We start from the raw sequence: 118594 nt of genomic DNA, 5'->3' as shown, positions 1-118594 counted from the left end.
ATGCGTAATCCATTTAACCTGATTAACTCAATATCTATTAAAAAAATAAGACTGTCTACTAATAAAAAATATCAATATTATTTTTTAAATTTTAATCTATTAAACCAATATTACAAACTTGTTTTGACTCATTTATTAGACCGATTGGTATTTATTAGTATCTTTTTATTGACTAGTTTATTAATCGTGTCTTAATGGATCAATCTGTTTTGACCTAGATCCATTTATATTAAACTCAAACTCACTAATTTCATATTATGTTTGTGTTGTGTTCACAAATGTCACATATTGCCACCTCTAATTTTATGTGATTTGTTATATCTATTCTACTATAGAAGTAATTTTGTAATCTAACATAATATATAAATTCACGTCACTTTATGGATTTATTTTCATGTAAAATCCTTTTTTAGTTAAAATATTTTTTATATTTTAAATTATTTTATTTTACAGTAGATTTGATCATATCATGAGTCACTTTAATTTGTAATTTTTTTTTTATTATAATTATCTTTGTAAGCATAACACTTTTAATTTAAAGTTGTGCTACATCTACCGAGGATCTCACCATGACGTGCAATTCTCTTTTCTTGTTTTTGTTTTTTTTCATACATTTTTTAACCCGTTTAAACATTTAAAAAAATTTCACGAAACCATTAAAAAATACTCTCTTAATAAGTATAAAAAAAAATGGAGACCCATTTTTGGGACCCATTCTCGATAGGAATAGCTTTTTCCTTTATTTTATATTAGATATGCAACTGAGTTACAGTGTTTTCACTCTACTTCCAAAAGCATATAAGAATCTCTTCCTTCATTTTCCTATCGTTTAGGACTCGATATCAAAACGACCTACCGAATATAACAGTTATCGTTTGGGAGACTGATAATAAAGAGAAATTCTACTTGTAATTTTTAAATAAAGATTATATGTGCAAACTCTTCATTGAATTAAAAAAAAAATACTATTTTAATAAAAATATTATTATAATTTTAAAAAAAAATTTAAAATAAAATTAATTATATTTATAAAACTGTACGTAATATTCTCGTTAATAAAATGACGTGAGAGATGTGGGAGAACTAGAAAGACGTCGTTAGGTTTGGAGTGATAAACGACGTGACGTATAGTTTGGTAAAGGCTCAACAAATTGGAGAGAGAGAGAGAGAGAGAGAGCGAGAGAATGCCGTTGGAAAAGTACTACTGCGACTACTGCGACAAGCAGTTCCAAGACACCCCATATGCTCGAAAACGCCATCTCCAAGGTCTCCAACACCTTAGAGCCAAGGCTCTCTGGTTCGATTCCTTCAAGCTCCAAGGTCTTCGCCTCGTTTTCCTCTGCCTTCTCAGCGACCAAACATCGATCCCGACCCATTATAAGTGATGCCAAGTTGTTTTTGTTTTTGTGTTTTTCAATTGCAGATGCGAACCAGGCTTATACCGAGGGGTTTCGAAAAGGGGTCTGCAACCATTTTGTAAAGACGGTAATTTTTTAAAGATCTATGTCGGATTGCATTTAAATCATTGGTTGAAGTCAGAATTCTGTTAGGCTTTTGCGTTTTCTTTGATTATCCGTGTAATATTATTGGGGTTACGACTGATGTCTTGGAAGTAGAGCTTACGTTAACTTCTGTTTTCGAAATTTTATTGCTTTTTCTTTGATTACTTAGTAGTATGAGCTGATACTGAATGATGGGTTTTTTTTCTTATAAGTTGAATGATGGGTTGAATGATGATTTTGCATTAGCTTTTGGTATGAAAGTATTTTGGCCTTGGATTAACATGTTCTTTTTCTTTTTTTATTCGTTTTTTACTTCTTTGGCATGATGGGATTAAAGGGGTTTTGCCAGTATGGGGATTCTTGCAAATATTTTCATCCCAAGAACAATTTGTCAAATGTGAATGCTCAAGGCGTATCTGGTAAATTTTGCCCCTACTATCTTATTCTCTCTTTAATTCTGTCCTCTTATTTTCTCACTGTTTTCGATTTCTTTTATGGGTTAGAACCAAACCTCATTAGCACTTTATCTTTTCTGTGTTGTAAGGCTCATATTTCTGTAACAGAAAAAAAACGAGAGGAGTAGGTGTGTAGAATAATTTGAAACATTATAAGGATTATTTGATGACATGCATGATTAGGTTTGACAAACCTATTAGGTAACTTTTCTGACATTCAGCTTCTGGCTGTCATGGATGACAATCAGTTACCTAGTATCCCAGGAAATCAATTAATTGGAGAAGGTGCTTTGTCTGGTAGCTAGAGACTACCATTTTTTTGGAGTTGAGAGACTGATAGTTGTGGTTTCTCTTATAGGTTGGATTAATTAAAATTTGGGTAAAATACAGTTTCCACCCTTGAACTACGGGGTGTTTTATTCTTTGCACTGACACGCTACACCATCCAACTATCAAAAACTGATTAATAACACCATCGTCAAGTTCTGACAGTTAAGATAAACAAAAATAGATAAAATAGTTTATGAAATATCTTGGTCCAGGTATATCAAGATGAAGTTCTGGCATTCTTGACGGTCGGAATTTAACAGAGGGTGCTCATTGTAAGTTTTTGGTAGTTTATATCTCAGTTTTCGTATTTCTAGAAGAAAAAGTACAAACCATATTTAAGTGTGGAAACTATATCTTCGCCTCAAATTTTGTATTTGTTATTGATATTTTTATATGCTATAAAAACCATATATAAGGCTTACCGCTTTTTAATCTCTTAGGCACGGGGCTTTCTTCTTGAATATTACTATTAATTAAATAAGTAGTATACGCGCATCAGATGGCATTCACTGTTTTTTTTTTTTTTTTGATAATTTGGTATTCACTATTACATTTATAGTCATTGATGCATTTGTTTTATGATGAGCTAATTTTTTTTTTTTTTGTTGTTGCTTTATATATATATGTTTATGACTACTTCCTAATGCTTACTTTTCCTCAATTGTGATCCACAGGGGTTGTAGTGCAAGACAGCATGGGAGTGTCATGGGGCAATCTACCTCCATCACTAATGCCTCCTCCAGAGGAAGGATATCCACCTCTTCCCTTTGTGGACTGGGGATAGGTTTGCCACTTCATTTGGGAACCTTTGCTATGATGCGAGTAATATATATCCAGTTTTACCTATAAAAAATTATAAGTCCTTCCATCTTATTTGGCACACTTATTCGATGTTGTTGATATAGTGACATTGTATATCGAGATTTGTCATGCAGCTTATGTGTGTCATTCATGAATGTGCATGTTGCTAAATTTATCCTGTGTTGATACAAAAGAACTCTTAAACAAGTAATTTGTTATGTGTGTCAACTTTTTCACCCCAGTGGTGACCTCTGACTTGGTTCATGCTACTTGGTGCTCCTCCTAGAATAATACTTAGACTAATTCTTAGACAGGTCATTCTTAGAATCTGCCCATTGAATCCTTCTCAACAATTATAGATGATAACTTTGCAAAGGCAAAAGGTACATTTATACCCGAATGCATCACTGAGCCCAACATATGGGTGTAAAGGAAGGATGCTCTGAATGTGATATTTCATGCTGAAGAGTTGTACATTATAGCTGGTTTAAATTTTGATTGAAGACTTTGGGTTGAACTCGTCCACTTTTACCCGATTGGTACTTATTTGCTTTGTTTGCTCGTATTTTCTTGTTCCTTCATTAAACACCTCCCGTTTCGGCTTGATATCCACGTGACGTTTCTCTGTGAGGGGGGCAAGTCTTGCTTCATCACAACAAAGATGACACAGGCAAGGCTGGGAAACATCACTTACATTGCGGACAAAATGAGTATGTCTACACCTATGCTCTAATAGCTCAACCTATTTTCAACATATCCCCCACATAAGAACCATCTGGCAATCGGGGGCATCTGTGGCCTGATCCACCTCTTAGTATTACAGTAAAAACTGAATGAGGTCATTGCTTTCATTACATACTGGAATTGGTTACTACAATACAGCCATCTGTAGAGCTTTAAATTAGATGGCACAACCAAATAGGCCTGAAGCTGAAATCCATGGAGATGTCAGAATTGACATGGCAAATGCAGCTAGTGTTGGCACTAGTACTAGGAAAGTGATCTATCATTGTATTTGCATATTCTAATGATAAAACTTAGTACATTTGAGTTGTAATTGGTTTGTGCGAAATTTTATTCAAAATTGGATCAAAAAGTGAAGTGCTAGATAGTTTGCTAGATTCATGTGAGCCGTGGTCGATTGAGCTTGAATAGGGACCCGGGATCTCGCTAGATGTCTTGTGGAATGTTCGGTCAAGTGAGAGGTGAAATTTGACATTTTGACTCTCACTAGACAGGTGTAGGACATGTGATCAAGCGAACTGACTTGCTACACGTGGGTGAGTGAGATATCCCGGTCAAGCGAACTAACTCGCTAGATGTGCGTGAAACATTTTGATAAAGTGAATTCGCCTGAATTTGATTTTAACGAGATTTCTGAAATTCAGTTTAACTCTTATTTGAGCTGAACGAATATATGGAGTCCCATACACGATTTTCTAATTGTGGACACTCATCATTTCACACCACATATTTTACATATTTTAATATTATTTTTTATTTTATTTTATTCTTATTAAACTAATTGAGTTATTCTATTTATCATTCATACACCATATATTTGTTATAGGAAAAATGAAAAAAAAAATTAAAATAAATATGGTGTGTGGTGTATAGTGTATGAAGATGATAAGTAGAATTATTCTAATTGTTACCTTGTTTCTTGTGAGAGCATTAAAGTCAAAACAATTTTCTCTCTTATACAAAACCATTAGCCACTGACTCTTGCTCATCTAATCCAAAAGGATTAGATTTAAATATAGAATTTATCGACCACTTTTTGAGTGTTCAGACAATATCGACCACTTCTTCTTCTCATGATATATTACAACCACTATGAAGAATGCCACAAGGTTCAACATCCTATCTTTTTGGGAACATTTTGAAGGGTAAGTATAAAAAATGGGCTGTAGAACTAGGCTGGCTTACTATTGAATTTTCTCAGAGGTACTGCTGCATTAATTAGTTACATGCCAAGTCCTTTAATGAAGTGCTAGAAAAACTTTCGCCAAAGATGATGGCAGTTTTGCTACAATCAAGCACATTTGAGAAGGTTCTGGACCTATTCATGAGTGTTGTGCTACTAATGATGGTACATCATAACACGCCGCCCACACTTTGCATTAAAATAATATGATTTATGTTTTTTCATTCTGGGCATTTTCCTCCACCACCAAACTTTAATTTGGAGCTCTCAAGTCCCCCACCCTCTACCTTCAAAGTCAGAATCAGTTCACAAAATTACAAAACCAAGCAAAGCCCTATTGCAGACAAAAAGAAAAACCAAAGTGGGCAATGGGCAATGGGCATGGCCGGATGTCAGCAAATGAAGCCGAAGAAGGTCCTCACAACGATGAGGCTATTGGCCAGTGGTTTGAGTTTCTTTAAAGCATTTATAAGGCTCTGGTGTTGACCTACATATAAAAATATGACATAAAATATTATAATAGAAAAATCGAAAGTGGGTGTCTTTGTTCATATGCAATGGCAAAGAAACTGGAAAGGTGATCACATTTTCAGCATGCTGTGGACGGTCTAAAACTAGAATTTAAAAAGGGAAATGCTTATATTCCTTCTGGAATTTGTGGTCTCTAATCAAACCAATTGATGTATTGCATTTTTAGTGAATTTTTATTTAAGTGTTTGATTAAGGAAACTAATTTATCCTTTCTCCAAGTTAATTTGTCCATCGAACTCTCCAGTCTTGGTCTTGGTATCAACAAACTTCAATTAATCCTCTTTGAAATGAGATATACTGATACGAGAAGCCACAATGCTCTCTGTTAAAAGAGCCTTAACTTTTTTTTGATAAGGTAAAAAGAGCCTAAACTTGAAACCTTTGTTTTTGCTCTTTTTTCTTTTTTTGGCACTCAAGTGGAACGAGTGGGAAGAACATGGGTAGCCTTTTTTTTCTACTACTCAATCTCATATCTTCTTATCCTCCCAGAAATCTTTTACTTGAATACTCGTATGCAAACTCCACATTCTCTCACACAAAAGCCAACCTCTAGGAGGAAATGGTTGGTTTCATGGCATTATTATATTGAGGCGTGAACAAACTCACAAAAGGAGCTTCCACTAAGAATTCCTAGTAAAAAAGTGACGACCACATATCAGCAAAATCTGTAATATTCTCTGCTCTGCTCAGCCATTTCTAATCTCTTGCAACTTGTTCTAGTGCTCAAAGTGGTCACATGTTCTGCTTTACTGCTTAAGTCTTAGACTTCCCTCAACTTCCCGGAACGTGAATTCCTGGCTAACTCTATATCCCTATGCATGAGTCATAGATAACAACAAAATCTGTCAAATTCCTAGTCTGGTTCTTGGAATGTCAAAGGAGTGAACTTTGGCTGTGCCTACTGAAAAGACCTGTTATAGGATAGCAAGACTCTATAAGGAGGTGAAATAACTCTCATTCCTCTTCATCTAAGGGAAAGCCATAACAGAAATGATACTCACTCGGGTTCTTGTTCTTGTCCTTTTGTTCTCATTTTGTTTCTTCGTTCCTCCAGCTCAGAGAAAACTGCATAGTTACACAAAGCAGAAACATTTCCACCCAAAATCTCGAATTTCACTACCACCTGCGCCTGCACCTGAGGCTATTAGCCCAAGTTACACGCTGAATCCTGCTCCTAATAGTCCTACTGTCTTTAATGTACAATCTTTTGGTGCCATTGGGGATGGTGTCACTGATGACACAGAAGCATTCAAGATGGCTTGGGACACGGCCTGCCAATCTGAAGAAACAGGAGTTCTTCTGGTTCCTAAGAGTTATTCCTTCCTGATACAATCTACAATATTTACAGGGCCTTGTAAATCAGGCATCACATTTCAGGTAGTCCTGGCATTCTGCTAAAGCTGATATTTTATATAGTTCTCTGACAGTAACTTGTTCTTTTCCCTTTCAACCAAAACTGATGTGTTTTTTCAATGGATAATGAGAAGATCGACGGGATTATTATGCCACCGGGTGGGCCCGATTCATGGCCGAGAAATTATAGTAAGAAACAATGGTTGGTTTTCTACAGAATCAGTAGAATGTCATTGCAAGGGGATGGTGTCATAGATGGTAGAGGAGAGAAATGGTGGAATCTTCCTTGCAAACCGCGCAAAGTATGGCCTTTTTCTCTCCAACAAAACCTTTAGTTTACCACTACAGATTAAGTTTTTTATTTTCTATATATCAATGTAACAGGGAAGTAAAAGGACAACACTGCCAGCTCCTTGCGATAGCCCAGTTGTAAGTGACATAAAAACAGTCGGAGGTTTTTTTTTTTTTTTTTCTAGGTACTTGGTAACATTCTAGAAAGGGGCATATCTTGAAATTTACTGTTTTGAATTTTATGTTGCAGGCCATAAGATTCTTCATGAGCTCCGACTTGACTGTCCAAGGACTTAAAGTTAAGAACAGCCCCCAATTTCATTTCCGGTTCGATGGTTGTCAAAACGTCCATATAGACTTGCTCAACATAAAAGCCCCTGCTCTAAGTCCCAATACTGATGGGATTCACATCGAGAACACGAATAACGTCAAAATATATAATTCCATTATATCCAATGGTGATTCTATACATTTTAATTCTTCATGTTTTCTCCAGTTTCAAACCTTCGATGCTCTTTTGTAATTAACCTTCCTTGCAGGTGATGACTGTGTTTCAATTGGTGCTGGCTGTTTTAATGTCGATATAAAGAACATAACTTGCGGTCCAAGCCATGGAATAAGGTAGCTCACTCTTTCATTTTACGAATTATGTGCTTACTAGAAGAGAAATAGCAGAAAAAATTTATGATTCTGAAGGGGACCAAGTAAAAACTCTAGTAGTTGTGATCTTTCTCTTAGTTATTTTTATAGTTTTATTTTCCTTTGAAGTTTGCTCATTATAATTGTATCTCAATCCCTTTTCATGGGTGCAGCATAGGCAGTTTAGGGGTTCGAAATTCCCGAGCTTGTGTTTCGAACATCACAGTGAGTGACTCAATCATCAAGCATTCAGACAATGGTGTTCGGATCAAAACATGGCAGGGTGGATCAGGCGCTGTATCTGCAGTAACCTTCCATAACATATACATGGACACCGTCCGAAACCCAATTATCATAGACCAATACTACTGCCTCACCAAGAACTGCCCCAACCAAACCTCTGCAGTGTTTGTATCAGATATTTGGTACACAAACATCAAAGGTACATATGATGTGAGAAGCCCCCCGATGCATTTTGCTTGCAGTGACTTCCTCCCTTGCACAAACCTCACACTTTCTGAAGTGGAACTACTTCCTGCTCAAGGATATATTTTGTCAAACCCAGTTTGCTGGAATGCTTATGGGATTATGCAGACACTTATTATTCCACCAGTAAACTGCTTGTTAGAGGGAATTCCACAGGTGATGCCAGAGAGTGATGTTGATCGATGTTAACCGGTTTGGAATAGCTAAACTATTATGTAAAGTTTAGGTACATGTCATATAGGCAAAGGAAAGTGCTATGGAAATTACAAGTGAATTAAAAAAAAAAATTACAAAAAAGAAATTACAAGTGAATTAAGAATCTCCATCTCTCTGTGTAACTTGGGATACTGGTCAAGAACAGAATGATTTTGAAATATTATGGCTTTGTGTGGACCGTGGGAGATGTTACTGCAGTTCTTTCCTAAATCCTAACTACTGTTTCCTACTTAAATAGTTTAGATTTTATGGTCTCGGATTCTCAACATTTATAAATGCGCCAAGATCTTAACCATTTAATTTGAAAACTGTTGCTAGACAAATTTAAGGGAATTTGAGAGGATCTTCATCCATCTAAAATCATGTAATCGAACTTGATAATAAACAAACATTAACTTGGAAGAGCGTCTTGTTCTCTTACTTAAAAAATGGCATGTTGCCAGCAAGAGATCAGGCACGGCAATTGCATGCATGCAGCTACTAGTCCTACAGTTTGGCCGTTGTTTGCAATTCCACATCCAAACTGCACAATCATCGATAATAAATGACTTGTACATATACTACGTGTTTTCACCATTTTTTTTTTTTTATAACTGTAGTGGATTCTACAGCAAGTAATATATTTACAGACTGACTTATAAGTATTCCTATACTTGAGTGTATGCCCTACACTCACCAAACAAAAGCCACACAAAGATGAAAAGAAGAATATCCCAAAAATGTAATGTGGGTTTATGAAGAGAATGAGGGTTTGGGTGGTGAAAGTGAGTGCAGATTCAGGGTTTGACAATTTGAAAGAGAACTCGACCATTAACTGAGAGTGGAAAAGGAAGGGCTGATATGGGATGTGGGTCTACCATCTATGTGAAGATGATGGAGGGCTAATTTTGTGAGAGGCACTGAATTCCTCATCTCCATTTAACTTTGTATTTAAAAAACGACAAATTGAATTCCAATTTAATCAAGCTAATCTCGAACGACATGACAAATAATTTATTATTTATTTATAGCCGTTGTGGCCTTGTTGTATCCATCTCAGAGGTATCATGAGGTTTTTTTTTTTTAGTGATGTTTTTCTTCATCATAATTATTGTCATCCTCCCAGCCACTGAAATAGTTGATAAAGTATGTCACTTGAAATGTTGTATTGCCAATCTACCCAAGAAAACCTGGGAAGTGAAGTTGTTAGCAAGTGAAACAAATATACTTTTTTTTTATTGGTACCGGGTGTCCGAGAACAAAATCCTGACTAATCCTAAGGGTGCATAGACTCTCGGGCAAGGAATTTCCACAAGTACTTGCAACGTAGAATAGGGTAATCTAAGCGCAATACACTTGACAGAGCATGAACCTCCAAATATGACAATGCATTGAAAATGTTAATTTCATTCGTACCAATTCTTTATATACAAAGTAAAAATTTTAAGTGCATGATATCAAGATTTAAGCCCTTCAGGAGCAAACTAATGACGAGAAGCAATTGTTGGTGAAGTTAGGAAAAAATAAAGGGAATCAAATGGGGCAAACAATAGTCGAGGAAACTAGCATTTCATCTGCCATCAAAGATTTCAGCGAGTTGCCAAAACCCTTTGAAAAGCATTCACCAAAATGCATGAAGTACATGTGCAATAGAATTTTTTTCCAGTTAAAACACACTTTCCATTTATTAAAGCACATTAATGCATCCAGCAACCTTCACCAAAATGGCCAACAACATTACAAACACATGAGCTCCTGGACATAAGCTTGTGGGTGGATCATATCATCAATGTAAAGAAGCAAGTACCTCCAACAATGAGGCAGCAAACCGCATTTGGGTCTCCTCGTCTATGGTCGAGAAGAGGGGCACATGCACAAAGAGCGATTTGGTCCCTTTCTGCTCTGCAAATCGAAGGGAATGATAGTAAACATAATTGCATACAAATCGTCCTGCATCATCTGAGGTCATCACTTCATAACCCATCTTTGCCAATGCCTTGGTAATCTCCTCAATTGGAAGAGAGGTCTGCGTGCAGTTCAAACACAATAACTATTTAGAAAGAGTCAACAGAGAAACAATACAGTATAGTCATAAATAAATCACAAAATCATCTCAAACAAAAGCAATTGTCCAATGGAGCCATTTAAGGACTTGTTTGTGTAACAAGGTATTTTCAGATATTTCCTTTCCAAACATCACTCAAACACAAAACAATTTTTAATTTCAAATTTTCAACATTTTCATCTAATCATTATCCAAACACAAAAACCAAAACAACTTTCCCAAACTTCCGAGATATTCTGAGATATTCTAAATTCAGTGTCTAAACAAGTCCTAAATCTTCGAAAATCAAGAATGGACTACGGAGGAGCACAAGAATTTCTTTATGCATAGTCTTCTCCCAGGGACTGCATCTATAAACTTTAATGGACTTAGTTTAAATGATGTTTTAGTATCTTTTTCTTCTACTAGTTAATATTCGGGTTCTGCTTTTGCGCTTATTAATAGAGATTGTCTTACTTATCCAGAAGAAAAAAGGTATTTGAATCATATTATCTCTGCAATACTTTCTATTCCCCGGTAACTAAAGATGTGTTCTTGTATTAAAAGGTAACGCCATACAAGCATCAATACAACATGAAGAGTAGACAAAGTGCACTATGTCCTGATAATTCGGTTGATTTTAACTGGTAAGGAATTCAGTGCCCATCTAACTGGGTTCCGCTTAAATATCAGGAGACACCATACTGAATACTACTCATAAGAGTCACAGTTTAATTTCGAAGAATGGTGACATGCTTAGCTGCTGTTTCTGTTTTCTTTTTTTCCCTTTAAGTGAGAAACTCAGAAATTAATGTCTCCATGCTATCTAAACAAAGAATACTACTAGACTACAGCTCTATTCTATGAAATTAGAATTTAATGCATGTAAGCCCCTTAAGTCTTATTGACATTGGACAAACTCTCTTCACTAATAAAGACAACAGCTCCTTTCTGTTTCACTTATCACAAAAACAAGTAATAAATAAAATAAAATAAAGACAGCAGCTCTGGCACGATGCACCCCTAAAATTATTTAACCAGGTTAGACACAGAAAGTGTGAGATCTTCTTCCCATATCAAAAAGTTTTCTTCCTTTCCACTCACAATTCAAATACAGAAATCTTCCTATAATAAATGTTTTCCCCATGAATGCAATAAATCTTTAAACCAAGTGAAAATTAAATGCTCAAACAGAGACCTGACCATGGATTATCGATATGCTGCAATTTCAGGGCTGTGAACAAGAAAGAAATCACATTAAAGAGAAGTGCCCCAATGGACTAAATACCAAACTTTAAACACATAAGATTTATCCTTCGTGGTGACAATTGCCACAGTTCATCAAGCAAGTAGGTTTATAATGAAATAACATGTACATAAGCATATATATATATATATATACATATATATATATATATATAGCACTAAACAAGCAGTAGATTAGAACTCAACAAAAATTGTATGAAGACGAGACAAAAAATGAAAACCCTTTCATGAAAAAAAGCACATTCTACCTGTCGCATGTGTGAAATTCCACCATCTGCAGGAATGATGGGAGCTTTCTACAAAAAAAATAAAAAGAGGAAATTTCGAAGGAATTTAAAATGACAAAACAACTAAAAATATAGATGTGCAAAAGAAACCTTGGCAACTTTATCAAACCTGGGGCTTCCATCCCAGCTCATCGGGACAGCGAAAAGTAGCTTCATTGACAGCTTGTTTCTCAATGGCAAACCTTGTTGCACCACTATTAACTCCAAAGTGTACCTGGAGGAGATGTAATTACGAGTAGACAAGAGTTCAGCACAACAAAATAGCTGTTGGATTGGTGTAGATTCTGTTCTGGTTCTAAGTAAAGGTTTTAAAATTCAAATGTAGTAAATCGTAGTAAATTGTTTCATTTGGTCAAATTATAATATTTTACAGTCCAGAAATATCTTCTTCTCTCTAAAGATGTAGAAAAGCCATCATTACCTACAGGCGTGCAACATAATTTGCAGAGGGTCTAGGATACCAATCTTTATTACTATCATATCATGTTCCTGTATGAACATATTGGGCTCTGCTGTGAAAGTGAAATTAGGGAGGAGACTCAATATTGTGGAATAAAGCAGCTAACCATATAAATAAACTAGTTTTGTGTCATCTCATTTTCCTTCTCTCCACCCAAGTATTCTTAATTTTGTGCAGCTATCACAGCAGTAAGGAGCTGTTTTCCAATGAAGTACAAATATGAACTTCAATGTTTCCAGCTATAAATCATTGTGATTTCCAATACAAATACTGAGCCTGACAGATCTCTCTACCAGGTTAGATTTCTGTTGTAAGAATAGGAAACATGAAAATAAAGGTTGATAACTTGGAAAAAGGAGTAACTGAGCATAAACATAAAACTGACCCAAATAGTTCTTCCAGAATTTGAAGATTCAGAATCCAACCCACTAATGGCAGATTGCAACGTCTGGTATAAGGGAGAAAGAGCTCCTTGTCCTGCAGTCTCAAGAATGCTGCAACTCCCAAGAATTAGACCTTTTGGCAGTCCCTTCTTCGTCACATACTCTTTGAGATTACTAACAATTGTCTCAGTTGGATTCTCTGAAACTCCATGGAATTTCTTAAAACCCGTCACATGAATTATTAATGCAGGAGGCCCTTCGGACCCCATTTACCAATTATTGAGATATAATTAAAAATGCGTTATAGTGTTAAAATGAGAAGTAATATCTGAGTACCTGCAGAGCTGCATCAAACAAGAATAAATGGGTTAGGCAGTCAGGAAGCTGAAAACACAAATGCATGTCGAACCAGGAAAGCTATAATGTCTTAGCATCAATGTAATTTTCAAATCTTATTGGACTTCGTCAAATTTGAGTTTTCCATATAATCCTAGAAAGCTCATAAACTTTTTTTATGCTAACACTGGGTCCTGGACTCTTCAAGAACCAAGTAATTTCCCAGGCAGGTAGTAGTTCCTCCATCCCGCATGCACGAAGCAATTTGTTTAAACCCTAAGGAATAGCTACCAAAGGCATTAGATGTAGAGTTCGAATCTGGGTCACCCTTCCTAAGGTGTCTTAACTCTAGAGAACAAATCAACCCTCCCTTTCAGGGCTAATGAAGCCATAACCTCACTATAGAAGATCATTGCAGGTTTAGAAGGCTATAGTTATTAACTGTAGTATCTCTAACTGTTTACTCAAACTATAACATGAGGCAATGATCTAGCAATTATAACGATAACATTCAAATATTGATAACTTTATGGGACTTTCCATGAAAAGAAACCATTGAAAGAAGAGAGACTCCTACAATTCATCCGGAAAGGCTGAAAAGTGAAACTCAAAATTGGAAAACCTCTGTAGTCTAAGTAGCATAAAAAAAAGGGGCAATACAAGAAATGATTGTATATACAACGTAAATCAAGTTGCTGACAAAACAAAAGGCATTTGAATTTATTAACAACCCAGTTACTAAAATCAATATGAGGTCAATTTAAACCAATAATCCGATCCGAAGTCAAAATATATACACATGAAACAGGAGCTTAGACCCACCCTTAAGAACTATTGAGGAAAAGAATCACAATGAATCACTGCATTAAAGCCAAACCAGTCAGAACCCAAAACCCAAAACTAAAATTAAATCAGAATTATGCTTGATCGGACAGATTATCACAGAATCACTTGTATCAAAAACCCAGAAGCCTACCTCAAGAAATAAAGCCAGGAAATAAAAACTGTAGTAAGTTGGTTACGAAAAATTCTACAATAAGGAACGAAATGATCTTCTCCCTTACCTCTTTAAACTCCACAAAAGACAAAAAATAAGAAAGAAAAAGGACTCAACCACCAGTCTTATCTGCTCATAGATAATTAACTGGTAAAGATTCCGATCAGATCACGAAAGAGAGACGTATATACACACATTTAAGGAACGTGAAAGTGAAGGGTCATTTTTCAAACATAAAAATACGAGAGCATCTGTCACGGAGTAACATTAATTATATATATCCGCGTATATATGTTAGATTTCTGGAACAATCTTACATTAACATTGCAAGCTGTCTGTACTCTGAGTAGGAATTTGCAGTAAAGTAGATAACTTTATCTCTCTTCATTCTCTTTTTCTCTTCTTTTTTTTTTTTTTTTTTTTTAATGATATTAACTAAAGATTTGTCCTTTATTTGTCACTGTGATTCGGTCCCTTGTTTGCTTTATGACGTCAGGTGAAGATAGCATTTTGTTCCAAAAATGGATAATGAATTAAAGATAGAGAAATGCTACTTTGTCTATTTTATTTGCCTCTTGAATTTGACACTTTATATATTTTAATTTTTTTACTTAATAATTAAGAAATTAATTATTAGTGTATTAATATTTTTTAAAAATATTTTAAAATGATAAAAAAATATGAATAAAAAATTGAAAAATAATAAAAATAATATTTTAAACTAGAGGTCAAAATGAGCAGTGCTCTCCTATTAAAGATTTTTCCTAAAGACAATATGAACAAAATATGTCATCTGTTTTTTTAATATTAAAATAAACACACAAATATTACAAAATAAATAAATACATTTATCGATACATTCACTGATAACCAGAGATGTACTTGATCAAAATAAATGTACTTATAAGTACGCTTGAGGGTAAATGATTCTAGCAGTCTCTATTTATAAAATTTTTAGCGTCGTAAAATTATTTTTATTATAAAATATAATTAATATATCATATAAAATATTTATATTAATTTATAGACTTATTTTTTATTTTTAATTCAACGCATGAAAATTTTATTAATCAGCAAACATTACAAACTTTGTCTCTCACAACAGCATGAACTTCTTCCATCCATATCCTCTCCATGTCAAGAGACAGTGCAAGTTGTGCTAATTCATGAGCAACGACATGACATTAGCTGACCTTTCATTCAGCATATGTTGTGTATCCACAATAAGCTGCTCGTGCAAAGACCAATCCTCTTCTGTACTGTTTGTAGTTTGAATGACAGTCTTGGCATCACCTTCAAACTCTACCCTTTGGAATCCAAGATCAGAACATAGTTGATAGTTTCGTAGCTCTCTTCAAGACATTGGCTTCAGCTGCATAAGGCACTAACAGATGATTGTATCTCTCACACATTGAGACCAAAGGTTCATCCTCTGAATCTCTCACTAAAGGAGGTTTGGATGGTAAGATGAGATGAGATGAGATGATTTTAGATAAAAATTAAAAGTTGAATAAAATATTGTTAGAATATTATTTTTTAATATTATTATTATTTTAAAATTTAAAAAAATTGAATTATTTATTATATTTTATGTGAAAATTTGAAAAATTTATAATGATAAAATTAGATAAAACACTTTCACCATCCAAATGGACCTTAACTTTTGTTTTATAAAGGAAATATATGTGTAGTTTTTTTGCTTTTAAAACATTGTCTTTCAAGTTGTATTTTTAGAATGAGTGGTAAATTTTGAATGTTAGAAAAGAAAATATCTACTCTATTATAATAAGTGGCTATCTAACTGTGAATAGTAACTTTTATTATTTTTTCGTTAACTTTTCTTGTTTTTTTGTTAAGTCCGTTAAGTCCTGTTTTACCAAAATACCCTTAAAACCCTTGACCATTTAACGCGTAGCTCCCTTGTAGAATTAAATTAATGATCATGTTTTACCAAAAGGTCCTTAAGACCCTTGATCATTTGACGTTTAGCTCCCTTGTAAAATTTAATAAATAATCATATTTTATCAAAATGCCTTTAATATTAAATTAATAATATTTTATTATTATTTAGTGAGTAAATAGATAATCCAATATAGATGCAGATCAATACTCATACCTTGCTGAAGTTTAGATTTTTTTTAATCTTTATTTTTTGTCTTTCTTTAATTTTGTATTTTTTTTTCCCAGACAAATAAGCTATTGAATTTTTTATTTTTTTTTATTTAAATCATTATGTCAGGTGTACCCCTAGATTAACGTACTTGGAACCGTTTTCTAGTATATATATATATACACTAGCAGTGGGGCAATGTGTGAGGCACATTTGCCCGGTTGAATGAAAAACAAGTTGTTTTGTAAAATATAAACATGCTTTGTGTAAAAAAAAAAACGTAATAATAAGCAAAAGAAGTGATATATGGAAAATCTTTTATGGACTCAGTTTCTGCACCTAACAGGTGAAAATAGATATGGAGAATCTATGTGATGATGACAGTACTTCACTGCATAAATTGAAGTAATGCAACCGAAAGAAATAAAAAATGAAAAGTGGTAAAACGAAATTTAAAATTAGCGAAATTAAAGCATGGTCTTGGTCGCAGAATATAAAATTCTGAATCAACTTTATTGGAGTGCAAAAGAATATGTATCAATAGAGAAAAACACATTATAGTTAGGAAACGAAAAATAACCCAATTGTAAAATTCTGAGTCAATTGCTCCAAAGTAGCAGTCTACATGTAAAGCCACAAAAACTCCTATGAAAATTGCAAACCTTTTTATGTATTCAATGTCCAGATATTACAAATTTCATACCAGAAAGGAAAACGTACGTCTGAACGTCTCATTTAGTTGTTGAGAAAAATAAGGGAAGACATTAAAAAGAAAAAACTTATTATTTATTGGATCCAAGAAGAAGTTAAAAATAATTAAGTGATAGTAATATCTGAAATCTCCTTTTCGTTCCATTTTCCTCAGTTTTCATAGCAACCAAACAAAAAACAAAACAACACTTAAGATCAAATCCAATATGCCGATCAGGAAAGAAAAAAAAAAACGAGAAGAACTACTTCAGCCTAAACAGATGTCAATTGTAGGAAGTTAAGAGGGCAGACCTATAATGGACTTGAAAGAATCAGAATGGGGTCCATTGCGAGGCAGAGCTGAAATTGAGCTCAGAGAGGCCAACACCAAGAAGGAAGAAAGCCCAAGAACCAATATTGCCTTCATTGTAATAACAAATCCCTCTCTCTCGTCTATCTCTCACTCACTGCAAGCACCGCCTCATACAAACAGAGCCCAATCCCAAGATCGTCAAGAAACCCACATACAACTTAGCCTCCACATGCTTGCATAAAAAAGATTCACACCATTATACATAATATAAATTACAAAGAAAATTAAAAGTAGATAAGACAAAGGAGGAGGGTTTTTTTCGAAATTTCTGGGTTCTTCTAGGGAATGGGTCTCACACGATTTCTCCACCATAGCGTCATTGTACGCTGTCTCCACACCATCGCACCACCACCACCGAGCTCCTCTTCCTCCGGCAACCACTCTTATGGACCCAAGCCATCGTTGAAGACCCCACGGCAGCCCTCTTCTCCCTGCAACCTCCTCTCCTGAATGAGTCTCATACGGTTTCTCTACCATTCTACTGACGTACGCCGTCCCCACACCACCGCACCACCACCACCGAACTCCCCTTCCTCCGGCGACTACTCCATGCTCTTCCAGCCACCCATAGCTCCTTCCCCTTCCCTCACGCATTATCGGCAACTCCCCCTCTCTCTCTCTCTCCCCAACCAAAAGAGAGACCTTTTGGATTTGGTAAAATGCGAAAAAATACTGTGAAAAAAATCGAAAAGCAGAATACAAGAAGGCACAACTGTAATTATAACAGATCGCACAGGAGCATAAGCGGCTCAGAAAGTATTAAACAAAAAGATTATTCATTCTTGTTCATCTACATATAGCCACTTTTAAAATATAAGGGATATATATATATATATATAAATATATATATTCTTGAATTTGTTTACCTAAAAAATATCAAATGGGATAAGACTCGTAAATCTGTATAAAAGATGCACAAACCCCAATGATCTTAATGATTAGTTAGTAATATTGAGCCTGACTATATATGCAAGTTGCAACTACCACTATTATGGACTATATGTTGAATTTATTTTAGCAAATTAACAGAAATATTCTAACAAAAATTAATATGATGATTAATAACATTATATTTGTGCAGTTGCAGCTTGAAAAGTAAACAGTAGGAGTAATTGATGCATATGTGTCCCGCTTAAAGAAAAAAGGAATCCTAAATGGTATGATAATTACACATTGAGCATTGAGCTTTGTCAAAGCTTATAATGAGAGTTTGAAAAAAAAAATTCAGAATGTCATAATAATGCATGTTGTCAAAAGTGATATTATTGAACTTTTTAAAAATAAAATTAAAATAATACTATATATAATCGTAAAGTATACAAGTATTACACAATCGTTTTGAAAAATAATAAGATTTACTATTCAAAAATTAATTATTTTCATGTGAATCTTATATTTATTTACTTTTTTAAAAAATTATACAGTACTTTTGTACTCCATAATTACAAATATATAAGTATCATTTCTCTTAAAATTATATCTATTATATTATTATTTGAATTATTTATTATCTCATTATAATCGGGTGATATTATCCGTCAATTTTTTAATTTTTATTTGACCATCACTTAAGGAGATGTTTGGATTCGAAAATGACTTGAGATGACTTCAAATGAGCTGAGATGAGTTGAGATGGATTGTGAATAGTAATGAGATGAGTTGTGAATAGTAGTGAGATTTGTGAGTTAAAGTTGCTGAATAGTAATGAATAGTAGTGAGATGAGTTGAGACGAGCTGAGATGACTTGCGAATCCAAATATCTTGAGCCTTTATGGAGCGTTCTTGAGCCTTTATTAATTAAATGAAGATGCTTTTGGTACGAGCTAGTTTAATTAGTTTAAATATGTTTTTTACCCTTTCTTCTTCTTTAGAGTCTCTTTTATTTTTATAACTATTCTAATTCTATTTCATATTATCTTATCTAATTATTATAATTTTTTTTAAATCTTTACACAAAATAAAATAAATAATTCAATTTTTTTAAATCTAAAAACAATAATAATATTTAAAAAATATATTTTAATATTATTTTATTTAATTTTTAACTTTTATATCAATTCATTTTATCTCATCTCATATGCAAAAATAAACAAGACAATTCATGCCAAAAAATGTAGTTTTGCCTTCATCCAAATTGAGAGGCTTCGGGCAAACAATATTTGGTTTTATTTTCTTCCAAAATCTTAGGATGATATTTTTAGTAAATAGTGTCTAAAATGAACATCACAAAATTAGAAGGAAAAAAAAAAAAAAACACATTTTGCTCTCTAAATACTTCCTCTGTGGAACAAATAGTATGCATGTTTTATCTTATTTAGTAATGTTACTCATCATCTTCTCATCATTCCAAATTCCAGCAACTAAGATTTTCAGAACTGGACCTCGATCGGTGATGTGTGGAGCCCCCAATAGTGGTCTGGTGCGACTGTACGATGTCGGTTCGTACATCCATAGCCAATAATAATATTTAAATGCAGCGAAAATAAATGGAGATAGACACACAGATTTACGTAATTTGGCACTATGCCTACGTTCACGGAGGTTTGGGGAGGGGAGATTCCACTATAATAAGCTTGTTTACAGTCTCTCATAGCCTCTCATTTATCACTATACAATGAAAGGTGTAGATCTATTCGCTGGAGAAGAAGTTCTCCCTAGAACTCTTAGATTGAAGGAGGAGTCCAAAGTTGGAAGAAGTCGAAATCTGAAGTCCTCGAAACTGTCAATACCCTGCCACTTTTATCTGACCCTCTTCTTACGTGCCCCTCGGTAATGGTAAGGGATGTCTGTTTTGTGCATCCGTCCCTCTCTTCCTTTCCTACTTTCTCCTGGCACCCCCTCACTCTCGACACCTTCACTCCTTACACCTTTGTTTTATGTCAAATCACCATTTCTCCTCTCCTAGCATTACTGTCATATGCTTCTTAACACCTTCATGCCTCTAATCCCTTATTGTCTCTCATTCTTTTCTTAATATTTTGTCTTCTAGTGAGTCCCTTCAATTAGTTGGGTCTAGGAAATTCCTTTGGGCGGCCAAGGGAAAAATCTCCTTACAAAATGATTGAAGATTATTTATTATATTTTATTTATAAATCTATAATTTAATATCATATAATAGGATGATGAGATGATGATAAAAAAAAGGATGCCGAGTAGATTTCTTCATTGCTAATATTGGAACAAATAGTGAGTGCATTTATTTCATAAACTACCATCTTTATTTCTTTTCAATAACATCAAAAGTCTAAACTCACAATTAAAGTTAATTTTTCTTAACTACACAAATGATGATACTTACTTAGACAATACATAAAACTAGATGTATCGAGTTCTTTATACAATTATATGGAAAATTATAGACATACAATCATTTTTATAATTTTTTTAATATAATTATGATTTAAATATAAAATATCTTTTAAAAATAACATCATTTTACATAAATATCTTCATTTTAAAATATAATTATATAAAATTTATAAAAATGCTAGTACATGTTTATTTACTCTTAGAGCACGGTTACGCATCAGTCGCACTCTCTACACACTATAATTATTATTATTTTTTTTTAACTTAACAACACTGGGTGTGTTGAGGATGACATCAACAGTAGGCTGATGTAAATAATTTCTCTTACTCTTATACCTATCCATATCCAATCAACATAAGCCACGGCAGAAATTGATCAAGATAGCATTGGCAAATCCGAAGATTTTGACATTATCATCTAGTCAACTACTTTGACGGCCTGGGTTGCACTTCTTCCATCCATCCCGAACTATCTTTAAATTTCAGCCGTCCGATCAGAAAGCCACTTTTGTGCAGTGTCTCTCCTGCACCCGGTACCACAGAACACCCTTTGCAACCCTCCTTCGATTTGTTTTCCAACGCTGCTCTCTGGACTCTGAACCTCGAAACTTAAAACAGTAGCACAGTCGAAACCGAGAAGAAGCGGAGGATGTTCATGTCACTTTCGTCTTTCTCAGCACCCTTCTCGTTCTCGGAACCTTCGGTTTCCAGACCCATAACATCTCTTTGCTCAACTCCTCGCAAAGTTTCTCTTCGTATTTTCCCGGTGAGTTTTCGATCAGCAAAATACCTATCTACACGTATGGATGCATATAGATAAGGTTTTGTTTTGTGGAAAAGTGAAAGGAATTCATGATTTTGGATTCTGGGTGGGTCGATTAGTAAAGAAGATTTGAAAAGAAAATGAGCTTACTCTTGTCTTATTGAAGCATTGAAGCTTTGGTGAGCCTAGGTCAGAGTTCAATTGCGAGAAACCCAAAAAAGAGAGAGACAATAAGAGAATGAGGGGCTAAAATTTATTTTCTTTCCTTTTACTCTTTTTGATTCATTGGAAAATTTATGGAACATGTGAAAAAAATAGCGCACACCCTTGTATATCAACTCGACCTTTCTTGTTTACGTAATTGGTAATTCAATAGCAGTAAAGAAACTTTGATTTGTTGTGAACCATAAATATTAACATGTAGTTTGTTTTATATCTCCTAGTACCAAAGAGATTTCAATCTATTTTGAGCCATATGTTGCAGCATCTAATTTGTTTTAAAGCTCTCAGTACCAAAACTATGCGCTCAGTCGTATTAAATTAATATCCGGCTTGTCAGTACCAAAACTCAATCAGCTTCACTCCTTTTTGCTTATTTTGAGTCTGTCCGTTACATGCTTTCCACCTTTTGATATTACAAATGGTAATGGAATTATGTCACAGAAATTGCTGTTGAAGCACAACTTATTGTTATCTTTTCAACGAATAGCATTGACCGTTATATTGGGCATCTCAGAGATATGTAAGGAAATATAAATATATATATTTATCTTGCATGTAGGATGCTGTAGACAACTTTCATTCCTTAACGGGCAGACGCCTTGTGTGCTATGGTGGAGGTGCCAAATTATGCAGAAGATTTTATGGCTTAAAACTATGGATACTTGAGAACATAAACCTTCAGCAGAGGAATAGAAAACGTGGACGAGCAAATGAGTTTAAAAGTATAAGAAGTGAAGAGAAAGACCCACTAACAAATCATTTGGAAACTACTTCATCGTTTGGAGTAGGAGATATACGTATGCAGAATGGTTAGCCATAGCTTTATAATGATAAGTATGCTTAGTTAGCCTAGCGTTTTTCAAACAGAGTGTGAAACTTGCAGATTCTAATGAAAAAACCTCAACAACTGTACAACATGAAGCAAGTTCTTCCCCACATCATCAACCTGACGGGTCTATCGCTTCTATGGAATCTAAACCTGTCATACAAGCACATTCCTCCAGTTTTTCCTTTGAGGGTCGTGAAGCACCCTCACTCTGCATTGCTGTCATAGGAGCCACTGGAGAGCTTGCAAGGACAAAGATTTTTCCAGCATTATTTGCTTTGTACTATAGTGGTTTTCTTCCTGAGGTACAGCAAGTTTGATGTCATTGTTCAGTTGGAGGTCTATCTATATGGTTGAGTTCAATATACTTTACATAATCTCAGATCTCCTTTTCAATGGCTTCAGAATATAGGTATTTTTGGATACTCAAGAAAGAATTTGACTGATGAAGAGCTGAGAAACATTATAGCTTCAACTTTAACTTGCCGCATTGATCATCAGTATGATTCTCACCTATGGAATTACATGCTTATGTCCAACTTTTAGTTTCATAAATCTATATTTCTTGATCTTGTAGTGTTTTAGAATTCTCAAATGGAATGAGAATACGATTATGCATGCTGCTTTATTGCAGCTCACAACTTGCATCAAATATCATGAACATGACTTTGAGGTCTTTGTGTTCATATTCATTCAGGAAGGGAGGATGGGAGATACCAAAACCTATTGACAATGGGAAATGATTTGTATACTAATTCTTGTCTTAGAATTTTTTGTTGTTATCAAGGTCTTTATATAATTAGAATAATAAGCAAAAGGCGACCATTTGATTTTCATTTGTAACCAAGGGATTGCACTTCATAGTGAATATTGTTGAAAAGTATCTTTCATTCAAGAGCCATAAACTGTTGCACAAAAACCCATAAGTCATTTCTCATATACAATCAATGTTCCAATAATGTTCAAATTTTGCTTTCGTCATTGAGGTTAAATGATACTTGCAGACAAAACTGCGGCGACAAAATGGATATTTTCCTCAGTAGAACATACTACCTTAATGGAGGTAATGACAATATACAGGGGATGTCAAAGCTCAACACTTTGATGGAGCAGATTGAGGTAAAGTTGAAGAAAAGATCCACATGCGCGCGCGCACATGCACATACTTCTACTTAAATGTCTCCTTTTTGGCTTTCAAATAAATGTACGAGAAGCTTTTGTTATTTGATTCTGTAACAGCTTACCTATCTCAGGGGGAATCTGAAGCCAACAGGATTTTTTACCTTGCTGTGCCACAAGAAGCTCTTCTAGATGTCACATCCTCTCTCGCCCGTAATGCACAAACCCAAAAGGGTTGGAATCGTATAATCATTGAGAAACCTTTTGGCTTTGATGCACCTTCTTCTTATCAGCTGACACAGTCTCTTCTTTCCAAGTTCGAGGAGAAGCAAATATACAGGTTTCCAATCAAAATCTTCATATCTTGCAGCATACACAAATGTGCAAACACATTTACGTGTAATATTTTCTTATTCATCACTGTACAAGTTGAAAGAATCTTATTTCAGGATTGATCATCTTCTAGGAAGGAACCTGATTGAAAACCTCACAGTTTTGAGGTTTGCTAATTTAGTTTTTCAGCCATTGTGGAGCCGTACATATATACGCAATGTGCAGGTACTTTTCTATAATGAGCTTGGCACGTGCCTCATCCAATATATTGCACATTCACTGAAATAGTTAAATAACTTATTACAGGTCCTTTTATCAGAGGAGTTAGGTGTGCAGGCAAGAAGGTACTCATAAGGGCTGTCTCGTGTTGCTGTTTTCAAATAGATATAGTAGACTTATGACATCAAGGGTAACCAATAGAATGCGTGTGTTTATATACTTGGTATATATCATATATATCATATATTCTTCCTGTCCATTTATTCAGGTATTTTGATGGGTATGGCGTTATCCGTGACATAGTGCACAGTCATATACTGCAGACAATAGCTTTGCTTGCCATGGAACCTCCTATAAGTCTTGATGGTGAAGATATTCGAAATGAAAAGGTATGCATGCATGTTATAGAGCATTTCAATGCATTCAGTTGTAACGGTGAGAAAATTCTTTCCAGGTTAAGGTTCTAAGATCAATCCGCAAAATGGAACCCAGTGATGTAATTCTTGGCCAGTACAAAGGGAGTACTGGAGATAAAGTTGATGTATCTTTGAACAGTCTGACCCCCACATTTTTTGCTGCTGCATTATACATTGACAATGCACGTTGGGATGGTGTGCCTTTTTTGATCAAAGCTGGCTTGGGGCTTATCAAGCACCGGTAAGATCTATTGCAATAATTATTTTGCATGGTAGCACCATCTGCACTGAAAATTTAAAATGTCTACTGCCTGATTACACCAACTGGTAGATTCCTCTGCAGGACAGAAACATATGTTAAGTCTTTAGGTAGGTAAAACAGATGTGTGGTGCCTATGTTCAGAAACTGAGAGCTCTTCTCTTTCCACTTCCTTTATTGTATTAAGTTTTGTGATTGCCTTGTCCTCAAAACTTTGACATAACATGTAATGTTCTGAGATTTAAGTTCTTTACAAGTTGAACTTTAGTGGAATGCTGAAGGGAGATTATGGGTTATATTTTCCCTCTGATTCGAAAGATTTTAGAATTGCTCAAGCATTGAACCATATTTCAGCTCAGCTTGGAAGAAGATGAATAAACATATTAATTTTTTTTTGTCTTATCTTGGACATGGATTATTTATATTTACCAAAATGACGTTTGCTGAACTCACAAGTTCTCTGTCAATCGAAAATAATCTATGGGTGTTTATGGGTACACACAAAGGAATGCATTGCGTTACAAGTAAACTGATAATTGCTGCTCTTTGAAAAAGAGAATTGTAACTACTGCTTCTACGAGCTAATAGTATAGGATCAGTTTAAACTAGACTGGTTTAAGAGCATATATCCTTACCAAGATTAGCCGTACCCTGCAGAGTGGAGATACGCATACAGTTTCAGCGTGTTCCAGGGAACCTCTATCGTGACCGTATTGGGCATAATTTTGATCTTGGGACAAATGAGCTGATTCTACGTGATGCACCTGATGAAGCCATTCTAGTCAGAGTTAACAATAAGATTCCTGGATTGGGGTTGCAGTTGGATTCTCCAGAATTGAATTTGCTCTATAAGGACAAGCAAGTACTTTACTGTTTAATTTGTTTCATAACTGATATATAGCACAACACTGCCAATAAACCTGTATGCCAATTAATGTTCTTGAGTTCAAATGTAGATATAAAGTGGAGGTGCCTGATTCATATGAGCATCTTCTTCTTGATGTCATTGATGGGGACAACCATCTGTTCATGAGAAGTGATGAGCTTGCAGCTGCATGGAATATTCTATCTCCAGTTCTGAATGAGATGGACAAGAAAAATTCAGTACCTGAGCTATATGAATTAGGGGGTAGAGGTCCTGTTGGAGCATACTATCTTTGGGCGAAACATGGGGTTCCATGGGCGGAGGATTAGTGAAGATTTTGTTCGTGAGTTCTTGCTGCAAACCAACTACAAAATATGTGATATATATATATATATATATATATATATACACACTAGCGGTGAAGCTACGTGCAAGGCACGTTTGCCCTGTATTTAATTGTTCTAAAATATAAACATATAATGTAGAAGAAGAGAATTTAATGATAAGGTCTATGAGGATAATATAGATTATTCTAATTAGAAATTACTAATTTAAATAGCAATAAGTTTAAACAAACAATAGGTTTAAGCAAGTTTGGAAAACAAACTATAGGTCTATGAGGATATTCAAGGTCTATATTAGACAATAATCTATATATTTAGAGTTAGTATTGTATTTGGTGGATGGAGAATGAAAATTCAGAATGTACTATCAACAAATATAAAAACTAAGAATTTTTTAGTATGAATTCAAGATGAAGAAGGTCAAAACTAAAAACTTACAATGAAATCAACTCTTTAATCGAATAGAAGGAAACAATAAATTTTGAAATCCATGAGAATGTTATATTTTATTTGTAAACTTTTATATATACATCACTATATGCTCATGATGATGCAAGGTTATAAACATTTTCAATCAAAATATATGTTTGAACAAACAAAAAACAACCATTGAAATAGATACATTCAGAGCATTGTTGGTTACCTTGGTACTATTAGAAATAGACGAAAGAAATCCAACCAAGTTAGCAAACTCAACCAAGCTGCAAAAAATGGAGAATAATAATTAGAAATGCACCACCAACAAAAATTATATGACTTTTTTAGTATGAATTGCAGACGAAAAATGTATAAATCAAAAACTCACAACCGAATCAACTATTTAAACAAATAAAAAGGAGCAACAAATTTTGAAATTTTTTAGAACGTTATATTTTGTCTGCAGACTCTTATATATATACTACTATATGTTCATTTGAATCATTAAATAATTAATCATATTAACATCACTTATGAAGATAATTGGAAAGAAGAAATTTTGATAATAGAAGAGTAATGTATTTTAAAACCAATAATTGAATAAACATAAACGTAAGCCGGTTTGGCGTACGTTATTCTATACTATTTCACTTTATTCACAACACACTCAAACCCTATGTCAACTAAGAAAGCCTCTTTTTTATTGCCTAGACTTGGATTTTTTTTCTTGTTTTAGCTCCTGATCTAAGCTCATTTTGTTTTTAGGCTTGTTTGGAAAGTTAGACGAGATAAGAAAATCTCAAAATTTTTTAATTATTTTTGTAAATACTATTTAAATATAAAATACAATTTTTTCAAATTTCTGCTTTTATTTTCTTAACACAAAGATCAATACAATACAAAAAGAAGTAAGCCAAAAGTCACGTGCCAGGGCAGGTCGACCATCCACATGCATAAAGGAAAATGTGGAGCAAGTTGCTTGCCAGCAGCTCCCAAACCCATTTTCAATGTTCTGACATATTTTATTCAATATTCTGTGTGCAGTACTGACTGGATTTTGTGTATCTCAGTATACCTATACTGTTTTCTTCATGGACAGGTAAACAAACACTTTAATTTTCTGGCCGAGCATTAATTATTTATTAATTGCTCTTGATCTTCCTCCTCCTTAGATGAACATGATGTGTGTAATTATATATATATATATATATATATATTAATTATACTTGATAAAATTATATAAAGAGGTGGCTTGCTGGATACATACTGGGAAAAGGCAAGCAGGAAAGATGTGGATGGCATATTCGAGATCCATGTTAAATCTATCTTTATTAGTGTCTTTGACACTGAATCTTCAACCGAAAAGGTGATAGCTGCAATTACCAGTGACATTATTATTGTTCAAGATGCTATTTCTGAGAAGGTAATTTGAATTTCTTTCTTTAATTAATTATTTCTTGCAATTCTTTTATTTTATTTTATTTTTAATTTTTGGGTCCCGGCCTAGCTAACAGCTAATACCCAACCTCACACTAAGTACTCCTAGTCCCTGAATATCTTAATAATTATATATGATCTCTTAAGTCTAGATTAATAATCATGTCGATACCATATATATGGAGATACTTGGCCTTGGATCTGTTCACAAATCCGTGTGACATTTAAGAGTGCGTGCATAATGTTCATGTTCCCGTCTCATTTCTATCGCATTGTTCTGATGTAGCTGCATGCATTGTCTATCAACCATTAAATTAATGTTTATTATTTTTTAAAAATAATAATGGGAAAGAATCCCCTCTCTACCCTCTCTACACCCACCCTAGTACGTACACCCTGGCCTCACTTGTATTAGCTTAAAAAGAAAAAAGTTTCTTCTAATTAACTTCAATGGGCTTTATGGAATTTTAATGAAATAGACTCCTATTTAAACATTTCTATTTACATTATATTATATATTCAGTTTTATGCAAAAAAAAAAAAAAGAAAAAAAAGAAAGACTATTATTTATTAATATCAAATAATTAGATATTTTTAAACATATATTATTTTCTGTAGTGACTTTATAATGATTTTGACTATGATATTGATGTTATTAGGGACATTGCTAAGTTTTCCATCTAGAGTTATTTTCTATCTAAACATTCCTATTTACATTATAATATATATTCAATTTTATGCAAAAAAAAAAAGAATTGATTGATATTTATTAATAACAAATAATTAGATATTTTTTAACATAAATTATTTTTTGTAGTGAATTTATAATGATTTTGACTGGGATACCGATGTTATTAGGGATATTACTGAGTTTTTCATCTAAAGTTATTTTCTATCTAAACATTCCTATTAACATTATATTATATATTTAGTTTTATGCAAAAAAAAAAAACAATTGACTACTATTTATTAATAACAAATAAATAGATATTTTTCAACATATATTATTTTTTTTAGTGAATTTATAATGATTTTGTTAATTTTTTTTTTCCCTCACGTTGTCTCTCTGTGGCCCGAATGTTCCTCACATCCGTTTTCCTTCAGCCCAGCCCGGCGCCGCCGTGCGCCGGCCAGTCTCACCGCCACCACCGGGGAGTCCCTCTGACGTCGAAGACCAACCGAGGCACTATTGATGTCCCCCACGCGCAGCCCTAGGTCTCCCCTGCGGAAACCCATCCAAAATGGGTTTCTCTCATTTCTCTCAACCGGCGCCGCCGTATGCGGCCACCTACCGTCACGACCACCACAGGCGACTCCCCCTCACGCCGGCGACCAACCCAGCCACCACCGATGTCCCCCAAGCGCAGCCCAATCTGTCTCCCGTGGAAACCCATCCGAAATGGGTTTCTCTTATTTCTCTCAACCAGCGCAGCCGTAGGCGGCCACCCACGCCACCACACCTCCACCACTTCATACCGGCGACAATCTCTACCAGACCCGGCCACCACGAAGTTCCCTTTCCCTCTCCGTCACACACTACCATTCACACGCACACGGCAACTCTCTCTTCCTCTCGTCAAACCAAAAAGAAACACAGAAGAAAGAAAACAGAGATGCGAAAATACATCTGAAATGAAAATAAATATGCGAGAAAGAGAAGATGAAAAACAACATGCTGAAGTGAAATTAGAAATTTTTGCATACCAAACGGTGAGAAGAAAACTCTCAAACAGCACGACAAGAAATATTTTTTTCTCCAGTCGAATATGAAACGTCTGCAGATTCTACAAAATATCTTGCATTCCATCCCTTCTATCAAGGTTAGATATTTTGGACTGTCCGAAGAAGAGCTAACTAGATGTTTAATGTTCAACTAAGATGTAAAAATGTGACTGAATGAAATAAGATAGGAAAGAAATGAACGAGAAGAAGACGACGCTGCTGACTCCACTGAATTCACTATTTACTATTGTTGATCTTATACATACTTTTAAATATTAGAAAGATATATATGTACAAATCATTTCACCATCTGAACTAAAATGGATGAGAATCTATGAATATGTCTATCATTGCAAAAATTAGTTTGTCTCGACTCTCACATGTGTTTGCTGGGGTCTTGGAAGTGTTTTCCGAGTTGCATCAAATCAGCAAAACAGCTTTGAGAAATCATCCGTCGATACATTGCAGTAATGGCTGATTCATTCGCCAGGCTGTAATAATTCATGACCCTAGAAATTATATTTTATTGTAATCACATTTGATAATTAGACATAGTCTTAGATTCCCATCACAGGCATGTGCAGTGAGGTACCTTATCATTTTTTCAATTGGTATCAGATAAATTTAAATGTTTCAGAAAAAGTTTGACTGGCTCTAGTCTCTATCTTGGAAGACTACTAATTAGTCCTCGATGTAGGCCAAAAACTATTTTGGGTTTGTCAGTTAAAATTAGGTGGGTTTGGTTACAAAATTATTTATTTTATCTTCTTATTATAATTTTTTTTAAATTTTAAATAATTTAAATTTTAAAAAATTTAAAATAATAATAATATTAAAAAATAATATTTTAATAATATTTTATTCAACTTTTATTTCAATTCTTCTCACCTTACATCTACTCACAATCCAAGTCGCTGTTGACTCGGTGGACTGCTGACTCAAGAAAAGCACCTCCACATGGGTTTGGAAATCTGGGGATTAGTAGAACCAATCAGAATTTTGGTGGCTTATTGATAGTGATTTATACATTTTCATATATAAAATCATCTTTTTTAAAAAATAATTTTTTATAAAAAAAAACTCTCACATTAGTTTATATATCTTTAATCAAATAATAAAAAAATATTATTATTTTTTTATTTTTTATTTGTTTTCTAAAATTATTTTTTTATATATATATTTTACAATCAACATCCACTTTGTATTATCAATTTAATATAAATTTTATGTATCTTAATATAAATTCTACAAAATTGATTTTAATGGATAGGAGAGAGAAAAAATAATAAAATAATGTTTGAAGAATGAATAGGAAGCACTATTTATAATTATGTAAAAATTTAGAGATGTATAAGTCAATGTAGATAAATTTAAAGACATTCTTTAAATTTAAAAATAAAGATAGAGAAGTCACTACCAATGAATTTCTAAATCCAATGAATCCTAATCCACAAACACATTTTGTGTATTCCAATTCCTGATATTAACACATTAGATCCGATCACTTTCACTGAAGGCAAACTTTACGAGAATAATTTAATAAATTTTATATAGACAAGGTCTATATAGTTTTTTTTTTAAAATTTTAAAAAAGTGAATTTTATCATTAAAAATATATATAAAAAAAAAAGACATTTTCTTTTTTAATAAGATCTATTTTTTTTTAATAAGAGAATTTGTATTAAATTTATGTATTTAAAATTTATAACTAACATTAATCATATTAGAAAGACATAAATTGATGGATATGAAGGAATCCACACAGTGACTCTCTAGGTGCCTTTTGGAAGGTCAAGGTAAACTTGGGGCAGGCAGCCTTGTTTAAAGGTTTGGCTCCAATGGGGTCAGGTGATAACTAGGGGAGGAGTATCCTAATCTTTGTTGTCGTGAAGTGTCTTATCGCTATCCACAATTATTTCTTTTGTACTTCAAATAGATATTATTCATTTGATAAGTATGAGTATAAAAGGAAGATGCCACAGCCTTCATGTCATGGTGCAGGCGTCACCAGATGGTAGGAGAAACATTACGTTATGGGCAATGAGTATGTGACGCATGCAATGATTCTATTCAAAGACTAATAATGGCGGTGGTGCCTGCAAAATTATTTAAAATATAGTCAATCCACACGGTTTTACTTCATGAAATAAAGATGGGTAGGCTACACAAACCCCTCTCTCTATTTAGTATTTGTGGTTCATGCACCGTAGTACTATTCTATAGAGAAGAACAAAACGCATTGTCTACTTGTATTTGCATTTTGCAACCTCTCTCTCTCTCTCTCTCTCTCTCTCTCATCAAGCAGTGAGCAATTACAAAAGACCAGTCATCTTTCTTTATGTCTCAAAATATCTTTATGATATTTGGTTCATCAAAATAAGCATTAGGTAGCAGCAGAAGTATCTATTATAGTACTCCATTATTCTCCTCCTCCTCAAAACACAACAAAACATGGAAGGAAAAGGAAAGAAGAGGAAGATGGACAATGAAGAGGGAGGAGGAGAAGAAGAAGAAGAAGAAGAAGATGAAGAGAAGAAGATGGAGAAGTTTTTTGCTTTGATTAGAAGCACACGCGACGTGCGCGATCGTTTGAGGACTGGTGTCAATGAATCAAAGGATAAAGAAGAGAAGAGACCAGTTGAGAAAGAGATCAAGACAACTGCGGTCTGGAATCCTAAGTTCCAACCAGAAGATTTTCCCGGGGAATATAAGCCTAAGAGTAGTACTCCTGGTGCCAGTACCCCACCAGGTCCTTCTAAAAGAGAAGAAAAAGAAGAAGAAGAAGAAGAAGAAGATAGAGGAGATGACAAAGGTTTAGACCTAAATCTTTCTTTGTAGAAGGGCTATTTACAGAAATGTGATATCATGCACGTTAAAGATCAACTAGATTCACCAGTTACATTATATGCTATAAAAATGAAAAAGTTTGTCAATGATCTTGTTTGGCCTAATCTGGTGCAAGTATAATGTAAAGATTACAATGCCATGAGTGGGGAATCCATAGCTTTCAGAGAATAAATTGGTCCCCCCCCATCTGAAAATAGGATTAACAAAAAGTTATCTAAAAGAAGGAATTGAGAGAGACAGAAGGAATTGAAAGTTATCTAAAATAGGATTAACAAAAAGTTAACAAAGTTGTGTTCAATCTTTTATGTACGTAAACATGTATTGGAAATTTGGAAACAATCTGACACAGAGAGGTATAGTTATTAGGTAGGACATTGCTCATTTATATCAGAGAGAGGGGCACAGTTATCTTTTAGTTGCAGAGGGAGCAACTTGGGCTTGTCATTAACTTGGTACACAAAATATCCATGCCAAGTTTGACTCTCGAAAAAAAATCTATTTGTAAGGTTGTTTTGGACACACCCAAACACATAATTAATCTGAAAGTATGATAAATCACTAAGCATAAAAAGAAGTACTGATGTTTTATCTTATGGATTCCACAATAAGTATTTACGAATAAGCTTAAAAGTAGCAGAGTTCTTGAGGTAGCACGAGGAAAAATTCTTTAACTCAATAATAAATCTGACTGGCCTAGTTCATTGATTTTAAGATGGAAAAAATCTAGATACATCCATTGATAGCAGTTAATTCACAGAAAATGTACAAATGAAACGAGCTTCAATTCTTCAGAGAGAGAGATATAATTATTGATAAGTGATTAAAGGCAATGGACATCCATATTAGCTGGTTCTCATCAAAACACCGTCACTGGGCTATATTTAAAGACTTCCCAACCTATCAACGTCCCACCTAGATGTTAGATTTTCCAAGGAATTGAATTGAGTGCGTACACACGCATATATGCAATCAAAGTGCGCAATGGCCAGTGGGTATTGATTCCAAGTAGAATTCTTTCTTTTTTTCTTAGGGAAATGTACATTAATATAGAAATAAAGGAAATATTATAAAAGGTTGGGAATGACTCCCAGATATAATTAACAACCAAAGTTACAATCTTTTTTACCTGCACAGATTTTAGTGCAGGATGCACATAAGGGAAAGATTATGATATCAGCCGACGGGGAAAACCATGAGCACGCTAAGATAAAACAAAGACACCATCAATTATACATTTCAATGGTTTAAATCACCTTGCAAATTGTGATAACAGCCTAAGTCATATCTTAAGGGGTTATAAAGTTGAAAGAGTAATGCTACTCATCAATCATCATCCTTTATTCAAATCCTCTCATCATTTCGTTAAATGATTAGAAAACTATTTTTTATGTTTCATTTGTCTACCAATCATTTTATGCCATATCAAGCGATCATGAGAGGATAATGGTACAAAAGAATGATGAATAACATTTTTCAAAAAATAATGCAGGAGTGTGAGCGCACACATGCACAAACATTTGGAAGCTGATAGCTAGAATGGAAGAGAGGTTTGACTAAAACACATCAAACAAGTAAATCAGAAAAATGAGAATATATGGCCACTTGGTAGAAATTCTTTGCATGCTTGAAAGCACAACATGCAATATCCTCTCTTAATAAGTGGACAAGTAAAGGAGACTCATTAACTAATTTAGAGAAATGACAGAAAGTTGAAAACATGCAATAACACTTTATATTGGAAAGATCGCATACTTCTGTATGACCTCCAACCCAACAGTGCCTTATGCAAAAACAAAATTTTCTGAATGACCTTCAACCCACTTCGTATAATGTAATGTCATATATCTAGCTGCAAATCATCATAGAACCTGCAAAAATGGCACAAGATGTTAGCAGCTTAAGAACAAAAAAGAAACCAGAATAAGAAGTTATGTGCTCAGAAACATACCTCAAGCAAACTATAATATGTTTGGTGATAAAACTTGCCCTGCAGAATTTGGTTGGCATGGCGCAGCATATGAGATGGAGGATCTCCCTCTTGAAGCAATCATGCCATGCTGCCTTCACATGCTCACACCTTCAATGCCAGTGAGAAAGTTGTCAGTCTTGGAACCCTCATGACAAGGCCTCTGAAATATTTATATTTAAAACAGAGTTTTAGAGCATCTAAGTTACCAACTAGAGAGCAGTCTATGGACATTGTAGAAAAATTTCACACGGGAAAAAGGCTGACTGCTCATCCACGGGTCTCAACTAGGTCATTACTCGCACCATTTTTAAGATCAATCCAGATCATCTGATCATTTTTGCCTTGATTCTTTTCTTCTTCGTAGAGCATAAGCCATGTATAACCCTGAACTCAAAAGGTTGATTTGCTAAGCATGTTCCTACTCATTTTTGCAATTTACTTTTTTCATCAGGCCAAAACAATCACTCATAATATTAGCTTACAATCATCCAGTGATGTGAGACTTTGCCTGAATATCTAATGTGAGACTCTTGGAGGGTGAGTATGCACAAATGATGCTCTAAAACAATATGTTGTTGGAACTGTGCGATCACCAATAGTCTCTGCAAGAACACAATCCATCCTTGAAATGATGAAATCTATTAGCATCCCTCAATATGATCTCCCTCCCCGTTATTTTTGCTATTAATTTGATTGCAGAATGACAGTCGCCACAAACCCGAAGATTCTTCATCACCCTAATGGGCATCCCTTCTGGCAGCTTTAGCAGTCCATATACCACGGCCAGTTTCTCACTATGATACCCCAAGCTCTGCACCTTTTCTTCTTCATCCACATCATGCAGCACAAAGGTACCATCAGGGCAGTACCCAGCTTCCCTTAACATTCCGCTTAATCTCTCCAACATTCTCATGATGATTTCCTGCTCAGGGTGGCCCATGCTATCTCCCCCAGTAAACATATGTACTTTCTTCTCCACCTCAATCCAGCTACACCCAGGTGACTTGCTCACCCTCCTTGCTCTCATTTTTTTCCTCAGGTCTGCAACATCATGCCATTTACCTTTGGATGCATAAATATTTGATAGTAAAATGTAGGGCCCAGAATTTTTGGGCTCGAGCTGTACGAGTTTCTTTGCTGCAACTTCAGCCAAATCCAACTTCATGTGAGTTCTACAAGCACCCAGTAAAGCACCCCAAACAATAGCATCTGCTTCCACTGGCATATTCTCAATTAAATTCATTGCCTCATTTACCTGGCCTGCTCGGCCAAGCAGATCAACCATGCAAGCATAGTGTTCAGTTGTTGGCTCCACTTGATATTTGGAGTTCATGGACTCAAAAATTTCATGCCCTTCGTGGACCTTCCCAGTGTAGCTACATGCTGAAAGAACTCCAATAAATGTGACATCATCTGGCAAAATGTTCAAAGAGCACATCTCATGGAAGACCTGCAAAGCTTCCTCTCCTAAACCATGCTGGGCATACCCTGTAATAATAGAATTCCACATAACAATATCCTTTGGAGCAAACCTGTCAAACACCAGCTTTGCCTTCACAAGATCGCCACATTTGACATACATTGTGATCAAGACTGAGGAAACATACACATCACGATCATAGTGGGATCTCACCAACCGAGCATGAACCTGTTTACCATGATCAAGACTTGCCAGGCTGGAACAAACACAAAGAACACTGATCAATGAAGGGAAGTTTGGGCTAATTCCTTCTCTTTGCATTGCAGCAAACAAACTAAGTGCTTGCAATTCAAGTCCTTTCCTTTCATAAACCTTTATCATTGCACTCCACGTCCCATCATCTTTCTCCCTCATTTGGTCAAACACCATCCTTGCCTTAGCTACCTCCCCATTCTGGCCAAATCCAAGTATCATTGCATTACAAGCAACAATTGACTTCACTGGCATTGCATCAAAAAGTTCTGAAGCCTCTTTTATCCGCCCAAAATGAGTGTACCCCATAAGCATCACCGTCCATGACATCTCATTTTTCTCTGGCATCACTTCAAAAAGCTTTCTAGCAACATCAACGCACTGGTTATGGACGTACCCGGAAATCATTGCAGTCCAGGTAATCACATTCCTGCGTGGCATCTCATCAAAAATCTCACGAGCTTCAGCCAACCGGCCTACCTGACAATACCCTCCGATCATACTAGTCCTCGCCACCACGTCCTTCTCGGGCATCATATCAAAAAGTTGACAAGCCTCATCAACCCGTCCTTCTTGAATTAGACCACCCAACATCACGGTCCAAGACACAACATTCTTTTCAGGCATTCGCCAAAACAGTGATTCCGCCTCTGAAACCATGCCCTTTTGGACATATCCCCTAACCATCACGGTCCATGAAACAACATTCCTTTCAGGCATCGTATCGAATATTTTTCTAGCTTCACTGACCATCGCATTCTTTATATACCCGGACAACAACCCGTTCCAAGAAACAGTGTTCCTCTCTGGCATTCTTTCAAACAAGATCATGGCTTCGCGAGGCCGAAAATTTTGGAAGTACCCGGAAACAATTGAGTTCCAAGCAACAATGCTTTTATCACGCATTTGATCAAACACCCTCCTGGCATTCTCAATTTGGCCAATACGGGCAAACCGGGCAATCTGAGAAGTGGAGAAATCTACAACACTCGTACTATATATTCTATTTGGGATTAACCTAAACTGCATTGATTCAATATAATCTGAACTACCCAGAGGGGAAAAAACACCAATTTCAAATCTTTGATTCGGTAATTTTGAGAATTCTAGAATAATTAGAACTAAAAACTCGCAGAAAAAATATTCTTGAGGCGTGAAGCGGGAAACTCTTCAAAGAGGTAGGTACAATGAAGTATGATGACAAGAACTACTGAAGTACAAGAAGCCGATATCGTTTTCTCCCAGAGTCGTGCTGCGTACAGGTCCCCTATTTTGGGACTCCTTTGCAGTCCGCACGTGTGTTTCAATTAAATGACTAAAAAGCCACTGTCTTCAACCACGAGCAAGGAGAACAAAAGACCAGAAGGACAAAAGAAGCATCCCCAACAGCTTTTTCTGAAGATAGAGACGCAACAGAAAAATAAACATAAGCAACGCACCAAAGAACATATTGTAATGCTACCATACCTTGCCCATTGCCATCTCATACCATTCCCAGCATTGGCAAGGAATTGATTTTTTGAGTCAATGGAGATGGCGATTTGAGGAACGGGTTGTTAGGAGGCCGGCGGAGAACCAAGGCTCACGGCGGCGTGGAGGACGGCAGTTATCGAAACCCTAGAACTGGGAACTCGGGAACGAAAGTGTAGCAACTGAAGTGAACTGAGGGCTTGTGTCTAAAGTGTTAACCCGGAACTGTGCGCATGGCGTAGAACTTGAAACGGTGCGCAGTGGCTTAAAGGAAACGGTGCGTATTGGCTGGGAGTGAAACAGTGCGTGCTGATGGAATAAGGAGTTGCTTCCGCGGGGTTCCAGTGCCACCTTCTACGTAGCAGCTGCTCAACACACATGAAACGCAGCGTTTTATCCTGGATACAGGGGCACGTCCCTGCTATCCTTTTTAGTAATTTTGATTTCTTAGACCTGTTTGTAACTTTGTAGTAAGATAAAGGGAAAAGAGCATTCTGGAAGCATTGAACTTTTTAGGGTTTTTGGGAGGTTTGGACTTTGGATTGCCTCGATCGAACAATCCTTGGTTTTGATCTATGAAATTGTTTGTGACTCTGTTTTTCATCCATTCTCTATCTATTTCTGCTACTTATTTACACACAACTTCCATACAAATATACTTCCTGTACGCAGCTACTAGCAGATTTATTCTGAAGCTTATCAGTACCTATTCCATACAAGCACCCTTCCCCCATAAGCAGCTGCTAACAGGGGTCCTCTCTTGAGGAAGGGGACGGCATCAATCGCGATTGGAGCTGTGCACGCGATGGTGATGGTGATTTACGACGGCAGAGAAGAGATAAGTAAGAAGGGAGTACCTTACTACCTCGACCGGCGAAGGCAGACGGTGAAGGATCTGCTTAGGGCTTAGCGAGCTGATCCCCTGGCATCTGGGTCTTTGGATTCCACGCAGAAAGTGTGATCTCTCTCGCTTAAGCGAAACGCACCGTTTCGTTTAACGAGGTCTGCTTTGCAGTCCGGACTGCAAATAGAATTCTTCCACCATAAAACCCCTATTTTCTATTTTCCGGATTTTTTTTTTTAAAAAAGCTGTTACTGATTAGTAGAGAAAAATCACTTCAAGGCCTAACATCTTTTAAACACCAAAATAAAGTTTCTGTCTTATTATTTGATCCAATTTCATGATTAAAAAAAAAAAAAACTAAAAAGCTTTTATAAAAACCTAAAAATAAATATCTTACAAAAATCTTATTCTCAAAAGTATTTTTAGATCTGGATTAGGAAGTGAGACTGGAACAAAAAATTTTGAAAAATACTGTCCCTTCATTTTGACACTTCATGTATTTTAATTTTTTTTTACTAATATCAATGCCATTAATGTATTGATATTTTTTAAAAATATTTTAAAATGATAAAAAATAAGAATAAAAAATTTAAAAAAAATAAAAAGACAAATTTGGCCAAGCTTAACTTGCAGCGGGCTACTCTGAGCGGCAGAGTAGCACCGCTCAAAAAGTTTTGTGAATCGTAATGAATTAGATTGTACGTATAGTAAAATTATTTAAGTTAAGATGTTTATTAGATTTTGAAAAATGAGAAAGAAAAAATTGAATAAAAATATTATAAAATTTAAATATTGTTAGAATATAATTTTTTGATATGATTTTTGTTTTAAAATTTAAAAAAGAAATATTTTTTGTATTTTTTTAAGTTCAAAAAATTTGAAACGGTTATGTAATAATTAGATGAAAATAATTAAAAATTTGAAATCAAAAAACATTTTCTATTTGAATAATAATTGGAAAAGAAATTATAAGAAGTTTTGAGATAAGATGATGTAAGATGATCTCACTCCTCAAACAAACCCACAAAACTCTCTCTCTCATAAAATTCTTAATCCGAGCATATTTTGTACTCAACCCACTTTTTTCACAAATTTGTGTTAAAGGAAATAATAATCTTATAAATAACTTATAGTGATCAACTGTCTTGATCACATTACCTCTATTGATGAAATGTTTTGCACACTAGTGATTGCGCTCCCTTCTTAGTGGCGCTATGACTTGAGATACAAAAAGAAAACATGGCTGGAGGATACTGGCGAGTATCGCCTCTTAATGCCTAGAGAGGTAAATCTTTCATAGGCTGTTTTTGCTTGGCAAGTAAGTTTACAACCCTCTTCAACTTGACCAAAATCTTAAGACCTTTTACAAAGCTGAATCATCATGCTTGAGGCATCATTACAAAGAAAGACAGACATATGAACATCATCAAGGCTTGCACACTGATGATTTCCTTAGGTAGTCAACCACTACAAAAGAAATCAAACGAGGTACGTGGTGTAGAATAAGCTGTGGAGAGTACTTTTGAAGCTACAAAGGTGTTTGCAGCTTCGGTGTAATGGATCCCATCCCAGCTCACAAGTTTTGAACCTTCGTCGCATACCTGATAGCCGGGTTGACCACATGTCACCTTGATATTGTAATTGTACGGTGCACCGCCATAGCCGCAGCATGCCATTAGGGGATTTGAGAAACCTGCAAGGTAATGGAACAAGGAGTACTTCTCAAAACAACAGTACTTGAGCTGGATTCATGTTCACGAACTGGAGTATTCAGATTCTCAATATGGGACTTAGCATCAATCCATTGACTACTTTTAGAACCTACAAATTCTGTGTGAGTTATTCAGATTCTCAATATGAAACTGGAGTATTACACAGAAAACTTACCGTATTTGGTGGAGTTGGCAACGAGATCGTACTTTATGGCATATACATCTACATAGACTATATTAGCACCCTTCATTTCAGATCTCATCTCTAGGCACAAACGGCGCAGTCCTTCATTGAACAATTTTGCAGCCGAATTATAAGCTGAAAGACATCCACAGGAATCCAAATCCTTGTCTTGAACTAAAGACAGCTTTTGAGGTAGACAACCCAAAGGACCAGTGTTGTGTATCCAAAAATTCCGGCCACCTTCATTGTACAAGGTCTGCATTTCGAGTAACCAAAAAAAAAAACCAGTGTTTAGAAGAACAAGTGCTTGTCTAACGTAATAATGTGATACATTAGTGCCGACAAGAGTATAAATTTCGACATGATATATATAACAACTCACCTTGACAGCATTTTGGATTTCTCTAAGGACTGATGGAATTCTTTTTACAACTTGTGCATAAGAGAAGTTCTTGGAGAATGAATCAGCAAGGTCATTTTGCCCCATATCAATCATGTAGAGTGCATTTCGAAATGCCTCATCATCGATCATATTCCCTGAACCTATGTTCACAAAATGCCTTTTCTATCTCAGACATCTCATTCATTCATAAAACAAGTTATTTTTCATCACTCATTTTCACTTTTCTTTTTTTTATTATATAAAAAAAAAAGTCATTCCATTCCATTGACTCGTGGGGATCAAAACTCCCAACTCCGTCATGATATTACACAAAAAAATTCTATTCATCATCTTCCCACACACCACACACCATACCTTTTTTTTTTTTTTTTTCTTATCAAATTTGTGGTATATGGATAATAAGTAAAAAAAATTCAATAATTTTAAGAAGAATAAAATAAAATAAAAATTTTAAAAAAATAAATGTGGCATGTGGGGATGATAAGTAAGCAAAACTCTAAGCATTGACATTGACTTCATCAAAAGTCTAGCTAAATATAAAATATGATGAATTTGATCAAAAGAGAGTTGCATTGGATTAGCCAAAGAGATAAGTGGAAAGTTTTGAGCTACAGTAAATAGATATGTTTCTTCAAATTTGAAAGGCTACTGTTCACCCATTAAATTTATTTTTTATTCACTTTTAATCTCCAACGGTCTTTTTTATTCACTTTTAATCTCCAACCATCTTATAATAATAAGGTAAGAATCAAATTAAATTATTAGTTAACATATGATTAGTGTAATTATAAAATATGGAAAAAAAAATATTATTATAAAAAAAAATATTATATTATTATTTTGATGAATTTAATAGCTAATCTAATGTGGAGTTATAGATAAAAAAGTTTTAGATATATGAAAAATATGTACTTTTTATCAAAATTTGAAGATAAATTTGATGAGTCCAATGCTAGTGCTATACTATAACATATTTAGAAGATATCTGTATACACCGTTTATATATTTATAAATAAAAATTGAAGAGAGAAAATATATTAAAAGATAAATGATATTTATAATCATAGAGTGAGCAAACACCCGCACTCCTTTAGAAAAAGTGAGTATATATGAAACTCAATCTTTTAAATAGTGAACTTCACTTTTTTAAAATGAATACACAGTCCATCACTTCATATGGCATATTTCTCTTAACGGAAACAGGTAGTAGATGAGCCAACAATGGGAATGCAAGGTAAATGAGATGTAATATTACCTGCTGTTGTAACAAGTTCAATGGAGCGAGCCTTAAAACGAAGGAACTGCATGATCTGAATATTCAAAGAAAATGGGACATATCGAGGGAGAGTAGAGGAACCCACAACTGCAAAGTTGGCCCCATTTGTGAACTTGGGCCCCCCCAAGGAATCTAGATATGGGCTCAGAAACCCTGCATTCAAACTCTGGCCTACACACACACACACACAAATATTATATACATCTTCAGATATTAGAGATAACGTAGACAAGTTTGCAACTTCGGATCCTTCGTCCCGACACCCTTTCAGACCACTTGATGGGTCCTCGAAATTCTGAGGTAGGAAAGAAAAAGAAAAAGACAGATATGTTTGTCCCCAGCACACACTGTGGCCGGATAGATCCTAAAAACCTATCGTGAAAGGCCAAAGCGTGCACCGACACACCACTAAGTACTGTAATAAAAGTACTAGTTTGATTACTGAAAGAATAAATATAGATAAAAATTATTATTAAGAATATTTATTTTATATATATAATGTGATATCATTTAGATTATATATTTTCTTAAGTGAATATTGAGAATAATTAATTAGAAATAATCACGTAATGAGTATAAAGTATATACTATTATAATGACTTCTATCCGACAACTCTTATACAACACATATTTTAAAAGAAATATATTTTTATAAAATATCTTATAAAACTAACATTATTTTATAAAAATATTTTTATTTTATAACATATATTGTGAAAAATATTATATAAAATGTTGTGTATTTATCACTATTTTATTATTATTTATTATTTTACTATTATTTATTATTTATTATTATTTAATATTCTATCATTATTTTTTTATTTTTTATTTTATTACTATTCACACAGAATAACTTTAATTACTATAATAAAATCAATCAATTGTTAATAATTTCTACGTAAAATGTACTTTTCTTTCTTTGTTTTGAAAAGAATATAAGTAAAATGTAAAAATTAGACTAATATATTTAAAAAAATATATTAAACACAATTTTTTTTAATAAAAATAATCTCATAAATATTTTACAAATTATAAAACTAAATAATTCTAATCATCAAATTCGGTGCCTTTCAATGTCCAGTAAAACAAGACAAATCTAAATCATTGTATTCGAGTGACAGTGAAAAGTGGGACCCCAAGCTATTTGAATGGGACCCACCGATGAAGACATCTAACTTGTTGGCCTCCATCAACGATGTTGTTGGATTTTTCAGACGTTATCCCTTTAACCTCGTGCGAGCAACACTCATTACAAGAGATCCCAACCATTGAGAACATTCATCATCAACTTCATTGGACGGTGGACTTAGAATGAATAGAAAGGAGTAATGTAGATAGGAGGGCCCACTTACAGAGGAGGTCGATCAGGAGCCGGCCATCGGACAACCGACCGGTCGATCGGCGGAAGAAGGTACGACCATTGGGGAAGTTGACAGGGAAACCGAGACCGGCGACGAGACCACCCGTGTCGGAGTTGGAGTCGCCGAAGTTGAAGATAACCGGGGGTCTTTTGCACTGACAGAGAACAGGGTGTGGAAGAAAGAGCAGAGACAGCAATGGAAGAAGCAAAAAGAAGAAGAAGAAGTGGGAAAGAGAGTGCGAGAGCATGGTGAGAGTAGTGGGCGGGAGGTTCTTTTTCGTTCTTTGGGCACTGCTTTTCCTGACTCCTGTTTATTTTTAGCGTTGGGGGTTGGGCGTTCGGGCTTTCATTTAAAGCTACTCGATTCTGAATTGAGATGACATGGGAAGATAATAAAATAAAAATTATTAAAAAATTATTTTAATATTATTATTATTTAAAAATTTTTAAAAAATTATTTATTATATTTTTTATAAAAATTTTTTTAAAAAAATTATCATAATAAAATAAGATAAAATAAATAGAACTTAAATATTGTAACATGGCGTTGTTATTTTAGGAGGACGTGGGCGTGGCGGTGGGGCTGAGTCAGTGTCATGTTGCTTGTTGTTCTTTAGGCATTTGCATGTGATCGTCAGTCACTACAATCACGTGAACATGAAACTTGTGCTCTATGCATTTGCAAGCAACTCGATCGTGCTCTGTTTTCTTTTCTAACATTTTCCACATACATTGGCAACATTTACAAAAAGTCTTTTTTATCGGTTTTATGCGTTGAAAAGGTAACATACCTATATTTAGGAGATGTTTGAATTCGAAGATGATTTGAGATGAGCTGAGATGAGTTGAGATGGATTGTGAATAGTAATGAGATGAGTTGTGAATAGTAGTGAGATCTGTGAGTTAAAGTTACTGAATAGTAATGAATAGTAGTGAGATGAGCTGAGATGACTTGCGAATCCATCAATAATTATACTTTTATAAGAATAAATTCGTGAGATTTTATAAAAATAAATTCACAAATTTACGTAATTTCTAATTAAATATACCTTACATTAAAAGAATTTTATAAGAAATTATATCAATTTGTACTTTTTACTTTTATAAAATTCTTATGGCTAAAACATTTGTTCTTGATAAACTTGTCTTTGATTTTTCCTTTTATCTCTAAGTATCAGTAAAAATATCTTAGCTGAATTTATAGCTCTCTATTATGCTCTTCTTTCATTGTCATATTCTAGACATATCTTCTATATATGATAATAGAGACACTAGCTTTGATCGTTCATTGACTTTACACTTAGTACTCCTTCCCTCCATTGCATGAGTATGCAGGACTTTGTTGTTATCTTGCATATAAATATTTTTATTTTTTATTTTTTTTATACGTAGGGATTCGGAGTTTGAACCTAAATTTTAATTTTTTATTTAAAGAATCAGATTATATGTCATCAGGCCATTAGATGTTATAGTATTCTTTTACAATAAGTGATGACACTTAATAAAATTGAAGTACTAGTCCTTCATAAATAAAAATTTGATCTTAATTAAAATTCTCTTAATTACTTGGTTGATCGAGAACAAACTACCATATGTTTTTGGAGAAATCTATTTGATTTTTCATGAATTTTTCTCAAGTATCTTATATATATTCCTTAATTAATGTTGTCTAGCTCATCTGCTTGTCATAGCTAGCTGGATCGAGGGACAAACTAATTAATGAGAAAACTACGTCACAATTTAATCATGTAATTATTGTTGACATATATATTAGAATAATGCTAGGCTACCGTCCATCAATGATTGCTGAGCGTACCATTATCACAATTTTATCTTTTTATTTTATCTTTATTTATCTTTTTATATTTTTTTAACATATTTACATATTTTTAAAAATTAAAAAAATACACCAATATATTAAAAATCAATTCCTTAGTTATTAAGTAACTAAAAATAAAATAAAATAAAATATATAAACGATCAAAATGAAAGGATAAATTCAGATAGCATACTAACATTTTTCTATATATTAACTTGTCAAGCGAAAGCATGTTGGCAGCAAATTAATATTTTCAATAATAAAGAGTATGATCTAGCTCTCACTCAAAATGACAGCAAACATCAACAGTTAATGAGATGTATGTTATTAATTTTTGTATATTACTTTTAGCGAGAAATTTGTTGCAAATTTAAGGAACCGACCCTTTCTCTGGGACAAAGAGCTAAGTTGGCTTTGCCTGTTTAAACTAGCAACTATCCTAGCTTGCACTAATTGGTAGAAGAAAATATTAGAGCTGCAGAAAGATTTTATAAAAGTAAATTAATAAATTGATATGTTGTTATATTTACATATATGCTAAATTTATTTTATAATAAAAATAATTTTATAATCTAATAAATTATATTAAGCTACGTTGTAAATTTACTTTTATAGTTAGCATATATATATATATATATATATGTATGTATCTAGGGTACGTAGTGATAAGGTTACTATCCTATTACTACTTACATATATTTGAAATTTTTTTATATTTTTATCATTTTCTTCTAAGTATTTTTTTAACATTCTTAATCATTAAGAAAAAAATTAAAAAATATATATAATTTTATTAGTAGTAACTTCTTTAATTATTAAGTAAAATAAAAAAATTTAAAAAAATTTAAATATAAAAATAGTAGTAAATAAGTAGTAAGAGAGTAGTAACCCTATCATTTTTTATGTATATATATATATATACATATATATATATATATATGCACACACTAAACTTAAGGAAGAATAAAATACGATTGAATTATAACCACCAGATGCTGGCTAGGACCCACCAAACAAAATGGGTCCCAATTCTTGTTTTTGCTGATATATTTTCATAGAATCATATATCTTATTAGAGCCGTGTTATTCATAAGCCTCACACTCTGAACACCCATTTAAAAACATATCATTTTATCTTTGTATCATATTTTACTTACAAATATGTCTGGAATCATTTTCATTACGTAAGTAAAAGAGTAAAATGACATGTTTTTAAGTGGGTGTGCAAGGTGTGAGGCTTATGTCTAGAATTTTTCATCTTCTTATATATATATAAAAGCGGTAATGCAAAAAAGTAACAGTGTTTTTTGGTATTTTTCTGTTTTATCCCTACTTTTTTTATATTATGTTTGTGTTTTTACGGTTTTATCCCCCTTTTTTGTTTGTTCACCCTTTTGTCCCTTGGTTTGTTTTTTTATTTGTGATTTTATGTTTTTGCCCCTCAGTTCCATTAACAGTAGTTTCTCGACTATTCTTCCTTCTTGTTCAGATGTAAAGAAAAAAAAATTCCGTTTAAAGGATTGGAGATACAGAAAAAGTAGATCTCAGATCATACACATACATTAAATTAAACCAAACCCAAAACAATCTAAAAAAAATATGTTCATATCTAAAAAAAATAATAATAATAATAATTCGTTCCGCAAATCCAAACAAAATGCCTTCAAATTTCTATAAATTCAGTAAATAAATCATATCCACTCGGACTTGTACAAAAAATCCATTACAAGAAATACTACTTGGATTTTTCTCACCATTACAAAAAATATCACTCAAATTTTTACAGAAATAGACAAAATAAAAAAGGAAATCATATCTATTTTATCCCTTCTCTAGTAGTCCTTTGATGGGCTGCCATGAAAATGCCCATATACAATATTAAAAACCTTGCCACAAAAAGATTCAAATAAAAAAGAAGAAGAATTAGGGGAAGGTCGAAGAAGAAGAGAACTTCTGATTATTCAAATTTCAAGTCGGCAAACCAATTGTAGACCGTGTGATAGACACAATCAAAAGTGCCATGTTCTCCAAGACAGCAAATTCCCATAATTTCCAGCCACCCAACAGAGTCTTGCACAGAATCTTGCCAAAATCAATCACCGAAGACACTAAGGAGAAGTTGGAACACCACTCGCGCGGCAACTCAGAAACTGTCGACGACGACTATGACTTCGACCAACCGGATCCACCACGCACGGCATCCCTTTCTTCTTAGTAAGACCCTGCTGATTCCTCTCTCTTTTCTTCACCATTTTTCCTAAACCAAATGATGACAAACAAATTGTTTTTTTTTTTTTTCCCCCACCAGAAACTATTGTTGCCATTGATCTTGGCTCAACCACCAGGAATTTGCCATCATTTGCCCATTCTTGACCAACCACCCACATCTGTCGTCACTCTTCCATTTTTCCCTTGCGAGCTTTAAATCTAACTGTCGCACGACTTTCCCTTATCCAATTAAGGTGTTTTGGTTCTTTTAGTTTTACGTGCCTTATCTTTCAGATTTCCCTTTTTGATCTTCAGTTTTTCTAAAAGGTATATGCATGCTTTTTGTTATTACAAAAACACCCTTCCGTGGCCCTTAGAATTTGTAGAAGCCTCTTGAAGAATCTTTTTGAGTGATTACATTTGTGCCCTTAATTGTACATGGCAAGTCATCTGTTCATAAAACCGCTATGATATAGTTTACCATTGGAGCTTTGATAATTGAATAGATATTTAGCCTATAGATCTATTTTGTACAGAAAATAAGCAAAGAATTTAATGTATATTTCAAAGTATAGTACTAACGATTAAATTTATGATTAGCTTATGGTATTATGGAGTTTGTTTAATTCCATTGTTTATTTTTTCAGATTTTTGATAAAATTATTATGTTATACCTTAAATAGAAAATCAATGAATATGTTATGAACTTTAAATAATATTACTATCTATTAATCTTAGTATAATAAAATATTTATTAGATTATTTCTATGGTATGATTTTAATTAATTAGAATACCATGAAGCGCTTTCTTAGAAAGTAACAAATTGTGTTTAGAGTTTCTTATAAGTTTAGAAACTTATACCTGGTATGAATTTAGTGTTTCATATATATAACAAAACTTGTATGATTCTGTCACTTCTCTTAATTTTGTATTATGTTTATTTAAATTTGTATAAATCTATGATGTGTTTCAATTTTGTATGGATTTCAATTCTTATTTTATTGTTCATTGTGGAGTGACAGATAGTCACTTTATCCACTTTAATTAATGATAACTCAACTTATATCAAATTAATCATTGATGAAAGTTAAGTCTTATTTGAATAATAAATTGATTTCATTTCATCTCATCTCATCTCATCTAATCATTATAATTTTTTTGAAGTTTTAAACAAAATATAATAAAAGATATCTTTTTATTTTTTAACCAGGTACAATGTGCAACAGGCATTAGCTTGCACGTAGCTCCTCACTAACTAGTGTTTGTGTGTGTGTATATATATACACACAGGAATTTGGTTGCTTGAAGCCTCCGAAGTCTGAACGTACGTAACCAAAGCTTTTGCAGCACAGGACAAAAACTGAAAGCGCCTTTATGCAGTAGTACTGGTGGCAATATTCACTAGTCTCGTAATTCCCATGACGCCCCGGTGTTGCATGCCACATATCAATCTTCAACGGTTTCTCTCTTTTTTCCATGCGAGATTATGATCTTTAATTCCTTTCTGTTGCAGCTCTCCGCTATATATCTATGGCCTCTCGATTTCTCATTCATTCCATGAACTGATCTCTCTGCCTCTCTCTCTCGCTATCTCTCAGCTCTAAACCTACATCGATCGCCATCTCTATCGATCATAAGAAAGAGTAGTGGTAGGGCTGAGAGAAACAGTGCAAGAAACAATGGCTGGAGATCTTATGCCTTTCTTGGCCAACGTTCTGCTGCAAGTTGGGTATGCAGGGATGAACATCATCTCAATGCTTGCCATGCAATCCGGCATGCACCCACTTGTACTCGTCTCCTACCGGCAAATTTTCGCCACCATGGCGATCGCTCCCCTTGCTTATTTCATGGAGTGGTAAAAACTCAAAAACTAGCGATCACCATATATATAACTTTGTTTCGGTTTTCTTGTGTGCATGGATTTGCTTCACTCAGATTTTGCATACCTATTTTTCTTTGGACTTTAATTTCTTCCATAATTAACCAACTCATGTTTCTGATTCTTGTATTTCTTGAAATGTGTACCTCAATTTTCATATATATATATATATACACACTACTTTCTTTGATCTTTTGTTTGATTCATGTTTTTAAATTTTTTTCATTTCTTTCAGTAGATCGATTGTCGTACATGAGGTTGACTGATCAGTTCCTTTCGTAGTGATTGAGGTTGAAAGTTCTCATCGTAAAGATAGTTCATTTTGTCGTTCTTCTTCCTTTTTCATTCAATTTGGCTAAGATTAATACATTTAATGAGCAGCAAATAACGTCTCGTTTACTCTAGAAGATTCAATACTATCTCATAATTTGTCTTCGGCTATTTTTTCCTAAAGCTTTTCAAATTGCGCGCATGTCTTTGATGATTGCGCGCGGCTCCGTTTTTAAATGACTATTTACAAAGCCCATCATTTAATTAGCCTTTTGTATTCTCTTATATTATAGCTATAACAAGGCCCCCTAGCTCTCACTTCTAGAATTCAGTTCACCATGCAGTAAAAGCTGGTTTGTTGAGACATGTAATACTTCCTCCCGGGTTCTCGCATGCATGCTCGGATTTGCTTTAGTCACATTTTGCTTGTTTGTTGCTTAATTAATTTGGAGACGTTGGAGGGATTTTGGACCTTTCCTCCGAAAAGCATGCATGCAGTTATTCTTTCTGATCATATCCCGACTTTCTTAAATCATGATTAATAATGGAACTCGAAAAAGTAACGTACGTACAAGATGTTTTTTTTTTCCTTTGTTAATTCAATTTGTCTACAGATTCACTATAGAGATGAAGTTGGAACTTTTCATTATAGGTTCTTGGTAGTAACGTCTCTGTATTGGGAATAAAAACCATGCATTTACTATTTGGGAGGAAAACGTGCTGAAAGTTCTGAAATTGCAATCAATATTTAGAAAGTTCCTTGAAGGATGTTGAACTTGATAATACTTGTTGGAAAATGTGTGAATGACCAAGAAGAATAAAAAGGGAAATTGTACCACGGCAGGATATATAGAGATCATGCATGCAGGCATGTTCGCCACGTACGTAGTTTTTTCTAGTCCTTGACACGACGAACGCAAGTTGTTTTTTATAGCTAACGGGCCTGCTCAGTGCTGACATGAGATGCCGAGCTACACGGCGGCTTCTCCTGCATGCATGTAGCCAGCACTCATGGTTGGCTAAGCTGCTTGCCTAGCAACCACATCAAGATTTAATGGGTCTGATGATCAGGCGCTGTCTCTACAAAATAGAAACTTATGCTTAATATATTATATGTTTCACACCTACTGCATGCTCGCTTAATTTCAAGCTCAACTCCTTCTCATTTCAGTTGATCCTGTTGATCATTAGGAATAATATTGGCTCTTAGTTTGCTCTTTTCTTCCCCAACGTAGGAATAATATATATGTTAATATATTGCTCAATTAATTATATATTCTTCTAATTTCTTGATCAGGAGGAAGAGACCCAAGATTACAATACCAATTTTGTTCCAGATATTTTTGTGTTCCTTAACAGGGTACGTACGTAAGTAAGTTTTTTATTAATTGATCTGCTTCTACACACACATATATATATATATATATATATATATCATATAATATAAGATTTTCTATTGTGCCCCATTGTCCCATCTGGACTCAAGCAATAGTAGTTTGATCAATCTTCTTATATATATGAACAGAAATCATTTTTATTAATTGTAAATGGATGATCTAACATGATTGAAGAGAAAGATGCACATGATGATCACGTAGGCTAGCTTATAATATCTAATATTATCCAAATATAATTTTTAAATAGTACTCCTGTAGACTGCATGATTAACATTTAGGTTTGTTTGGATAGTGAGATGAGATGAAATGATTTTAGATATTATTAGATTATTATTTTTTAATATTATTATTATTTTAAAACTTTAAAAAATGAAATTTTTTATTATATTTTACGTGAAAATTTAAAAATATTGAAATAATAAAATGATATGACTGTTTCTGTATTTAAACAAATTCTTAACGTAATTTGTTTGTCACGTTCGGTAAGTAGTCCGTCCTCATGATTAGATTAAAATTAACGCATGCAGGGCGACAGGCAACCAACTTTTATACTTTGAAGGGTTAAAATACTCGAGCCCAACAATCGGGTGCGCATTAACGAATACACTTCCAGCATTCACTTTCATTCTTGCTGTACTTTTCGGGTACTACCTTCTACTTCTTATCACTATTACATAGTACTCATGATCGTGAGCAATAATATTTCTGTACGAAGTAAAAGTTTCAAGTTGATCATGATATGTTTGGCAGGCAAGAATATGTGGGAATCATGACAAAGCCAGGCCAAGCTAAGGTAATGGGGACGATTCTATGCGTAGGAGGGGCTCTTTTACTGTCATTCTACCATGGACACACCATAAATATAGTCGAATCCAGCATTCACTGGACTTATGCAGAGAATATGGAAACCAAGAGTTCTGGTTCCAGTACTAGCCAGGGGAACTTCATCTTGGGACCCTTTTTCCTAATCTCTAGTTCCCTCTGTTGGGCAATGTGGTTCATTCTCCAAGTGAGTAGTACTCATCAGTCTCAGCTCCATTCCTTTAACTGCTCTGATGATCACAGGTCTAAAGCTTTCACCAAATTAATCTTTATCCACAATTTTTCAGATCTTGGGTGTGTGTGTGTGTGTGTGTGTATACATATATATATATATATATATATATATATATATATCACGTATACGGTTGGTTCTAGTTTAAGTACTGCAAGTTTCTGTTTTAATTCATTAAGTTGTACTAATTGTTGTATGTAATTTCGACGATCTGCAGGCAAGAATGAGCGAGAGGTTTCCAGCTCCTTTCACAAACACCACACTGATGTGTTTCATGGCCAGCATTGAGTGTGGGAGCATTGCATTAATCTCCAAACACGACATTTCTGCATGGTCATTGAGCGATCCAGTCCGGCTTATTGCTTCTCTTTACACAGTATGCAATATGGTTCCCTCAACTTAATTTGTCATGAATAACAGTACTAATCTGTTAGACGATTAGGTTTTTCTTTTCGATCTTTCCCTTAATTTGTTAGACGAGTTTTCTTAGATATACCTCTGGCTAATTAATTAGCTTTGCCAAGTTTGATTCGTTGCAGCCCCTATTATACAATCCCCGCCGTTCAATTCACAAAATTTGGCCATTTTTATATAATTTGGATTAACTGTGTTTAAGACAAATATAAATGATTAAAATCTACATTTTCATATCATCTTAAGTTTTTCCTATATATCATAATATTCCATTATTGATGATGGAGAGTTTTAAATGTATAAAATAAATAATAAAATTTATCTGATATTCCTATCAGCTTAAATTTTTGAGACAAGTGGTGGTCGCCATGTCTATCAGAATTTTTGTATTATATTTCGGAAAAGTTTTCTGATTGAGTTGATCATGAAGTACAAGGTATTGATTTAAAAACCTTAAATTTATCTGTGAATGTGAATTGGAGATATATATAAGTTTTTAACTTTTTAAGGTATTGATTTGAGAACCATATATATATATATATAATGCTGATTTCAGGGAATTGTGTGTTCTGCAATAGCATTTGCACTCAGTTCATGGGCTATACAGATGAAAGGTCCTCTCTACGTCTCGGTGTTCAGCCCCTTGTTGCTTGTCGTCGTTGCCATTTCTAGTTGGGCTCTGCTTCGTGAGCAATTATATGTCGGAACGTAAGTACTGCATGATCTACAATTCCCTCGATCTCAGACATTTATTCTTTTGAATTCACTTTGATATAGATAGTGAGATGAGATGAGATAAAATTATTTTAGTTGAGTTGAATAAAATATTGTTAGAATATTATTTTTTAATATTATTATTGTTTTGAGATTTGAATTAAAAAGTTGAATTGTTTATTATATTTTGTATGAAAATTTGAAAAAGTTATAATGATGAGATGAGGTGAGATGAGTTGATAGTGTTTCTGTATCCAAATGCGCGGGACCTTAATTTCTGCACATTATGTGGAAATCTCTTTGGACAAACCGAATTCAAGAACACTGTCCCGATCTGTTTGTTGCCTGCAAGTTCAATGTTGTAGACTAGTCTAAAAAGTTTACAAGAACATGATTAATAAATATTGTAGGGCTCATTTCACATGATGTCTATCTCTTTTACATTTTGATCGAGGCCTTCGAATTGTAGTAGAACTATATATAGGAATACATATTTTCCTCGTGCCACATGCCCATGTATTTAATTATAACAAAGGTGAATCACTACTGATCAAACAACTTTCTGGTACTAAATTTATGTGGTAAATTAATTCAGAGCTCTAGGGTCTCTTCTCATTGTGATGGGGCTGTATGCTGTTCTATGGGGGAAGAATAGGGAGATGATCAGACCGAGTGTCATTGAAGATCAGACAGCAGCATCAAGAAAGCTAGGTCAAGAGATATTGATGGAGAATGATCATGATCATCATGACTTGGAGCTGCAGTACTCGAATGGAAAATCAAATGGCCATCATCATCATCATGATGTTACAGCGCCTAGAGATCAAGAGAAACAAGGAGACAAAACGTAATCCAATTCAATATTATTTACATGCAGAATATTATATGTTCCCTCCCATCTTGAAGTTTAAATTACAATCAGTTCCAATAAATTAATTAAATATGTCCACTTTTCACTGTCTATATAAATATATGGGGTTTGCTATGCATCTGCCTACACCCGGCACACACTTCACATATTTTTTTTATTTTTACACTCAATGCATTGAGTGTGTGCCGGTGTAGGCAGATGCAAAAATTTTTCCTAAATATATATATATATATATATATAATTTCCACTCATACATAATATTCCTCGCATAATTTTTTTCCCTACAAATACTAGCTTAAGAGTCTCTTTAGAGTTAGGTTAATTAGGAGTCTTCAAAAAATCTTAAATAACCTTAAAAATTAAAAACTTTAGTTATAAAATTAGATTGTTTGATTGTTATATATATTAAATTACTTTTTAATCTCAAATAAATTAAAAAATACGTATTAAGATAAAATCTGAAAAACATCATTTTGATACAATTGATCATCAAAAAGTTTATTGAATATCGAATACAATTCAGAAAAGTTATATGAACTGCAATAAATATATAATATTAGGTTGAGATTTAAAGAAAAATAGAAATTAATCCTAGCAGTGGCAATTTTGGTAGTGACGTTGGACAGCTAATTCAAAAACTGACCAAACAGTACTACATCATACCGAAATAAATATTAGACAGTTAACATTGCAAATCACTATTGATTTCAAAAGTTTAAATTGATAAAAAAAAAGTAAATTTTATTATTTATATTATATTTTTAACGCTTCGTCTCACGTATTGGCCAGACTCTACCTTAAGAATATAATACCAATAATTAAATCTACTTATAATTTCCATTAAGGTCTCATTTGGATAGTGAAATTGTTTCATCTCATTTCATCTCATCGTTACAATTTTTTCAAATTCTCACACAAAATATACAACTTTTTCAAATTCTCACACAAAATATAATAAATAATTCTAACTTTTTCAAATCTCAAAATAATAATAATATTATTAAAAAATAATATTTTATTTAACTTTCAACTTTCATTTCAACTCATATCATCTTAATTCACTATCTAAATGGCATCTAACTTAAAGTTTTGGGATAAATTGTGATTTTATATGGTATCAGAGCAAATGTCATGAATTCGAAACCTGAGTCCCTAACTCTACACTACCATATTTAATTAAATATTTTATGTATTGGACTCACTCATTAAGGAAAAGTTTGGCTCATAGGTGAGAGATAATGTTAAAAATAAAATACAAATAATAAAACCTATATATTCCCATCAACTTAAGCTTTTTGGACAAGTGATAATTTCCCAATACTAAACATAAGTCGAATAAATTCTGAAATATTTATGTTTCTAATTACAATAGATTTCAAGGGTTCCCCTCTCGATATGCATATTTTCAGGAAAAAAAATATAATCTTACAACTCTACATAAAATAGAGGATATTTTTGTAATATTAAAATTTATTTTTAATGGAATGACATGATTTCATTAATTGTTTGAAAATGAGTTGTAAAAGAGTTGTAGATATATCATTATTCATTTTTCAAGCCATGTCGTTGACAAACATATAAAAAAAAACAAAAAAACAAAAAAACAAAAAAGAACATAAAGATTATACTCTTATATTTTGTTATAACAAGATGGTTTGTTTGGACACTTAAATATTTCAAAATATATGTGAATAATAATGAAATGATTTGTGAGTAATACTGAAATGATTTGAGTTAAATATCTTATTGGGTTTTAAGAAATGAATGAGAAAATGTTGAATAAAAATATTTTTAAGTTAAAAAATTGTTTGAATATAGTTTTTTAATATAATTTTTATTTTGAAGTTTGAGAGATTTGTATTGTTTTTTGTATTTTGTTTGAAAAACTTGTAATGATTGGATAATAAATAGATTAAAAAGTAAAAAATAAAAAATATTTTATATTTTATATTTTAGTGATGTTTGAAAAGAAAATATTTAATAATATTTGTATTATCTAAGAATACCTTGTCACGGAAAGAAGACCTAAAACTTAAAAAGGAAGCCAAATATATTTGACTAGTTTAAAAAGTGTTGAGAGCAATAATGATCAAAAGCTTGTTGGTCTCGTTTGTAAAAATGTGTTTAAAAAGTCCACATACTTCTTTGAAGAAATTGATCATCTTCTAAAAATTATATTTAATTATTTATATTTATTTTAACATTTTTCTATAGTAATGATCCATCTTCTTTTCAATTAGTCGGCCCAATAATTTATTATGTCTTAACATATATAACCTTAAAATTATAATCAGAAATCATTTTTTTAATTTTTTAATTTTCATCCGATTAATAATTTAGATTTTTGAAAAATAACTTTTTGGATTTTCAAATTTTAACGGACAGAAAAAGATAGAGAAGAGAGAGAGAAAGATTGAGACCCAAAATTTCAACATCAGTTCCAATACCTTCTCCATACCAAACCCTAGAAACGTTTATAGACGACGTCTAAATTACTGTTATATCCAACCCCTATATAAAACCTTCACAGCCACTGTCCTTCCCTTGATTCATTTCCCCATCTCTGTGTCTCTCTCCCACAAGGCAGCTTCTCCCAAATCTGCCCAACTTGGCTTCCTGTATTAGCCATGTGAGCATCTCTCGCTTTTTAGATTTGGATATGGATAGATTAGATATGGATTTACATTTTTGTTTGAGTCCATATTCATTTGGTTTATGAATCTTGATTGTCGTTCTAGATTTGAACATTTTATAGAGTTTTTTAAATTTCATATTATAGCTTTGGTGCAGTTTATGCAAACCTAGTTGGATGTGTGCTTTGTGCAAAACGTTTATGTCTTGGTTTTGAAGTTATCGCAGATCACTTGCATGTAGGACTCGTTCATATATGATTTATAAGATTGGATGTGTTTTACATACTCACTTTTTGATTATCTCAAAAAATGTGAAAAGCACAATTGGTATTAAGGGTCATTTATTCACAAAAATCAGTTATCTTTGGTTTAAATAACAAGATCTGGTTTTTCATATATCTACGTATGTTTGCAATAATTGCGTAGATATGATTTATGGTATATTGCGTTCATGTATATAATGTAAATCTCTTCTTAGTGTTGTGGATTTAATATCATTTCTGAGATAAACCGAGTTGTTTTAGATCTTCGGTTAGTTCACCGCAAGTTTATTCTAAATAAACCAATAAATTTCAAGCACAAGATTAAAAACCAATACCCATTATCCATAGGTCTTCTTGAAAACCTATGTGAATGCATTAATCGGTCTGATGTGAAAACCAACTTATGTGTTGATTTTGATCCTATTTAATAAACATGGTTCTTAATATTATGTGTGCTCTTATGCATAATGCGATTTGTATAGCGTTCATGATTTGGTTTGACTCGGGACTTTTGAATGCAAGTGAGATAAAAGATGGGGCTGTCTTTCACCAAGCTTTTCAGCCGTCGTTTTGCCAAGAAGGAGATGTGAATTCTTATGGTGGGTCTTGATGCTGTTGGTAAGACCATCATTCTGTACAAACTCAAGTTGGGAGAGGTTGTGACCACCATTCCCACCATTGGTATGATTTTGGTTTTTTATGTTTTTTTTATAAACATTGTTAAAATATGTAGACGAATTATTAGTTTATAGTTATAGATGATTGGATCTTACCAACTTGTCTGTTCATTGGATTGTGGTAAGTGATACTTCATTTGCCTTTTTCACTCAGGCTTCAATGTGGAGACAGTGGAATATAAGAACATTAGCTTCACTGTTTGGGATGTTGGTAGCCAGGACAAGGTTTGTGATCTTACTACATAAGTTCTTTGACAACCAAATACACGAGATTAGGAATAGAACCATTTAGTGATGACATGTTATGGGACCTTTCAATTCCATATAGTGACTAGTGAATGCATATATCAGGTGCCTCTTTGTTAATAGAGCCTCCAACCCTGGTTCAGTGTGTACAGAATAAATTTTCCATGCTAACAAGTGCATATTTGTTTGAGTTTTATCCTGGGTATAGATGTAGTTATTTATTAGTATAAGAAACATATCCAATGTACGAGTTTGAAGTATAAATGTATATATAAGTTTGTTTGTTCATGTATTACACGAGTACATGCACTTGACATCTTCTAGTTAATGTTATGATCTTGCACTGCTGACGGTCTTGTGCTGATTAGTTGTTTCCCGATTAGCACACAACAAATCATGAGCTACATCTACTGGTCGTGTTCTATTTTAGTTTTTCCTTAATGTGTGAGGAAAATATATTTAATATCTGGCAAATATTTTATGTGTATGCAAGAATGTGTTCAGGGTTGAGTTATGTTGTAGTTACAATTGTTGATGATTAATGTGCTTATGCACTTATAAAAAAAAAATTAATATGTTTATGTATGGCCTTGTGTTGATTAGATGCTAACCAATTAGCACACAATCCAAACATAAGCTACATTAATTTGAACCACCTTGTTTTTCAATTTTTCCTTTGGCTATAAGAGGAAAGGCTATCCATGCTATGGCAGACATAAATGAGTAGTGATGTATATATTATGAATATTTGTATTTGAATGAAGTGTGTATGGTTATAATTATTTATGATTTAGGTGCTTATTGACGATCTTGTGCTTATTAGTTGTTCTTCCATCAGCACATAACATAATCATAAGCTACAATTACTTGTGCAACTTGTTTTTATAGTTTTTTCCTTGGCTAATGGGGAAAAAAAAAAACTATCCATATTGTTGCATATATAATAAACATGGGCATATGTATGTGTTTATACATGCTTAAATACATACGTTTATTTCTTGTGAATGTTTTTTTCTTATTTGACATTTCTTGATGAGTATGGGAGAATGCAATGCTTTTTGGGCTATCCATTTCTAATTAATGATTCCTCTAGCCGTTAGTTTGATTCCCATAAAATTGACTATCTGGGAAAGCCAGTTCATTCTGACTTATTGGAGGGGTCTATCCTATGAATTTGATTTGTGATTTATTACTTCCAAGATAGATCTTGTTTGGATGGTAACACACCAAGTTGTTAACTTCATGTAAAGCTTTATTATATGATATTCATACAATCCCTTTTGTGGTATCTGAGTCTTGTGTGGTGTACATACAGATTCGACCTTTGTGGAGACATTATTTCCAAAATACTTAGGGCTTATTTTTGGGGTTGATAGCAATGATCGTGACCGTGTGGTTGAGGCTCAGGATGAGTTGCACCGGATGTTGAATGAGGTAGGCATGTTCATTTATATGATAAACAAGACCGTAAATAGTGCGTTGTTGAGTATAAGTTGCAGATTTTGTTATAAACTATGTCCAAGGTTTTATTTATTTATTTTTATTTTTATTTTTAATTTGTAGGATGAATTGAGGGATGTTGTGCTGTTTGTTTTTGCAAACAAGCAAGATCTTCCAAATGCAATGAATGCTGTGGAGATGACTGATAAGCTTGGTCTTCACTCCCTCCGACAACGCCACTGGTATATTGATGCCCTGCTCTCTCCCGCTCTATCTCACGCACACAGACACTGTTAGGATATTCACTCTGCTAATTGGTCATGGTTGTCGGTGCTATTGCAGGTATATCTAGAGCACATGTGCCACTTCAGGGGAAGGGCCCTACGAGGGACTTGATTGGCTTTCCAACAATATTGCTAACAAGGTTAGGTTCTAATCCAGTTTAATTCTGCATTTATTATTATATTATGCATTTGTTAGTAATTGTTCTTTTCTTGTTTCTATGTTCTTGCAGACTTAAGAGATCCGTTAGTAACTTTTTGAGCAGCAATCTCTAGTCAAAGGGGATGTTGCCCTTGTTATTTGGTTTCATGCGTTACTGTCTTGAAATGTATCTGTTTGTTTAGATCTTTGTTATTATATGATAGGAATTGGCATTTGACATTGTAGATTCTAAATAATTCACAGTTTTATACATGGTCCTTTTTGTTATGGGCTCCCCCTTTAATGGATATGGTTGAAAGGCAAATTCCTCCCCACTTTATGTTAAAAGGCTAATTCCTACATTTGGCTAATTATATGAATATTGAGGTTGTATTGGCGTATGTCTTTTAGTAGGGATGCCTTGGTTTCTAGGGCTTGGATTGTGGTGCAGTTGATCTCATATTTCAGTACACATACATTGAAGTGCTTTAAATGTTGGTTTAGCAAAAATGTCTGGTCTTTATAGTGAAAAGAAGTAGTTGCCAAATGTGGGGACAACAATTTTATACAACGCAATCAACAATTGGTTGTCCAAAGCGTTGTCATGTCATCCAGCTCCACCATTTAGACCAATCATAATTGTGTGATTCAATGGCTCTTATGTGCTATCAAGTTCCTAACTTCCTTGCACTTCAACGTGCGAGCGAGGCTGATATTCACAATCATTTTAATTCAACTCAAATTAGTCCAACTATGGATTGTAAAAAGAGAAAAACAGATGGTTGTAACCTGACATTAGCCATTATGTCAAGAAACATGAGACTGGCCAATATGCATGATCCACATGGAATGCATTGTGACAGATGGTTGTGACCTCTTAGATTTGTTTGTTGATACTTGAGTTTAGTACTTTATCATTTATGACCGATATGAAATGCGTTTCAACAAATGGTTTTGCTATGAGTACTGCTACATGTACTTACAGATTTACTTAAATTTTTTATTTACAAAACTCATTTTGTTAATTTTTCGCTCCATTTATAACCAGGATCAGATAACCATCTGAATTTGATGGCTCGTACTGTTGAAAGATTACGAATTATTTGATTTTAATTGAATCGGTCAAAAACAGTAAATTGCAATGTGATATTTGGTAAATTAGTAGGATTGACCACCTAATATGATGGGAGCCTAAGCACTGCATATGGCCTAGTTGATTCCTGAAACTACTTTTTACTAGCAATGTATCAACTTTGGGAAATTCCCTTATGTTGAATTGATCTATAACCTCATAACACTATTTGAGCTGAAGAGGAAGTTCTCTTCACCAGCAATGGTGGAATGCAGTCATCCTGTTGCCCACCCATTATTGATTGCATGAACAGCAGCACGGGCTGGATCACCAGTCACATGACTTCCTTCAATTTGTTTGTCAAATTCTGGAAGACCGCATGCCTTTCTCTCTTTCCTTCTCCTTCTCTCCTCGTCTCTTTCTTTCCTCAGCCAACTTTCAACTGTTCTCTGCAAATCCAATCCCAGTAAGGCTTTACACACACACACACACACACTCTCTCTCTCTCTCTCTTTCTCTCAATTCAATATTTGATAAGAAATACATACTCAATATCTATGAGCAAGAAACTACTTTGGAATTGAAAAACTTACCATTAATCACAATCTGCTCATGCCCTTAACTTCTTCCATGGGCATTGCTATTTGCAACTTTCAATGAGCCACGTAAACCTGAATACGAAATAATTTTGACCTTGAATGGAAGTAAAAACTGAACTAAAATTAGAGAAAAAAGGTTTTAAAAAAAATAAAAGAAAGGTAGACATACAACATGCGATGGCCAGTCCTCTAGACCATCAAATATATGAGTTGCATAGATGATTGTGGCAACTCGCTGTTCACACTCCTTCCTTAAGAACCTCAAAAGGTCAGCTCTCGCTAGTACATCAAGGTCAACTGTTATTTCATCAAGAAGAAGAATCTAGATAACCACAGAGGCAAAATACGATACATCTAGGGACATGAAAATAAAAGAAACACTTGAAATGCATTATCTTATAAATTATGGAAATACCTTAAATGGCTTGAGAAGACCCACACAAATCTGCACTCTCATTCTTTGACCATCAGATACTTTGTGCATCCTCCATAATAGATCGACATCGAGTACTTACATTACCAAGGAAACAAGTTTTATAATGAAAATCCTAACATTGGTGCAGCAACATATTGTTGACTCGGACTCCGATTGTATTTCCGCACTTTTCCCAGAACATTAGCTACTGTGTGGATCCCCTGAACATTAACTCCGATACTTGGAAGTCTTCATACAAATGAATCAAGAATGCTCAATGCCTAGAAATAATTGATCAATCAAACTTAAGTAGCATATGCCAATCACACCAAGCAAAACTTCTATCTATAAGATAAATGCCTAGGTTACAAGTATTGACTTTTACAACTTATTCAATTACACAAGGAACCTCCCAATCCAATAACAGAAGGAGCCTCAAACACGTAAATCCAACACCGAAACATGTCCCACCTTGATGGCTATTGTTCACTTCTTTGTAACTTGCTGCTTGTATAATTGATAAATTTGAATATTTGGGGCAACTAAAATTTAATCCTACTAATGAGTTAGACTTCAATACTTCATTTTGAATAATACTGAACATATGGATAATATCAGTTTAAGCTCACATTCATGAAGATTTCATAAAGAATACAGTGCATCATACCTTTATTAACTTAGCTCTTCTTTCAGGATCAATACCCGCAATTCCATGGATCATTTTTTATTTCTGTAGAAACATTCATTTGTATTGAAACCTCAAATCCTGCAAAAGCAACATCTCATCTCCACTGCAAAAATAATAGTTCCCGAAAAAAAACTTTAACCTCGTTAGAATTACCAAAGCCATTGAATGTTATTACAAGGTGTTCTCCAAACATACTCGAGTAAATGTAACATAAAATTTCTGAATGCTATTGGGCATGCAAATTCAAGTTTTAACGAATTGTATAGGAACAAGTTTGTGAAAGGAAAAATGAAATTTGGGAAAACATCATATTTCAATTTTTTTTTTAAAAACATCATATTTCATTTTTTTTTTATAATATCATTTGATTTTTTTTTTCTGCATGTTTAATTAAATTTTGGAATGTCAAATATACAAATTTACCAAAACAAGGGTGATATGGATGAGTTTGATCCCAACTGGATTTATGAATAGCCTACATACCATCCAGTTGAAATTTTTATGCCAAATTCTTTAATTAAATAACCAATCAAATAGTTTTGGTATACTAACCAATTATTCCATTTTTTTTTTCTTCAATGTCAAATTCAAAAGACTAAGAATATCTAACCAAAACTTGCATCTCAATTGGACATAAAAACAGCATAATCAGATCAATAAAAGAAATAAAAATAATAGCAGCATATATTTTAGGGACTATAACTCATTAATTCTTTTAAGACAAAAAAAAAAACACAAACACATACAGAAACCTCCCAACCAAGATAGCTAAGATCACCAGAAGATGTCAATGTGGTGTCATGAAAAGTCGATCTTCCAAGTATGCGAACCATATGGGGTTCCACCATGTGCTTTCCAGCCAATATCTTCATAATTGTAGTTTTTCCTACAAAAACAACCAATCAACGAGCACAAACCCACCATCAGAATTCTATTTTTAACTGTTCCATGTAGATTTTTTTTTTTGATAAGTCAACTGTTCCATGTAGATTACTAAGCAAATGCAACAAAAGAAACAAAACAATAAAAGATCTGAGGAATTTATTCTCTTTTCTTTTACTCCTTCCGATCAACAACCAAAACGAGGCTAAAAAGAATTTGGTTTTTGCCATGTTATAATGCAATCATTAACATATCAATATTGGGGTTCAATTCAGGCTCATATCAATCTCTAAGAATACCTAGTACAAACTAACTACGGAAAACATTAACCTTAAAAGTTACTTTCATTTAAAATGCCTATTTTAGGTCTAACTACGTTTACTTTTCCTTCAACTTCATAGTAACCAGACAGAACTAAGGATTGAACATGATATAATAGTTGGTTTAATGTTTCCCCAATTTATTGTAAAGAAAGCCAATGACAAACAGATGAAGAAATACATCAATCTTCGACTCAAACTTTTCCTCAAAATTTCAAATTGATCGGGAACCAAACATAGAATATTAAAGAAAACAGAGTACCAAACAACATTCCGAAGCTAGAAATAAAAGAGTTGAAACGAACCAGCTCCATTGGATTCGACAAGAAGGCAACAATCACCAGCATCAAGGGTGAGATAGAAGTCGTCAATCAGAGGAGTGGACCCCGACAGAGGATGGCCGTCGATTCCTGGGTACGTGAACTTTAGCCTGTTGATCTCTATCCTTCGCCCTGGATTTTCTTTCACACCCATGGCCTCATGGTAAAACTCGATGGCAATAGAAATACTTTAACTATAAAAAAAAATTGTATAAAAATAATATCATAAATTGATATGAATTAATATAATTTATCAGATTATAAAATTATTTTATTGTAAAGTAAATCTAACGAATCATATGAAACTACATTAATTTATGAGATTATTTTTATATAATATCTTTGTAGCTGTAGCAGCTCTCTAAATAATAATGTTATTCATCTCTTTTTTATTATTTATTATAATATAAGCAAATTTCATTTATAAAGGAAAACTGAGTTCAAACAAAGACATTACGTACCAATATCCAATATCACTTGAAAATGAATAACATCGAGGCATCAATACCACCATTGAACTATGTTATCCATAAACCTAACATGTTTGGCAAGTAAATGAGCTGATTCAATACTTTATCATCATTCTTAATTTTGTCACCATCAATTACATTTGTTGAAATAAGACATTTTAAATGAATGTTCGTTGAGTGATTGATATATAAAACCACTCATAACACGCCACATAAGTAGTATGATTGAGAATAACAACATCAACGATAAAATTATCAACTCTAAATATTACATGTGAGACTCAAGTTTTATCAGTTGAATCACATATAAGTTAATTCTAATCTCAATCAGCTGATTAAATTGATAGATCCTTTAATTTTGATCTACTAATTCCGTAACACATTCGAGTCAAATTAACAAAGTTTGTTGAAACATTTTTTTTTTTTTAATAGAAGCTTTGAAATTAGATGTACCAAACATTAAAGTTTAGTGCCTCGTATCTAAAGGATCAATATATCATATCTAATTTAAAATTAAAAAAAAAATTTAATGAGATGTGTTTCAGCTATAAATAAATTTTATAAAATAAATTTATAAATTGAAATAATTTCTTGTTATATTTATTAAGCAATAAAATTAACTTTATAATATATTGTACCACACTAAACAATGTAATTTTATTTTTATAAAATTATTTTCCGTTAAAATTTTAATGTATACCTACCTATTATATTTTGTCGTTTTGTTATATACAGTTATTTTTATATATTTTTTATTAATTCTATTAATATGATTAGTTAAAATAATTATTTTATATTAAAAAAATAATTCAATCAATCACGACACAAATGTAAAAGTAAATTAAATTTAGTAGTTTGTGGCTGATGAAGGCCGGGTCGGATCTACCATCGTCAACTGCAGGGTCTCACCAAACAGTTCACCGATCTAGGCTTCTTTCTTTTTCATAATTTCTGGTTTCTTCAATCTGTTCTTTGTTTTCAGATTCCGGAAAAGCCATTTGGAAATGGCAGCAATTTACAGCCTCTACATTATCAACAAGTCTGGTGGCTTGATCTTTTACAAGGTAAATCCCTTCTGTTTCTCTCTCACAAGCTAGACTTGGAGGCAGTTTCTATTAGTTTCCCCAGAAAATTTTTCTTTTTTATTTTAAAATAGAAAGTAAGATTTACAGAAAGCTGTTTGAACGAGGCTTTTTTATTTTACGTTTGGTTGCGGAGGATATGTGGGAAAACCAAATAAACTACATCCAATTTTGGGACCGAGAAGACTAGCCTTTCAGTTGCATAAGTTTGGACTGGAACTCTTAGATGAATTAATATATGATTTTTTACTCAGAAAGACTGGACTTTCTGTGGGATCATTGATGATTTGCAGATCATAGGATTGTTTGTCTAGTGAACGAGCGGTAAATTATTTCCTTTCCTGGATTTCCATGGAAACCTGTTTTTATATGTAAAATCAATGGAAACTTCCATATCAGGCATTGCGTATGTCAAACCAAAATTTTATTGTCGCCCTTTATGTGGGGAATAAGGATTTTGGATCGGTGCCTTTTTTTTTTTTTTTACCTCGAAGTATTTTAATGTTTCATATAAAAAAGAAATAAAAGAGATTTCGTTTATTGGGAATGCGGCTTATTTGACAAAATTTGTGTGCACATACTTGCGTCCATTAGGATTATGGATCTGCTGGACGGATGGACACAAATGATAGCTTACGAGTGGCAAGTTTATGGCACTCGATGCATGCAATTTCTCAGCAATTATCGCCAGTTGCTGGTTGTTCAGGGATTGAGCTTCTTGAAGCGGATACATTTGATCTCCATTGTTTCCAATCACTCACTGGTAAATTCTGATTAATGACGGATCAAACAAGTGCAATTCTTAAGGTTTTTTTATAATGGGCATTAATGATATGGAAGTAAATATTGCACACAATAAGCTAGAGGTAGTTACTGGTACTCCATGTATTATTAATGTAATATGCCTCATCCAATCACCAACTCGTGCATTTTAATGTTAAGGTTTTGTTACTATTACAATTTCATCTCAGGCTTTGCTACTTTTAAGGTTGTAATCTAGTGAATGTCAAGATATGAAAATATTCAACAATATGCATTCAAGAAGCTGAGGGTGTTTGTCGTAGTGTTAAACTCACATATCTAATAAGCCTCATATGGATGTGGACTGGTACTTTTTGTACATCTTTAGTTACACAATTATGTCAAGTATTTTTTTTCTATGGTTTAACTAACTGAAACTCAATTATATGAAGAAATCTTGATGATGGGACATTTTAAAATCCAATGGTACCTATTGTTGCAAGTGGACATCTCAAATGTTTATGAAGACTAAGGATGGTTGTTTGGCAAGTGGCTCCCATCCCGTAATTAAAACTGGAGGATGTCATGTGTTTAAAAAATCACCAACAGGTAAGAATATGGCACATAAAAAAAGGTAAATTTTGGAGGAGTTATTGTTAGTAGTTTTCTTGAAAAGAGCCAAGGAGATGGTTTATTTTCTAAGCGCCAAGGATAGGGGTTTTGTGGAGTTGCTGAGTCACGAATCAGTGAAAGGTTCTTGCCTCACTGCAGTTGGAACTCCTTGCTTGAAGTGGTGTGTGGTGCTGTGCTGATGGTTGCATGGCCTGTATATGTGGAGTAGAGGATGAATAGAGTGGTTTTGGCCCCGTTTGTTTGGTTGTTAAACTCATCTGAATTCAACTCAATTCAATCTAATTTTAAGCTAAGTCTAACATCCAAATACCCAACTCTTAAATTACTAAACTCATATCAACTCAAAACCTCTTTACACGCAGAACCCACAACCTTTTTCAATTCAACACTTCTTTACACGTGGGACCCACAACCTTTTTCAACTTTCCATAAATACATCTAAACTCATCTTAACATCCAAATACATTTAAACTCATCTTAGGTAGATCCCACAAAACTCACTTTACAATCTTAACTCACTACTATTCATAAAGAACTCAACTCAGTTTAACATCCAAACGTAACGTTAGTTGAAGGAATTGAAGGTGACATCAGCAGTGAATGAGTTGGAAGACAGGTTGGAGAGTGTGACCAACTTGGAGAAGCAAGGGGATAATAACCTTGTAAACAAGGAAACAGGTGGGAAATGAGAGAGAGGGTTTTGGCTATTAGAGATGCTGCTGTTAGATTTTCTTTTTTATGGGATTTTCTTAAATCCATGCATTTCTTGGTACAAATTACAAGCCCAGCCATCTTCCTCACCTTCTGGTTAACCGCCCTTTATGCCTCTGAGCTTCTTGGGGTGCATTTAATGGTTGTAGAGCTTGCAGTGATGGTTCCTGGCACTTTGGTCAAATGGATCACAGTTGTGGTTTTCCTGGCTTCTTTGGGAAGCCTAGACATGTCTTTGGTAGTGGAAGCTATGATTACTGGAGGAGATTGTCTGTTTTATGGTCAAGATTTTGTTGAAGGGAATTTTGTGGCTGCTGTTTGTGCAGTTTTGAGTTGCTTTGCATTTGTAAGGAGTAGTGTGGGTGATTTATTGAATTTGTAAGATGCGCTTGTTTGATTGTGATGGGTGGTTGGTGCTGTGGGGACTTTGAGAGATGGGAGTTTCTAAATTCAGAACATGTGGGTGGACGGGATTTGGTAAAGTTTCGCTTGGTTTTTATTTTTGTGGAAACCTCTTTCATCCCAATTTTGCTTGGCTTCAGGATGTGGCTGAAACAGTGGAACTGCTCGGTTCTGTAAGCCCACTGCTATTTCTTTAATCCAAATTTGATCGCCAGGAAACCTGTCTGCAATAAGTCTTCCAAATATGTCTCTGTCATTATCTGGTGGTGGATTTCTTACCACCCACAACAGAACCTTTGGCCAACGTTCTCTAATCCCCCTGCCATTTTTTTTTTTTTATAAGTTCCCCCTGCCATTTCTTCTAACTGTTTTGCAGAAAACACACCCATACTTCCAAGGCGCAGAAATACAAAGCTTTGACTTGCTGTTTTATGCGGTAGATTTCACCCATAGGGTCACTTTTCACACATGGTACCGCATCGTTTAAAATGGGAGGGTCCCCAATGAGAGGAAGCCGCTCCCAGTTGCTTCTTTGTTAATCTCCACATAAGAGTTCTTAGGATATTTCAGAACAAGGGAAATTTGGGTGCAGTTGTTAATTCGTTGAAGATTTATCACTTGTTTCTACGTTGGGGTGTTCTGCTTGTGTTTACCCGGGGCATCTATATCTGCTATATGGATTTCACAATACTGCCATTGTTGTTGAAATGCTCTTCGAGCATAGGAGCATGCTTTAGGTGTCATGACAGTCTAATTTGCCCTTTAGGAGTAATATTCATCTAGAGTTTATTTTTAGCCACTATTTGATGTTATTTTCTGGAAAGTGTTGACTAAAAGAGTAATTTACTTCTTGCCAGGCACAAAGTTCTTTGTGGTCTGTGAGCCTGATACACAGCACATGGAAGGTCTCCTGAAAGCCATCTATGAGTTATACACGGATTATGTCTTGAAGAATCCCTTCTATGAGATGGAGATGCCTATAAGGTGTGAGCTTTTTGATATAAACCTAACACAGGCAGTACAGAAGGATCGGGTTGCCTTGTTGGGCCGATAATCTCCTTTGGGACTTGTATCTGACCTACTTGTTATTTGATCTGATTGAGTCTAATGTTCATTATCAATTTATCAGAGCAATCTTATTTTCTAGTTGATATGATAAGATAGCTCATTTTTTGTTAAGAGTACAAGCTGATGTTAATTTCTGGATGATTAAGCATGTGAGGAATGGTGTACTCAGCGATGGAGAGAGTGTTTCTTCTGGATGGATTGTTTGGAAATCATCTTGTCAAAATTGTTAAGAACTTGTATTACTCGTATACTCTATCTGAGCAATCTTATGGGCTGTGCTTTGTTATTGGATTTCACATTACTGCCATTGGGTTGAGCAAGATAACAATGTAATGAAATAACAAGCTGGTAATATCAATTATCAAGTTTTCTCACGGAAGAAGTCCAATGTCCATTACAGTGCGCAGAAGAAAATGTCCAGAATCTTGTATTCCAACTATAAAGCATACTGAAAGTAAACAATGAAAATATGCTCAAATCTTTTGAAATAAAATTCTAATGATCCGCCTCGTTTGTTTTCACAGATAAGATGAGGTGAGTTGAGATTAAAGTTAAAAGTTGAATAAAATATTATTATAATATATTTTTTTAATATTATTTTTGTTTTGAGATTTGAAAAAGTTGAATTGTTTATTTTATTTTATGTAGAAATTTAAAAAAATTGTAATGATTAGATGAGCTGAGATGACAAACGAAAGTTACAACTTTTTCTTCTTTTTTGTCTAAACAGAAAATCAGGCTAAAGACGATGCAGGATACTTTGATCATTCTTGGTGTTTAAAAGGATTATCAATATTTTAAAGCACTCTTGAGATCTCTGCTTCAGCCATTTTTAGGATTTTAGTTAGTTGACTAAGAAGCACTTCTAGAACTTGATTGTGTTGAAAAATACAAAAGTAGACTAAGGTTAGTTGATTTGGATTATGTCATGTGATGCTGAGGCCATGGGAATGATTCAAATTAGGATATGAAGGTCTCTTAAGTTTCTCCAAATTACTGGTTGAAGCTGTACATTTTTTCTCGGTTATGGAGCTAATTCAAAGCTATATATCACCATCAGATCTACTAGTCATTGTGTTAAATCTGATGTAAATGTTTATGAATTGGATAAGTTCGGTTGCCAAGCAGAACACCTACATGGACTCTGCTTAAAGTCAAACATTCAAAAACAAATATCCAACCCCGTCGATTCGGTGACGTAGATGAGAAACAAAATGATCCATAGCAAATGAAGAACATTATACATCGCAAGTGGCAACATGACATATACATCGCAAGTTGGTTCAGGTTTTCAGGTTCAACCTCCCTAACAATATATCCTTGAAACTCTCTGGCAGTGCTCCTTTGGTATGTTGGGTGTTGATGCATTTTTTTCACGGGATCGGTGCTTAACTACACCGTTGAATGACCCACAATGATAGTTTGGGCGTTGATATGGTGCTCGGATGCTTATCCATGAAATAAATAATAAATAAAAGGAGATACAAAGATTTAATTAGTTCAACATAAAAGCTTAAGTTCACGAGTCATTTGGAGGCAAAATTCACTATCTTCTATGATTTTATAGTATTTCATGATCTTTCATTGATCTCCATATAGTAGAAGAAATAGGATTTTTGAGATCTTGAAGAAGATATCGTCCTTGTAGAATTCTGGAGAGGGAGAGCTAACAATTTGGCTTGATTTGTAAAGGTTTCTCCTTTTATAGAGATTCATTTCCTTCTTTAGAATAGTTGAGTCCTATTTATTTATGTCATTTTGTGTATTTGAGTCAACCTCTTTTAACTTTATCCCTTCATTTATTCTTGATAATGAGCTTCCAATAGGCTCGACTTAGTTCATTTTTTTTTATCAAACATTGAGTAAAACTTGAGAATCCAAGCAAACTACACCTTTTACAAAATCCCCATTTCCAGCCAAAAATGTAACATATACACGACTTGGTTAAACCTGTTGTGGCGTTGTCTTTTTTCTTTACCAAAGGTCTATAGAATAATTAGTGATTTAGGAAAACCCAAGTCAATGAATCTTCCAACAGTTCAAGATCTCATTCAAAAAGGAGAGAGAGAGAGAGAGAGAGAGAGAGAGAAATTTTTGTATTCTTCATAAACTTGAATCTGAGGCAAACCCAAATTGAACAAAAAAAAAAAAAAACAGGACCCAAGGTAAAAAAAAGGTATACGAAGGTCTTCATCTTTAAAATTATCGAAGACCAAAACAAAGCATATAACTAAAATCCAACACTGTACTTAGTATTCCTATTGACATCTATTTTCAATATAGATCCAACAAGCACTAAGCGGCAGATGGGGCAGGAATGTAGGGAATAACGCCAGCCTCCGAAAGTGCCGCCAAAAATGCCTGCAGATTCTTCTGCTCAGCCCCTGCTTCAACCTCTCCAGAAGCCACACTGTTCTTGTAGTCCAATGACTCGTCGTTGTATACGTCCCACCATTTCTTAACCAGCATCTTAATATCTTCCCTGTCCATGTTCTGTTCCTCTCCGGTGTACCTCCATGGCTTCGATCCCTAAAAGCCAGTCACAGTTTTACACTAATGAGTACGATGATAAAAAGAAAAAGCAGGAGTATTTCCAAAATTGATCTGAGCTCGTTGTAATGAACAAATTAAGTGAATACTCACAGCAGCACAGTAGTGAACAACTTTGACTTTGTCAAGTTGGATGTTCTCTGGGTGGCGCCACATCAGGGCAAGAACAAGGTTGTAAATTGGAGGGATTGGCTTGTAAACATCCCTGAAGTACATGTTCAAAAAGTCCTGCAAGAATCATAAACACCCATGTCAGATTTAGATTAAAACAAAGCAACAACTGTGATGAATCTTGGAAACAAAAGATGATTAACATAAAACCATGCAAACTTCAAAATTACCTGCTCAGCAAAAGGAGTAGGAGGGGTAATTTTGAGTTTCTTGAGGAGGTCATGGTATGTTGACAAGTTGGGCTCATAAACAAACATGCCAGCATTGAAGTAGAGGGCAGGCTTGGGGCCTAACTTGGCAGGCCACTTGAACCTGTCAGGGCACTGCTGGCAATAGCCAACCTTGTACTGGGGACTGTGGCTCCAAGTTTTCTCACAAAAACAATCCATCACAGCATAGAAGTTGTTGTCTGGAAGATCAAAGAGGTGATCTATGTTTTCAAAAACTTGGATGTCTCCATCTAGGTAGATCATCTTGCTGTACTCCACAAACTGCAATTTCCATCACAAAAACTTCAAAATCAGAGATATTCATAAGCAGTAAATCGTGAAAAAAACGACAAACTTGTCTATTAATTTTAAAAGGAATCAAATCTTTTGTTTTCTAGGAGAAAAAGAACTGACGTTTTCCAATAAAAGTCGGTCAACTATAATAAAAGCAAAAGAATCTAGGCCATATCTCCAACTTAACAGGGTCGTCTTCAAACAAAATTACCCAAATTTCCATTTACACGTGTCAGGACCCCACAAGAAAAAAAAGAAGTGACAAGAGCAAAAAATACGTGTAAGACATGCAGACACGTGTGATAACTGTATATACCTCCCAGATACGAAGCTTCGAGTAATTGATCACGTAGTAGGCCATGGCAAACTGGGTCTGATTCTCCGGCGGGTAAACCGGCTCAATCTCCTTCACTATGCAGCCCTGAGACACCAGAATCTCCCGGTGCTCCCCTGGCACGTCCGGCAAGATAGCCACCACCAGTGGGTACTTGCTCTTCACCTTTCTCAGTCCCTTGGCCAGGCCAACCACACCTTTCACGTAGTCCCCGTTGCCAGCCAAGAACGTAACATACGCCCTGCTAGGCATGCTACCGGCCTTGGCTAGGCCGGTGGGATTGGCATCAGCGGCGGTGGTGATATCATGAGGAGCCATTGGAAATTAATGGGGTTTGGAGAAAGACTTGAGAAGTGTTTAGAGTAGAAGAAAAATATATAGTAAAGGGTGTTGATGTTTGAGGTACGAGGAAACTGATAGCTAGGATTGAATGTTTTGTTGTTGAGATCAGAGAGAAGGGTTTTGAGCGTTGTTTGGTTTGGAGGAAACAGAAAAGAAAAAGGAAAGGAAAGTGGTTGTTGAAAGGAAGTGTTTGTTTGAGAAGAAATGCTTTGTACTCGAAAGTTGGATGGGTTTGGGGTTGAGGTGCTCGGGGGTTTATATAGGCATTTAAGGGTAGGTTTAATTAGGTAAAATGCTGAAGATTAGGGGTAATTAAATATTAAAATAAATATAATTAATAATTTATTTCGTCGGCAATCTTGTAGGATCACCGATCATGCTTCAAAAACGGCGTCGGTTAGACTAATCCCCCATGAAAATTAATGTAGTTGATTTTATTCTATCTAGGAAAGGAAAGATCGGACGCTAGGTGTGGCATAGGATTTGATCCGACGGTGAGAGAGAGAGAAGAATTGGACGGCGCCCGAAAGCGCAGGATAATATAAAGAATAAAAGTAGAAAACTTTTCCCCCATTCGGTCAACTTTCCAAGGATAACAATACGCACCGTTGGATTGGATCTTGATCTCATAAAGCACGCGCATGGCAATGGCACATGGGGTGGGTTATTATCGGACAGTAAATGGCGGATAATCCTTAAACATCATGAAATGACATGACATAATGGTCGCACATACAAAATCTGACGTCCCATTCAGCAGCTCTTCCCCACCATACACGCTACATCCTCAGACTCGTCACTCTCAGATATTTCATAAATCATCTTTGTGGTTAAGAAGAGATAAGTATGTTACATTCACACTCTGTCACAGATTTTAAAATTTATCAGAATTTATTTAAATTATAATTCATCATTTTTATATTTATCTTACTGTTTTATTTTTTAATTTTCTTATTATTAATTAAAATAAAAAAAGAGTTCATTTCTCGAACTTTTATATGTAAATATTGAGTCATCTTCTTCTATGAAGGGTGATGTTGGGCTATCTCTTAGACGTTTATCTTTGACCAAATCGGTCATAAAATGAAATAGTATACTGGTGAAGCTTTAAATATATTATTTTAATTTATGATATCATGTTTGATATGAGAACATCTCAGAATATATCTATTTATAGATGTAAGTTTCTTGATAAATAAATTATGACAGTTTCCCTTTAACAAAAAAAAAAAAAAACTAAAATTCACTCATTATAATAATCTTTATATATAAGGTAACTAGGTAAGATTTGACAAACACCTTTGGATCAGATGACATAAGTCTCTAAATAAGATAACCATATTCGAATCCCCATCCCTTACATAAAATATCTTTATATATGGTAAGATTTAAATTTTAAAATTTATATTTAAGTTAAATTATGTTACGTGAATGGCATATAATGTAAATATTTTTAAATAACAAAATGGTAAGTATTTAAATTTGGAAATTATAGATGCTGATATAATAATAGCTGAACCTTACTTTTAAATTTAAAATAATAATTGCGATTTGAAGATATATACCCTGCAGAATATTCCAGGAATTCTAGAGAAACCTCAATATCCAAAGGCTTACTTAATTATAATTTAATACGATTAGTTTTGTATACCAAATTTATGATTGTACTAATGCGTACATTTATGGTTATAAATGAACCAATCTCTTTGATAGCCCGCTCGGTACTCGTTCGGTTAAACTCGAATCGAACTTGACTCGTGAAAAAATATATGATATTATATTAAGTGTATGTATTAATAATATATGTAGACATATAATATATTGTTATTTTGGATAAATATCAACTAGTTAGATATTAATTATTTATAAATTTTTTAAAATTTTATAATTCAATAGAGGTTCTACTTGTTATTTATATAAAATAAATAAATAAATAAGTCGATTAAAACTCATGTATATATTGATAAATATATACATACACCTATATATATACATATATGTATTAACTAATAATATAAGCATACTATTTTTATAATTAAATATAAAATATGTAATCTAATTACTTATGTCTATACAGTGAATATACTTCATAAGTATATTTTATAATTTGTATAATAACTAGTCAATAAAATTTAATAATTTCATATACTAGTATGTGTGAGCTATATATGAAATAGATATATGATATTATATTAAGTGTATATATTAATAATATATGTAGGCATATAATATATTGTTATTTTGGATAAATATAAACTAATTAGATATTAATTATTTATAAATTTTTTAAAATTTTATAATTCAATAGAAGTCCTACTTGTTATTTATATAAATTTAATATTAGATTTTTTATTTATTTAATTTATTAATTATTAAATTTTATTTAAAAAATAAAAAATAAATAAACAATTTGAATTTGAGCTCGAGTTTGGCTCGAACTTGTTTATGGGACGGCATCGAGTTAAAAGTTTAGTTTATCGAATCAAGCTCGAACAAAAAAAAAAAAAAAAAAAATCTCAAGCTTGAGTTCAAGTATATTGAGTCGAGCCGAGAACAGCAATTCAAAAATCGAGTCAGCTCAATTACAAGCCTGTACATTATATATTTCTATATAAAATATAAGACTCTGACTCATTCATGGATTCGAAGTTTGTCACCATCTCACAAGCGTGCATTAACTATAAAAGGATTATGCACATATTTTCCCAGTCTTTACTCCGATAAAGTAATGGTACTTTTTATGCTAAAAGTAGGAAAATAATTTCTACAATTTTAAAATGCGATAATTTTGTACATTCTCTTTAAAAAAAAAAAAAATAGACAAATATGATACTTGCAAGAAGATCCCATTATTTTTTCAAGGGAGTGTGTGAGATTTGTAGACTCTAAAAATATATATAATATTTTCTTTTAAAAAAAATAGAATTATTATAGCCATAAATATTTCATAAAAATAAATTTATAAATTAATATGATTTCATATGATGCATTAAATCTAATATATAATAAAAATATATTTACAACTTAACATATTATATCAATTCATGTCAATATATAAATTTTAAAATCTGTTTATTGTTAAGGCATTTCAAATAAAATCTCGAAGTATAATGCAAGCATGAAATAAACAAACATGGATATTCATCTTGACTCCCTATTATCGATTCAAATTTTCGTTTGTTTTGAAAAAATATCTCATCTCATCTCATTATTATAACTTTCTCAACTTCTAATACAAAATAAAATAAACAATTCAATTTTTTCAAATTTTAAAATAAAAATAATATTAAAAAATATACTCTAATAATATTTTATTTAATTTTTTAATTTTAATCTCATCTCATCTCATTTCATTTCATCTCATCTCTAAAAACAAACAAGTCCAAAAATAAACAAATAAATAAACAAACAAACATGGAAGAGCAATCTCAAATCTCCATCACGAAGCTTCCTTTATATTCTTAATTTAATTAAACGTAATTTATATTGATTTGTATATAACAACTGTCAACCGTCGCCGACCATATCACTACAGCGGCCTCTAATTACTACACACGAAAGTCCCACGAAGTCGAGGCACGTACACCAAAATTTCGGACATGTGGCGTCCTCATAGATGTCTGTCACTATTTTAATAGAGCAATGCTACGTACAGTCCCTACTTGGAGATTGTATGTGCAGGTCTAGGCTATTTTAACTTTAAAATTTTTTAAAATTACAAAATTATCCCTCATAAAATAATATTTTCTCTCATTTAAACATGTGCCTGCATATACCGTCCTTACTTTAAGACTGTAAATATAATTTTTCATTTTAATATGCTAACTTCGTTAGTAAGTAAGAGTGAGGGACCCAAACATACTCAAAAGTAAAGTCCACCGACTCGATCTCGCCACGTGGACAAATACACAGTACAGTGCCGTTCTTTTTCTGTGGGTCGGGTGGTGCCCTTCGATACCTATGAAATACAACTAGCATCAAGACGACAATCACGACCTGTCGGCTTATTATTCAATGGACGGCGTAAGGCCACGTGGCAAAAGATTTTGGGGGTGGCTTCTAGTTGTTCTAGTTTTGTTAGTTAGTTGGTCCAAAATAATTATTAAAATAAGTTTTTTTTTTTTTTTTGGACAATGAAATAAATTGGATAATGAGATATAGTATGGAATTGTGAACACGTTTTATGGACTATGGAACTAACAAGACCCAACCGACAAAATTCAGTTCGGGATAATGTTTTTAGACTTTGTATTAAATATGTTTTAAGATAATGTTTTTTCTTTTGGGATAATGTTTTAAGATATGGAGTTTAAGATAATGTCTTTACTCTTGAGAATATTCCATCATATTCTTTGAATCTTTTGTCATTCCTTTTAAAGAATTTGATGACTTCTCCTCCTTTAATGGATTTTGTAATCTCTCTTTCTATTTTTGAAGAAATTTTTGGGCGATGAAAGATTCTAACGCCACACAACTTATATAAGATGTTATTAGACGATTCTACTATTATTCACTACTATTAATAAATTATTTATTATTATTTAATTATTATATTTATTATTATTCACAAATCATCTGAGATACTCTTCACATCTAAACAGAGTCAAGATTCTTGAAATTTCTTTATTTTCACTCTCTCTTTGCATATCCTTAATTTGAGCCATAAATTTATGTGTTTTACTTTGAATCAGATCTATTGGATGAGATACACTTGTTTTAGAGTGAAAAATGGATCTGAAACCAATTTTACACCCACATTTTATGTCTTAATATTTTATGCAGTAAAGGAAATTGAAAATATTTCATCTCATCTCATAATTATAACTTTTTCAAATCTTAAAATAATAATAATATTAAAAAATAATATTCTAATAATATTTTATTTTATTTTTAATTTTTATCTAAAATCATCTCATTATTCAAACCGCATCTAGTCCCATTATTTATTGCCACATCCCCATTCAAAACTTAAAAAAAAAAAAAAAAGGGAAAAAATTGTGGAAACTTAGAGGAAGTTACGTGGAAAAGGATGTTGGAATGAAATGGGCACTGAAATTGACACCTAGGGGGGGACCTAGTGACCCTACTACATGCAACAAATGCTCTGAAAATGTAACATCATTTCAGGCTCCATGCTGTTATGAGAACGCGTATTATAGCGCCATCAAAAGAAGGAAGGAAGGAAGGAAGAAAATTCAAGACGTTATTGTCTTTGAATCATTCTTTTGGGCTTTCTCCCTACGAGTATACTTGTGGGTTGTGGCTCTTGTGGATTGCTGCCTACAATGGATTCATGGGCCAGAAAGAGCCCATGGCCTTGAAGAGACAAGAGTTTGAACACATTAGGACTAAAAACTTCACAATGCAATTTCAAAAAAATTTAAATCCATAAACGGTCAAAATTAAGAGATAAGCTCAGACGGCATACTAGCATTTTCCTTTAGAAATATCAAGTGAGCCAGTATTGTATAAATGACAAAGGCTGATCATCATCTTGAATTTCACATCACCTGCTGTGTCGTATTTTAAGTGACTTTGATTTAAATGGCTGACTTATGAAACCATTTAAAAGTGTATTATATGACAAAATCTTGGACAAAGAGTGCAGTTAATTTATGCAGATTCATATATATATATATTTTTTATCTCGTACATGACCACAAAGAGTTGAAACTAGTGATGGGATTGTGCCACTACAAAACCTGGCATTTGTGCAGTTATTCCTTCTCAACTTGAGTGGAAAGTTGGATGAAAGGAGGAAACACTACAAAGGAATCAAAGACAGGAATGGTCTAAGTGAGAACAAGACTCTTGCCAAGAATCAAGTCATCTGTGGAGAAATCAGCCTCTTTCCTGAAAGTTCCCCGACCAAAGTCTAGGTTGTAGGAGTCCGCAAGGCCTTCCACTAGATCAAATTCAGGTTTCCACCCAAGCACGCTCTTTGCTTTGTCAACAGATGCAAAGAAATGCTGCAATTTATATTTAACAAAACGATGATACCATCAGTAATGGAATAGAGTGCTAATAAAGGACTGGCTTATTTTACATGTATCATAGGTTGTTCATCTATATTCTTCACATCTTCAGCTTTGCGATTTAGATTTCAACATGTACCTGATCGCGGAATGGAAATGACTTCTTTTTGCCAAAATCAAATTCCTTAGGATTGTAGTGAATGATCTCAGGCTCAGGAAATCCGGCAGCCTGACAGAAGTAGAAACAAGTAAGCACTACAATTACTTTAAATAAATTTCTGTGCTTGAGCAAAATCATAGGGCTTCTTTGTTGTATGCCCATTGAGATATATATATTTGCAAGCATTACCTTTGCACAGGCTCTTGCTAATCCATCAAATGTGACATATTTTTCTCCAGAAATGTTGAAGACTTCCTTGCTGGCCTTTTCATTGCCCAGAACCTGAACAAAAACTCTTGCCAAGTCCTGTGATTGCAAAACTATATCATGTTAAAACCTGGCAACAAATTCGAGTATATAGAATTCTATAGCTGTATATATCATTGCTTCAAACATGTGCCAGCGGATATCATATGCAATTTGCTAAGCGTATTATGTTGTTGGAGTTGCTTCAGCCAAGTTGAAGCAGTCATACAGACTACTGAATACTTAACAGGAATACCTTATAAGAATGTTCAACTTAAGTTCAAGAGTAAAGAAGTCATTGCTCTGGAAATTGCTTCAAAGCATATAAAAATTGCTATTTCTCAAACCTTAACATGACCTAGTTGTGTTATTTGCATTCCTGAGTTGGGGACTGGGATTGGGCGACCAGCTTTCAATCGGTGGAAAAACCACTCTTCAACAGGGTTATAGTTCAATGGTCCATAGATGTAGACTGGCCTTATAGAAGTCCAATTGACACCCTTTGATTCCAGCAAGCTCTCTGTCTCAAGCTTTCCCTTGTGCCGGCTCTTTGGATCAACTGCATCAGTCTATCATCACGCACCAACAAGTTAGCATAGAAATGGGAAAGATAATTTTTTTTTGGATAAATTATTTCAAATTCCCTCAATATTTGTAAAATATTCAGAACTTCCCTCTACCACGTGCACTATGAGATTGCTTTCACTTTTCAATTTTCCTTGTCATCTAACTAGTATGTTCAGTAATTATTATCTGAGGTTACTTTGAATGAAAATTGTTAGTTTGAAAAGAAATAATATTTTTTTTTAGTTTGTAATGCGACATGAGTAGGTGTAGGGGTGTATATGCTATATGGATCACAAAACTTGGCGAGTGTGCCTTGTAGTTCAAGCAAAGACAGCTCAAACATTGCATTTTCATGTTTGATTATTTTTGTCATACTAGAGATAGGGTTGAGATGAGAGTGATGCATTTGGATGGAGCAGCGATTGAACTCGTAAAATGGCTTTGAGCAGAGCGGATGTTCATTTTCCAGAGCTCAATTCAGGTCAAAGCAGTGGTTAGATTTAACAGTTTATAGACCAGAAGATGCTGAAGCAACCTTTATTTCCGGAAAATGCTATCTAAAGGAATGTGCACATGCAAAGACCAAAAGGACCAAGAGACCGAGGGGAACAGAAAAGGATGAACAGTGAGCTAGGCAAAACAATCTTCTGACTTGCCTCAAAGTGGGGTAGTAAATCAGACTTGAGGTAGACACCGGCTGAAGAACAGTATATATACCTGAGAATCAGTTAAATTTTATACATTAGAAAAAATACTGTAACAGAAAAGGAACAACATCTGATTTTACTTGATAACATCGTAACCTAATAAATGAATATAAACTTCCATGACATATGAAATCAAAGTTATCTTAATTTCACTAAAATCATAAAGTAGTATTTTTACACGCGATAATCTTCTTTCTACTAAAGATTTGCCATATTGAGCAATTCCCGTGTAAGGGATGAATGTGATTTGCCAATTTGGGATGAAATGCATAAAAATATCTGTACACAAGATAACAAGTCTGAATTTATTCCAAACTAGACTTAAAATAAAATCCAAGCTAGATAACTTAATAGCAATGGACCATACAGAGCTCACTGTGAAAGGATCTTATGGATGTTGATTAGACTATAGCGGAATATCATCAACAAGCTGTTCAGAGCTTACTGTTCTAGCTTTGGTAGTGCATCCAGTATGGGTTCAACTTCAACTGCCTCTCGTCCTGAAAACATGCCCAAATTTGCCAATTATTTGAAGCTGAAGAGTAAGACATTGTGCTTCTGGTGATGAAAGAATAGTATCATGGTGGAAGGGTGCAAATTGTGCAGTACAAGAGACAAGAAATGAGATTGCGCACACCATTTATGTCATAAACAACATCAAAGCCTTCAGCTGAGAGACTGGCTTTGACAAATTCAAAGTCCTTCCTGTCTCCTTTCAAATGCAAGATCTAGCATCGCAGACATATTTAGTAACTATGCAGCTCGGTAATTTATTTCTCCCAAAATGAAACTACTGAAACCGCAACAAAAATTCATACAGCATTTCATATTGAATGATAGAACTTCCAGTCATAACTGATAGCATACCTTTGAAGAAAAATCAGTATAATCCTTCTCAGATTCCCCCGGCAATTGTTGAGTGATGGGTGCTTTTCCTCTGGTAAACAAAGTCACCTGCCCAAAATTACATGTACCCTTAAATTTATCAAGGCGTCTAAGATGTTACTGAGCAGGAAAATAATAATTGTTCTATGTTTTTGTTGAAATGCTTGATGAGATGGAAAACAATCAGAGACAGAAATAATGAAGGGAAAGGGGAAAACAGAAACAAAACAAACAAGAAGGGGAGGGAACCTACCTGATGACCCTCTTTGACAAGGAGTCGTGACAAAAACAAACCAATAAATCTGGTGCCTCCCATTATGAGAATCTTCTTGGTGCTTGATGCTGAGATGCGTAATGCTCCTTTCGGCTTCCATACCTTTCTTTTCAACTGTCGCCAGAATTAGAAGTTTAGAAAGAGATTAATCACTTTGATGCATAAGGAGGGCAGGATATTGAGCTCTACTAGGATAATGAACAATTCGATTGACAAATATTTAAGATAGACACTTCTCTACAAGTTATACCTTCTCCTACTTGTTAATGTTGATGCAATCTTGAAAATCAGACAATTGATTCGATCAGATTGAGCGGAAGCTTCATATTTTGCATGTGTTGCTGGTGTTTTGGGAAATTTTATGGGGTGTGTAGAGAAAGCAAGCTCAGAATTCTAGTTGCTTGCAAAGTTTTCTGGTTGACAGACTATGTCCCAGCTTCCAACAATACCCGGGAAACTCAAAACTAAAAGCTCTACAAAATGCCAATTGTGTCATCCACTTCTTTCTACACTTCTGTACAACTATATTAAGAAAGTGAAACCTCACCAAGCAACCACCCAGGAAATATAGAAGAACAGAACAGCTTATTGATGTGTAATCAACCTATCAAAGTTATCCTTCATATGGTTTGGACTTCTGGTTTTAACATATTGATTCCTTCGATTTGGTAAGGGGGGGAAAACAAGACATCCAAACTTAGATTATCACACGTATAGGAATACAGGAGAGGTATAGGGAGAGAAAGAACCTGAATTTGAGTGTGGAGTCTGGTGCCATTGAAGTCAGAGAGAGAGGCAGGGAGAAGAGAGAAGGAAGGTTGTTTTTGTTGCAGCACCACCAACTTTGCCATGCCAACTCTCTATACACCTTCCCTTTGTCTTTTGGGTCGGTCTGTTGGGGCTGAAATTTAAAGGATGTTTACTATGCCCATCACCTCTTCTTCTTTGGCTGTCTCTCGTTCTTGCAGTTAGGATAAGACAATGACCCACCTCACTCACTTCGGTTCTATCCTCAACCTCTCATTTAAATAAACGGCCGTTGCCTCTTCTTCTGCTGCTGCTGGGCCTCTCTCACTCGAAAAGAGCAAAAACTGCCAAAACCAGAGGTCCAAGCAACCCACTTGAGAGAGGTTTAAGAGTATAGTTTGCCTGATTCAAGTATGGGTTTGACGTGTCCTAGAGCCCAATAGCTTGGACCCAAGGTGGCTCAAATAATAGGCAATGCATTTGTTTTTAACATTTAAATTATTATTTTATTATCATCAATCATTTATATATAATGAGATTATATTAATTAAAAAGTGTAAAAATATTACTCCTTTTTAATGACTTAGTGAGTGATGTATAAATTATTCTAGTGTAATTAATTAATACTTGAGGAGATTTCTAAGAGTATTTTAATATTATTATTATTTTAAATTTTAAAAAAGTTAAATTATTTATTATATTTTATATGAAAATTTGATAAAGTTGTAATTATTAGATGAGATGAGTTAGAAACCTTTTTATATCCAAACTGGATGTGATTCAACATTCAATAAGATAGGTAAACTCTATTCATGTGCCCAACAGTAACTTATAAAGCTAAAAATGTACATTGACTAATATTGAAGTAATTGAAGAATATCTTCACCCCCCACATCTTTTGTTGGAGGAACATAAGCTTAAAACAATACTTTTAGCTAGGAAAATGTAAAATGTAGAATGTTATCTTTCGCAAATCAGTGTCGAAGAGAATAAGAGGAATTCTAGTATTATTTACGTATTAAATCTAAAGAATAATGTTATATACAATTGTAAAGTCGTAGAGTGTACAAGTGTCATAATTATTTTGAAAAAGAGTAAGATCTATTATTAAAATTTTTTTTTTTTTATGTGGATTTCGTAATTTATTCACCTTTTTCAAAGTTAGTGTATGACGCTTACACATTACATGATTGTAAATATCATTTCTCTATATTCAAATTTTATTCTTTTAAGTTGGAATTATAATGCTATCCTAAATGGGATCAAACCAACCCAATAATGCGGGTTCGGGTAGTCCGAATGCAAGATTGCAATCCACTACTATAGGACTGGTTTGGATTCAGAAATAAGATAAGATGATTTTAGATGAAAGTTGAAAAAAATATTATTAGAATATTATTTTTTAATATTATTATTATTTTAGAATTTAAAATAAGTGAATAGATATTTGAAAAAGTTAAATTGTTTATTATATTTTGTGTGAGAATTTGATAAAGTTATAATAATGAGATGAGATGAAAGACTTTTTGAATCTAAACGGGCCATAATCTCTATAATAAAGCTAGACGCCCCAACTAGGGCTGTAAATGAACCAATCTGTTCGATAGCCCGCTCGGTTAAACTTGAATCAAATTCGACTCGTGAAAAAAAAGTTCGCTCATAAAAGCAGATACTTGCTCGAATTGTAAATGACACATAACCGATAAAACTCGACTCGACTCGACTAAGGCTCGTTAAGACTCGCTCGTTTATACTCGAGTCAACTCGTTAGCTCGACTCGATTAAAACTCAGTCATATATTAATAAATATATACATACACCTATATATATACATATATATATATGTAGTAACTAATAATATAAGCAAACCAATTTTATAATAAAATATAAATATGTAATCTAATTACTTATGTCTATATAGTAAATATACTTCATAAGTATATTTTATAATTTGTATAATAATTAGTCGATAAAACTTAATAATTTAATATACTAGTATGTGAGAACCATATATGAAATAGATATATGCTATCATATTAAGTGTATATACTAATAATATATGTAGTCATATAATATATTGTTATTTTGGATAAATATCAACTAGTTAGATATTAATTATTTATAAATTTTATAAGATTTTATAATTTAACAGAAATTCTACTTGTTAGTTATATAAATTTAATATTAGATTTTTTTTTAATTTATTAATTATTAAATCTTATTCAAAAAATAAAAAAAATTTACAGTTCGAACTCGAGCTCAACTCGATTCAAACTCGTTTGTGGGACGAGCTTGAGCTCAAGCTCGAGTTAAGTGTTTTGCTTATCGAGTCGAGCTCAAATAAAAAATAAAAAAAATCTCGAACTAGAGTATTTTGAATCGAGCCGAGCTAGGCAAGCCAAAAATCAGCTCGGTTCGGCTCGATTACAGCCCTGGCCCCAACGGCTTCTGGGGAGCCTGTAATTTCCTTAATTAGTGGGGGCTCTTCTGCAAATGTCATATAACTTTCGGATCTTCGGGACGAGGGACCCTATGAACAAATAAACGATACAAAGAAGGAAAGAAACGCGTCCGATCTGAAGAAGGAATTTTTTTTCCTTTCTGAAATCTCTCCAGACTGAGAGAATCGTTGCGGGTGAGAGATTAAAGAGAGACAGATTTATCAAGAAGCTCCATATCTTTCTGATAAATTCTTATTACCTTCCCGGCATGGATCTCAACCCGGTGAGTTGACTCACTTCTACCTCTTTGCCTCTTCAGTTATTTTTTATGCCTCTGCGTCTGTATTGGATATGTTGTATGTTCATTATGTTAAAATTTTTGAAGCTTGTGCATTCCAACTGTATATTTTTTGTTCATATGTGATGATAATTATGATAATTTGTTCACATTAGATCTGGGGTTTAGACGCGGATTTTCTTTGTAGTATTTTTTAGATTATTTCACTTATAAAAAAAAAGTATGTTTTAGATTATTTCAGTCTTTTATTTATTTATTTATTTTTGGTTGGTGAGAAATTTGAGGAATATAGAGAGGAAATTAGTTACACATTGTGGCCCTGATAACATCGACGGTGAAAAGAATTGGAAAAAGGCTGAATGTTATGATCCTAAAGGTTAAAGGTTTAACCAAATTGGTATCCAATAGTCCTAGGGCTTTTGGATCAATGGTTGGGTCTTTAACAATTGTTAAACCTTTTGGATCATAACAACAGTCCTAGGGTTTTGGATACTAATTTGGTTAAACCTTTAACCCTTAGAATCATAACATTGGATATGATTGTAACTACGTAAACATGAATGTCTTGCGGTAAATTAAAACTAAGAAATGATCGAATTCACCTAAGAAAGTCAAATATATGGATTTTGATTAGTTTAGTGGAAGCTTAGTGTGCTGGTAGTGCATGCTGAGTATTGCAAAATTTCTAATCAGGTTCTCTTGGACTTATCAAAAAGAAAATGGGTTCTTTTGGTTTCTTAGAAAATGAAGGAAATGAACCTAATTATTTGGTAAAACTTGGTTGAGGCAAAACTTCTAATGTTGTTTAAAAAAAACGACAAACAGCATCCTGGTCATAAAATATAAACTTTACCTAGCTACTCATCATCCCCACACACCACACTTATTTTTATTATTTTTGGTTTTCTTCTTTCTAAACTTATTGAATTCTTCTACTCATCATCCATACCACACACATTTGGTAAGAGAAAAAAATTAAAAATTAAAAAATTATGTGTGGTGTGTGGCATGTGGTGTGTGGTGTGTGGTGTGAGGATGATGAGTAGAATTTTTCAAAAAGAAAGAGCATATAAGCTTGAAAGTTGAATTTCTAAGAGTAATCATTGTCAACTTAACATTTTGTCACAAGGACTGGTCTGGAATACCCTTTAGCATTAGTATGAAAAAGGAGCTCCAACTTTGTTGGGTGCTGCGCATAAAAAACAAAGCATCTTTTGAAAAGTATAAATTGGCATTTTTTTTAGGATTATAAGATTTTGTTTCCTTTCAGATAAAAATCATTTTACTCTCATGTGCAGCCTGCAGGAGAAAATTATGCCAACCCGAAGACATGTCTCTTTCATGTTATTTTCAAGGTGTAGTATACCTGGTTATTTTCTTAATATTGTTTCTCTATAAGCCAGTTTACTTCCTTTTTTCATGAGGAAGGAAGTAGTTTCAGCGAATAAATTCATTCTTTGTGGATTTGGCAGGCTGCAGCATTGGCATTTTACATTCTTTCTGCCCTCTTCGTTAATAGCTTTGTCATCATTTTCGTGGTGACTGTCCTTCTTGCCGCTCTTGATTTTTGGGTAGTCAAGAATGTCAGTGGTCGAATTTTAGTTGGTTTAAGGTGGTGGAATGAAATAAATGATCTTGGTGAAAGCGTATGGAAATTTGAATCTCTTGACCAAGAGGTTAGTATCGTGTTGTATACCTTTTCAGTGTGAAATTATCTTCACTTCATTGCTTATCAAAACATCCTTCACCTCGTGTGTTCACCGTCTATTACTGGTGATGCTCATCTAAGAATAGATACTATTTTCTCTGTTAGTGCTTTAGTCTCATGTATGTTGGTGCTTGTTTTTGCTTCAGTCATTGGCCCGCATGAACAAGAAAGATTCATGGCTGTTCTGGTGGACCCTATACCTTGCGGTAAGAAAATATGACTATCATCACATGTCACAATCCACATACTTCAATCCACCGTGTGTGTGTGTGTGTGTCTATGGACTATAACGACATAAAAAATGTGGAGTATAAACCCCACTGCGCCACCCCCCCCACCAAGGCGGAAAAAAGAAAACAATTGAAAAAAAAAGAAGAAACGCATGGGTGTGTTATAAACTCAATGAAAAATACATTTGGATATTCGGTAGGTGCAAGAGATTTCATAGCTAGATGTTAACAATAAAAAAAATCTTTTTTTTTTTTGTGTGATAAACTGAATGAAGAATACATTTGTAGTTGGAGTTGAAGTTCAGAATTTAAAGCACAAGAATTTGAAAAGTTGGTCTGGAATCTGTTTGTACTTCGGCCATATTATGTAGTTCATAGAACTATCTAAACTTCCATTTCTTCAATTTCTAGGCGGCTGCATGGATCGTTCTTGCAATATTCTCTCTCATAAGGCTTCAAGCTGATTATCTCCTTGTTATAGGAGTTTGTTTAACGCTCAGTATTGCAAATATTGTTGGCTTTACCAAATGCCGAAAAGGTGTGCAATCAATTTATTTGATTTTCTAGAATTTTATAAACTTCTAACGTTACTTCCTGATGCTGACATGTGAAATGTCTCTTTCCTAAAATGAATCAAAGGAGTGTCAATATTATGCTATCAATCTAAGAATAAATAAGGTTTGTGGAAGGTAGCTATAACTAGTAGTTTTTTCTTTTCTTTTTTTTTTTTTGGGGGGGGGGAATGTGGTTAGGGATTGGCGGTATGTAAGATTAGAGTGAAAGCATGCTACTATATATCTCTTCTTTCAAAATTTTCAATCAATTTGGTTTAGAGGATACTGAAAACATGCTTACTTATACAGCTTTTTTGTGAGTTTGAGCCAGTTGTGATGGGATGGTTCAAAATGTCATGACATAAGTTATAGAGTTTCATATTATTAATAAGGTTAGAGTGCGTAATTCATGAATTCAAAATGGTGAACCAAATGCAATCACGGAGATATACCCATTTAAAGCATATGGGGGCCACAAGGGAGTGATTTCATATTTATTTAACATCCAAAGAGGCCTTAGTGAGTATACTAGTTACAGCTGCAACTTGAGGTGTTATTGCTAGCTTGTACCATTTGTGTAGATCCTTATCTATACTGTCATATAGTTATTCAAATCTTTTTGTTTTTGATAATTAGTTATTCAAATCTTTTTTAAAATGGGAAATTTATAATGAAGACCATGTGGTGTTCATTTCAGATGCTAAGCAGAAGATTCAACAATTTGCTTCCCAGACCATTGCATCTCGGGTCACATCCACCATACAATCGGCATTCAGTGTTGTTTGAGTCATTCATCAGTGAAGATGGAAATAACACAGGAAAGCACTTGTGAAAAGACTTTGAGAAGTGGACGAGGCATGTACATGCTCATTAAATTGGCAAATGAGATCTTACTGAACTTGTGTACGACACAAAACACTGAAACTGCAGCTTAGAAAGTTTTTTTTTTTAAACTTTTTATATTTTTGGTCTAAAACCTTTAACGGTTTGTATGAAGAACATGAGATGCAATAGTAGATAAATCAGATGATAATTTTGCCTGTAAAATCATTCACTTGGTTTTAGTTTTGGATTGCAATGGTGATTAGGGGCCTACTCATCATGCAAGGATTGAAGACCTGGGTTATACTTGTACCCCCTATTTTGGAAATTGGGCCCCCTCCTGGCCAATGTTTGTACCTTGTTTTCCCAATCTAAATCTATATGCTTTGCTTTTGCCTGCTGAGAATGGCAAGACAACAAAACAAACTACAATTACTCCACTATTGAGACGATCATTGGCAATAATCTGTTGGAGAGGGATTAACGCAGCTTTTGAAATAAACTTTCCTGCAGACGGAGGGCCCTACACAGAGGCCTCTGAAATTAGGCAGTCATCAGTTTCACAGGCACCAATTGCTTGCTCGGCTCTTTGCCAAAGAACACTACGTTAGTGGAATGGTTTGGGATAACCTTCATTGCTTGGTCATACATCCAATTGTTTGGCCTTTTCGACTTAGGTCGTCACTGATGCCAATGTCAATAACTTGCTAAAAACATCCAGTCATTACCCATTAATTAACATGTCTTGTACTATTGTGTCATATGTAATTCTAGAATGAGAAATAATTTAGTCACAAAGAAATTATACAAAAATAAACTCACAAACTAACATGACTTGATGCGGTACGTTAAATTGTAAAGTTATTTTTATTGTAAAATAGATCTAACGAATCATAAAAAATCATGTCATTTTATGAATTTATTTTTGTATAATCTTTTTATATCTGTAGCACGAACACATACTCTTTTCCTAGTCCCTATTTTTATATGACTAGCTTTGTCTTGTTTGGGCTCTGAATGACATCCATTTCCTCTATTGATTTTTTTTTTTCTATATTCTAAATTATGTCAGAATTTTTTGGAACGTGGGATCGTGTGCATTTGAAATTTGAGTAATGACGGAGAGAGATGTTGAAGTGTGTGTTTCTTCTATCAGATTCCGGGTAAGATCCATCTTTTCTTTTCTGAAGGCACGTGAGGTAGAGTTGGGTTTGAAGTAGATGCTGTAGGATCTTACCCCTCCTCCGGCTCCCCTTGCCTGATGGAAAAAGAACAGATTACTTCGGACTTGAATCTAGTTCTGAGGGCACTTGAACGAATACCCATCAAAAGTATCAATGTATTCTCTTAGCTCAACAGACGTTGAGCAAATGCAGTGTCGCTCAAACCAACTCATGAGAAGAAATAACATAGACAGGATCAAGGCCATCACATTCCTCCTGGGAACTGCAAAAGCTTTTAGTCTGATTATATATTAGACAACGAATTACTAAAAGAAACTGCTGATTGTCTGTACGCATATAAGGAAATTTAAGGATATCGTGTCTTGGAGTGCAATGTTAGCAGGGTATTACTATTCCCAACATGAATGTTTCTCAGAAACTTTGGCACTAACCAAAGTGGTCTCATTAGGCCTTATGAGACCACTTTGGTTAGTGTGATATCGGCTTACAGTTAACACTCACCTGGCTGCCCTCGACTTAGGTAAATGGATCCATGCTTATATAAAGAAGAATGGTCTAAAGGTAAATGTCATTTTGGGTACAACCCTTATAGACATATACATGAAATATGGGCGTGTGGATACTGCTTTGGAAGTATTTTAAGGCATGGAGGAAAGGTGGGTTTCAACTTGGAATGCTCACATTCTTGATTTGGGTTGGTTGATCAGTCGCTTGACATTTTTTCTGAGATGAAAAATGTTGTGTAGTGCCTAAACAGATAACATTTATGGGAGTTCTTGGGGCTTGTCGACACATGGGCTTGGTAGATGAGGGGCATCAGCACTTCAATTCAATGATCCAAGAACACAAGATAGAACCCAATGTAAAGCACCATGGATGCATGGTTGATCTTCTAGGGTATGCTCAAAGAAGCCGAGGAATTCATTGAAAGTGTGCCTCTGGCACCAGATGTTGCTACCTGAGGTGCCTAGCAAAAAACATGGTGATAATATGATTTGGGGGGGGGGAGGGTTGGAGGGGAGTAGGAAGAAAGCTCATTGGCTTCAGCCTGACCATGATGGGTTCCATGTGTTACTGTCTAATATATCTGCTTCAAAAGGTAAATGTTCTTGAAGTTAGAGGCATGATGATGCAACGTGGGGTGGTGAAGACCCCAGGTTGTAGCATGATCGAAGTAAATGTAGTAGTTCATGAGTTTCTAGCAGGAGATTAGGTACATCCTCAGATAAATGAGATTTGAGGATAAGTTGGATGAAACAAGTAAAATTTTGAAAATGGATGGTTATGCATCGGATACAAATGAGGTTTCTTCCCTTGACATTGATCAAGAAGAGTCGGAAACCTCTCCGCTTAGGCATAGTGAGACGCTTGCAATTGCCTTTTGGCTTATTGCCATCACTCCACCAACACCTATACGGATTATGAAGAATTTGAGAATCTTTATGATTGTCATGCAGCTGCTACGTTCATTTCTAAAGCTTTTAGTCGTGAAATTGTGGTCAGGGATCGGTATCGCTTTCACCACTTTAACAGGGTTCTTGTTCATGCACGGAGTATTGGTAGCAACATATTATACAGAAGCCAATCGATTTCAATGTCGTTGAGATTATTCCCCCAAGTGCTTTTCATTGCTGGCTGTACAAAAAGATCTGCTTCACCGTTGCTTGAAAGTTCCAAGTTGCATGCTAGTGAAACACCATCTTAGAAATGAAAGGCTTTCCTAATGTAACACCATAGTTATAGAACCACATATTTCTAAGTTCTTGGCTATGCTTTTCATTTCTTCTTCCATCTTGCATGCACAAAAAATGGTTTGAAGAAATTAAAAAAAGTAAATGAACAAGAAAAATCTTCCTGGGGAAACGGGCATTTTACAGCCATGCAAGACAACCCTTAGTACGTTGATATTATCTTCACCTCTAATTCGGTTGCAGCACGAGATAAGAACTTTGGAATCAAATCAATGAATATCCTAAATATTCAATTATGCCTTCTTTGATGTTGCCAAGTGCCTTCTTTGTTGTCCCCAAGCACTTCTTTTATGTTTCCCCCTCTATCTATTGGATGCAGATGCAGCACAATTGAACTTCTCGAGAGAAACACCACCTCTCCTCACCAATAATTCCTTCTCTTTCCTCTCTTAAAGCCAAACTTAAGGTTGTATGGAATAACCAAATGTTGTTCAAGAACCATTTAATCTTTGTCAATATTATCTTCCAACGCCTTCAGCTTCAGGTTTTGTTCAAGTCCCATCTTCTAGGTCATGTGTTAAGCAATCCAAATCAGGTACATATCCTGCTTCCTTAATATGCCAAATCAACAAATCCAAAACTCTATACACCTGCTTTATATGAGAACCAATCTTATCTCCCACAACAAAACCATAAACCTGGTCTCTTACTGCAATCCAACTCCTCCCAGCCTCTTTCTTACTCCCCATCCCTCTCATCAACTTCCTCATATTTGCAAACTCCCCCCACTTACCTTCAGCTGCATATATATTTGACAGCATAACATAAGTCCCCACCATATTTGGCCTCAAATCTAACACCCTCTGGGCTGCCAATTTGGCCAAATTCGGAAGCTTATGTGCTTTACAAGCTCCAAGAAGTGCCCCCCAAACAGACTCATCGGGTTTAAATGGCATATTCTCTATTAGTTGATAGGCCTCCTCAACTCTCCCCGCTCGCCCTAGCAGATCCACAACACAGCCATAAATCTCCTGATTTGGAGAGAGATTATAATGATCCATCATTGATTTGAAATACTTCAAGCCTTCGTCTACAAGCCCAGCATGGCTACAAGCACTCAGAACTGCCATAAACACGATCCTATCAGGTCTAATGCCTGACCGAATCATCTTATCAAACAAATCAACAGCCTCTTTTCCATATCCATGAGCTCCATATCCAATCATCATCGTTGTCCAGGAGACCAGATCTCTGCAAGTCATTTCGCTAAAAACTTTGCGTGAATCAGTTATGCTTCCACATTTGGCATACATGTCAATAAGGGCATTAGCCAATGCCAAGTTCCCATCAAGGCCTCTGCAAACAATTCCTCCATGAACCTGTTGCCCATAATTTAAAACTGCTAAATTAGCACAGGCGGCTGTAACACTGGTAAATGTGAAGCAATTTGGACTAAAATCTTCTGACTCCATTTTTGAAAAGATATGTAGACACCCATTGGAATCCAATCTTTCATATCCAGCTATCAATGTATTCCATGTGATCAAGTCTTTCTCATTCATTTCATGGAAGTATTGATTTGCCTCAGATAAACACCCACACCTGCAATACATGTCTAGTATTGAGTTCATGACAGGAAGATTGGATTCAAACCCATGTGTAATCACCGCTGCATGTACTTGCTTGCCCAAAGTGTGGGAACGAATTGAGGCACAAGCTCTAACTGCAATTGAAAAGCTAAATGGGTTGAGTTCTGCTTCCTCCTGTTTGCCAAAAGAATTCAAGAACTTAATGCATGCTTAGATAATATGAAGTGGAAACCCTCTTTGAGAATTAAAAATATAAAAGTGTGGATGCGCATTAACAAAAAAGACTACGTGCTGTATGCAATTCTGCTGGAACCTCAAATATTTTCATGTGTAAATGCATGGGTTGGTTACAACTATCCATCTTAACTATCAGAACATCTTCACTAACCTTTCAATTTTAACCACCAACATCCTAATATATTAAGATTAATTGTTCAGCCAACATCTACGTCAGTATCAAAGTTAACAAATTAATGGGACGTGATAGGCGGACACTGGAAATTAATGTGCCTCGATCTGTTAAATTTGACACATTGCTGCACAACAGGCCATCTAATTTTAATTTGGGAACAAGTTAGATGTTGATTGGATATCCTAAACTGATCACGAATTAAGGTAACAATTGGAAAATTTTATGAAGAGAACTTGAAAATGACCTAAACTGGGTGGATAACTACAATATACTATTTGTAGGTTGTTTCCACTACTTACCAGCAACATTTGCTGGAAAACTCGAAGCCCACCATAGCCATCACCCCTATGAGTGTACCCAGTGATCAAAGTAGTCCACGAAACGGCATTCTTTGTATGTATATCCTGAAAGACCATGCATGCCTCGTCCATGCTAGCACAACAAGTAGCATACATGTCTAAAAGTGCATTATCAACGTACATGGACCCCTCTGCTCCATGCTTGATAGCCAAACCATGAATCAATGCCCCACATGACAAAGCCTTCATGCCCTTACAAGCCTTCAGAGCGCTGGACAAAGTAAAACAATTTGGCCCCATTCCATTCTCCACCATCTCACAGAACATAGTCCATGCATGACCGTAGTGGCTACAAGACGTGTACCCAGAAACCATGGCCGTCCAGGCAACCACATCTCTCTCAGGCATTTCATCGAACAGTGACCGAGCTTCTTTGACCAACCCACTTTCAAAGTACGACTTGATGACGTTTGTGGCTAATACAGAAGGGCCCTTTGGTAAAAAAGGTGAATTTGATTGGCTGGGGCAGTTTTGGGGCAACTGAAGGGAGTTTCTGATTATGGGTGGGATTGTATGGAAATAAGAAGTGGATAGCAGTCTTTTAGTGCTCATTTCTGTTTGTTACATGTACATGATCAAGGCAAACGAAGCCAAGAACCCCAGGTGTGAGTGAAGCTGAAATGTTTATACGTTGTCACAGAGTCCAGGGTTGTTTCTTGAATGTAAGTAGATGATTCCCAGTCTTGGGAACTCTGTGGTCTTCCATTTTCAAGCTTTTCCACTCCTTGATAGAGCTGGCCTGGCATTAATCTTCATCCATGTATGCGCTCTGGCCAACGGGGGCCCTTGGAGGGATTTGTAGGGCAATCTTTCCCTTGTTATGGAGTACTTAAAAAGTAGGTTTTTACCTTAATTCGAATCATTCAATCCTAACTCAAAATTTTTGTATTCAATGGTTTATTATGTCGAATTATCGGTTCATGACAAAAATTGTCCCTTTTAATTTTGTATATAATCTCTCGTTTGGATTGTAAAAGTGTTTCATCTCATCTCATCATTATAATTTTTTTAAATTTCCACGCAATATGAAAATATAATAAACAATTCAATTTTTTCAAATATCAAAATAAAAATAATATTCTAACAATATTTTATTCAACTTTCATATCAACTTATCTCATCTCAACTCAATATCTAAACCGTACCTAAATTAACCGTAATCTAGCACAATTATTCAAATGGCTTATGGTATGAACAAACCCCAAGTTGTATGCGATAACCTTAGGTTAGATATTAGAATAGTGGGTGTCTCAATGGCCTCTAAATGTAATTGTTGTCAAAATGGTCATATTGAGGACTTGAACCATGTGCTCTGCACGGGGGATTTCACTAGACACATTTGGCGTCTAACGGCCACTCATCTAGGGGTTCATATGGCCTCTTTCTACACTTGGAATGATCAAATTAATTTTTGGTTTCGTTGTGCGGGTAAGTCTTCACAGGTTAGAATCATCTTTGATCTTTTGCCCTCTATTATTTCTTGAAAACTTTGGGAGAGGCGTTGTAAAGCTCGGTATGAAGATAAGGCTCATTCAAAAGAGTCGGTATGGCACGCTATTAAACTTTGGCTCTGGCGCACCATGGACCAGATCATGAAAGTGTTTTCTCTTTCCACCCAGGACATGGATATTTTGAATAGACTGGATATCCCAGTCTTGTTCCCTAAGCCCAAGAGGGTCCGGGTGGTAAAATGGCATCGGCCCCTTTAGGGCTCGGTAAAACTCAATACGGATGGTAGTAGTTTCGGGAACCCTAGCACTTCTGGCGCTGGGGGTGTTATTCGGAATGAGGATGGTTGATTACTTCTGGCTTACTCTGTTCCCTTGGGTTTGGGTACCAATAATTTTGCAGAACTCAGCAGCTTATTGGAAGGTGTTCGCAGATGTCACGTGCTTGGATTTTATCTTGTTCAAATAGAAACTGACTCTCAACTGGTGGTTAATTGGATTGTTAAGAATAAGTGTCCCATTTGGTATTTAGAAGACTTCTGGAAGAATTAACAAGAACATCTTAATAGCCTGGAGTATACAGTGAATCACATTTTTTGTGAAGGTAATGTTGTGGCTGACTTTCTAGCTAAGTGTGGGGCTGAAGGTTTGAACTCTGATTGGTCTAATATTCACATGCTACCTAGCCTATTGAGGGGTCTTCTCCGCATGGACAAATTGGGTATGCCCTACCTGAGAATATCATAAGCTTCATACCAGGTTTGTTTTACGTTATTTGCTTATCTCTCATTGCTTTCTCGTTATTTGCGTTTCTTTTTTTTTTTGTGTACTTGGCTTTTTCCAAGTTTCCCTCTTTGGCTTATTCGGATGTAGGTTATGTATCTTTCTTAAGGTCGTGTACTCTATATGGTTATACTGGTTTTGATGCCTGGGATCTCTTTTTCTAGATTTAGCTTTTATGTACCTCCCATGTGTTGTGTTTATAACCACGATTTTCCTCCGCCACAAGTGGGGACAATCAATAAAATTGGGGTTCCGTCCTCTTTATAAAAAAAGAGTACATGATTGTTTTGTCTAAGCAAATGTGTTTTTTTGATACATTTACTTACATTTTATCTCGGATTATGTTATTTACAAGTCGGTATATTAATTCACTATTTGTTGTAGAATCCACTAAAAACTTAAGTCAAAGAAGAACTAGTACTTTTTTTTTTTTTAATTACTGTGGATTGTGAATGAATCCGTTGAATGTGAGACACGTGTCCTACGTCCTATTGGAACTGGACCCAAGTCTGGTTCATCAATTAATTTTCTTTTTGTTAACATGATATCATTCATTAATCCTTGAATTTGACAATTTGTTTATCCCAAATTATATACTTTATGCATGTCAACATTGCCTGATATTTTGAGTTCCAAAAGTGGTATTTTGGCAACCGGACAAGCTTTAGGAGAAAAATCAGTTATAGGCAACGGGGGGTAGGGAACCCCCGGGAATTCAACTGACATGACAGTCGAGATATATTAAAAAGTGAGAGAGAGAAATCCATCGAAACATAAGAAAAATGGAGGGAAATTTCTTAGAAGGCGTCTTCGTCTTTGTGTTTTCGAAACAGAGTGGCCGTCGTGTTTTCGAAAACGAAACCAAAGAGTGGCATCGTCTTCGTCTGATCCCAACATTCTGTATGTGGTCACCGTTGTGGGTAGGATCGAAGCTTGTTGTTGTCGCCATTGTTTGGTGTCATCGAGTAAGGGCAATATGCAAAATACATTGCTCATGGTGATTGCGGTCAGAATCTTCATGAGGTTGTGCTACGCTTTCAATTGTTGAGACAACAAGGTTACTATGTTCCTGTCGGTGAGTTACTCACTATTATGTGTCTTGTTTCTTTCTCAATTTAAAATAAAAGTGATGATGAGATTTAATTCTCACTCGTCTATTGTTTGTAACAGATGTATTTAACAACTTCAAGGACAAGGAGGGAAAGTTTGATAAAGGACTGGGTAAAGATATTAACGGATTGATGAGTTTATTTGAAGCCTCATAGCTAAGTGTAGATGGAGAAGGCATACTCGATGAAGCTGGAAGCTTTTGCGAGTAGGGTGATAAACGGTCGGTCCGAACCGAACAGATCAACCGGACCGACCGTTTCGGTCCGAACCGAGACCGAGACCGAGACCGAGATTGGTCTCGGTTCGGTTGGTCTCGGTCCATGTTTTAGAGGATCGAAAAGTTTCAGTCCGGTCCACAGTGCAGTGTTTTTCCAGACCAAACTGAATGAAAAATAAAATTAAAAAAAATATTTTATATATTATTTATATAATAACTGTACAATTAATAATATAAAATTTTAAATATGTTATTAATACTTGTTAATATTCTATAAATTAACAATTATTTTATATATTTTTTCATCTAACCTATCACTATTAACAATATAAAATTTTAAATATATTATTAACACTTGTTAATATTCTATGAATTAACTAATATATAGTATCAATTAGTTAATTATATAGTAATTATATAAATTAATAATGTAATTTTCATCTAATTTATTATCATTGACCATATAAAATATTGTTTTATTGAGTTTGTTACAAAATCTACATTAATAAGTCACTTAGTTTAATTTAGTATTATAAATAAAAAAAATTTATTAATTGATTTTAAAAAAAAAAAAAAAAAAGCCGGACCGATAGCTACCGGTCCGGTCCCTATGGGTGTTTGATCCAGTCCGGAAAAATGATAGACCGAAAATGTTCAATCCATCGCCAGATCGGACCGACCGATTTGCACCCCTATTTGCGAGCAACTTCAAAATGCATGGCCATGACATCTTAGCTTGAAGACAAACGGTAGGGAAGTGAGTGCTGAAGGGGTTGAAGATGAATGGAGGGAGACGAGTTCGGGGGCCAAAACGCCCCGTTTCATTTTCCACGGGGCAACGGTTCCCCCGCTGTTCCCCCTCCCGGTTGCATATAGTGTTTTTCGAAAACAATATCAGTTTACTTTAAAAGAAAGTGTTCTTGGCTTACACATGGTTTTGGAGCACATACATGGTTCGGATGCCATGCTGGAGGGTAGCTAAGCATCTGTTTGTCTTGTTTTTCACATGCCTTTGTTGGTTAAAGAAGGTTGGGTTCTAGTATTTACTCGTTGCCTGAACGATTAAGAGAAAAAGAAACACTGAGAATGGAATTAGAATCTCTTAAGAATTTTCTGTATATTTCAGGTAGGGGTGTAACCGGTCCGGTCCGGTCCGGTTTTGGACAAAATCTAGGACCGAACCGGTATGTACCGGTTTTGTATTTTTCAAAACCGATTACGCCCCGATTACCCTCCTAAACCGGTACTTCCGGTTTTACCGGTTTCCGGTCCGGTCCGGTCCGGTTTTCCGGTTTTTTTTAAATGTAAAAAATATATAATAAAGTGTTAATTCTTATTATAAAATATTATTAAAAATTTAATATATATATTATGCTTAAAGCATATGATCAATTAAATTTTTATCTTTAAGATTAAACTTTTATTTTATAAATTATAACAACATTATCTTATATATAATTATATTAATAACATATGATCAAATAAATTACAAATGTTCACATTTAAGATTAACATTTTATGTTATTATTTATAAATTATAATATAAAATTTTTTCATATATGATATATAATTATATATATTATATATAAAAATTTAACATATAATTATATATTATATATATAAATATTTTGTATAATATATAAATTAATTTTTATATATTTTTTTTTCTAACCGGTCCGGTTCGGTCCGGTCCGGTCCCAAAAACTACGGAACCGGAACTGGACCGGAACCGGCCGGTTTTCATAAAATAGGAACCGGTTCCGGACCGGACCGGTTCAAAACCGGACCAACCGGTCCGGTCCGGTTTTCCGGTTTAAATTTACACCCCTAATTTCAGGTTCCATATTAGAACAAAACGAAAAGGGTTCGATCTAATAAGTTTATGCATTCATATTTTTGCTCAGATTGAGTACTTTGGGTAATGGTGAAAATATTCCACTTAATAAGTCAATAGGACCTAACCCTCTCTCTCTTCTCTCTCTCATTGCTAAATTAATGTGAGAAGTTGGAGATTGATCCTCATACAAGTGAGAATTATATATATATTCCTTGCTATGAGTGATAGGAAATAATTTATACCTATATGATTTTTGTAAATTTAAGCAATTCTTATCATTAGGTGGAAAACTATTATGAATACTTAATGCAGAGTGAAACAGAAGACAAAGTAATGATCATTTGACAGTTACAACATGTATGAGGAAGAAAATGGGAAAAAAAACATATAGCTAAGGTAGATGAACAAGATCAAAACTCATTAAACAATACGATTCAATCAGGATTACCAGAAACACAAACCATTTGCCCAGAAGGATATAATGGGCTTGACATTTCATATGGAACCTGCCTTGAGATCTTGCCACTGCCTCATGATGGGAGAACAAATATGTAAACTTCTTATAGTTAATAAGTTACAAACAGATTACCACAGCAGGTGCCATAAAACAGAGGCACCGTCAACATTGTCATTTTGACCTCTAAAGCCGATCAACTCGATCAGATTAATCAGACAACAACTGAGGTGATTATTGTAAAGCAACTCTTAAAAAGAATGGTGTATGTTAGGCTTTATGTCATTTAACCTCTATCCTTAGATGTGGCTGTACAATACAAAGGCATGGTGCATCTGCCTTCCAAAAAAAAAAGAAGGCTCATTACACAAGTATCTGCGACTTCGCTGCAAAGCGGGAGCATTTCCTTCGACCACTCTTGCTAAGTGCACAAACGCAGATCTCAAGAAGTTCATAATCCTCCTCCCAGAATAACAAGGACGCCTTCTCTGGATTCTCCAAGAGCATTTTAGATGCAAGGAATCCAGTAATAGTCCATGTTTGGAAAAATCGTGCTTGCTTTCCAATAAACCTCCCTGTCCGAGTATCATAATATTCAGGCCACCTATCACCTGAAAGCCTCTTCTCAGCCAAGGCAACAGCTTTTTGAGCTAGTTCAAATCTGCCCATCTTGATGCATGCCAATGTGAACTGAAAACAATATTTGAGTCAGAATTTTGGAAACGACGGGCAAGTCATATGACTCAAGGTTGAGGACCAAAAATGTTTCCAATGCATAAAAAAAGAAAAGAAAAAAAAAAGAAAAAAAGTTGCATATGAAGGAGGCATGGGGCACGCCCAAGTAAAAAGATTTGCTTAAGATATGCCAGATTCAACCAAAAATACAAATGGAACCTAACCATACATGCCCTCGATTTATATCTTCCATACTAACTATTCATCCCTCATAATTCCAGAGGAATCATTAGTGCAGGGCACATGGCATTTGATGGGGGAGGTCAAAAGAATCTGTCTTTACACTTATCTTCTACCCAACTGCCCCCATTCTGCCACTACATAAAGAAGAACTACATAATCCAACAGGCATAATCACAGTCAATACCACCAAAGATTCACATATGTTCCACCTTACTCAAATAAATATGCTGCAACCAAATATAAGCTTTACCTGCCACAGAAGTGTTGGCCAGGACCCACCATTATGATATGACCATGGGCTGCAAAAAGTAGACAAACATTTCAGTTCCGATCAAAATCTTTTATTAGTCACTAAACAACTAGCTGTAGCAATAAAGTAAAAAATATCCGCACGTGCATGCACGCACATGCAGCAAAAGAATATGTGATAAAAACTCACGTATTTTTCGGGTCACTGCCAGTGATTATTCGCCACTCTTCATTCTCTAAAGCAGGGTAACATATCTTCAGAGGCATATGTCCCACAAGATCATCCCATTTGGCTTCAATGAAATTCAATATAGCTGCATTTTGCTTTGGAGTACCCAGAGATGAAACAATGGACCAAAGATTTCCAAGCGTGAAAAACCTAAAATCCATGTGAGCAGGCTGTAGATTGCCCATCATATATCCGCCATCCTCTGGAATCCAGTCCATCAGCCAAGAAGGAATTTGTTCGGGATAGATGTTAAACTTGTTGATGGCATCCATAGAGTACTCCTCTGTTTTATATCGGTAAATCTCATTTATTTTCTTCATATCCACCCAATAATATTCTCTGATATGGAATGACAATGCGCTGAGCCTGTTGTTGATTGCCCTCACCAAATTCTGGGATCCATCATTTACAGCAAGCATCTCACGGGAGCATCGTAGAGCTGAGTAAAATAATGCCTGCAAATTCAAACTTGCCAGGGTTGAGATACGCTAATCAGGTAAATATTAGGCTTAAGATGAAATAAGATACATATCATATGGGGCAATATTTGATAGCATCAGACCAAGGAGCATGGAAGACAAGGAAAAACCAACAACTTTAAAAGAACTGTCTAAGAAAAAACAATAACTTTCAAGAAAGATAGTTTCAAAAAAATAAGGTCATTGTCTTATACATCAAAGACAGTAATTTGGGTGTGCAGCCTTTGCCAAGCGCCTTCCAACATTTTCCAGGGAGCTTAAAAATATTCCAGGTTGTCAAAAAGACTAAATTATAAAAAAAATAAAAAAAAGATTTTTTTATCTTCAAACGTTCTCTACCTTCGAACGTTCTCTATCTTTGAAGCACCGCTTATTTCTTTCCAACCATAAACACCACATTAATATAAAGGGACCGTCCTCCAAATAGCAACAATGCGATGATTCCCCTTAAAACCTTGCCAACAAGCTAAGAGATCCACCACACGCTTAGGCATCACCCAAGCAATACCCGTCCTACCAAAAATCTCATCCCAAAAATTCTTCGCCACCTCGCAATGAAGAAATAAGTGATCAACAGATTCACCATCTTTCTTACACATAAGCACCAATCCACAACGATTAGTCAACGCTTTCTCAAATTATCTGTGGTCAAAATTTTTTCAAGGGATGCCAACCAGCAGAAAAATGCAACCTTACTAGGCACCTTAGATCTCCAAATGCACTTCCAAGGAAATTTATTGACACAATGACAAGTCAACACCTTATAAAAGGAGCTAACCGAGAATCTGGAATTTCCTGCGTGGATCCACAGAAAATTATCCTCTCTTCCTTGAGCAATTAAATGATTTAATGCCTTTTGGTCATTTGGTTGAGATTATCACATGCTGCACTTAAAAATGACCTCCAACGACAGTTTCTTTCTTTCCACTTTTCTTCTTTTTTTTTTTTAAAAAAAAAAAAAACTTCTATTGATAAGAATGAAAGTCTAGGCAAAGCCCACATACAAGAGTAAACACCTAGCTAGGATGAAGAAGAATAGATACAAGGAAGTCATGAACATTAAACCCATTGAAATCTATAACCATTGTCCAAAGAAAAAATGTCTTGAAGAAGAAGCTTTTGAGCTCCCCCAGGGAACGCTCCTTATCTTTGAAGTTCTGGTCATTTCTTTCCTTCCAATGACAGTTTCTTAACAGGCCAAATAATGGTTCATGTCACCAATTTCAAATTTGAATGATGAACAATTAAACAGTGTGGCTATAAAATCAAAGAAGTATACTCCATGTATTTTCTAGAGTTGGGAGGAATACAGCTAGTCATAAGTGCCTAATCCAATTAACAGCTCAATTCCACACAACTAGTATAATAAAAAGCATTCTGTAAGTTATCAAAGAAATTGAACTCACTTGGATTTCAAGGGGGTGGCCATGGATACCCATCCGCCGGTCTATCATACAGGAGCCATCAGTGACTAACAGAGAAGGAAACATATCAAATCCATCAGTTAAACACAAGTTCAGTATCATTTTTAAGCCCGTCTGAACATCCACCCTTTCTTGTAATGCATAGTCACCAGTGAGTTTTCCATAAGCCCTCAACAGGATAATCCACCACAGACCTATAAAGAGAAGCCAAAAGACAAACAAATAAAAAGTCATATTATGCTATAAATTATAGAAGAACAATGTTTCCAGTAAAGAGAATGTAAAAAGCAAATGATGGATTATGGCATCCCACTGCAAACAATTGGAGGTCAATAATAGTGGATTCTACAACATTCTAAACTTTAAAGACCACAATTTATTATATGCATTTTCTATAAAATTACATCACAATAACATACTGACCAGAATCCACAGGTGCAACACGACCAATAGCTGATTCACCAAAATCTGGATCTAGAACTTCTTCATGCTTATTTTCGTCAAGAGGCACAATTCTAACTTTAAAACTTGCAGGCATCAAACCCTGTCCTGGGCTGTAGCAGTCCACTGTTTTCTCCCAACTCTAAGTGAGAAACAAGGGGAAAAATGTGTTAGTACACAAAGGAAGAGCAACATATCTCCCCCCAAGTTAAGAATAACCTAATAAAAACATCTTGCAACCACAGCAAAACCCCAAATACAAATCCTCAAAAGTTCACAACGGACCATCCTCAATCACCAAATGGTACAGCATTAAGAATACTAGTAGTATCTGATTTCTAGTGAATTTGAAAGCACATGTTCGAAGAATTATATTATCCTCCATCGCAATCATCTAAATGAAACCTCAAAGCAAAAAATGGATACCTATTGAATTCATATATCGACCTTGTCCTAGATTAAATAACAATTACACCAAAGGCGTGTGTAAATGAAATTTTACATGAAAAAAGGAATTGAGTTCCATTGAATTAATAATCAATCACCGATAAGGATACGACAGGGTGAATATATAGTGGGTTATATACCTGCAATTGCAAGGTATGAAGGAGAAAGTTCCTCACAATCTCTCCCTCTCCCTTAAGCAAGAACGCGAGTGCCGAGGGGACGAAGTCCCTGATAAACACCTGGTCATAATTCAACATCTGATTATCGGAAGAGTCCCTCGCCGCCACTGTTCCCACTGGACTCCCACAATACGTCACCACCGCCTCTCTCAACAGCTCCCACGCCTCCTTCTCCACTTCACTTTCCTCCCTCGCCACCACGGATTCACTCAAACCCTTGGAATTCCCTAAATTTACGTCACTACCACCATTAACCTCTATCCTAGACTCATCCTCCCCGACTATATTCTCGTCTTTGTCAATTCTCTCCACCACTAATGGCTTCACACCAACACACCCACCACCTTGAACGTAGATTCTCTCGAAATTGTTCTCGTTCACTCGGGTCTCCACCGTCGTCGAAAACGACGCGACCCGAGAAATTACGAAGGCTCCCCTACTGGGTGTTGTGCCAAACCCATTATTAGGCCTTGTTAGAGCCACGGGTTGACCAAAACCCGAGCTGGGCAATCGAAAGGCTTTGTGGGTATTGAAGATAATGCTTCGAGAGCCTATGATGCGAAAAGGGTCGGCATGGTGTTGCGAGTTGGGATTGAAAAACGGTGGGTTCCGACTAAAGAGGAGGATTCTACAGGTGGTTTTCATGGTTGATTTGCTAAAGAATCTGACCGTATTCATGACGAATAGCTTGATGAGTTAATGAGATCGCAAATCCGGCAAAGATATATAAGCGCTAGAAACAATAACAATATGTAGAGGGAGGCTGGGAGTTATATCTGTATTGCTAAGAAGATGACAGACGTTTGGGGATTTGATATTATACTTGGAACCAAAGCAAAAATGGTGGGAATTGTATGCATTATAAGCGCAGAAGAGGAAATGGCTGTCTTGGGAGCGAAGATATTTATTTTTATTTTCTTATTTTTAATTGTATAAGGGATCGATTTTTTTTTTTTTTTCCTACCAAAATTTCAGAATTTTTTTAGCTTAGGAAAAAAAAAACAGCTTTTAAATGCTGAAATTGTCTCATTTAACATTTACTATGATATCTTTAATTAAGTTTGGATTTACAAGGTAAAACATGTTTAACATTCATAATCAAAACTAAAATATTCATTCTTACAATAATAAAGTCTTGTTTAGATTGAGAAGTAATCTCAATTATTTTAAATTTTTTGAATTTTTTTAAATTTTTATATAAAATATAATAAATAATTTAATTTTTTTTAATTTAAAAATAATAATATTAAAAAATAATATTTTATTCAATTCATTTAAAAATATCTCATATCATAATCTAAAAAAATCTAAATATCGTAGAATTTGTTTTATTTATTATCTTTCTTCCATTTTAGACTTTAAAATTTGAATAAAAATTCTAAATAATTTTATTCCAGGAAATTCTATTCCATAAATTTCTATTTGTGTCCAAGAGTTTTTTATTTGTCATTTGTTAATACAACAAATAAAATATTAAGAGTAATAAAACTAAATAAATCATCAGAGAATGCATATTATCCAACAGAATTTGTCTATAAATAGGTTTGACCTATATTTGTAGGGCAGTATCTGTCGTCTGCGGTCCACGTGGCTATTTCCTATTGCCTGTATGTAATTATGTTGACTATATTTTGGGGGAAACTACACGGTTTAGGTACGGCCGTCTAGCACGTGCAGAACACGTGACATATTATAGAGATACGTGTTGCTGTGCTGACGTGCCGTGCACACATTTTCATCCACTCAATTGTAACAATGTGCCAACCTTATGTAACTGTTTGTTTGCACAACTAGTAATTTGCCACGTGTCCGCCGCTTGTTTCGGTCGGAGTTGCACTTCTGTGAAAATTTTTGTGCTCCATTGTGTTTCGTAATCGTTTAGAAAGAAAGATAGGATGAGATAAATTGAAATAATTTATTAATAATAATTAAATTAAATTAAATAATTTCATTTCACCTCTATAAAAAAAATTGGATCTCTAATTTTTAGTTATTAGCAAAGGAAACAATATGCTAACAAGTGTACAAGATGATCAATTGACACGTGGAGAAAGTGCACAAAATATTGACAGCCAATCATACTAAACTTCTTATCCACGCAAGAAAGAACTTTATTATTTATATGTCCACATATTACATATCATATATTTTTTTTTTAATTTTTTAATTTTATTCATTTTAAAATAATTTAATTCATTTATTTATTATTTATATATCATATATTTAATAAGAAAAAAACTAAAAAAAATAAAAAAAAAATTGTGTGTAATATATAAAACTTATGAATAATATTTTTTCGCTAGGAAATCACATGATATTGTGAAAAAGATAGACATAGAGATTGGTGGAAGGTGCTTTGTCCATTGTTAAGTAGGAAGGATGAGAGATTCAAAGACTGTCATGATAGCGTGACAAGCAGTGATGGTGAAGAAGAAAGAGTATAGACATGTTGTATTGTCTGTGTTCTGGTATAAATGATAGGGCAATAAATATTTATAAATAAATAAAATCGAGACTTTTTCCTCTTTCATCAAAATAAAATGTATAGGGTCATGTTACTTTTCATATTTCTAATTTGGATTTGGTTTGTATTTTATAGAATTTTGTTTTGTTCGATATTTTTGTGTAAAAAATTAACAGATGAGATCGTGCAAAATGTCTAAAATCTATTTATTTTTTCTCACAATCCATCTCGTCCATCCATTTTTTTAAATGATACATTTTAATGAAAAAAAAAAAAACAATGATCTATTCAACTTCGCTTATAATTGATGGCCAAATAAAAAAAAAAAAAAATTTATCAGTCATTATTCATCATCTCATACTTTATAAAAAATACATCCATACCTTATGAAAAAATTATAAATATGAGATGTGAGAATGAATAGTGACTAATACATAACAAAACAACTAATGTTTAAACAAAATTGGTAATCTTGATTTGTGTATTTTTGAGAAAATAAAAAATTAGTACTTGGGTTTTAAAAGAGCAGTGATATTCTACCGACTGTCGCCTGAGTAGCACCACTTATCAAAAGAATAGCACCGCTCTTTGTTACCACTTATCAAAAGTGTTTGGGTTTCGAGAAGACAAATACTAACGTCTATTAAGACGACAAAGACAAGTCTTACGACATTTACTAAAATGTTCTATTGAGACGAAAATAGCCGCGGTAGTAATCTCAAAAGTAGTCACCTGCTGCTACTACTACACATAAAAGCAGTTTAGCGAACAACGATGATTCCGCTTCCCTTGAACCCATAACCTCCGTAAGGCGTAAACAGATGCCTCCTAAACCCATTACCACAACACCGTCTTCCTTCTTCCCACGGGGCACCCCCGTGGAGATCGGCTCACACGACGCCGGATTCGTGGGCTCCTGGTTCGCCGGCACAGTCCTCAGTTCCAACCGGAGCAAATACTCCGTTCAATACGAGACCCTCGTGTCCGACCTCGACCCCGCCGAGCCACTCTGCGAGACCCTTCACGTCTCGCAGGTCCGACCTGTCCCGCCTGGAGAGACGCGAGGATGTTTCCTTGTGGGCGATAACGTGGACGCCTACTGGAATGATGGGTGGTGGGAGGGCGTGGTCACCGAGGACTTGGGAGGTGGGAGGTTCGAGGTTTTCTTCCGGGTTTCGGAGGAGCAGATTGAGTTTGGGAAGGAGCATCTGAGGCTTCATAGGGACTGGGTTAGTGGGAAATGGGTTCCGCCATTTGAGCAACAAGAGGTGGGAGTTAAGTTTTCAACTTTCTTTCTTTCTTTCCTTTTTTCAAAATAGCGGTTGTGGTTTTGTTTGGTTTGGCTGAAAATGGTTATGTAGGAAATATTTCGCTGTGTTTGTTTGTATGTGTGCGTCTGTGTTTCAAATGTAGATCTTTATTTTTTTATAGGTAAAATATTATTCAGTGAATAAAAGAAATGCAGTTCTTACAAAGGAAACAATGGGTTTAATGCAGCAATACCAATAAGATTTTGAAGCTTGTAGCAATTTTTTCTTTTTTACTGAAGGTTAAAGTTAATGGAATTTGCAAGTGGTATACACTATACACTACACCTTGTTACCAAGTTTGGATTTTTAGCTGATCTGGTTCCCGGCGAGGGATAATTCTGGTCTCCAAATTTATAGGTTTACGTCTAATTTGCTACTGGCATTTGACAAGACAATAAAATGAATGGAGTCCGTATTTGAGAGTCGAAGGTTAAATTCAAAGCCCAGAGTTCTTAAAATAAATAACTAGAAGAAAATTTAGTCGTTCTTCTTATACATTCTTTTTGTTTTATCTATCTGTGTAGGTGATCTCTTGCTGGGTTTCTATATAATAATTCGCATGCTCACCAACTTCGGAATTGAATCGCAGAAAGTGTCAAATGCAGCAGGGATCGTAGCTAGTGAAGCAAAAACAACACAGGAGATATTTATCAAGGGGACAATAGTTGAAGTTAGCAGCGATGAAGATGGTTTTCGAGGTGCTTGGTTTGCTGCGAGTATTGTTGAAGCAGTGGAGAAAGATAAGTTCCTAGTTCAGTACCAAAACCTTAGGGCGGATGATGATTCGTGCTTTCTGAGAGAAGAGATTGATACCCTGCATATTAGGCCCTATCCACCAGAAACTCTTGTTGTCGATCGTTTCAATCTTTTTGAAGAAGTTGATGCTTCCTACAATGATGGTTGGTGGGTCGGTGTGATTTCTAAGGTTCGTGTCGGCTCCAAATACCTAGTCTACTTCAGGGACACTGATGAGGAAATGGAGTTTGAACACTCTGACTTGAGGCCACACCAGGACTGGATTGACAGCAAATGGGTTATTGCTTCCCGGGTAGGAGTTCTCTGTACTACTCAGAAACAACGTTTGTTAATCTGGTTTCTTTTACTTTGGTGCTAAAATGTGAAATTGCAAACTTGGCCTGTCATGCTCACTCTCATTAAATTCAGGGTAAGATCACAACCTAATGGCCAAATTCTTGTTCAGGCAGGATGCTAAAAAATTAATCGAGGAAATCGCATGAAACAGTTTTGTCACTTGTCTTTAATTTTTCTTTTCTTTTCTTAAAATTGTTCCACAAACGTCCTTTTTGGAAAGTTTGGTAGGGTCATAATAGAAATAAATGGATAGAAAGGGGATAATCCCCCATAGAAATTTGCAAAAAGCGTTGGCCAGCTTGTTGCTCTCGAGTGTGATAAAATACCATGCCCCCCCACCATTAATAGGATGATGACTGCCCCATATGTGTGGGGAAAGAGGTGGGAATAGAGTTTCATTGTGTGGATCCTACACGCTTTTCTTTCTTCCAATTCTCAGTTTCTACCTTGCACAATTAGCAATCAGCCCTGCTTTACCAACTGTTCTCTAAATGTGAATTCATTGCAGGCTCTGAATTTTTGATTGCTGGAGAAATCAATCAAGGCATCCATTGAGCACCTTTGAGAAATTGCATTTCATCTCTCAAGGAGGCAGCCTTTTGTTTTCAACTTGCGAATCTATCTGAATCATACCTCAACTGTTGTAAACCAGAATGGAATTTAGGTGAAGCCTTCATGTATTGTATTGGAAAATGATCAGATTTACTGTTCATATGTAATGGGTTCTCTGATACTGCTTATTGATAATCAATCGTACATGGTTTGGTTTGTGACATGAATTAGTTTGGGGAAGCTCCTTTATGCATGTGATTGAGACTCACTGAACAGAAATCAGTATTGTGATCTTAGTTGTCAGGCTTCACCAAACCAGTAATAATTTGAGAAAATATGAAAGACTTTATATGGGTTTGATTTCTCAACTAGAACTGCAGAAAATGTAAAAACAACCACGTAGCTCTCCCAGTCCCAATACATGCTGAAAGGAGGACGTTGAGTAGTAATTTCACTTTCTCATGGGCCATCTAACGACTTTTTTCCTTTCCTTTGTAGTCTCACTTTCTTCTACGCTCCTTTCTTGCCATTTCTTTTTCATGAGGATGACACTCCAAATCCGTCACGGGTCTACTGCTAAAAGAACAACAAAACTCCTAAAAGCCTTGTTTGGATCGAGAGAGTCTCTCAACTCGTCTAATCTAATCTAATTATTATAATTTTTTTAAATTCTTACATAAAATATAATAAATAATTTAATTTTTTTAATTTTTAAAATAAAAATAGTATTAAAAAATAATATCTTATTTAACTTTCATGTCATTTTATCTCATCTTAACTCACTATCTAAACTTCTTCTATTTTTACTGTTCACAGACCCGTGCCTCTATCATGGTCCAAAGAACAATACTTTGTGGGTGAAAATAAAAGGGATGTGTGGCTATGAGACATAATACTTATTAGATGTGTTGTAAATTCTAGCTCTGTATTTGTGGCATTAAAGTTTTTGTTGGCTTAGTTTGGTTTGGATAATGAAAATATTCAATTTCATCTCATCTCATCTCATCTCAATATTCAAACACTACAAAGTGCACGAACATAAATATTTTTTAGTTTCAAATCTTCAATTTTTATTTAATCATTACCTAATTATTACAATTTTCCTAAACTTTTAAACAAAACGTAAAAAATAATTTAATTTTTTTAAATTTCAAAACAAGAATAATATTAAAAAATAATATTCTAACAGTATTTTAACTATATAATATTTTTATTCAAATTTTTCTCTTTTTTTCCAAAATCTTATAAAATATTTTAACTCAAACTATTTCTAACTCATCTCATCTCAATTCAAATATTTTATTACTAAAACTATCTCAACTTATATTATCTCAACTCACTATCCAATTAGGTCGTATTGAAACATGTGGCCAACTTATCAGTTATTGTTCATTTGTTCGTTTTGATCTCTATGGTTTGTAATAACTTATGAAAAATGATAGAGTTACTACCATCCTATTATTTATTTATTAATTTTTTTGTATTTGATTTTTTTAATTTTTAATTTTATTTAATGGTTAAGAAAGTAAATATTAATAAAATTATATATTTTTTAATTTTTTTCATTAAGAATATTAAAAAAATATTTAAAAGAAAATAATAAAAATAAATAAATACACTATAAATAATAATAAAATAATAACCATATCACTACTCATAACTTATTGGGATATCCATTAGATGAGTAGTGATAGGCTTACTATCCATCTACTACTAGTCACTTCTTTAATTATTAAGTAAAAAAAAATACAAAAAAAAATAATAAATAAGTTGTAAATAAATAAGAATAATGCTACATGCAGTCGTAGATTGCGTAAACGTCGTGTAGTTACTTTAAAAAAAAGTAGAATCTATTATTAAAAAATTAATTTATTTTTATATAAGTCTCATATTTATCTACTTTTTCTAAAATAATTATACGATACTTATTCACTCACAATTATAAATATTATTTCTCAATAAATAATAACTCTATCATTTTTCCCATTAGATTTCCCCTACACAATTTGTACGCAGTTAAATGCCATTTCCATCTTGCTCGGGAAAACATGCATGGGTGCAATAAATTCTGAACATTTCCAGCGGAAAAGGACAGAATTGAAGTGTAGGGGCAGTTGGTTGGTTTGGGTTGGGTTATGGGAGGGACAGTACCTGCCTGCTTTTGTATTTAAATGGGTACCCCAGTCTAATTTATTTTTAAAAATATATTTCATTTTATTTTATATAATTTTTTTAATTTTTTTAATTTTTAATATAAAATAAAATAAATAATTTAATTTTTAAAATTTTAAAATAAAAATAATATTAAAAATATATTTTAATAATATTTTATTTTATTTTTTAATTTTAATTTTAATTTTAATTCATCTCATCATTTTATCTGTTAAAACAAACCATCCTTTACTACTCTTTCTTTTCCTTAGTGTATGAGGCTATGAGCTTTATTTCATCAAGGTGTAGTACTCTATCACATCTGGTCAAATCCAGAGGTAATTAGGGTTCAAATCATCTACAATTTAAGTTTACTTAATATGTTAGGATAGGAAATAGATAGCTCCAAATTGTACCATCATTCCGTCACCATAGAATAGAATGTAAGGGCGATCTCGTAATCCTCAATGTGGTTCTATATAATACATATTCCATAGAAACCAACATGGGCACGAGACATTATAATTTCTCTTTTCTCTTTATAGGAAAGAAAAAATTGAATCCATGCATCTTTTTCGTATTTTCAAATCTATAACTCGAATAAGAATTTTAAATGATGAGGAATTTTGCCTTTAACAACATATTTGTAAAATGGGTATCATTTGGTAATACATATGTTCTGTAATTATAATTTGATCAGTGACGTTTTGACAGTAAGTTGTTTTTTAATATGTTATTATTGGTAAAATATTATTATAATATAATTTTTTAATATAATTTTTATTTTGATATTTGAAAAAATTGAATTGTTTATTATATTTTATTTAAAAATTTAATAACATTGTAATGATTAGATGATATTAAATTAGATGAATTGAGGTCAAGTCCAAATCCAAACAACCCCTAAAGGACATGAAGTTGGTTCCTTGCTGCTTTAGGATATTGAATTGAGTTGAACTGAATTGAATTAAGTTCTTTATGAATAATAATAAGTTGAGATAATGTAGTAAAAATAATTTTATTATAATATTTATCACTATTAAATATAAATAAAAAATAAAATCACTATAATATTTATCACAATTATATATAAATAAAAAATAGTTTCACTATAATATTTATCACTATTAAATATAAATAAAAAAATAAAATCACTATAATATTTATCACTATTATATATAAATAAAAAATAATTTTACTATAATATTTATCACTGTTATATATAAAGAAAAAATAAAATCACTATAATATTTATCACAATTAAATATAAATAAAAAATAAAATTAATATAATATTTATCACTATTAAATATAAAAAAATAAATAAAATCATTATAATATTTATTACTATTATATATAAAATAAAATAAAATCACTATAATATTTATCACTATTATATATAAAAAAAATTATCATTAAAAAAAATCAATCATTGATGAGACCTACATATTTTTCAATTATCTATCTAAAAGTTAACAACTTAACATACTTCATACATCCAAACAACTTAAAATACTCTTAATGAAATATATAAACTTATTTCAATCTCTATTTATAACTATTCATAAATATTTTTAACACTTCTTAAATATTTTTACTATCTAAATGTAGCCTTAATGTCACTCCCAACTTTAATTATTAGGATGCTTTAAAAAAAAAAAAAAGTAGAAAAGAACAAAATTCATTTACTATAGGGTGTTGTTTGTTAGTGGATACTTCAATTTATTAACCTCAATTACGTGTCAACCCCAATAAATAGGTTAATACAGGTTAATACTTAATGCTCCCCAACTACTACATATACACGTGGAATAATCTAGTTGGATGCTGTGTCCAGCCACCGCTTTCCCTCTTTAAGTCCTCCATAAATGTCCAACTATATCATAAATACAGGTTACCTAAATTGCCATTTAGTAGCTTCCCACTTGCTTATTTTCTAGGCTTGGACTTATTTATTGTTTAATAGTCCACTTTTCCAAATTTTTAAATATTCTCTACAATTTTTTATTTGAGATCCTAATATTCAAACCATAACAATTTAATTATTTTAATAATAATGTTAGATATAAACTTTGACTTGTAAGCTTCGTCCAATCGCTATAAAATGTAATACTTATTATATAAAATTAAAAAAAAAAAAAAGATTATTTGAAGTGTATCTCACGGATGCTATTCTCACAAAGGGAGGCCATCCGAACAACTACGGCAAAAGAGAAATTATATATTTTTTGTATTTTTTTTCAAATATTGTTTAAAATTGTTTAAATATTTTTTTAAAAAAAATCAAAAATTCATTTTAAAATCCTTACTTAACAATTAAGTTAAAAAATTAAAAATTAAAAAATTAAATCGGTGGCCACCTTCTTGAACCTACACAAATAATTTTTTATATTTAAATATATCTGAGTTATGAATAGAGATTATCTCTAAGAGTAATTTTATTCATTATTTTTTTATTATCCTATAATATGATATCGGATGATTAGAAATTATTTATTATATTTTATTTATAAACTTATCATCTAACGATATATCATAAAATCACGAAAAAATGATGACAAAATTGAAGAGGAATAGATTTTTTTTATTTAATATATTCATAATCAACTTCTATTTAAAAACAGTTTTGATTCATAAACACCAATGGCATTACCGAAAATTTCAGAAGAAACAAGGGTAAAAAGATAGATTCACCACTATATCTATGAAACCGACTCTTTCCCCCACTTTTCATCCATTCTCACCGTGTCATTATCCTTGAACTTGAAACAGCGAAGAACGCCCTAGAAAAAGCCATAGCAAAAACTATAAAAGATGTCTCTGGTCTCAGAGGAAGTCAAGGCCAAGGCAGAGGTCTACCATGGAGACGAGCTTTGTAAAGAAAAATCGCAGCTTTTGCTCAAGGAAGTTGGGTTACCAAATGGGTTGCTGCCATTGCAAGACATTGAGGAATGTGGGTATGACAAAGAGACTGGCTTTGTGTGGCTGAAGCAGAAAAAGAGCAGAAGCCACAAATTTGAACAGATTGGGAAGCTTGTTTCCTATGGCACTGAAGTCACAGCATATGTTGAGCAAAACAAGATCAAGAGGCTTAGTGGAGTCAAAGCCAAGGAGCTCTTTGTCTGGATCACACTCAATGAGATCTGTGTGGATGATCCTCCCACTGGGAAGATCACTTTCAAGACTCCCGCAGGACTCTTCAGGTCATACCCTGTCTCGGCTTTTGAAGTTGAGGAGGAAGTCAAGGAAGTGAAGGAAAACAAGGAAGTGCATGTGAAAGAAGCTGTGGAAGTGAGAGAGGTCTGATTTTTAGGAGTTCTTTTAGAGATCCCCCAAAAAAAAAAAAATTAAGGCGTCTATTGTAGGTTCTTAATTTCTATCTCGGTAATGTTGTGATGCTTTGTTATCCTTTTTTACAAGTGTTACTAATTATAAAATAAAGTTCTATCAGAATTTCATATAGTTTTCTGGGTTTGATCATAGATATTGCATATTTGTATAGCTTGAAGAAGTTCAGAAAGCCATCAGCCATGTATACCATGATTTGGATTGCAAGCAGACTCCAATTGAAGGATAAAAGCTAATCCCACTCTTTGAATAAAAATCACTCGACTATTTTTAAATGTTTTTTGGTGAAAAATACCTACTTTTAAATCTAAATAATCAGAAATGTTTAGATCTGGTTCTGGTAACAAAGTTTCAATTAAGACATGCATTCAGCCTGTCAAGCAAAATGGCTGCAGCAGATTATAAGCTGTAAATACAGAGAAGATGTAAAAGAGCAGATTGTAATCGCGTAAAGTAATCATTTTTTCAGTTTATTATTAAAAAAATTTATTAATTTTTTTGTTAAATAATTATTACATAATATACTGTTATAAATATATTTTCTCTTTATTGAGAGGAAGCGGATAAGTTTTATGTTCTTTTTCTTTTGAACGCACTTTTGGTGAAAAAGCCGTTCTGAAGTTTCGGCTTTTGCCCTTTGACAAGAAATCCAAAAAGGAGAGAGGTTACAAGGTCTGAACTTTGAAAGTGCCATTTGCGTGGAAGAAAAGAAGAGGAGGAATGTTGAAATAAAAATTGTGTCAAGACAAAAGCAGCCCATGAAACTTTAATTTCTGGCTGTTTGTTTTCGTTTCTTTCTCCTTGTTGATATTGTTCTTCTAACCTTTTGGAATGAGGTGTCAGCAAAGGGTTGTTTCATGGGCAAAGCAGCCTTAAATGGTAATAAGTTGAGAGCGCACGCTACTCGGTTCGGTTACCGTTTCAATAAGGAGCTTTGGAGGACGGACACTTGGTGGGGTGTACAGGAACTGCCAAAACCGACCATAAACCAATCAGACCGACCATCGAAGCACAGAACTGGCTAGAATCGACAAAGAACCGGTCGGCAATCGTGAGGAATTAAAGGAAAATTGATATCAAAAGTTCAGTGCCGATTTGAACTCTTGGAAAATCGTTGAACCAGTCGATCCGGTCTATTTATATATATTTTTTAATATATGTATATAAAATAGTGTTGTTTCACTTAAATGAGTGAAACGGTATCGTTTTAGAGCCTGAAAGTAAAAAAAAAATATAATAGAAAGGCTCCGTTTCAGAATAAATTAATAATCCCCCCTCTTCTTCTTCCTCCCTACATCGTCTTCTTCCTCTCTGCAACTCTCTTCTTCTTTCATGACAGACAACGACGCGACGCTTCTTCTTTCTTCCTCAAATCCTCCTCCTTCACAGAAGAAATTCGACGGTGGACCAAACATCACACTGATGCACGTCGAGATCGATATGATCGGTTTTCTCTTTCCAAACCCACGGTTTCGACCGGTTCAATAGACCCATGACAGATGTCAGTGGTGTCTCGATTTTGTGCCAAGATCGACGCTGAACCCATCGGTGTACAACCCTAATACTTGGTACTCTTAGGTTGTTTGTTTTCTTATCGTATCTTATTTAATTATTATAATTTTTTTAAAATTCTATATAAAATAAAATAAATAATTTAATTTTTTTAAATATTAAAATAAAAAAATATTTTTTTAATAATATTTTATTTTATTTTTCAATTTTTATCTAAATTAATTTTATCTCATCTATAAAAATAAATGAGATCTTAACTGTCTTTTAATAGATAATGGGTTTGGACACAATTTATTTTAATATTTAAAGATATAAAATAAATGTACAAAAAAAAAAAAAAAGGCATTTAGCAGAGAATTTGTCGGGACACAGCACGACCCTTTAAAATTAGTGCTTTACACGAATAATTTTATTACCATGGCATGTAATAATATTTGTATGTCCCTCCAAATATCTGTCACGAATGGTAATAAGACATGTAGTATGGTGACATGTCTTTAAAAATTAAATAGTGTTATTTGAACATTTTTACATCATACGTTATTCACATGAAATAATTTAATTTATAAAATTTAAAATTTAAAATTTATCTTTTAAATTAAATTATGTTATATAAATTATATGTGATGTAAAAGCCTTCGTATATAATTATTTTTAAAAATTATTGCTTACACAAACAATTTTATTATAATGGGATGTGATGGGTAAGAAATATTACATATATTTCGGGGGCCATCTAATAATTATTATATGTCCCTCCAAATATCTGCCGTGAAAAGAAAAATATATGATGGAGAGTAGTAGATCATCATTATTTATGGGCCAAGAGAGTCGGTGCCTAATTCGCAACTTGAGTCACTCAAGCCATTTGATGGCTGATATTTAATTCCGTTAATTTGAAACAACAGCAACCTTTTTTTTTTTTTTTTGGAATAATTTTGTTTTGCACCCTGAAACTACATGTTTTTTTTTTTTCAATTTGCATGTTCATTTCATTGGTTAAATTTGATCGAATCTCAAAATCATTGGAAGAATACTGAGTGTCCTGATTTTATGAAATTATTTGCATCTAAAAAAGTCAAACTTAAAAAGTTATTTAAAGATGGGGAATGAGGATTTCATTAACTACCGATACGTGGACATCAGTACAAAATCTTAATTATATGTATCTAATTGCCCATTTCATTGATAGTAATTGGAAATTACAAAAGAAAATCATTAATTTTTGTTTAATCTCAAATCATCGAGGGGATACCATTGAAAAATATATTAAATCGTGCCTCCTTCATTGGAGTATTGATAAGATGTTTTATTGTTACTGTTGATAATGCTAGCTCAAATGATACTATAATTGCATATTTAAGACATTTTTTTATAGAGAATATGTTGAAGGGAAAGTATATGCAAATGAGATGTTGTGCTCATATTCTGAATCTTGTCGTAAATGAGGCTCTTAAGGAGTGTGATGATGCCATTACAATGATTAAAAATGCGGTTAGATATGTGTGTTCTTCCCCTACAAGATTAGACAAGTTTAAGAGATGTCCAGAAAAGGAAAAAATTGATTGTAAAAAAAAAAAAAAAAAAAATTAAGAGCACTCATGGTAATTGCAACTAGGGCTGTAAGTAATTCGGTTCGGACTGGCAAAACCAACCTGATCGGATTGAATTCTGGACCTGTCAGTCTCGGTCCCAAAATATGTGGACCGACATTCAGTCCGATCCCAGGGTCTACAAATTTTGGATCGGACTGGACCGAACCTCTATATATTTTTTAATAATTTAATATATTATTTTTATATAGTAATTATGTAAGTCAATGATGTAATTTTTATCTAATTTATTATCATTGACCATATAAAATATAAAATAATATATGCTATCAATTAATAATAAATCATAAATCATGTGATAATTTTAATTTATGTCATTATATGTAAATAATTAATACATCATACATTCATACATACTCTACTATTTACACTTAATTAAAATAAAATAATTAGGTAATTCTTTTTAATACATAAGTTGCAAGCAAGCATG

At 34.0% G+C, this 118594-nt stretch overlaps 17 protein-coding genes, 1 long non-coding RNA gene and 1 pseudogene across 29 annotated transcripts; 10 read left to right on the top strand and 9 right to left on the bottom strand.

The window, feature by feature from the left end:
• Positions 1 to 1119: 1119 nt before the first annotated feature.
• Positions 1120 to 3357, top strand: LOC108987873 (zinc finger CCCH domain-containing protein 3). 3 transcript variants are annotated; one of them, XM_018960915.2, is made up of 5 exons: positions 1120 to 1320; positions 1424 to 1485; positions 1840 to 1914; positions 2179 to 2254; positions 2962 to 3357. In XM_018960915.2, the coding sequence occupies exons 1-5, from the start codon at positions 1185 to 1187 to the stop codon at positions 3069 to 3071; spliced, it is 459 nt and encodes a 152-aa protein (XP_018816460.1). In that variant the 5' UTR covers positions 1120 to 1184; the 3' UTR covers positions 3072 to 3357. The 3 variants fall into 3 exon arrangements, with proteins under 3 accessions (XP_018816460.1, XP_018816459.1, XP_018816458.1); XM_018960914.2 differs by lacking the exon at positions 2179 to 2254 and having other exon boundaries at positions 1140 to 1320; positions 1840 to 1921; XM_018960913.2 differs by lacking the exon at positions 2179 to 2254 and having other exon boundaries at positions 1146 to 1485; positions 1840 to 1921.
• A 2889-nt stretch (positions 3358 to 6246) lies between these two features.
• On the top strand, positions 6247 to 8708 carry LOC108987870 (polygalacturonase At1g48100-like). Its single transcript, XM_018960908.2, has 6 exons — positions 6247 to 6923; positions 7034 to 7201; positions 7284 to 7328; positions 7441 to 7648; positions 7730 to 7811; positions 8003 to 8708. The coding sequence occupies exons 1-6, from the start codon at positions 6537 to 6539 to the stop codon at positions 8502 to 8504; spliced, it is 1392 nt and encodes a 463-aa protein (XP_018816453.1). The 5' UTR covers positions 6247 to 6536; the 3' UTR covers positions 8505 to 8708.
• Positions 8709 to 10048: 1340 nt separating this feature from the next.
• Positions 10049 to 14541, bottom strand: LOC108987872 (pyrrolidone-carboxylate peptidase-like). Of its 3 annotated transcripts, XM_018960911.2 has the most exons (6): positions 14263 to 14339; positions 12953 to 13294; positions 12217 to 12321; positions 12069 to 12116; positions 11758 to 11788; positions 10425 to 10536 (listed from the first exon to the last, which is right to left on the bottom strand). In XM_018960911.2, exons 2-5 carry the CDS (start codon positions 13217 to 13219, stop codon positions 11783 to 11785), a joined length of 426 nt encoding a protein of 141 aa, XP_018816456.1. In that variant the 5' UTR covers positions 13220 to 13294; positions 14263 to 14339; the 3' UTR covers positions 10425 to 10536; positions 11758 to 11782. The 3 variants fall into 3 exon arrangements, with proteins under 3 accessions (XP_018816455.1, XP_018816454.1, XP_018816456.1); XM_018960910.2 differs by lacking the exons at positions 11758 to 11788; positions 14263 to 14339 and adding an exon at positions 14351 to 14541 and having other exon boundaries at positions 10049 to 10536; XM_018960909.2 differs by lacking the exon at positions 11758 to 11788 and having other exon boundaries at positions 10049 to 10536; positions 14263 to 14533.
• Positions 14542 to 21342: 6801 nt separating this feature from the next.
• On the top strand, positions 21343 to 26299 carry LOC108987869 (inactive glucose-6-phosphate 1-dehydrogenase 4, chloroplastic). 3 transcript variants are annotated; one of them, XM_035683029.1, is made up of 12 exons: positions 21343 to 21531; positions 22310 to 22559; positions 22634 to 22881; positions 22982 to 23076; positions 23581 to 23695; positions 23830 to 24035; positions 24145 to 24253; positions 24335 to 24372; positions 24516 to 24636; positions 24702 to 24904; positions 25580 to 25784; positions 25879 to 25992. In XM_035683029.1, the coding sequence occupies exons 1-12, from the start codon at positions 21415 to 21417 to the stop codon at positions 25882 to 25884; spliced, it is 1713 nt and encodes a 570-aa protein (XP_035538922.1). In that variant the 5' UTR covers positions 21343 to 21414; the 3' UTR covers positions 25885 to 25992. The 3 variants fall into 3 exon arrangements, with proteins under 3 accessions (XP_035538922.1, XP_018816452.1, XP_018816451.1); XM_018960907.2 differs by having other exon boundaries at positions 21344 to 21531; positions 22310 to 22547; positions 25580 to 25780; positions 25879 to 26299; XM_018960906.2 differs by having other exon boundaries at positions 21344 to 21531; positions 25580 to 25780; positions 25879 to 26299.
• A 5614-nt stretch (positions 26300 to 31913) lies between these two features.
• Positions 31914 to 32640, top strand: LOC108987874 (protein NIM1-INTERACTING 3-like). The gene has a single exon (XM_018960916.2). It carries the CDS (start codon positions 32159 to 32161, stop codon positions 32543 to 32545), a length of 387 nt encoding a protein of 128 aa, XP_018816461.1. The 5' UTR covers positions 31914 to 32158; the 3' UTR covers positions 32546 to 32640.
• A 1462-nt stretch (positions 32641 to 34102) lies between these two features.
• On the bottom strand, positions 34103 to 38741 carry LOC108987906 (pentatricopeptide repeat-containing protein At1g56690, mitochondrial). 4 transcript variants are annotated; one of them, XR_004802825.1, is made up of 3 exons: positions 38523 to 38741; positions 34503 to 34683; positions 34103 to 34422 (listed from the first exon to the last, which is right to left on the bottom strand). XR_004802825.1 is itself a non-coding variant. In XM_018960969.2 (3 exons), exon 1 carries the CDS (start codon positions 37222 to 37224, stop codon positions 35113 to 35115), a length of 2112 nt encoding a protein of 703 aa, XP_018816514.2. In that variant the 5' UTR covers positions 37225 to 37656; the 3' UTR covers positions 34103 to 34422; positions 34503 to 34631; positions 34730 to 35112. The 4 variants fall into 4 exon arrangements, 2 of the variants coding, with proteins under 2 accessions (XP_018816514.2, XP_018816513.2); XR_004802826.1 differs by lacking the exon at positions 38523 to 38741 and adding an exon at positions 37663 to 38491; XM_018960969.2 differs by lacking the exon at positions 38523 to 38741 and adding an exon at positions 34730 to 37656 and having other exon boundaries at positions 34503 to 34631.
• Positions 38742 to 39607: 866 nt separating this feature from the next.
• On the bottom strand, positions 39608 to 43805 carry LOC108987839 (GDSL esterase/lipase At1g09390). 2 transcript variants are annotated; one of them, XM_018960864.2, is made up of 5 exons: positions 43440 to 43805; positions 42064 to 42255; positions 40788 to 40948; positions 40397 to 40661; positions 39608 to 40202 (listed from the first exon to the last, which is right to left on the bottom strand). In XM_018960864.2, exons 1-5 carry the CDS (start codon positions 43693 to 43695, stop codon positions 39970 to 39972), a joined length of 1107 nt encoding a protein of 368 aa, XP_018816409.1. In that variant the 5' UTR covers positions 43696 to 43805; the 3' UTR covers positions 39608 to 39969. The 2 variants fall into 2 exon arrangements, with proteins under 2 accessions (XP_018816409.1, XP_035551302.1); XM_035695409.1 differs by having other exon boundaries at positions 39623 to 40202; positions 40788 to 40942; positions 43440 to 43789.
• A 5269-nt stretch (positions 43806 to 49074) lies between these two features.
• Positions 49075 to 54055, top strand: LOC108987848 (WAT1-related protein At1g09380). The gene is made up of 7 exons (XM_035682952.1): positions 49075 to 49330; positions 50922 to 50996; positions 51549 to 51665; positions 51772 to 52030; positions 52293 to 52451; positions 53046 to 53197; positions 53799 to 54055. The coding sequence occupies exons 1-7, from the start codon at positions 49155 to 49157 to the stop codon at positions 54052 to 54054; spliced, it is 1194 nt and encodes a 397-aa protein (XP_035538845.1). The 5' UTR covers positions 49075 to 49154; the 3' UTR covers position 54055.
• A 3448-nt stretch (positions 54056 to 57503) lies between these two features.
• LOC108987860 lies at positions 57504 to 59692 on the top strand (annotated as a pseudogene).
• Positions 59693 to 60875: 1183 nt separating this feature from the next.
• LOC108987894 lies at positions 60876 to 62812 on the bottom strand. Its single transcript, XR_004802786.1, has 5 exons — positions 62510 to 62812; positions 61843 to 62123; positions 61597 to 61724; positions 61422 to 61499; positions 60876 to 61277 (listed from the first exon to the last, which is right to left on the bottom strand). It is a non-coding gene; the product is annotated as an uncharacterized LOC108987894 (long non-coding RNA).
• A 121-nt stretch (positions 62813 to 62933) lies between these two features.
• LOC108987893 (ABC transporter I family member 20-like) lies at positions 62934 to 64206 on the bottom strand. The gene is made up of 2 exons (XM_018960948.2): positions 64038 to 64206; positions 62934 to 63416 (listed from the first exon to the last, which is right to left on the bottom strand). The coding sequence occupies exons 1-2, from the start codon at positions 64204 to 64206 to the stop codon at positions 63220 to 63222; spliced, it is 366 nt and encodes a 121-aa protein (XP_018816493.1). The 3' UTR covers positions 62934 to 63219.
• Positions 64207 to 65370: 1164 nt separating this feature from the next.
• On the top strand, positions 65371 to 69455 carry LOC108987892 (trafficking protein particle complex subunit 4-like). Its single transcript, XM_018960947.2, has 3 exons — positions 65371 to 65586; positions 66199 to 66367; positions 68949 to 69455. Exons 1-3 carry the CDS (start codon positions 65527 to 65529, stop codon positions 69143 to 69145), a joined length of 426 nt encoding a protein of 141 aa, XP_018816492.1. The 5' UTR covers positions 65371 to 65526; the 3' UTR covers positions 69146 to 69455.
• Positions 69456 to 71242: 1787 nt separating this feature from the next.
• LOC108987891 (galactinol synthase 2-like) lies at positions 71243 to 73287 on the bottom strand. The gene is made up of 4 exons (XM_018960946.2): positions 72700 to 73287; positions 72051 to 72371; positions 71803 to 71937; positions 71243 to 71688 (listed from the first exon to the last, which is right to left on the bottom strand). The coding sequence occupies exons 1-4, from the start codon at positions 73033 to 73035 to the stop codon at positions 71455 to 71457; spliced, it is 1026 nt and encodes a 341-aa protein (XP_018816491.1). The 5' UTR covers positions 73036 to 73287; the 3' UTR covers positions 71243 to 71454.
• Positions 73288 to 78662: 5375 nt separating this feature from the next.
• LOC108987898 (chloroplast stem-loop binding protein of 41 kDa b, chloroplastic) lies at positions 78663 to 82808 on the bottom strand. Its single transcript, XM_018960956.2, has 10 exons — positions 82623 to 82808; positions 81853 to 81987; positions 81582 to 81668; positions 81352 to 81442; positions 81160 to 81214; positions 80664 to 80724; positions 79788 to 80009; positions 79384 to 79500; positions 79174 to 79263; positions 78663 to 79028 (listed from the first exon to the last, which is right to left on the bottom strand). Exons 1-10 carry the CDS (start codon positions 82722 to 82724, stop codon positions 78852 to 78854), a joined length of 1137 nt encoding a protein of 378 aa, XP_018816501.1. The 5' UTR covers positions 82725 to 82808; the 3' UTR covers positions 78663 to 78851.
• A 2310-nt stretch (positions 82809 to 85118) lies between these two features.
• Positions 85119 to 89070, top strand: LOC108999554 (Golgi apparatus membrane protein-like protein ECHIDNA). Its single transcript, XM_018976456.2, has 6 exons — positions 85119 to 85344; positions 86658 to 86714; positions 86832 to 87035; positions 87214 to 87273; positions 87709 to 87835; positions 88549 to 89070. The coding sequence occupies exons 1-6, from the start codon at positions 85330 to 85332 to the stop codon at positions 88635 to 88637; spliced, it is 552 nt and encodes a 183-aa protein (XP_018832001.1). The 5' UTR covers positions 85119 to 85329; the 3' UTR covers positions 88638 to 89070.
• Positions 89071 to 91118: 2048 nt separating this feature from the next.
• Positions 91119 to 94701, bottom strand: LOC108987844 (putative pentatricopeptide repeat-containing protein At1g56570). Its single transcript, XM_018960869.2, has 2 exons — positions 93849 to 94701; positions 91119 to 93311 (listed from the first exon to the last, which is right to left on the bottom strand). Exons 1-2 carry the CDS (start codon positions 94458 to 94460, stop codon positions 92100 to 92102), a joined length of 1824 nt encoding a protein of 607 aa, XP_018816414.2. The 5' UTR covers positions 94461 to 94701; the 3' UTR covers positions 91119 to 92099.
• A 5046-nt stretch (positions 94702 to 99747) lies between these two features.
• Positions 99748 to 104998, bottom strand: LOC108987876 (alkaline/neutral invertase A, mitochondrial). Its single transcript, XM_018960921.2, has 6 exons — positions 104085 to 104998; positions 103480 to 103639; positions 103039 to 103250; positions 101115 to 101608; positions 100926 to 100974; positions 99748 to 100447 (listed from the first exon to the last, which is right to left on the bottom strand). The coding sequence occupies exons 1-6, from the start codon at positions 104799 to 104801 to the stop codon at positions 100121 to 100123; spliced, it is 1959 nt and encodes a 652-aa protein (XP_018816466.1). The 5' UTR covers positions 104802 to 104998; the 3' UTR covers positions 99748 to 100120.
• A 2226-nt stretch (positions 104999 to 107224) lies between these two features.
• Positions 107225 to 109764, top strand: LOC108987878 (protein AGENET DOMAIN (AGD)-CONTAINING P1-like). Of its 2 annotated transcripts, none has more exons than XM_018960923.2 (3): positions 107225 to 107861; positions 108487 to 108945; positions 109498 to 109764. In XM_018960923.2, the coding sequence occupies exons 1-3, from the start codon at positions 107409 to 107411 to the stop codon at positions 109510 to 109512; spliced, it is 927 nt and encodes a 308-aa protein (XP_018816468.2). In that variant the 5' UTR covers positions 107225 to 107408; the 3' UTR covers positions 109513 to 109764. The 2 variants fall into 2 exon arrangements, with proteins under 2 accessions (XP_018816468.2, XP_018816469.2); XM_018960924.2 differs by having other exon boundaries at positions 107236 to 107855.
• Positions 109765 to 114427: 4663 nt separating this feature from the next.
• LOC108987915 lies at positions 114428 to 115153 on the top strand. Its single transcript, XM_018960982.2, has one exon. It carries the CDS (start codon positions 114506 to 114508, stop codon positions 114995 to 114997), a length of 492 nt encoding a protein of 163 aa, XP_018816527.2. The 5' UTR covers positions 114428 to 114505; the 3' UTR covers positions 114998 to 115153.
• The last annotated feature ends 3441 nt before the right edge of the window (positions 115154 to 118594 follow it).

The sequence above is a fragment of the Juglans regia genome, chromosome 11 (genome assembly GCF_001411555.2).
Source record: "Juglans regia cultivar Chandler chromosome 11, Walnut 2.0, whole genome shotgun sequence".
NCBI lineage: Eukaryota > Viridiplantae > Streptophyta > Magnoliopsida > Fagales > Juglandaceae > Juglans > Juglans regia.
This window is presented reverse-complemented; position numbering and strand designations above follow the sequence as displayed.

Excerpts from the sequence above, each read along its gene's own strand:
- LOC108987873 (XM_018960915.2), top strand. The coding sequence starts at position 1,185 with ATGCCGTTGGAAAAGTACTACTGCGACTACTGCGACAAGCAGTTCCAA. Across the intron at positions 1,486-1,839 it reads GCAACCATTTTGTAAAGACG|GGGTTTTGCCAGTATGGGGA; the intron begins GTAATTTTTTAA and ends ATGGGATTAAAG. Across the intron at positions 2,255-2,961 it reads TGGAGAAGGTGCTTTGTCTG|GGGTTGTAGTGCAAGACAGC; the intron begins GTAGCTAGAGAC and ends TGTGATCCACAG.
- LOC108987870 (XM_018960908.2), top strand. The coding sequence starts at position 6,537 with ATGATACTCACTCGGGTTCTTGTTCTTGTCCTTTTGTTCTCATTTTGT. Across the intron at positions 7,329-7,440 it reads CTCCTTGCGATAGCCCAGTT|GCCATAAGATTCTTCATGAG; the intron begins GTAAGTGACATA and ends TTTATGTTGCAG. Across the intron at positions 7,649-7,729 it reads TAATTCCATTATATCCAATG|GTGATGACTGTGTTTCAATT; the intron begins GTGATTCTATAC and ends CCTTCCTTGCAG.
- LOC108987872 (XM_018960910.2), bottom strand. The coding sequence starts at position 13,219 with ATGGGGTCCGAAGGGCCTCCTGCATTAATAATTCATGTGACGGGTTTT. Across the intron at positions 12,117-12,216 it reads AGCTGGGATGGAAGCCCCAG|AAAGCTCCCATCATTCCTGC; the intron begins GTTTGATAAAGT and ends TTTTTTTTGTAG. Across the intron at positions 10,537-12,068 it reads GAATTTCACACATGCGACAG|ACCTCTCTTCCAATTGAGGA; the intron begins GTAGAATGTGCT and ends AACTGCACGCAG.
- LOC108987869 (XM_018960906.2), top strand. The coding sequence starts at position 21,415 with ATGTTCATGTCACTTTCGTCTTTCTCAGCACCCTTCTCGTTCTCGGAA. Across the intron at positions 24,637-24,701 it reads AAGATATTCGAAATGAAAAG|GTTAAGGTTCTAAGATCAAT; the intron begins GTATGCATGCAT and ends AATTCTTTCCAG. Across the intron at positions 25,781-25,878 it reads AATTTGCTCTATAAGGACAA|ATATAAAGTGGAGGTGCCTG; the intron begins GCAAGTACTTTA and ends GTTCAAATGTAG.
- LOC108987874 (XM_018960916.2), top strand. The coding sequence starts at position 32,159 with ATGGAAGGAAAAGGAAAGAAGAGGAAGATGGACAATGAAGAGGGAGGA.
- LOC108987906 (XM_018960968.2), bottom strand. The coding sequence starts at position 37,224 with ATGCAGTTTAGGTTAATCCCAAATAGAATATATAGTACGAGTGTTGTA.
- LOC108987839 (XM_018960864.2), bottom strand. The coding sequence starts at position 43,695 with ATGCTCTCGCACTCTCTTTCCCACTTCTTCTTCTTCTTTTTGCTTCTT. Across the intron at positions 42,256-43,439 it reads GCTCCTGATCGACCTCCTCT|GCCAGAGTTTGAATGCAGGG; the intron begins GTAAGTGGGCCC and ends GTGTGTGTGTAG. Across the intron at positions 40,662-40,787 it reads AAATCCAAAATGCTGTCAAG|ACCTTGTACAATGAAGGTGG; the intron begins GTGAGTTGTTAT and ends CTCGAAATGCAG.
- LOC108987848 (XM_035682952.1), top strand. The coding sequence starts at position 49,155 with ATGGCTGGAGATCTTATGCCTTTCTTGGCCAACGTTCTGCTGCAAGTT. Across the intron at positions 51,666-51,771 it reads ATTCTTGCTGTACTTTTCGG|GCAAGAATATGTGGGAATCA; the intron begins GTACTACCTTCT and ends TATGTTTGGCAG. Across the intron at positions 52,031-52,292 it reads CAATGTGGTTCATTCTCCAA|GCAAGAATGAGCGAGAGGTT; the intron begins GTGAGTAGTACT and ends GACGATCTGCAG.
- LOC108987893 (XM_018960948.2), bottom strand. The coding sequence starts at position 64,206 with ATGGGTGTGAAAGAAAATCCAGGGCGAAGGATAGAGATCAACAGGCTA. Across the intron at positions 63,417-64,037 it reads TGTCGAATCCAATGGAGCTG|GAAAAACTACAATTATGAAG; the intron begins GTTCGTTTCAAC and ends TTGTTTTTGTAG.
- LOC108987892 (XM_018960947.2), top strand. The coding sequence starts at position 65,527 with ATGGCAGCAATTTACAGCCTCTACATTATCAACAAGTCTGGTGGCTTG. Across the intron at positions 65,587-66,198 it reads GTGGCTTGATCTTTTACAAG|GATTATGGATCTGCTGGACG; the intron begins GTAAATCCCTTC and ends TGCGTCCATTAG. Across the intron at positions 66,368-68,948 it reads TTGTTTCCAATCACTCACTG|GCACAAAGTTCTTTGTGGTC; the intron begins GTAAATTCTGAT and ends ACTTCTTGCCAG.
- LOC108987891 (XM_018960946.2), bottom strand. The coding sequence starts at position 73,035 with ATGGCTCCTCATGATATCACCACCGCCGCTGATGCCAATCCCACCGGC. Across the intron at positions 71,938-72,050 it reads CTACTCCTTTTGCTGAGCAG|GACTTTTTGAACATGTACTT; the intron begins GTAATTTTGAAG and ends TGATTCTTGCAG. Across the intron at positions 71,689-71,802 it reads TTGTTCACTACTGTGCTGCT|GGATCGAAGCCATGGAGGTA; the intron begins GTGAGTATTCAC and ends ACTGGCTTTTAG.
- LOC108987898 (XM_018960956.2), bottom strand. The coding sequence starts at position 82,724 with ATGGCAAAGTTGGTGGTGCTGCAACAAAAACAACCTTCCTTCTCTCTT. Across the intron at positions 81,988-82,622 it reads GACTCCACACTCAAATTCAG|TTGAAAAGAAAGGTATGGAA; the intron begins GTTCTTTCTCTC and ends TTCTGGCGACAG. Across the intron at positions 81,443-81,581 it reads ATACTGATTTTTCTTCAAAG|ATCTTGCATTTGAAAGGAGA; the intron begins GTATGCTATCAG and ends CTGCGATGCTAG.
- LOC108999554 (XM_018976456.2), top strand. Across the intron at positions 87,036-87,213 it reads TTGAATCTCTTGACCAAGAG|TCATTGGCCCGCATGAACAA; the intron begins GTTAGTATCGTG and ends TTTTTGCTTCAG. Across the intron at positions 87,274-87,708 it reads GGTGGACCCTATACCTTGCG|GCGGCTGCATGGATCGTTCT; the intron begins GTAAGAAAATAT and ends TTCAATTTCTAG.
- LOC108987844 (XM_018960869.2), bottom strand. The coding sequence starts at position 94,460 with ATGAGCACTAAAAGACTGCTATCCACTTCTTATTTCCATACAATCCCA. Across the intron at positions 93,312-93,848 it reads TTTTCCAGCAAATGTTGCTG|GAGGAAGCAGAACTCAACCC; the intron begins GTAAGTAGTGGA and ends TTTGGCAAACAG.
- LOC108987876 (XM_018960921.2), bottom strand. The coding sequence starts at position 104,801 with ATGAATACGGTCAGATTCTTTAGCAAATCAACCATGAAAACCACCTGT. Across the intron at positions 103,640-104,084 it reads TTCATACCTTGCAATTGCAG|AGTTGGGAGAAAACAGTGGA; the intron begins GTATATAACCCA and ends TTTCTCACTTAG. Across the intron at positions 103,251-103,479 it reads TGTTGCACCTGTGGATTCTG|GTCTGTGGTGGATTATCCTG; the intron begins GTCAGTATGTTA and ends TTCTCTTTATAG.
- LOC108987878 (XM_018960923.2), top strand. The coding sequence starts at position 107,409 with ATGCCTCCTAAACCCATTACCACAACACCGTCTTCCTTCTTCCCACGG. Across the intron at positions 107,862-108,486 it reads TTGAGCAACAAGAGGTGGGA|AAAGTGTCAAATGCAGCAGG; the intron begins GTTAAGTTTTCA and ends ATTGAATCGCAG.
- LOC108987915 (XM_018960982.2), top strand. The coding sequence starts at position 114,506 with ATGTCTCTGGTCTCAGAGGAAGTCAAGGCCAAGGCAGAGGTCTACCAT.